Raw genomic sequence first — 144179 nt, 5'->3', positions numbered from 1 at the left:
CAATCAAAATTGAGTCGACTGGTAAAAGGATAATGGTATTCACCTGGTGAGACCAAGATTGCCCCAATCTTATGCCCCAAGGAGTTTGAACCACCATCAAAGTTCATCTTCCAATATTTATTGGTGGATGCAATTGTTTCTTCCACCGAGATAGCCATTAAATCCTCATCTGGAAAATCAAAGTTCAACGGCTCATGTTCTTCAGAAGCCCTACTTGCAATGAATTCTGCTATGGAGCTCCCTTTAATTGCCTTCTGGCTTACATACTGGATAGTAAATATAACAGGATTTACCAACGGGCTAATGTTCCAAACAACGCAGGTACACCCATTAGATACTTCAAATGGTCCAGTTTGGATATAAGCCAAGTAGTATGATACAACATATACTGCCTAAGCCTTCTGGTAGCCCATACTAAAGCGCAACACAGTTTTTTAATTGGTGAGTATCTGGTTTCGCATTCAGGAACTTCTTACTGAGGTAATAGATAACCCTCTCATTCTTCTCAGTTTGATCATGTTGTGCCAATACACACCCCATTGAATTTTTATAAACTGACAAGTAAAGAATTAAAGGTTTGCATGAGATGGGTGGTGCCAAGATTAGAGTATTCGAAAAATATCTCTTCACCGCCTCAAACGCCTCTTGATAATCCTCACTCCATTCTCCTGAGTTATTCTTACAAAGAAGGCGAAATATGGGATCGCATTTCTCAGTCAACTGTGATCGAGCTATATAATTCAATCTCCCCAAAAATCCTCAAGCCTCTTTCTGTGTCCTTGGGGGTGGAAAATCTTGAATGGCTTTTACTTTATCAGGATCTATTCCAATTCCCTTTCGGCTCACTACGAATCCCAAAAGCTTTCTCGATGTCACCCCAAAAGTATACTTATTTGGGTTAAGTTTCAGTTGGCACTTCCTTAATCTTTGAAAGAGCTTCCCCAAATTCTCAATATATTCCTCCTCCATCTTGGCCTTGACAATCATATCATCGATATAGACTTCTATTTCTTTATGCATCATGTCATGAAATAACGTCACCATGGCCCTCTGATATGTTGCCCCTACATTCTTCAATCCAAACGGCATAACTTCATAACAGAATGTTCCCTACATAGTGACAAATGTTGTTTTCTTCATATCTTCAGGATGCATTTTAATTTTATTGTAACCAGAGAATCCATCCATAAATGAGAATAAGGAATTTCCGGCAGTATTGTCCACCAAAGTATCTATATATGGCAAAGGAAAATTATCCTTGGGACTAGCTCTATTAAGATCTCTATAGTCGACACACATTCGAACTTTCTCATCCTTCTTTGGTACTAGAACAATATTTTATACCCACTCAGGATATTTAGCCATTGTAAGAAACCCGTCATCAAATTTTTTCTTCGCTTCTTCTTTAATTTTGAGTAGTTTATCAGGTCTCATTATTCTCAATTTCTTTTGTACAGGTTTACAATCAGGCTTTATCGACAATTTATGGACCACCAATTCTGTATCCAGACCTGACATATCTTCGTACGACCAAGCAAATACATCATTGAATTCTTGAAGTAATTCTATCAAGTTCTGTCTTCCTTCAGCTAACAGAGTGGTACCAATCTTTACTTCTTTTCTATCCTCATCCGTACCCAAATTCAAGATTTCGGTAAGCTCTTCGTGAGGCAGAATCTGCTTATCTTCCTATTCTACCATATTTAGCAATTCAGAAGGTAGTTCACATCCCTCATCATCATCACAACCTTCGATTTCCCCTGACATATGGGCATCTCGAAATCAATCACCGGGTCAGGGTCATCAGCATTCGTATCATTCATATCTGAGTTCATGAAAGAATAACAGAAAAGAAGATATATATACATATATACGTATGAGAGAATCTTTTCCCATATAAATAAATAAAAAGAAATAATATATACATATATATAACCAAAAATGAAATGCATGGGAGAATGTTTGCCATTTTGGAATTAACATAACATATCTTTTATTGAAAGCGAGTAAAAACACACATCTTAACCTTTTACATCAAATCACCTATTATCCCAGGGTATGAACAATAGGGAAAATTTCTAGCGTATTACTTTGCAAAAGATTTGTAAACTACATGCAGTTCCTCCGCAGTCCAGTTGTTCAACACAAAGCCCGGTGGCGCAGGGTAAATACTCGTAGCTCTCATTTCTTCGAACTCCTCATTGGTTATAACATTAATGCATAAATCCTCCAAGGCATCCTCAACTATCACTTTATTGTTCCTCGAATTCCCTTAAAACATATGCTCTCCTGACACGAAAGTGCTGCTTAATGGCGGGAAGGTCATGGGTTCCCAGCCTGGGTCCTCACCAGTCAATTTTGCCTTTCTCAATTCTTGAATCTTCTTAATGACCCTCAGTTTCTCCTTCAAAGTTGGCTGATACCCTAAACCAAACCTATCTCTTTTATTTATAGGGTAAATTAGACCCACCGGTCCTTACAATTGATGTCCTAGCCCTTTGCCAATTTTTTCTCCTCTTCTACGGGTCAGTTTAAGTCTTATTTTGGTACAATTTAACAATCTAGGCTTCGGGATATTCTTGCCTTCGGATATAAACGTGGCATTGACAAAATCTAACGATCAGAAAGAACATTCAACAACTTATTCTTCCACTTCAACTTATGGAGCTGTAGTCGAAATCGAAGCGATAATGTCTTCTTCAGCGTGAATATATATAAGCCTCCCATCAATTGCAAATTTTAACCTCTGGTGCAAAGTTGAAGGAACTGCACCAGCTTGATGAATCCAGGGCCTTCCCAATAAACAATTGTATGTAGGCATGATGTCCATCACAAGAAACTTCACTTCATATATCGCTGGACCAATAGTCAGAGGAATATCAATCTTTCCTAACACTTCTCTTTTCGTTCCATCAAAAGCTCACACTTTGACATCTTCTCATCAGGGTACTGTCCACCGGTAGCTTTTTCAGAGTTACCAAGGGCATTACATTTAACACTGAACCATTGTCTATAAGTACTTTGGACAAAACATGCCCTTTGCACCAAACTGTAATATGCAAAGCCTTATAACTGCCAATCATCCCCGAAGGGATCTCATCCTCAGAAAAAGATAAAAAAGTTATCGGCTTGTATGTTGGCAATTAGTCGGTCCAGCTTTTCTATGGGTAACTCCTTCGGGACAAAGGTTTGGTTCAAAACTTTTAACAAGGCATTGTGATGAGTCTCTGAACTCAGAAAAAGTGATAGGACAGAAATACAGGCAGTCAGCTTGTGCAGTTGTTCAACAATGTTGTATTCACTATGTTTCAAAAAATTTAAAAATTCTACCGCTTCATTCTCCATTACCGGTTCATTGATAACGAGTTCATCTTCTTTTATCTGCACATCAATACTCTTTCCTTTTTCAACAACAATATTCTTCTCATGCTCTTTGAAATAACACCTACCACTCCTGGTCAAGTGTCCTACTTCATCTATTTCTTTTTGTTGCTTTGCCATCTCTCTTATTTGACAATTATATCTCCAGGGTATGGGAACAGAGATAGAGGTTTAATAATCACCTTTGGAGCTACCTTTTCAGCCACTTAATTTTTGGGAGTAATGATTAGGGGACACCTAGCACTGTAGACCCATTTGGACGATCCTTCAGAAGTGCAAATTTATATTTCTTCTTTTTCAGTTATTTCTTTAAAGAATTCGATTTCTTTATTGTCTATCATCTCTTGTACCAGTTCTAAGAAATCAGGACACCATTGTGTACTCTGTCCTATGCACTTATGGTAGTGGCACACATCTACACTGTTGAATTGTTCACATGGCAGACTGGGCTTCAACAATCCCACTTTAACCATTTGGTACCATACCCAAGACATGGGTGATACCACCTCACTAACCTTCCTTATAATCCTCTTTCCCTTCTCCTCAGTAATTGCGTTAATCCCTGCTTCTGCATGGTTGGGCAATGGATTTTGGGCTACATTTGGTTGTTTGCTATCACCAAAATTGATGACATTCCTTCTTCTCAAAGCTTGAATGACCCTTTTGAATGCAGTGCAATTTTTGATAGAATGTTCAAGATTCCCTGTATGGTATTCACACTTAACACTAGCATTATACCATTTGGGATATGGGGGTTGTATAAGTGGCATATGATAAGGCGATACTACATGTCGATCGTATAATTCATGAAATAACTCCTTATAGGTCATAGGAATTTGATCAAATTGAGGTCTCTCTCTTTTTGGGTCTCTTGCCCCTTGTCTATTGTCATTTTGGGGTGGTGTTACCGTTCCCTAAGGTCGGGACACTGTGATGTTATGGGAATCATACTACCTCACATTGCTAACTTCGTTTTCCTTTTTCCTCATCGGCAATTTCTTATTGGACTCTCTTCCCTCGAGCTTTCCGCTTTTAATCTCCATTTCGATCATTTCTCCCGCCGTAACTATATCAGCAAAACTTCGAGAAGAATTACCAATAAGGTGCGATAAAAAAGGAGCCTTTAAGGTATTAACAAAAAGCATGTTCATTTCCTCCTCTACCAATGGTGGGTGGACTTGCACATCTACCTCCCTCCACATCTGAGCGTATTGTCTAAAATTCTCATTATGTTTCTTCTTCATTCCTTGCAACACCATTCTGTTAGGCTTGACATCCTTCACATGTTTATACCGGTCGAGAAAGGATTTGTCCAGATCTTTCTATGACTTAACATCAGCTCTTCTTAGTTGATTATACCATCGCAGTGCTGAACCTACTAAGCTTTCTTGGAAGCAGTGGATCAATAGCTGATCATCCCGTATGTAACCAGTCGTTTTCCAACAGAACATTGTAATATGGGCGAAGGGGCATCTGGTACCGTCAAATTTCTTAAAGTCAGGAGTCTTGAACTTTGAAGGTAGGACCAAATCAGGAACTAAACGTAATTCTTTAGCGTCCAGTCCATACATGCTGGTATCTTTTTTCATAGCCCAAACTTCGCTTGCTAACTGTTTATATTGTTCATGTAATTGCTTGTTTTCATCTTTTTAGCTTATTCATCAAGGTCCGGGACTTGGTGATATTGATTTTCTTCGGGATGTGAACAAGATCCATGTTGCATATTCACAGCAACGGCGACATGATTGATGTTTACTTTAGTAGGGACAGACGTTCCTTGGATATTCTGAGATTGTGCTGGGGTGAACCCTGGAGGATAAAGTGGTTCTTCAGTTCTTAGCTCAGGGCCCTTTCCATGTTATGGATTTTTCCCTTCTAATATACTTGCCAACTTAGAGAGCATATCCTTTTGAGCGTTGATCATGTCTTCTTGCATTTTCTTTATATTCTCTTGTAATTCCAACTGATTTTTTTCAATTAGAACAATCTTATCTCTCATCGCTCTCTTCCTCGTGTTGTATGGATGCTTGTAAGCTTTCAGTATTCTGTACTATACCCTTTATTGTTAATTTTGATGTTTTGAGGATGAATGTAAACTATGTGGGAATAAAATGATAAAAGTACGAATAAAATACATAACACAATACTTAAATTGTAAATAAAATGTGAATGCATACAGAAAGAGATTGATTCATATGACGTGATCAACCTTAGAATAACTTTCATTTAGGACAAAAGCATCATCTTTACAAGAAAAATCCATTACAGAAAAGGCCTAGCTCTAATGTTTAACTCCATTATCTTATTGATAAGCCAATCAACCCTCTTTCCCACATCTGATACTGGATTAGTATAACTCTAGATGACTCTTGCTTGGATGTCCATCTCTCCCAACTGCCTCGCAACACCGCTTAATTGATTCATGGTTTCACTGATTACGTGATTCACATTTGATTTCCAGTCTTCAAAGTGATCATTTGAGTTATGCTATTGATGCCTGGTGCCTTGGACGGTGCGCTCAAGACCAGCGATTTGTTTTTGGAAGCTTTGTAAGGAACCCTCTAAATCATGAATCTTTTTTGCAAAGTAGTGTTCTCCTCGAGGCTAACCTTTATATCTGTTGGCCAGTGCTGACTATTTTCTACAAATAAAGAACTTTCAAGGTGCAAAATGTAGGCACTATACACTTCATTCTTTGTCTTACCTGAGCTAACTCTTCCTCATGCCTTGTTTCCATTTCCTGCATCTCTTGATTGAGTACCTCTATTCGCTCAATCTTTGTTCCGCATCTTTGTATCCAAAGGAACACTTCATATTGTTTACCTTGGAGTACATTCTCTCGATGTTGTCTTTCTAATTTCATCTCCTCCTTGCTTCGCCTCCTTTCAGCTTCGAGCTTGTCTATTCTTTGTCTTCTAATCCCAAGTTTACTTTGCATGTTATTCGTCTCCATTTTGAACTCTTTGAACATGTTATCTTTCTTGATTTCCAACTGTTCTATCATTCTTTTTCCCTCCTTTATCTCATTTAACCTGCTATGATCTTCAACTTTGAGTTCTTCAATATTAGCTTGCAACCTTCATACTTCAAAAGTAAGCTCCCATTCTCCTTTCTTTCTCAAAGTGTGCATTTTTCTTAACTCTTTAGCTTATTTCCTTTTGTTATTCAGTGCACTAGCCCAGGACTTCTTCTCTAACTCGAGTTCTTGATCTTTTTTCTTTTTCTCCGCCTCTAATTCTCTAACTCAATGTTCTCTTTCGGCTCTAACGTTCCTAACTCGATGATCCTTTTCGGCCTTAAGCTCTAACCTCCATTGTTCTAAAGTTTTTCTGAGCCTAGTAATTTCCTAGGCTTGATTAATCATTCGGTAATCATTATGCAAGTTAGCGAAATTAGCCTCAACCTCCTCTTTTCTCTTGCGCATAAGCTCAAATTATTTATTATAGAACCCCTTATCGATGTCCAACATGAAATTCTCTTGTCTAAGAGCCTCACACTCTGCCTCATTTCTAGCAATTTCTCCTTCGAATTCACACTTCAGTATCTCCAACTTAGACGGTACATATTTGAACTGTGCTTCCAAAGGAATTACTTGATCATGATCCACCAAGGGAATGACATCATTCTTCCTTACAGCTCTTTATGCCATATAATCTGGTGTCAACATGACCTCGGTTGCTACCAAATCGGTTCTAAAGGTTGACTTCCATGTATCTGACATCGAGCGAGCAGTTTTCTTGTAGTGATCTTCCTAGTACACAAATTCAGATGTCTTCAGGCCGGATGTAGTGGGTTGAATTGGTGTGCCCCAAATTACCTTAGCACCATTAGTGGAGAATAACCTACTCTACCCTATAACCCTAATAGGGTTACCCAATCAGAATCCCCACATTTGTACAATACATTGAAGAAAGCTAACCAGGGGAAGCACCACACTATATCATGATCTTGTAGATTTTTGAAGAGTGAAACCCAATCTTTCCTAGTGAGATGCTCTGGCCATTCCTTGGTGAGGAAATTTTTTAAGGGAGAACAGGCAGTAGAAAATCGACGAATGTACTCTCGATTGATCTTCCAGAAGTGGCTACGTATCCAAACAGTAAGCAACTGGACACATCCAGTGAAGCGACTACTCTCTGCTCTTCTGCAACTGTTAAGCACCCTGAATGTCTCTACCAAAACCGAAGGAACATGATTCACTTTTCCCTCTAAATGCTCGAATAAATTGACTACAGCGGATTCTACATGACAAAGAACTTTCGGGAAAATCACTAAACCGTAAATCCCCAAAGCGAACATCTCCATACTCTTCTTAATATCGCTATACTTGATAATAAGTTCTTTAAGGCACGACCAAGGGGAACAATCAGACTCTCCTTTCTTTTGGATTCGGTCAGCAGCCCACTTCTCCCCCATTCCAGTAATCTTTGCGAGTTTGCTTTTGAAGGATTACGCTCTGGTGGCCTTTAAGTAAATTCGATCTAAGTGTACCATCTCGAAATGAAACAAAGAGGTGTACTCCTCTAACGTGGGAATCATGTCTTCCTTGTTGAAAGTGAAACACCTATACGCAGGATTCCAAAACTGGATAAGAGCTTTAATCAGTGGTTCATTTACTTTCACGTACAACAAAAGGGTTATGCCACCATATTTTTGCCAGAAAGCATACTTCACATCAGAATTCCAACTCTCCTAAATTTCATGTAACTCTTGCAGATCGTTTTGTTTTATACTGACCGGAGCAACCTCTGGTAGTACCGATATATAATCTTCAGTCAGACTATCGCCTTTCTTTCTCTGAGTTTCCTCGGACCACAACCTCACTTCCACGTTCTTTATTTCCTTGTTATGAAAGCTCTTGTCCATTTTACGACTGCCTTCTACTTTGATGACCACTTCGTGAACCAGCACCTTTCTTCATGAATGATAATACAATGCAGCAATAACAAATAAAACACAGAAACACGAACAAACATAAAACTGTGTTAGTATATATAATGAATAATAGAAGAATAAAATAAAAAAAATATAATAAATAAAGATAGAAAATATATGCATCCTAAACCTTATCCACATGGCATCTACCCAATATGATAGCTACCCACAAAAAATCCTAACCATATTTTTTCTAGTTCACAGGCTTCATACAAAAAATATAAAACCTAACCACATGCTTTTCTAATTCTCATACTTCTTCCAAAAATAAATTCGAGGAAAAGGTTAGAATGTGTTTTCCCTCTGGTCTGCGAAACCATAGATTTGGCATAAGACGGGCAGAGTTTTGGTATCACTAACAGGGTCCTCGAATTGTCCTTTTGTTGAAAACAATTTGATGTTTCGATATAACAAATTAAGATAAATGAATTTTAGGATTTTATAAAATATTTTCTAAGTATATTCGATATAATTATTCGAATATCAAAATATTACTCCAAGTCTTTCAAACTTCAATTTCAATCCTTACTAAAGTGTAAAGTTGTGTTTTATAGTAAAAATATTTTTGAAACAATTTTCACAAAGTATTTCAAACAAAAAACGAGCCAAAAGCCAAATTTGTGAAGGGATGCATCGATGCACTCATTGATGCATTGATGCACTCATTGATGCATCGATGCACACACCATTTCGAATGCATTTTATGCATCGATGCACTTCCATGCATCTATGCACTCAGGTTTTTATGAAAACATCGAATGCATTTTATGCATCGATGCACAGACCATGCATCGATGCACTCAGGCTTGTTTGAAACATCAAATACATTTTATGCATCGATGCACCCTTAGTGCACCGATGCACTAAGTGTTCCAACGGTCGAAATATTTGAATTTTACACTTGATGCATCGATGCACCTTGACTATGCATCGATGCACACACACTCCCAACAGATTTTATTAATTGTTTTCACACTTAAATGACTGTATTGACTCCACTAATCGTCCCCAACATTCAGAATCAATTGAAGAAGTATTTAAACAAGCTTAGAAGCCATTGATCAATAAGAAGAAACAACAAGAAACAAGAATCAAGAGAGAAAGTATCAAACCTCAAGTTTGAGCAAGTTCAAGCCAAATTTCATTCAATATTCATCCTTGCTTTCAAGAACACTTATTGTGCTCAATTATATTATTCTTGAGTGTTCTTTCTTTGTTCTAGAATTGTGCAAACATCTTTCCTTATGAGGATTTTCTTGTAAGTTTGCAAAGTTTGTATTGTTCTCTTTGGGAGAGAGTGTTCTCAAGAATTTGGGGTATAATTCTTGAGGGATTTGTAAGATTACTCTTTGTCCTCAAAAGAAAGACAAATTAGTGAATTTGGGGAAAATCCTTAGTGTGGATAGCTAAGGTAGTGGACGTAGACTTTGGTTGAGAAAGTCTAACCACTCTAAATCGTTGTGCAAATATTTTCAATTTTCTGCAAAAGCATCCACCGAATTTTTAATTGCCAATTCACCCCCTCTTGGCTATATTTGTCGATTGATTAACTCAATAATTAGTATCATAGCCTCACTCGTTTGAAGTTTTAATTGCCTCTTGAGTCGATTCGGGAAGAGTTACATTGATATTCAAGTCATCAATGGCTGGCGCTTCAAACTCTGACTTCGTTCTCGATTAAATGCCCGTCAACAAGCTTTATTTCTTCAATGGAGCTAACTATGCTTATTGGAAGAATAAAATGATGTACTTCATTCAAGCAAGTGACATGGGAACATGGAATGTCATAGAAGATGGATACATCAAACCTTCCACTCATCCAAGATTCTGGAGTGAATGAGAGACAAGAATGTTCTAGCTCAACTCCAAAGCCATCCATATTATTTTTTGTTCTCTTGGACCAGATGAATATGGAAGAGTTTCATCTTGTACAACAGCTAAAGAAATATTGGACAAACTACAAGTCACTCATGAAGGCACCGACGAGGTAAAAGAATCTAAAATTAGTCTTCTAACTCATAGCTATGAAAATTTCAAGATGAAACCGGATGAAGACATCAAAGCTATGACGGATAGATTTTCCATGATTTTCAATGGTCTCAAATCATATTGAGAGATCATTCCAAATGAAAAGCTTGTGAGGAAGTTGGTTTACTCACTTCCAAAATCATGGCAATCAAAGAAGACGACAATCATCGAGGCTAAGAACCTAAAGTCCTTAACCCTTGAAGAACTAATCGGTTCACTCCTCACTCATGAAATGATGCTTCAAGATGAGGTAGACCTAGATAAGATTGATGAGACACCAAAGGAGAAGGAGAAGAAGAATAACGTTGGAGTTGCTCTTTAATCCACAAAAGATGAGAGTGATTCAGATGAAGATGACGATGACGAGAAAATGGCATTAGTTTCCAAATGGTTCAGAAAATTAATGAGGCCCAACCAAGGAAGAAAAATTCAAACGAAATGAAGGCTTCAAAACTGAACCAAAGGACAAGGACCCGATCATTGCTATGAATGCAAAAAACCAGGGCATGTCAAATACGATTGCCCTCAATTAAAGAAAAAGGGTCAATCAAAGAAGAAGCACAAGGCTCATGTAGCTACATGGAGCGATGAAGAAGGCCCCGATGAAGAGGAACAAGAAGTAGCAAACTTGTGCTTGATGGCTATCGGGGAAAACTCTCAGGTAACCTCTAACTCATTCGATTTATATTATTTATCTTATGATGAGTTATTAGAGGATTAAAATGGGTTGGCTTCAGATTATAAGACTCTATTTTCAAAATACAAAAATGATATTTCAAAATTGAAAAATGAAAACAGTCTTATGTCCAAAACCAACAAGGAGCTTAAAAGTAAGATTAAAGATTTACAGATCAAAATTAATGATTTTGAAAAGAAAAATAATGATTTGCATAACTTACTTTCAAAAGTTCATGATGATCATCAAAAGAAAATGGATGATCTTAAAGCTTCTTTTGATAAAATTGGAACAAAACGTTTTGGAAATGGAGAAAGTTCAAGCTCCAACTTTGTTAGAAAAAGTTTTAAAAACTATAATCATAGAGGTCCCCGAAGAACCTCTAATGTAAAATTATTAGAAGTATATGGGTTCCTAAAGAACTCATTACTACTAAAGATAAGGATATCCTACACAAATGGATACCTAAGGGGACTAGGATTTTGGAAACTAATGAATATGGACCCAAAATAATTTGGGTACCAAAAATTTGAAATTAATCTATGTTTGTAGGAAAAAGGAGCATTGCTACAAGGCACGAGAAACAAACTCAAACTCTTGGTACCTTAATAGTGGATGGTCACAAAAGGTCACATTGAAGGTATATGCACTATAGGTAATACCTCTTCCATACAAATTAAGAATGTTTTATATGTGAATAGATTAAAGCATAATCTATTGAGTACTAGTCAATTGTGCGATAAGGGATTCAATGTCATGTTTGAAACTAATGGTTATAAAGTCATTGACATTGCATCTAATCGAATTATGCTTATTGGTCATAGAATAGGAAACATATATATGTTGCATTTAGATTCTATAGATATGATAAATTTATGCCTAGTTGCTAAGGATGAGCATGATAGTTGGTTATGGCATAGGAGACTAGGACATGCTAGTATGAGTGTTTTACAATGACTAATTCAAGGAGATTTAGTTCGAGGGTTGCCAAATCTAAAATTTGATAATGATAAAATATGTGATGCTTGTGCTAAGGGAAAACAAAATTGAGTTTCTTTTAAATCCATTAATGGCGTATTCACTAGTAGAGTATTACAATTGATCCATTTAGATCTTTTTGGGCCATCTAGGACTACTAGCCTGGGTGGAAAACAATATGCATTTGTCTTGGTAGATGACTATTCTAGATATACTTGGGTTTTATTCTTAAGTACTAAAGATGAAGCATTAGAAAAATTCATCACGTTTTCAAAAGTAATCCAAAACGAAAAAGGTTACTCTATAACTAGTGTTAGGAGTGATCATGGAACTGAATTTGAAAATCTTGGATTTACTGAATTTTGTAATTCTAATGGTATTAGCCATAATTTTTCAGCACCTAGAACCCCTCAACAAAATGGAGTTGTTGAGAGGAAAAATTGAACTTTAGAAGAAATGGCTAGAACCATGTTTTGTGAAAACAATTTGCCAAAATATTTTTGGGCGGAAGCCACCAATACCACTTGTTATGTTATTAATCGAGTAATGATTAGGCCTATTTTGAAGAAAACTCCATATGAACTTTTAAAAATAAAAAGCCTAACATTAGTTATTTTCATCCTTTTGGACGTAAATGTCTTGTTTTAAACAACGGTAAAGAGAACATTGGCAAATTTGATGCTAAAAGTGATGAAGGAATTTTTTTGGGTTATTCCTTAAATTCTAAAGCTTATCGAGTATTTAATAAAAGAACTTTAGTTATAGAAGAGTCTATACATGTTGTTTTCGATGATAATCCCCTTCCGAGGAAGGATTCTTGTGAAAATGATGATGTAAGTATTATAAACACAAATGATGTTACACATGACGTTGGAGAACCATCATCAAAAGAAGAAACGAAAGATGAGGAAACTCAAGATCCTCTCGAGAATCCAACCATTGAAGAAAGGGAAGTCTCTTACCCAATGGAATACAACTATGTCAAGGATGGTGAAATAATAGGTGATCCATCCAAAGGGGTAACAACTCGATCTTCTCTTAGAAATATATGAAATTATGTTGCATTTATTTCATGCATAGAGCCTAATAATATTAAAGAAGCATTAAATGATGAACATTGGACTATGGCTATGCAAGAAGAGTTAAATCAATTTGAAAGAAGTAGACTATGGACATTAGTTGAAAGACCTAGTAATAAATATACTGTAGGTACTAGATGGGTATTTAGGAATAAGCTTGATGAAATTGGTAATATAGTGAGAAACAAGGCTAGACTTGTTGCTCAAGGGTATACTCAAGAAGAGGGCATAGACTATGATGAAACATATGCTCCCATAGCTAGGATGGAAGCAATTAGAATGTTATTAGCATTTGCATGTTTCAATGAATTTAAATTATATCAAATGGATATTAAAAGTGCATTTTTAAATGGTTTTATAAAAGAAGAAGTGTATGTGGAATAACCTCCTGGTTTTTAAGATTCAAAATTTCCAAATCATGTTCTTAAATTAACAAAAGCACTTTATGGTTTAAAACAAGCTCCTAGAGCTTGGTATGAAAGATTGTCAAACTTTTTAATTGAAAAAGGTTTTTCAAAAGGGAATGATGACACTACATTGTTTTTAAAGCATAAAGGTAAAGATTTATTAGTAGTTCATATTTATGTTGATGATATAATATTTGGTTCTACTAATGATGTTCTTTGCCAAGAATTTTCTAAACTAATGCAAAGTGAATTCGAGATGAGCATTATGGGGGAGCTCTCATTTTTCTTGGGACTCCAAATCAAGCAAAGAAAAGATGACATCTTCATAAATCAAGCTAAGTACGTCAAGGATATGCTCAAGAAGTTTTGACTGGAAAATGGGAAACCTCATGTCACTCCAATGAGCTCATCAACAAAGCTTGACAAAGATGAAGAGGTAAATGTGTGGATGTTAAATTATATAGGTCAATGATTGGCTCTTTGCTTTATCTAACCACAAGTAGACCTGACATTATGCTTAGTGTTTGCTTAAGTGCTAGATTTCAATCATGCCCTAAGGAATCACATTTACTAGTTGTTAAGAGAATCTTTAAATACCTTAAGGACACTCCTAGTTTAGGACTTTGGTATCCTAGAGACTCTAACTTTAGCTTACATGTCTTCTCTGATGCGGATTATAGAGGATGCAAAATAGATAGGAAAAACACCTCCGGTACTTGCCAATTCCTAGGAAATATGTTGATTTCTTGGTTTTCAAAGAAACAAAATTGTGTTGCATTATCTACCACTGAAGCGGAATATATTTCAACCAGTAGTTGTTGTGTATACGTTTTATGGATGAAACAACAACTTTTTGATTATAGAATTGAAGTAGGTACCATTCCTATCAAGTGTGACAACACTAGTGCTATTTGTCTCACTAAAAATCCCATCCAACACTCTAGAACTAAGCATATTGAAATTAGACATCACGTCATTAGAGATCATGTCGCTAAGGAAGATGTAGTTCTAGAATTTGTTGATACTTTGCACCAATTAGCGGATATTTTTACAAAACCTTTAGACAAAGAAAGATTTTGGACACTTAGGAGAGAATTAGGTTTAACTAACATATCTTCACTTAGTGTTTAAAATAATTTTAGCAATTTTAAATTAGACTTGAAAATGCTTATAAAATAACATTTTTGAATGCATTCCATGCTAATAGTTAGGGGGAGTTTATGATCTTTGATGAAAATTAATTATATGTTCAAATGCAGTTTAAGGATAAAATTAAGTGATTGAACATGATTAATTTTCAACATATGAGTTGCCAATGCCATGCATCCGTCGGGTTTTTGGTTAAACCCCCTTTTTCTTCTTCATTTTCTCAAACGCTCTTAAACACTCCCAAGCCTTCGTTCGTCCCCTCTCTCTCTCTAAACTCTCTATTTGCCTCAAATCAACGTATTTTTGACGAATTTCGATCGTTTTTCAACTCCAAATCCTGCTTGTATCATTAAATCGTGCAAAACAACATCACATTCCTCTCAATCCGAATTTTCAAAGTAATATTTCAAAACCTCTATTTTATTGATTTATAAACTTAGAATTAGTTTTGATTAGTTCTAGGATGAATATTACATCGGGCATTGATTGTTTAGTGTTTAGAAACTAGATTTTATAATAAATTTCATCAAAAACACTAAATTTTTCAAGAATTTTTCAAGAATTTTGAAATAAAAAAAATTCGAGAATCTTAATTTAATTTTAAATTTGATGTTTTTTTTTTCATTATGTTGATTTGAAAACTACACATTGATTTTTCAAGCGTTGTTTTCAAAATTTTACAAAAACTTTGCCCATTAGGATTCGGTTTAGAGAACCTTAAATTATTGTGAACTCAATTGAGTTTTGGGATTGATTATATTGCATACATGTTTTTCAAATTGTAGGTTACCTATCACATTCCATTCCTTAAATCATGTCTAATCCAAAACGACCTAGGTCCTCTTCAAGTCAATCTAATCGCCCTCCTATTCCTCCTCCACCACAAAATCTAAACCCAAACGACTGTTTAGATGTGCTCACACATATCTCTCAGTTATCCTTTATGGGGGCTCAACAACGGGAGATGAACGACCCTTTAGATGCGCTCACACTTGAGATGCGAGCACGTTATCCTCCTCCTCCCGATCCTCCGATAAAGTAGATATTTTCTTGCCATGCTTTCTTGGATTTAGAACTTGGATTGATAAACATTTTGATGTTCTTGGATTGTTTGATTTTGGATAATTATATGTTTGGATTTATGTTTTGGATGCTTGGATATTTGAACTTAATACATATTTGGTGTGTTTGAATTTTTATCTTAATTTTTGCATCATTTCGACATATATGACCAATTCTCCATTACACATTTTTTAATGAATATTGAATTATGAAACTAATGGCTAACCTTTCTCTTGATTATGATCTTAGCAGCTTAAGCTATATTTACTAAAATCAATTGGCTAGAATTTTCCTTTTCTTGTTTGAAATCCTTTTAGAGTCTTTTTGATTCAACAAAAAGGGGGGAAGATGTATCATAGTAAGGAGGAGTAATTTTCAAATTTGGTTTCCAAAATGATTTTCTTAAAAATCTTAAAATTACTCAAATGTTTTGTTATATCAAAAAGGGGGAGATTGTTGAAAACATTTTGATGTTTCGATATAAAAAAAATAAGATAAATGAATTTTAAGATTTTATAAAATATTTTCTAAGTAAATTCAAAGATGTATCATAGAAAGGGAGTAATTTTCAAATTTGATTTCAAAAATGATTTTCTTAAAAATCTTAAAATTACTCAGATGTTTTGTTATATCAAAAAGGGGGAGATTGTTGAAAACATTTTGATGTTTCAATAAAACAAATTAAGATAAATGAATTTTAAGATTTTATAAAAGATTTTCTAAGTATATTCGATATAATTATTCCAATATCAAAATATTACTCCAAGTCTTTCAAAGTTCAATTTCAATCCTTACTAAAGTGTAAAGTTATGTTTTATACTTAAAATATTTTTGAAACAATTTTCACAAAGTATTTCGAACAAAAAACCAGCCAAAAATAACATTTGTGAAGGGATGCACCGATGCACTTAATGATGCATCGATGCACACACCATTTCGAATGCATTTTATGCATCGATGCACTGCCATGCATCGATGCACTCAGGTTTTTATGAAAACATCGAATGCATTTTATGCATCAATGCACAGACCATGCATCGATGCACTCAGGCTTGTTTGAAACATCGAATGCATTTTATGCATCGATGCACCCTTAGTGCACCGATGCACTAAGTGTTCCAACGGTTGAAATATTTGAATTTTACACTTGATGCATCGATGCACCTTGACTATGCATCGATGCACATACACTCCCAACTGATTTTATTAACTGTTTTCACACTTAAACGGCTCTATTAACTCCACTAATCATCCCCAATGTTCAGAATCAATTGAAGGAGTATTTAAACAAGCTTAGAAGCCATTGATCAATAAGAAGAAACAACAAGAAACAAGAATCAAGAGAGAAAGTATCAAACCTCAAGTTTGAGCAATTTCAAGATAAATTTCATTCAATATTCATCCTTGCTTTCAAGAACACTTATTGTACTCAATTGTATTATTCTTGAGTGTTATTTCTTTGTTCTAGAATTATGCAAACATCTTTCCTTGTGAGGATTTTCTTGTAAGTTTGCAAAATTTGTATTGTTATCTTTGGGAGAGAGTGTTCTCAAGAATTTGGGGTATAATTCTTGAGGGATTTGTAAGGTTACTCTTTGTCCTCAAAAGAAAGACAAATTAGTGAATTTGGGGAAAATCCTTAGTGTGGATAGCTAAGGTAGTGGACGTAGACTTTGTTTGAGAAAGTCGAACCACTCTAAATTATTGTGCAAATATTTTCAATTTTCTGCAAAAGCATCCACCGAATTTTTAATTGCCAATTCACACCCCTCTTGGCTATATTCGTCGATCGATTAACTCAACACCTTTGCTGGTGCCCCCTTGGGCTTGTCAGACCCTCACCCATTATAGGCTTAAACGGGTCAAGTTCAATTCGAGAGGATACACTTCCCTATGTTCATGCAAGGAAACTCAATGTTTCGCTCGTAAACATAAGGCATGTACCCCAGAGCTTACTTGCTAAAACCCATGCGGAGAAAAGTAATTTTTCTCACGTAAGCGTAGCGTTCACCTCTACCTAACGGGACATAGCACAGTTAGAAGACTCTAAATATCAAAAGGTTATAGAAACAGTGAGGGGAAACTCATAATCCTTAGCCTCGATCCAGGAAAAACAACAAACTAAAGTGAAGGTCAGAAAACTGAAACATGTAAATCACACGTTAGTACAACTATTTATTCGTTATCCAAATCACCAATTAAAATGCAAACAAGAAATTTAAAAAAAATAAGGGATCAAATACCAAATTAGAACGAACTTATAACTTTCGTTTGCAAAGACAATTAATTAATCGACTATCAGCCTGACTCTCTTAAAAAAAAGTCCCCAGTGGAGTCGCCAAGCTGTCAAAACAATTTTTCCTTAAAGGGGAAGCGAGATTTTGAAAACCACATCATTTTTAATTTCTTAATTGATTGATTTTTATTAAAAGGTAAAGCGATTTTAGAAAACCTCTCGTTTCAAAAATTTAGAAATTCCTTTACGATAAAAACATATTGTTCGAGGAGTCGCCACCAATCTTTTGATTGGGCACCCAAAAATATTTTGCAACTTTAAATAAAAATAATAATTTTAATTAAAACGACAAATTTACGGTCTACGTTACCAAAATTTGGGTTTAGGAGTCGGTTACGCGTGGGGAAGGATGAGCACCCCCACAGCGCCCTAAATCGGTACCTAGTCGATTAATTAATGTATTTGCAACATATTTCACAAGTTCGAGTTTAATTTGATTTATGATCCCTTAAAACAACAAAAATGTAAATTTTATAACAGTCAAAAGCAACAAAATAGGTTAAATTAAAATTACCAAGCATTACAAAGATAAAGAATATTCGAATATTTAAAAATATTGAGACCAGATCTTTAGGTGAGTTCTAACGATCTTTTCTCAACAAATTTAAATAGCCGAACATTTCTTTTTCTTTCATTCCCAAATTTTAAAGTGAAGAATCAAATTTTTAGTGACACTAATGGGATACCCTTGTAATTTAAAATCGTCGAAAACAGCTTTCTAGTGAGTTAAGAGAAGCCATCCCGACAATTTTAAATTAAAAGGGTATTACCCTTAATCCAATTATGTGATTAGGTTGAGTCATGCACATGAGGCTAACATGCATAAAAAAAATAAATTACACCTAAATCTGTGCGTATGAACAACATGCTTGAAATAATGCATATACTTAAAGTAAACCTAAATTAACCCTACAAACATGCATAAAATATTAAACAATGAGCTAAAATATAAAAAAGGATATATTTAAGGCTAAAACATAAAGAAAGTAAACAACATGCTCTTTTACATAAAAACTTTATTTCCAGGGATTGCAAACATAATACAACCAAAGTTATACATGGGATCAAAATGAAAATTTCCCAAATCATACACCCAATGTAAAAATAGCTCGAAAATAGCCCTAACATGATTCTAGACTAAAATGGAATACACTAAAAATGAAAAGTCAAAATCAATATTCCAGTAAAGTTCAAATTAGGGACCATAACAGAATAGGTCGAAGCTACAAGGGCCTAAATAGATATTATCCCATTTTCATAAAAAAGATATATTTAAGGCTAAATAGATATTATCCCACTGTGAAACTACGCCGTTTTGGCGCGTTGATATATATGATATTAGGGTAAACTTTAACCTAGTTTATTCTCTCCTCAGCCTAAACCAAACTAACCCTCGTCCTTTCTCTTCCCCTCTCTCAACCTTCTTTTCGCCCAAAACCTAAACGAAACCCTGGCCTCATCCCTATCATAGCAGCCGCCTTGGCTGCTTCCTTCGAACGACCCCGATAGAAAGCCCACCAGCTCCGATGACTACTCAGACTCAACTATCCCTACTCTTATCAAATCCTACAAACTAGACACGATAAACCATAAACCCTAATACTAACCCAGATAAAACCAACCCTATATTTCACTTACACCGCCATTCTCTGATTCCAACAAGGACTCGGGGAACCAAAACCTAACTACGATCCTACCCATAAAACCTTCAACCCAAAAAAAAGACCCGAGACAACCTCCTCAAAAACTAAACTCTATAAACCCCATCTCAAGCAATAATAATAGTCTAAAGGTGAAAATCTTACCTTCGATGATAACGGGGTTCAGATTCAGGCCGCGGTGATGGTTTTCTTTGACTCAGGAAGGTAAGTTTCTTTCGTGTTTTCTCTATCCTGGATGGTTTTCTACTTTCGATTTGGTGGGTGATTTTTTCTCGGTTGTTCCTTATGGCTATTTTTTAACTCTTGATTTTTGTGGTTTTTTCTGCTTGGTGTTCTCTCGATGACCACTGATAGCTCTCTTCACTGAGTTCCTTGTGGTAATTTCTAGTTGATGTGTGTTTTCTCTTCCTCGTGTTCTATTTCTTTTTTGGTGTGTCTGCAGGGTATGGTCTCGAGCATGGGCTTCGGCAGTAATTTCGCGCGGGTGACCGACAGGCATGGGTCTTCCTCGGTGGGTTCGCGCACTGTCTCGGGGCTCTGGGTGGATCTACACGATGGCTTGAGAATCTTGGAGTCTTGTGAGCCGTTGGATCGTGAAATCAGATCCAACAGGCAATATGTGGCTGCGCGCTTGGAGCTGGTAAGGGAAAACCCTAATGGGTCTCGGGTGTCCTGCGGTTGGGCTGTATCATTGGGCTGATTTTATTTTCAAGCCTGATGTAATACAATCTCTTTTGTAATCTGGGTTGTAAATATAAAAACTTGGTTTAGTGAATTAAATTATCTTGACACACACACACACACATATATATATATACATGCATATATACATATATACATATGTGATCACAAGCATAACTACACAGATAATTATGTAAACAATCGCTACATAATTAAACACACACATAATAATATAAATAGATAATCACATGCAAAACTTAGTAACAATAACTAAATAGTAATATATATATATATATATATATATATATATATATATAAATGGAGTAAAACTTCGAATGAGAGCCCCGGACAAAACGAGCATCTACACTCATGATGCTAGACTAGGGATGGGCATGGATCTAAATTTGACAGGTTCCGACCCTACCGACCCGAAAAAAATATAATTTTACCTTATATACTTAGGAATAATTACAATAATACCCCTCTATATATTATTTTTTTCAATTAAATCACTATTTTTATTGAATAAAAATAATATTTTTATTATTATTTCGGGTCGGGTTGGGTCGGGTGAAGGATATAAAATTTTCAGGTCGTGTTGGTCGAAACCCGACCCATGCCCATCCCTATGCTAAACCGTGCAAGATTATTTTGAGATTCAAGTCTTGAGAAGGATCTTTGTGAAGCCTATTGAAGTTTATGTCTGTCCATAGAGATTCAAGAAAACCTGCAAATTTCAAGGAATTTTTCCTCCATTTAGCATCCACTGATCAAACTACATATCAAAACCGTTTGATTATTTCGAAATCATTCTATACGATCAAAGAACAAGAAAGACATATATCAAACCACTGATTTGGGATCTATTTGCATTATCACTTGAAAGGCTTGAGTCGTATCTAGTTCACTCCTACTTCCCTAACTTGAAGGCTTTCAAAACCAGTGGTGAATTTACATAGACAACTATTATTAACTCAATCAAAAAGGGATAACACCGCAAATCAAGCCCTTGATCCAATCGCTTTAGCTATTAATTTCCAAGAAGTTGCTCTTGATACTCATGGACAACCACCATAAGAAGCATTAAAACCACCGATCAAGTAATATTATCTAATATTTTCACATGTTCTGCTACCAGAATGTTAACCGAATAGAAATGTTTTGCAGGGAAAACAACTGTCTATACTTATTTCCCATATTCGATTAGTATTTTCCTATGCAGAGATTTAGAAAAATACACATATATCATAGAAAATTAAGAAATGCATGCTCGTTACATAGTCAAGGAAGCACTAATGACTCAATGACATAATGTTTAAAGTACTAGCTTGATGATATAATAAAATAAAGATTTGATCCACTAAATACAATTAAAAGGAGTTTTGGATCAAATTTTATTATATTTCAATAAAAAATAACATCCAATTCAAATAATCATTAATTTTTTTTAAAAAATGACCAATTTAGAATATATATAAATAGTCAAGTGACTATTAAAGGCAGCACGGCATTTAAGGTTTCCTAAGGTTTGACTTTGAGAGTACACTATTGAGATTCACGTAGAGAAGAAAGAATCTCAAGAAAGGGAATGAAACATTCATATTGAATATGAATTATTATTTTAGTTATTCAAATTTTAGAATCGGATGAGATCTTATAATGAAATTTACACACCCCTACCTGACAACACAAAAATAGAAAAATAAATCTGTTTTTTCCCCATTTATCGGTACTAAGATTCAAAAAATAAGAAATTTTTTTTTTTGAGATGATTAAATTTGGTCAATTGTTTTGAATTAGCATCTAATTACTAAAAATATAGATTTTGGAAATAAAACTATTATTATATCATGCCATGCTATCATTTTAGTTAACTTTTATCGGGAACTTAAGAGGAATCATCAAAACAGAAACAAAAATAAAACATGAGATACGATTTTAATAAAAGGTAGTTCGATGATCGAGACACAAACATGAAAACAGAAATTGTTAGTTAACACAAGATTAACACTCCTAAATAGAGGCATTTTTACCCCTAAAATAAAATATTGATGGCTAAAATACTCCAAAAAATGGGTCAGAGTGACTATTCTGTCAAATATTAAGGTCTTTTTTGTCTTAGAATGAAATGTTGAGGGTCAAAATGCTCAAAAAATAATAAGGCTCAAAATTATTATCTTGTAAAAGTTGAGGGAATAATTTTGATATTATGGCAATAGATAATTTACCCTAATTTAATTTTGGGATGAAATAGGAATAGAAGATGGGGTTGTTGGGTGAAGACAACTGTTGAAGGAAATGTATATATATAATATCCATTTGCTTTGGTAAGGAGATAAACCTTTAAAATGCCAAAGTTGTAGTGTTATCCACTTCCATAGAAAAAGTATAGCAGCCCTGAGTTCATATACTTTGACAATCAATGATGATGGTTGTCTGCTCCTATTTTCACACATTATATTGTTGCTTTCAACAATGTTCTCGTTTTCCATCTTCAACTTTTATATTTACAAGCATGAACTAAGTAAATTTGGTGGTAAATGAATTGTTATTGTTTCTTGAGGTCTCGAGTTCGAGCACCATGAATATTAGGAATATGAGCGTTCAATGTCGAATATATCTTTAAACAGATACTACATTGTGCTTACTCCAGATCAATAAAAAATACTTCTATATCTATAAAAATTTCTACTTTGTCTTACTAAGATAAAAATAGAAAAAAAACCCTTTGATCCTCCTCCAACCGTTGAGTGAATAAATTTAGGCCTGTGAATGAACTGAATGTTCAGTGAACCGTTCATGAACCGTGCGGCGGGAAGTTCGTGTATGTGCGTTTATTTATTAAATGAACGAACATGAACAAGATTTTGTGTTCATTTAATTAAATGAACGAACATGAACATAGGTCTCGTTCGTTCATTTACGTTCGTGAACGTTCGGTTATGTTCGTTTATGTTCGTTCGGTTTTGTTCGTTTATGTTCGTTCGGTTATGTTCGTTTATGTTAACTCATTTATGTTTAATCCAATCTTCTTAAATCAATTTTTGTGACCAATTTGTAAGTATCTTAAAAATATAAATTAATCTGATATTCTGATGACCAACTCCATAAATAACCCAATTTTATTTGGAGATTAAATTCAATATGTTAACCCGTGAGGCACCTCGCACCTATATTCATTTTCTATAACACCCCAACCCGTATCCGACCCGGATACGAATCCGAGGTGTCACATTGACCTTTTTAAAACATGTACTTGTATAAAATAGTGAGTAATTTAAAACTTTTATAACATATAAATGACTCATTTACATAAAAGACATTTTCATTATTACAAAACCAATCAGAGTATGTATCTTTCACTTATTATTTACATATAACTATTCGAAACATTTATAAAACTGTTCATAGCTTAAACAATAGATTCTTTTGAAAACATGCCAACTAGAACTTTATAAACTAAAATACATATTATTCACATCTTTTCTGATCTGACCTCTAGTAAGAAGAACTGACCTGTCTTGCTCCACATTGCTCTTTACTCTTCTCGAAACCTACGTGTAAATCACTTCGCTAAGTCAAAGACTTAGTGAGGCATATAAACATATAAGGTAAACGGTAACTAATAATCATACCTAAACAATTACTACTATCATTTCATACCACTCATACTTTTACATGTAATAAATATATGCATACATATATGTCATTATCATTCATATCTCTTATCTCATGTTCCTATGATCTCTTATGTCCATATCATATAACATATACCATAACCAATTGCACATATCCATATCATGTCATGTACAATATACATATACTATCATAAAACACGTACACCCAAGCAATTATATTATCATCTTCATTTCTTTCTTATTTTATCACTATCATTGATTCCTTTCATCATATGGTCTTATAAGTTACCATTTGTACAATCAATATCACACATGAAATTCCACAAGGAAACAAACATATTATCATATCACTTTATTAATATTATCTATTTAATATCCCATGATACTCATGTGAGAACTAAAGATATGCGAGTACATAGAGGTTGTGCACTAATGCTGTCACCACAGCTCATATAATTGCACCAAAGTGCCACATATAATTGCACCAGAGTGCCGCGTAGAATTGCATCGGAGTTCCATATAATACTGTCCATAAGGACCACATATCATTCCTTAAGAATTATATAAATATACTAGGGATCAAGTATGTGTCTCACCAGACTTCACACATGTTCCAAAGAATAGATATATGTCCCGAAGGACCACATATCATTCCTTAAGAATCATATACATATGCCAAGGATCAAGTATGTGTCTCACCAGACTTCACACATGTTCCAAAGAATACATATATGTCCCGAAGGACCACATATCATTCATTAAGAATCATATACATATGCCAAGGATCAAGTATGTGTCTCACCAGACATCACACATGTTCCAAAGAATACATATATGTCCCGAAGGACCACATAGACCCTCGACTCTTGGCATGCCAACTATACCCCTAGCTCTCATGACACATAACATGGGCATTATCTTTTATATCCTTTTTCATATTCATGTAACCATATTATATATTCATATAAGCTCATGGTTTCATTCACATATACATGTAATCACGTAGTTCATATCAATTCTCATATGAGTTCATATTCATATAAACATAGGATTCACCCTCATGTATCACATATACTTTCCCTTTCATATAGCTCATAACATTTCTCATGTGTTCATATAACATGTAAATCATTGTCATCTTATCATGTTATCACATAAACATATCATCTTACAATACATACAAAACACATCAATACTTATATTCACATATACCTATCATTTCATTTCCTTATTATTATATCATCACCATTAATCCCTTTTACTTACCATATTCATATCAATAACACATATAAATCATAACAAACACATACTTCTATGAATTCATGTTTTTCACTATTGGAAATAGACTTATCACAAGTCTTATTTTCCCTTGAACCTCATATATTAGAGAAGGTGCACTCACCTTAGCTTTGCTTTGATTCGATTCTAATCTTTCAGTTGATTCATAATGGGATCACGTTCTATATCTACATAATCATACATAGATCTATATTAGTATTATAACTAATATACTCTAATGGTTCACTCTTTAGACTAAGAGAAAAGTCAATTTCATCTTTTAATGAAGGTATGCATCGATGCACTACTGATGCATCGGTGCATAAAATGTATTCGATGTTTGTTTATTACTGGGATGCATCGATGCATGCCTTATGCATCGATGCACTAATTGCATTCGATGTTTCCTTATTAATGAGATACATCGATGCACTACTTATGCATCGATGCACGAATTGCATTCGATGTATTTATTTTAAAAGAGTGCATCGATGCACTACTAATGCATCGATACACCTTCAAACAATTTCTGGGTTTTAACATTGATGCATCGATACACTATAAATGTGCATCGATGCACTCTACCCAGAACCTCTTTTTGAACCCGAAAATTCCTTATTTTTGGATTAAATCCTTCATATTTCAACCCCTTTCATATTCCTAACTTTCATATACATACTTAAACTCATTTATATTCATTTATCTCATCTTTAACTTCTAAATTCCATCTTTCATATGAAAATTCAAGAATCATACTCAATTTCTAACATGTTCCAAATTCCATTCAATTGCTTCTAACTTCTTAATTAGACCCTTGACAAGTCAAATCCAACTTTAGAACTTCAAAAACCTTTCTATAACAAAAGTTCATTTATAAACCCTTAACAGAAATTCCTTTCTATTTCTCTCTCTTTGGTGTTTTAAACTCATAAATCAATCAAATTCCTTGTCAATCTTCAATTGTCTTTCAAGAATCACCAAACTTTTATTTCATCCTCACTTGACTGACTCCAAAACTTCCTTAATACATATAAATCTTTATTCATTTCTCTAACTACATCCACTTGACCAAGAAACATAACCTTAAATCTTCCTCATAACTGATTAAACATACACTTTGCATAACTAAACAATTTCTCATATTACCTGACATACCTTTCTTACTTCTGGTTAAACTTATAACCTATATCTCAACATAATCTTTATCACATCTAATTCTTTAAACTTCATCCTTTTATTTTCTTCATAACTCAAAATCTTCTTATACACCAATCATATCTTTCTTTCATGTTCTTATACTCTTTTCCTATCACTTAAACTTATCTCTGATTACCAGTCTTTATTATATCTTTATAACTTTACTAATCAACTTCACTTATACAAAACCTCATTTTATCGTATCTTGCTTGTATTTTCTTCCTTCAAATTTTTCTTTAAAACACATAAATATTTATCTCCTTGCCTATATCATATCTATATGATCAAAATACACAACCACATCCAGATTCGTATCTCATTTGATTAACTTACTTTATGTTTCCTTCAAATCTAATAATTCTAACATCCATGCCACTATAGCTAATTAATAACAACTTTTCAATCTAGGGCGTAAGCCCTGATCAAATTAATCTTACACATTATTTCAGTTAAAATCAACCCAGTGTAATTCACTTATTGAACCCATACTCTCATTCATATACAGTATTATGCCTTGTCTCCTTTATTACCTTTCATTTCAATGATTAAAATACATAACCATATCTCAATCCACACCATACATAATTAGCTTACCCTAAAATCATCTTCCAATCCTTTAACTTTAATACACTACTATCTTATAACTCTGTTAGTCAACATCGATTCTTCCAATCTAAAACATAAACCTTCATCGAACCATTCATATACATTCCTTGCAGTCAGAATTATTTCAACAATAGTTTACTCAACTAATCAAATAAACATTCAATCTCATACACCATGTCACTTCCATTATTCAAGCTTAACATTCTAACTTCCTTTATTTATAAACTGATCATTGATGTACCCATACTTAATTTCTTCTTATCAATCCTTAGTTTTACTCAAACATTTGAATTCCCACTTCCTTCACTTTATCACTTTACTATAATCACAGTATACAACTGTATCCAGATTCACTTCATATTTGGCTATCATAACCTACCATATCTTGAAATCTTGTAATTTCAATACATTCCGTCCCATAATCTTGTTAGTCCACGCTAACTCTTTCCATCTTAAATACAAAAACAGTATCTACCTCACTTGATACATTTAAAATACTTCTTATCCTTCACATTATTTAATTTCTAGCAAAACACTTAATCCATTCCTTGATCTTTATCCATTTATCCTTAACTATCACTCCTTATCACATTTTCATTACTTTGATAGTCAACTTTACTTGCACAAAACCTTATTATTTACCATTCTTATACTTATGTTTTCTCCACTTGTTTAAAAAAAATCACCAGATTTCAATACTCATCTAATCCATTTAAAATACTTTTTCTGCTTCGATTTACATAACTTCTAAAAGAGCTTTTAACCCAATTCACAAGGGTTATCTTTAACCCTGACTTATCCTCAATTAACTCTTTGTTTAATCTTTCAAGATCAAACCTACTGTTGGAGTCTGTCGAACTCTCATACAACTAATTCATGTCTGGTTTAAAGTTGAACCAGAATCTCTACCTTTCTTTGATGGTGCTAAAATTCTATGAAGCACTAATTTTCTTAATCATCTGAGATTTTATTTCTCCAAACTTTTCGTTCTGAGCTTTTTCTCTTTAAAGCTTTAACACAATTAACCATTTCTTGAAACGATAACAAATTCAAAACCAGTAACACTCTTTTAATTTAAGGCGCAAGTCCTAACAACAAATCATATGTATCATTTTCAGTCGGAATTAACTCAGCAGCAATTCTGCTTAGCTTAATAAACTTATAATCATATTTATACAAGGTGTAATTCCCTTGTTTCAAGCTCGTGTATTCCAGTTTCATATGTCTTATAAACTGGTCATCAATGCACTTATTCTTGAACTCTTATACAATTCTAATCACATCATTTAATCTTTTAACGTTCTTATGGTGACAATTTTCCACCATACTCTAACTTACCAAAGTAGTAACAAAACTACTCAATTCAATATCTCCACTTTGAAGAAATGAAAACCTTCTATCATATCATTCAACCAAAGGTCTATAACAATAGAACCTTCCTCAAATACACCCTTGAACTTGGGTGTTCGCAACTTTATCAACTAATTTGATACATTCATTCTATGAGTTAAAGAAGTATAAATTGAAAACACGTCAGAACATTCTTCAACATGAAGAATAATTTTCCAAATTTTATACAGGCACTTCCTGAGGTGTTCGCTCTTCTCCCTGCCTAGCCAGGGCAGGTGAATGCTATTACCTTCAGGTTTATTACCTTTCACTTCTTTCGAAGCTCTTATTATCATACTTCTATTATCACATAATAATCTACTTTTATTAGCAAGACAGCATACTCCTTACACTATCAGATCATAATTTTTCACTTTAAGTTGGCATGTATACTTTTTAAAACACTTCTGACTTCGATTTAAGCCTAGAATCGGCTAAACCGTAGCTCTGATACCATTAAATGTAACACCCCAACCCGTATCCGACCTGGATACGAATCCGAGGTGTCACATTGACCTTTTTAAACATGTACTTGTATAAAATAGTGAGTAATTTAAAACTTTTATAACATATAAATGACGCATTTACATAAAAGACATTTTCATTATTACAAAACCAATCAGAGTATGTATCTTTCACTTATTATTTACATATAACTATTCGAAACATTTATAAAACTGTTCATAGCTTAAACAATAGATTCTTTTGAAAACATGCCAACTAGAACTTTATATACTAAAATACATATTATTCACATCTTTTCTGATCTGACCTTTAGTAAGAAGAACTGACCTGTCTTGCTCCACATTGCTCTTTACTCTTCTCGAAACCTACGTGTAAACCACTTACACGCTAAGTCAAAGACTTAGTGAGGCATATAAACATATAAGGTAAACGGTAACTAATAATCATACCTAAACAATTACTACTATCATTTCATACCACTCATACTTTTACATGTAATAAATATATGCATACATATATGTCATTATCATTCATATCTCTTATCTCATGTTCATATGATCTCTTACGTCCATATCATATAACATATACCATAACCAATTGCACATATACATATCATGTCATGTACACTATATACATATATTATCCTTAACACGTACACCCAAGCAATTATATTATCATCTTCATTTCTTTCTTATTTTATCACTATCATTGATTCCTTTCATCATATGGTCTTATAAGTTACCATTTGTACAATCAATATCACACATGAAATTCCACAAGGAAACAAACATATTATCATATCACTTTATTAATATTATCTATTTAGTAGCCCATGATACTCATGTGAGAACTAAAGATATGCGAGTACATAGAGGTTGTGCACTAATACTGTCACCACAGCTCATATAATTGCACCAAAGTGCCACATATAATTGCATCGGAGTGCCGCGTAGAATTGCACCGTAGTGCCATATAATACTGTCCATAAGGACCACATATCATTCCTTAAGAATCATATACATATACTAGGGATCAAGTATGTGTCTCACCAGACTTCACACATGTTCCAAAGAATACATATATGTCCCGAAGGACCACATATCATTCCTTAAGAATCATATACATATGCCAAGGATCAAGTATGTGTCTCACCAGACTTCACACATGTTCCAAAGAATACATATATGTCCCGAATGACCACATATCATTCCTTAAGAATCATATACATATGCCAAGGATCAAGTATGTGTCTCACCAGACTTCACACATGTTCCAAAGAATACATATATGTCCCGAAGGACCACATAGACCCTCGACTCTTGGCATGCCAACTATACCCCTAGCTCTCATGACACATAACATGGGCATTATCTTTTATATCCTTTCTCATATTCATGTAACCATATCATATATTCATATAAGCTCATGGTTTCATTCACATATACATGTAATCACGTAGTTCATGTCAATTCTCATATGAGTTCATATTCATATAAACATAGGATTCACCCTCAAGTATCACATATACTTTCTCTTTCATATAGCTCATAACATTTCTCATGTGTTCATATAACATGTAAATCATTGTCATCTTATCATGTTATCACATAAACATATCATCTTACAATACATACAAAACACATCAATACCTATATTCACATATACCTATCATTTCATTATCCTTATTATTATTCTTATCATCACCATTAATCCCTTTTACTTACCATATTCATATCAATAACACATATAAATCATAACAAATACATACTTCTATGAATTCATGTTTTTCACTATTGGAAATAGACTTATCACAAGTCTTATTTTCCCTTGAACCTCATATACTAGAGAAGGTGCACTCACCTTAGCTTTGCTTTGATTCGATTCTAATCCTTCAGTTGATTAGGAACGGGATCACGTTCTATATCTACATAATCATACATAGATATATATTAGTATTATAACTAATATACTCTAATGGTTCACTCTTTAGACTAAGAGAAAAGTCAATTTCATCTTTTAATGAAGGTATGCATCGATGCACTATTGATGCATCGGTGCATAAAATGTATTCGATGTTTGTTTATTACTAGGATGCATCGATGCATGCCTTATGCATCGATGCAATAATTGCATTCGATGTTTCCTTATTAAAGGGATGCATCGATGCACTACTTATGCATCGATACACGAATTGCATTCGATGTATTTATTTTAAAAGAGTGCATCGATGCACTACCAATGCATCGATACACCTTCAAACAATTTCTGGGTTTTAACATTGATGCATCGATACACTATGAATGTGCATCGATGCACTCTGCCCAGAACCTCTTTTTGAACCCGAAAATTCCTTCTTTTTGGATTAAATCCTTCATATTTCAACCCCTTTCATATTCCTAACTTTCATATACATACTTAAACTCATTAATATTCATTTATCTCATTTTTAACCTCTAAATTCCATCTTTCATATGGAAATTCAAGAATCATACTCAATTTCTAACATGTTCCAAATTCCATTCAATTGCTTCTAACTTCTTAATTAGACCCTTGACAAGTCAAATCCAACTTTAGAACTTCAAAAACCTTTATATAACAAAAGTTCATTTATAAACCCTTAACAAAAATTCCTTTCTATTTCTCTCTCTTTGGTGTTTTAAACTTATATAAGCTTTCCTTAAGCTTATATAACCCTCAAAGACTCAAATCCAACTTAAAACTTTCAAGAAATCAAAAGCTAAATCAAACTTACCTTTTCTCTTGGCTTCCACGTAAAGAAGAAGAAGAAATGAGAAGAGCACTCTGGAGAATTCTCTCCCTTTCCACGTGTATTTATCCTTACCATTCCCATTTTAATTCATTTCTTAATCAATTGACCTTTTTGCCCTTTATTCCCTTTAATAATTACTAAATAACCTTCATCATATGTATCCAATAATCATTGAACTATTTTATTCTTCTACTTTAGTCATCAAATTCTGAAACTTTACAATTTGGTCACTAACCCATAATTTGAGATGTTACATTTTCCCCCTTTTTTCCCAAACCCTAGTGTTCACTAGAGAGTGGAGACGATATTTGAAAGCTTCAAAACAAGTTATATTATAGTGCAATCTGAAGTTTTACAGGTCTGTTTTCATCTCTTTCTTTGTTTTATTTGGCTTAATAGTTGATATGTAAAGTTATTGCGGGTATCTTCACATCTAAAACTCAAGAAAACATCATACTTCTTTCTAGAAATAGATGAGAAGATAAAGGTAACAATCGGAAGTATATGAGCATAAGTAAAGAGAAAAATATATAGAATTTGTCAGAAAACAAAACAAAGGTTTCTATGCAATTTTTGAAAAATAGTGTAATAGCGGAAGTAATGGGTTTTCCAGGAAAAACCCATTAATAAGTAGAAAATACACTTTGACAATGAACTTTTGTTTTCATAATTCTTGTATGACCTTTAGTTGTGGAGTATACTTTAGGTACGTTAAAATTTTGAATGGAGGTTTAGCAATAATATCAGTTACAATATGTATCATCGAAGGGATTTCGGATCTATGTTATTGCCTTGTAGTCTAATTTGTACCGTTCGAAATCTTTATGCTGTTAAATTTTCTACTCTGCTAACGGAAAGGACTGTTATTAACAAACCTCACTAAAGTCTGACATTGATGTCACAAAACTTTTAGCCAGTGAATTTATTAGAATAACGTAGTGGAAAATGATTGTTCATATGAAATCATGGACCACTAAGATAAATGTTATAGCGTTAAATTAAAGTCGTGTGAAGCATTTAATATCTTTAAAAGATCGATCGAAATATTTGATATCTTCAAACATTTCATCACTGCTAATCAACTATTACGCTATTTATCACTGTAGATTTGATTGATTTGCATTGTCGACTATTTTTCATGAAAGAACAATGGAAGGTAGGGTCTCTAATGTTTATGTTCGTTTATGTTCATGTTCATTTATGTTCGTGTTCGTGTTCGTTTATGTTCGTTTATTTATTAAATGAACGAACATGAACAAGTTATATTCTTTAATAAACGAACATGAACAAAAAAAATTGTTCGTTTATGTTCGTGTTCGTTTATGTTCGTTTATTTTTTAAATAAACGAATATGAACATACATCCGTTCGTGTGCATTCGATTCGTTTACAGGCCTAAATAAATTGGATGATAGTGTATACTTAACTGTATTTGAATTCATAATTTTTAATAATTTTAAGGGTTATAAAAGAAGTTATAAAAAAATAGATCCACTATTTTTACTGTTAATTAAATTGAGGAAATTGAAAATATAATGTTTGAATTGGATAATCAAGTACTAAAATGAACACAGAAAAAATGTGGAGGGATATTTTTGAAATATTAAAGTATATAAGGTCATGTCTTCTAATTAGATCATTAAGTCGTGGTATAAATACCACTTTAAGGAGCCCTAAAACCGTTGGGCTACCATTTTGTTAAAAGTTTGCCATTCTCTTGCTGGGATGTTCTAAAGGACAATCTCCGACAGTCGTGTGCCACCGTCAGCTAAGTTCTGATCGATGAGCACATGTTGTCAAAAGGACCATGAAGCCACCCTTGTGTCGAATATGATCTCGGATGTTTAGGTTAAAGTTGACATCATTGCCTTTTTGGTGAAACCCAAGAGTTTCGTTGTGCCATCGACGTCCTAAATCATTTAAAAGACTTTTTTTTTATTCTTCCTTTTCCTTTTGTGATTCTCTGTAATCTTCTCTTAGTTACTGTGCGCCACACTCGCTGACGGGAGATCGATCATCTTCATCTTACCACCGCCGCCTTTATTCTTGTAACAACCCTAAATGCATGTAAGCCTTGTGTTAGCCCGCTAGCCTTTCCACCAAGGCCTGCTAAGAGCCTAACCAACCATAGGCTATAGGTTAACTGAGCCCAACAAATATAAGTCTGATCCAATTGAATCAAAATCAGATTGATCGGATGAATCAAGTTGGGCTAAATCAATCTAAACCGAGCCATTGATCGGATGTAACACTCATTTGACCCGTTGCTCAATTTGAACCATTGACTTTGACATGAATTTTTGACCATTAACTTTGAGTGTTGACCACTGATTATTGATCGCTGACGGTTGATCGTTGATTTTATTATGGACTTTTTCTATTGTCCTTTAATTTTACGTTTTTTGATACACTAAATTTATTTTTCGAAGAATTGACCTTTGACTTTACATTTTTCAACACGCTACATCTCGTATTATTTTAAATTACATTTATGTTAAGAATATTCTTGAATTAAAGGAATTATTAATTGCTTTTATGTTATGAATGTGATCATATATCTCAACACCATTCTCCAACATATTAAGACCATCCCCATTTAGGTTAGCTGGACTTCGCACATTCGACCCAAGTTATGAATGAGTATTGTTAATTAAAATAATGATTACTTTCGCTTATGTATCGTGCTTTAGTGCTCATGTAGAATTATGTTATCATAGGTTTTCGTACCGCATGACCTAATATTGTTGATCATAGAAAGTATATTATTTAGCCGATTATGTTAGCTGCTAGAGATGCTTTCTTCGACTAGTGCTATAGTTTATGTTTTAATGCAAAATAATGTATGATTTATTTTTATAGGATTGCATTGAGTGTGTGATAACATATGTATATAATATTTATGTTGTATGATTTATGGTTACAAGCATGATCTATTTTATTGTTTTACGTTATGTATGCATGTTTAATTCTTAAATTATGTTATGATTATGTATGACTCAAACCTTATTTATATACTTGGGGTCTATGATGATATGTGAGAATATTCCTATTTTGAGTTCTTCTTTGAAGGTTAACTCAGTCTCGTTTAGGGTGGGTTAATCCCCGTCCTATTTTGAGTTCCTTTTTAAAGGGTTAGTCTCCATCTTATTTTCTGTTCTGGATTCCTCTTCGGAGTGTAAGATCCACATCATGTATGATTGTAATAAGACACAAGACTAAGGCAGCCTCTTGCTATGGTATTCAAATGATGGGTAGTTAAGTCTATTAATTTACTTGACTACTATGTTGTATGATATGCATGTTGATCGCAATATTTATGTTTTTATGTTGACGCATTATTGCACTTAGAAGATATACTGAACTCTATAATTAAAATAAAAAATAAAATAAAATTAAAATTACTAAATCCTAATCCCATTTCCAACCCCTAAATCATCATCGACCTTTAGAAATGACAACCACCAACGACAAGTGCAGGCCACCATGTAGACTTGAAAGTGAAGAATGTTAACAATGTTCTTTTAGACTAGAACCGAACCAAGATTAAGCATAGGGTTAGCAAAATACTGCAGAAACTTTGTTCCCTCCACCATTTGGTGAATGTGCAAACAATGCCTGGCTTTCCAAAGCAACCCAATATTAAAATCTTCCTGATAAATTATATAAGTGAACAAATTTTGGTTGTACTTTACATTTGTGGAGTTTAAGTTGTTTTTCGATTAAATAGATAATGGATTCGCGTTTAGAAAGATCAGACGAGTTTAGTATTTGATTGATAAACCTCCGATGAAGGTGACCATAATGATGGCTAATGGAATGATTGAATTATGGATTAATTTAGATTGAAAGAGAAAAAAAGAGGAGAAAGAAGAATGAAGAAAAAATGAAAAAAAAAAAAGATTTTATACGAAACTAAAACGACATAGTTTTGGACTAAATTTGATTTTATTTAAGAATCCAAAACGATACCGTTTTGGTGGATGTTGTCATGTCACAAATGTTAATTATTTAACAGTGGTGTGACTGATACAAGAGTAACTCAAAAGTTTAGTTGTTAAATTGAAAAACTTTAAATTTCAGTGACCAAACGGAGAAAATAATTGAATGATGAATAATGTAGTTTACCCTAAATAATATATATACAAATTTTTTTCTACAACTTATTTTAGAAATTCTGACCGCCAACAAGCCTCTCGTCGCCGCTGTCCCAGCCTCGACTTTCTCTTCCTCCTATTTCATCCGTCTCCTCCGCCAGAGTCCGACCCAGCTCCGCTCTTGCCCCCAAGCTTCCGACAGACCAGGAAATTAAATAAGGTAAAATTTCTAAACCCTAAGCTTAACTTGAACATTGACTTTTACTTGATTTACGAGAGATTTTGAGTTATATGCTCTCTGCCTCGGCATAATTATGCTATATTTGACATTATTTTTCCGTGACACTGCTATTTGCGGCAGCGATCTGCTGCTATTGATCTGAAATTTGTTCGCACCGCTAATGAGGCCTTTTCCAATGGTGGACGGTGCGCTACTGCGAAATAGCAGCTGTGCCACATTGCTATTGGAACCCTAAACTTAACTTGAACATTGATTTCTACTTATTTCATGGGAGAGATTTTGAGTTATCTGCTCTCTGCCTCTGCTTCATTATGCTATATACGAGGAAATCAGCAAATTCCCTTCCTGTTAGCAAAAACTAGATATGCTAAATCAGTAGTTATATTACAATCGATTATGGTGTGTGATGGTTCTGGCTGTTAGCGGTCCACAGGTAGAGCATAGAACCAAACCATTTCAAAAAGGGAAGCAATGCCCTTTTCTTCATCATCTCGTTCCTTGTGTGCACACATGCACGGTATAGCCTAAGTTGGGTTTTTCAGTAATTGAAACGATCTATACGATCAAAATATTGATGGACTCCAGTTTCTTTTTTTTTCCCCTTAAATTACTTGTACACAACCATCACATGTTTTGGCGTTCCTCGGTAGATGGTAACTCTATGGTAACTCTCCTGGTGTAGTGTTTTTATTTTGGCTTCTACGGTTTCAGTTAGCTGTTATTTTTGGCTTTTATTTTAGGTGTTTTGTTTTGGGGTACCCTTCGGGCCAAGAGTTAGGCTTTTAGTCGGGTCAATCCTTTAGAGGCTGTTGTTGTAGCTATGTTTGGATTAGGCTGAGCTATTGTTGCTGTTTGGGGTTGTTTTTGGTGTTTTGTTTTATGTTGGGGGTGTATCTCTGGTTGTATATTGGTTTTCTTATATTTAATAAAATCCTAAGGCATTATTTTCCTCCTTCCGCTGATTAAGGAGCTTCTCTATAAGCCCCTCTAATCAAGAAGGAGGTTTTTAACGAGGCCTTCAATTCCTATAAAAAAAATCCAATATATTTATGGGTTTGAATTGTTGGTATCTGTTTCTTTCATTGACATTTGGTCCTAAAATAGCTTCATTTGATCAAACTTCTATTGTTATCAGATCTACCAAATTCAGGACTTCTCTTTTTTATTGATTGTTGTGGCTCTTTTGTTTGTTGGACTAAGCTTTAAGCACATGGGTTGCTAGAAGGTCTAGGGAACCTGTAGATTTGAAAGTTTAGATATCATGTCAGTAATTCTCTTTTCCTTCTATTAATTCATCTAACTCTAGGCATCAACATGGTTAATTTGTTACATCATTTATAATACTGATGGCGACTAGGTGATAATTATAAAAAAACGTGTTTCTTAGTTCATAGTTTTGTAACAAAATGTGCTTAACCCTCTAAGTCTCTTTCGTCATGCAAAATTTTTCAATTGTTGAGGTGTACATGGCCGGAATCCAAGGGCTTACAATGGTGAAATATGACAAAATTTGCAATTCACCTCTTGCTCACAATACTTGAAACTCTAGTAACCGTATTGAATTTGTACAGTGATGGCAACTTCAAGTTTGAAGGAATATCTAAAACGATAGGCGACCAAAAATGAAGAAGAGGAACAGAAGAAGAAAAGGAGCAAAAAGAAGAAAACCAAATCCGAATCCTCTGGTGTGTTGGTTGTTGATGAAGACCCGATCTGGCAAAAACCTGTTAAGGTCGAAGACGATGATGGCAATGATTCGCCTGGTTAGTTCAAAAGTTTTTCCTTTATCTTTTTTATATTGTAATTGTCGTAACCGGTTTTTGTCCGGGCACGAAATATTAAATTTGGCGGGGAAATTAATATTAATAAATAATTTTGAAAATAATTTGTGAGTCGCCATCGGCCTTTTTGGATTAGGTAGGTCGAATACCTAAAAATTATTTTTTAAAAGAGTTTTAAGAAAACATCAATTAAAAAATCGAACTGATCTGCGTTTTATAACCAAAAATTCATTCTTTTTAATAATAAAAAGGGATTCGTGGTCGGTTACGTTTAGGGAAGGATTAGCACCCCTACAACGCCCAAAATTGGTACTTTTTTAATTATAAATTGTCTCTATTATTTAAAATTTAAAAATTCAAAAATATATTTAATTTATAATCTTATAATTTTAAAATTGTAAAAAAAAAATATTTATTTATTTAAAAATATCCGAAAAGAATTTCTAGGTGCCTTAAGACAACTCTTTTCTTTGATATTGATAAATATTAATTTAAATAATATTGTTTAATTTTAAAACATCAGAATAGGACATCCAGTTGTATTAAGACTGTCCTTTTCTTCGATATTAAAAATAAATATTTAAAAGTTAATATTTATTACATATATTTATGAATATATATCAAAATATTTAACAATATAATAAAATAATAATTCTATTAAACAATATATTTAAAAACAATAAAATAAATAAAGACATATAAAATTAATAACTAAATTATAAAAATAAAACTAATTATTAATTAATTGAATTTATAGGGTTTAAATATATATTTTTTTTATTTAATAATTTAATGACCAAAATAAACTTATCTAAAATTCAAATTTTATAATAAAATAAATTAAAAGTATGAACTAGGGACTAAAAAAATTATTTATTAAAATTAAGGGATTAAATCTGTAATTTATCCTAAATATATTATTTTAATATGAAGGACTAAAATAAAAGAAATTAAAATTCGAAGACTGAATTAAAAATATTATAAATTTAATTTAGTGACTAAAATGTAAAGTTTACAAGTACGAAGGACTGCGGAAGGGATTTAACTTTTCCATAATCACGCGCATAGTCCTTCCCGAAACGACGTCGTTCGGGAAGGACTATAAAAGTCCAAATCGGCTGGCCCGAAGGGCCAGCCATTTCATTTCTTCTCTTTTTTTTTTTCTTTCTCTCAAACAGAGAGAAGAACTCTCTGTCTTCTCTCTAGACTGAGAGAGGTTCAGTCGGCCGGCAGCCGTTAGCCGGCGTTCATCCGCCGTCAACCACCGCCGCCGGCCACCGTATTCGGTGGCCGGAAAATTTTTTCTTTTATCTAAATGTAGATCGGACCGTCCTAATGACGGTTCCGATGTTTTTTTTCATTAAACCGCTCTCAATCGGAGCAGATCTAAACTAATACCTTCGGTTTTTGTTGGTTCTGACGAGATCTAGTGGTCAAGGCTTCCTCGGTACGTCTCTTCTTCCTTTCCTTTTTTTTCTTCTTGCTGCTGAGATCGTTGGTAATAGTTTATATTTGCTCTGTTTTTTTTTTTCTTTCTATCTCTTCTTCTTTTTTTCTTTCTTTGTCTAGTTTCTTTTTTCTCTGTCCCTTCTTTTTTTTTTTTTCAGGTGGGTGGTGGCTTTTATAGCCACCACGGTGCGGTCATCGGACTGGGTAATAGATACCCTTCGGTGAGTCACGGACTACCAGTGGTGACTCACTGCTAGAGTAGCAACGTGGGTGGCCATCTGGGTCTGGAGGCTTCGATGGAGGCGTGGCAGCGGCGGAGGCGGCGAGGGCTGTCGGCAGTGGGCCATTGGACCACTTGGCAGTAAGGCGGCGGCTGGGATCTGGAACCATCAGAGGCGGGGGTGTGGCTAGGGTTTAGAAACCCTAACTGGAAACCCAAATATTTAGGGTTTCCGGTTGGATTTGGACCGGTTTCAGTTGGTTTGTAACTGAGCCGGTTTAATTGTAACTGGTTTGTATTTAATATATTTAATAATAAAAATAATAATAATAATATTAATAATAATATTAATAATGATAATAATAATAATAATAATATAATAATAATAATAATAAATATGGATAAAAAAATTTAGTATCTTCAGCTGCCCCTCTTTGCTCATTCTTGTGTTAACAAGAATAGGGCAAAGATAAAAAGATAATAAAATTTTTATCCATTTGACTTTACTTTGATCATGATGGAGATATTGAATAAATTCTTCTTTTTCTCCAAATAAGTTCTTCTTATTATGAACTCTCTGCTGGGGATGAGGATGACCTCCTTTCTGTGATAGAGTCATTCAAAAGGTTGAATAAGCTTTTGATGAGTTCTTCTCATTATGAACTTTTTCTTCCTTCTTCAGATGACGAGTTCTTCATTATGAACTCTTCCTCTGGAAAAGAATGATCCATCAAGTGATGAATTCAAGCAAAAGGTTGAACACGTTCTTCTCATTATGAACTTCTTCTTCCTTCTTCAGATGACGAGTTCTTCTCATTATGAACTCTTCCTCTGGAAATGTTGATCCATCAAATGATGAATTTAAACAAAAAGTTGAACAAGTTCTTCTCATTATGAACTTCTTCTTCTTTCTTCAGATGAGTTCTTCTCATTATGAACTTTCTCTGGAAAAGCTGATCCATCAAATGACGGATTCAAGTAAAAGGTTGAACAAATTCTTCTCATTATGAACTTCTTCTTCCTTCTTCAGATGAGTTCTTCTCATTATGAACCTTCTCTGGAACTGTTGATCCATCAAATGATGAATTTAAACAAAAAGTTGAACAAGTTCTTCTCATTATGAACTTCTTCTTCTTTCTTCAGATGAGTTCTTCTCATTATGAACTTTCTCTGGAAATGAATGATCCATCTAGTGGATTTGAAATCTTTGCTAAAATCTTTGAAATTCCTGTTAAAAATTCAACAAGAATAAAATGATGAAAATGCATCTATTTTTGTAAACACCTAAAGAATCTATCCTCTTTGACAAATGTAGAGGTAGATATGTCACAAAAATTTCTTGAGAATAAAACTCAATTGTATAAGCTCTTGAAAAGCTTGCATTCAGTTTTAATACCAAGAAATCTTGAATTCTGATGAAAGAAAATAAACTGTTATACTTGACAAGAATGGGATTCTCGAGTGCTGAAACTTCAATATCCATGTAGAAATGTGGTCCAGATTCATCAATTATAAAATTGATAAATTTTATACGTGCTGCTCAAATGACTAAAGCTGCTGATGCACTTCTTTGGATCAAATAACTCAAAGAACACTTCCAGAAGATGCTATTGGCAAATTTATTTTCTAAATTCAATGCTTGATTATGTCCAATCAGATCAGATAACTCAAAGAAAACTTCCAGAAGATGCTATTTTCTTCTAACCAGATCAGATAACTCACAGAAAACTTCCAGAAGATGCTATGTTCTTCTAACCAGATCAGATAACTCAAAGAACACTTCCAGAAGATGCTATGTTCTGTCTAACCAGATCAGATAACTCAAAGAACACTTCCAGAAGATGCTATGTTCTGTCCAACCAGATCAGATAACTCAAAGAACACTTCCAGAAGATGCTATGTTCTGTCTAACCAGATCAGATAACTCAAAGAACACTTCCAGAAGATGCTATGTTCTGTCTAACCAGATCAGATAACTCAAAGAACACTTCCAGAAGATGCTATGTTCTTCTAACCAGATCAGATAACTCAAAGAACACTTCCAGAAGATGCTATGTTCTGTCTAACCAGATCAGATAACTCAAAGAACACTTCCAGAAGATCTATGTTCTGTCCAACCAGATCAGATAACTCAAAGAAACACTTCCAGAAGATGCTATGTTCTGTCTAACCAGATCAGATAACTCAAAGAACACTTCCAGAAGATGCTATGTTCTGTCTAACCAGATCAGATAACTCAAAGAACACTTCCAGAAGATGCTATTCTTCTAACCAGATCAGATAACTCAAAGAACACTTCCAGAAGATGCTATGTTCTTCTAACCAGATCAGATAACTCAAAGAACACTTCCAGAAGATGCTATGTTCTGTCTAACCAGATCAGATAACTCAAAGAACACTTCCAGAAGATGCTATTAGCAAATTCATCTTCCAAATTCAATGATTGGTTCTGTCCAACCAGATCAGATAACTCAAAGAACACTTCCAGAAGATGCTATTAGCAAATTCATCTTCCAAATTCAATGATTGGTTTTGCCAAACCAGATCAGATAACTCAAAGAACACTTCCAGAAGATGCTATGAGCACATTCATTTGTTCCATTTAAGTTTGGACTGGGATCACAGTACTTATCGATGTAAAGCCAGAATTTGTAGATTCGAAGCATTTTCATGCTGTCACACTGAAAATAGGCTATATTCATAATCTTCCAATTAAGAACAGAGTTTCTCTTATTCTGCTTCCTCCATGTGCTGATGCTTTTCCATTGACAAAGAAATGATGGCCTTCTTGGAATCCAAAAACAAAGTCGAACTGTTTATAAACATGTACAGGAAGTGCCAAATTAACAGAAAGGATCTGTAAGGTTCTTGAAGCTTATGACAATGAGCCACCTTAGAGTGTCCAGAAGTATGTTCTTAATGAGTGCTGAAAATGGAATCTAGTATGGGTTGGAAGGAATAAAGTTGCTCCACTTGAACCTGATGAGGTGGAAATACTTCTAGGTTTCCTTAAAAACCATACATAAGGATCTGTTTAGAGACATGTTTCCCAGTGATATCAATGTCTTGTTTCTTTTTGCTGGAATCAGTGCTGCAAAGATCGCCTTCTACTGTCTTAGTATATCTTTGAAAACAGAGGTGCAAGAACTGAATGGTGATCGGTGGAGCAATTGATGAATAGATTTGGCGGATTCGACCTTGTTGTCGGTAGCATCCCGTGTAACAATCTTACCGGAAGCATAAACATCATCATGATTAACTAGAAGATTTTTGTTGGTGCATTTCTTGTAATGACTGCTACGACAGTTGTCTCTTCTGCTGCTCCAAAATACACACTGCCATATCTCACTCTTCCTTAACTATGGAAAGGTTTAGTTGATGGTAAAACTGGTTATCTCAACTTTTGGAATCCTGTACAGCATACAAGTGTAGAATCTGTTCCAATATCTTATTCTGTGCCCTAAGTCCTCAAATTCAAATTCAGCAATCTTCTGAAGGACATAATGGGTATCATCTTGACAAAGAAAGTGATCGGCATAGAAGAAGTAGCAATGATGTATCAAGACTTGAGCCAGCATCACGGTATAACCAGAGTGCAGGTAGTGACTTGCTCATGGTTCTATAATGTAATCTTCTAGAGAACATGAATTGATGGTTGGAGAAAATAATCTGTCTGGTGATCCTTATTGCCCTCAGTATGAGATAAACGATCTTTCTTGATGAGCTGCTAATAATGTCATAGGAGAGTGTCACAAGTTAAATTCTCCAGACTTTCTGGCTTCTTGGACCACTTGCCTTCAAAATGTGAAGTGCTTCATTATTCTGGCTTCGTCCATTCTTTTCTACAACAGAGGTAGAATAAGCAACAATTGCTTTAAGGACCTTCCTCATTTGAGACTGTACTGTTTGAAAATGTTTTTTTCTCCTTTCTTTATTGAAGAATGAAAGAATTTTGCAAAGTATTACCCCTTTCAGGTTCACAATATATCGAATCATAAACAAGGAGTTTAATGAATATCAAATAAATCAACTACACTTTTAAATCATTCAAAAATCATAGTCTATGGCAAGTGTCAAAATTATTGACTGATTTGAGGTGTAGGTTGATTTTGGTAAAGTAGGTTCTTTCAAGTTGGTTCAGTATGTCGCTTCGGGCTTCCACTAACTTGAAGAAATGGTTGTTATGCTCATCTTGTAGAGATGCTTCTCGTTTCCAGAATCTCAGGAACGTTTTTGAGATGTGTGGTGCTTTATTAAGAGCTTAAGATCGTCTCTTATGTCGTTGTTGCACCATTCAATATTCGAGCCGCCTTTTCAGGTTTTCAACTCGAATCCTCCTTTGGTTTCAAGATGTTATTTAAAATTTATATCTTGAACCCACCTTTATCATTTTTCATATCATGCATTAAAGATTTTAAAAACTAATTTTTGCAAATAAAAATCAATCTTGGAAGGCGGAATGAATTCTAAAGATATCATCTTTTACTTAGAAACCCATGTATGATTAGAATGGACTTTTCAGGTACGTAACGTAGGCCATGGCTTATGGTTACGAAAGAAAGGGATAAAAAGGCCCAAATAAGTGTTTAAGGGTCATCAAACCAAGGATCAATTCATTCTGATGCCGTCATCTTGTTTTGTTTGACTTGGATCTGCCTTGCTGAGGAATTTTCCATCAACTGGATCCCTCTAGAGTGCCAAATTTTGGATTCATTTCCATTTCTCATATCTCCAGCATTTCTTGCTCTTCTTGTTTGTACTTGATCAACCTTGTAACTTGAGGCTCAATAAATCACCCATCTTTATTCGTTTTCCTTTTTTTTTTTTTTCTTTTCTTCTTCTTCTTTCTTTGCTGGATGAGTATAATACTTCAATTGCTTTGAGCACCTCTTTTTCCTTTTGCATTTTGGAGGTTTTCCATTATTCTTGATTGGATTGATCTTCAAGCACTCTGTATTTGACATACTTTGTAGTTCAAAACTTTCATGACTTCATGGAAACTTGTCTTCGTAATAAAACTGTATTGACAATCTTTATTCTTGTGAGCCAATATCCTTTACCTTGCCCCCTAATGTAGAGGGTGATCCTTGGTTAGGGTTGAATTAGAAGAAACATTATTCAGGCTCAAATGGGGACAACAAAGGATATATATATATATATATATTAAAGGATAAATGAAACAATGCCGTTCATCATCTCATACACAGAAACCTTTGTAAAAAGAGGTATCCACAGGGGGATGAATATTCAAGATTAACTTTATTTACATGAAAAAATGTAATTAATGCATGATATATTTATTTCAATCAATCACTTTCCCCTTCTTCTTTGAGTATGCCCTAATCACTCGAAATTATCATCAATGAGTTGGTCCATGATGCCTCATCTAGTCTCTTCTTGCAGTAAAATTCACGGATAATTGAAAGTTTGGTTCTTTTGAGGTCTTTGGTTTATGATGGTTTTGTGTTCGAAAAGACAAATGTGTGACTTTTGAAGTCATGTATATGGTGGAATGTAGTATCATCGATCAACTATACCCGAAAAGGTAAACATCTAGAGTTTGTGTCTCAAAACAGGTAGAGACATTTCTTCAGAATCTCAGATATTTGGTTCTTTTGAGGTCTTTTGGTTTATGATGGTTTTGTGTTCGAAAAGACAAATGTGTGACTTTTGAAGTCATGTATATGGTGGAATGTAGTATCATCGATCAACTATACCCGAAAAGGTAAACATCTAGAGTTTGTGTCTCAAAACAGGTAGAGACATTTCTTCAGAATCTCAGATAAATGTAGTGTCAGGATTGGTTTTGGTAAAGGTCGAGTAATTGGTGTTGGATGGGATATGGAAGATATAATTTTATCACTTGCCAATAGATCTAACTCTTGCAAATATAAAGAATATTTAATCTACTTGATACTCAATAATCTCAAGATTAAAACTTGATCTTGCTCATAACCATAAAAGAAACACATATTTATTTATTGCACAAAAGGCGGAGAAAGAAACAAAAAAACAAGTTCAACAAGATGCTGAAAATAAAAAAGTACTATAGTGGTAGATAACACTTCCACTTATTTATTTATCATGACTCATCACTCCTCTATTGTTGGGTATGTACTTGGCCCAGGATTTTTATCCTTATTTGCTCCCCATTTCTGATCGTTTCTTGTGTCAAGACTCCCTGTCAACGAGCGTCTCTATTTCCTTTAACAGTGACCAACAATTCCATGTTGAATGTCCAGATACTCCCAAGTGAAAATTACAGAAGCTATTTTGATCATAGCAATGGGCATAAGGCTTTGGTGACACCTTCACCAATCTTGGTGTAATGTAGTGACCTTTTAACCAAATGAGGGTACAGTCTGAGATAGATTCTTGAAACACCTTCAGAGTTTTTCTCACTCGTGAGGCTATCACTTTCTTGATCGTTCTGACCGAATGAATGCTCTCATGTTATCGGGGTTCTGAATGCTCATTTCAGCTATAACTGGGGTAGTATTAACCAGACTCCTTAAGTTTCCCCTTGCCTTACTGGTTTTCGGAAAATCTGATATAGGTATCTGAGATGTCTTCTGGGTTATATCTGCCTCATTCTTTCTTAGACCTATAAGCCAATCTCGAATTACATCCATGGGAGCCTTTTGATTTCTTTTCCCATTTTCTTGTGCCCAATTCTTCATAGGATTTGGTTATATTAGTTTCTGTTGAAGAAACAATTTCTGAACATTGAACTTCACCCCTTCTTTTACCTTATATTTTTGAATTGCTTGCTCTAAAGGGTCTTGGAAATTCTCTTAAGGTTACCAGAACCTTAACTGAACATTTGGAATTCCAGTCTGATTTATCCAAGGAACTTCCTTATAGGTCCAATTATCATTTGGAGGCCACTGTGATTGATCAAGTTGTGGAGTAATTGATCTGGCTGAGAGCATTTTTGGATGCAACTTTTCACTCGAACAGTGGAAGGGAGGAAATTGAAATCCCTGCACATTCTTTTTTTTTCTTGATCACTCTATAAGATTTGGCACCATGTTTAACTGAATAAGACTTCACTGTATTAACCCCAGCTTCTTTCTTGACTTTAGTATTGTCAGAGCCTCTTATCTTGCCATTCTTGATAGCCATTTTGATGATTTCTCCAATTATGATGATGTCAGAGAAATTATTAGGGACAACCCCTATCATGTGATTAACATAGGAAATTTTAATGTGCTGATGAACAAAGTAGTGAACTCTTTTTCAGTCAATGGTGGATGTACTTGAGAAGCAACGTCTTTCCATCATTGTGAATATTGTCGAAAGCTTTCATTACACTTCATATTCATGCTTTACAACATTGTTCGATCAGGGGCCATATCAGTCATGTGCTTGTATTGACCCAAAAAAGCTTGAGCTAAATCCCTCCAAGAACGTATTTGAGTACGTTTTAGCTGATTATACCATTTGGATGCAGACCCGGATAAACTGTCTTGGAAACAATGGATCAACAATTTTTCATTCTCTATATAGCCAGTTATACAACGACAGTACATAGTGATATGATATTCAGGATATGTGGTCCCATTATACTTCTCAAAATCTGGAATTTTAAAATTTGGTGGGAGAATTAAGGGGACCAAGTTCAGTTCTTTGGCGTCAAACTCATAAATGACTCAACCGTCTCTCTAGAAGTAGTACAGAATTCATTGGCTTTAACCAGAAGCAGTAAGACAGTCAGTAGGAATGAAACTCCAGCCTGATATGTTGTTTCTTAACAGTGAAATAAATTGGTGACTGAATTTCCTGGGGTACAGAGGTGAACTCAGGAATATGAACAGGTGTAACACCCAAAGAATTTGTGGGGTTTCAACAAGACTCTTTCCAGCAGTCAAATGCTTATCAATCATTTCTTTCATATTGTTCAGCAGATCGATCTGAGAATTAGCTTCGATTTGTGCCAACTTGCTCCTCAATTCCTCTTGTATTTCTTTCTGCTTTATCTCAAATTTGGCTAGCCTATCTTCAGTTTCTTTAGACATTTTTCTTGTGTCGTGCTGAGCGTTCTTGCTTCAAGGAAAAACCAAGATCACTTCGTTTGAAATCCTTACTTTAATGAATGAATGTTTTAATGTATGACATAAAAAATGCAAAGATGCCAAATGCAAATGTAAATATGTGAATGTAATAACAAGAATACAAATTGTGCAATACAAATGCAAAGATGCCAAATGTAAATATGCAAATGTAAAAATGTAAATGTAAATTATTTAAAATACCAGAATAGGACATCCAGTTATATTAAGACTGCCCTTTCCTTTGATATTGAAAATAAATAAACATTATTATTTAATTAATATGTTTTAATGCATGATGTAAATTTAAAATGTAAATGTAAATACAAACGTAAAAATGTACAAATGCAAAATACAAATGCATGTATGAAAAGGTGTTACTCAAGAGTGATCATCTTAGAACAGATTTCATTGAACGCAAAAGTTTCGGTACATCAAACAAAACTTTACATGTAGGGATATATTTCATTCCTAACTTCTCCAAAGCCAAATTAGTCTATCAACTTAAGGGACATATTGCTTGTCTGGACTGCAACCTCTTCCATGACATTCTCTTTCATTTTCTGTCACTTCTCGGAGTTGCTCATTTTCCCTTGTAAGAGATCTTTTCTGTCCAAGAAGTTCTTGAACAAGATCTTCATATATGTTGCAGTTCTTTTTCAGCTTGGTGACCCCTGTTATCCATTCTTCTGGGGTACTTCCTAGGCCAGCATTTTGAAAGGTTTGACTGATCTTCTGAAAATCTTCATGCATGGTTTTCATTTCTGTGCTCAATTTCTCGTTTTGGTCGTTCAAGTCCTTCAAATAACATGCTTGAGATTCATAAAAATCTCCACTACTCTGAATGTCCCGACTGATACTCTTACCATAGACTGCTTTTGGTATCAATCTGGCAGAATCTTTATGGATTACTTTTGGTATTAATATAACCGGTTCTCTGTGTGCAGAACTTCCTTCGATCCTCGTTATTTCTTCAGGATGTCTTTCCTTGATCGTATCATATTTTGTTTGATCATAAAACTTTTTGTCCATTTATGATTTCTTTCCAATATGATGAACAGTCTTTCAAGCCAACACCTTTTGGTTATGCCATGATCATGTAATGCAAACAAAAGAAATCAATATGAACATATTAGAGCAATGTAATATGCATGAAAAAAAATAGAATAGTTAGTACCAACTAAAAAAACTGTATATCAATGTATAAATCTTAACCTCATGCTTTCTAGTTCCATGCTTTGTTTGGAAAATTTAACTTAACCGCACGATTTCTAGTTCACATGCATTTATTCAGGAAAAAGCAAAAAAAATAAAATAAATTAAAAATTAGAGCTTATTTCTCATTTGTGTATACCTACTGACAAAATTTCGGCATAGTTTCAGATCGGGAGAGTTTCTAAGGTTTATTATATGCAGGTTTTCAGTTCTAGGAGTATAGGTACTCGAACTGTCCTTGTTGATGCCCCCTGGGGCTATCAAACCCTCGATCATAGTCCATTACAGACTTAAACGGATCGAGTTCAATTCGAGGGGATACATTTCTCTATGACTAACACGGAGAATAAATTCTCACGAAGACATAGAGCATATGAACCCCAAAAGTTACTTGCTAGGTCTGACACGGAGAATTAAATTCTCACGAAGACGTCGCTTTCACTCCCACTTAAAAGGGACAAACTCAATTATAGAGCTTTATGTTATGCAAGTGTTGTGTGTGAGGAGAAATGTTAAAACCTCTAACAAACAAATAAAATAATTAATTCTTGAATATAATAAATAAATAAAATAAAAAATAATAATATATAAAAAAAATAATAAGTAATAATAATATATATAAAAAAAATAATAAGTAATAAAAAATTTGAAAGGAAAGAATTAAAAATTAAATATATGAATTTTTAATTTCTAACTGATAGAGACAATTTACAATTGATTTTAAAGTTTGACTAAGTCCCCAGCAGAGTCGCCAAGCTGTCGTAACCGGTTTTTGTCCGGGCACGAAATATTAAATTTGGCGGGGAAATTAATATTAATAAATAATTTTGAAAATAATTTGTGAGTCGCCATCGGCCTTTTTGGATTAGGTAGGTCGAATACCTAAAAATTATTTTTTAAAAGAGTTTTAAGAAAACATCAATTAAAAAATCGAACTGATCTGCGTTTTATAACCAAAAATTCATTCTTTTTAATAATAAAAAGGGATTCGTGGTCGGTTACGTTTAGGGAAGGATTAGCACCCCTACAACGCCCAAAATTGGTACTTTTTTAATTATAAATTGTCTCTATTATTTAAAATTTAAAAATTCAAAAAATATATTTAATTTATAATCTTATAATTTTAAAATTGTAAAAAAAAAAATATTTATTTATTTAAAAATATCCGAAAAGAATTTCTAGGTGCCTTAAGACAACTCTTTTCTTTGATATTGATAAATATTAATTTAAATAATATTGTTTAATTTTAAAACATCAGAATAGGACATCCAGTTGTATTAAGACTGTCCTTTTCTTCGATATTAAAAATAAATATTTAAAAGTTAATATTTATTACATATATTTATGAATATATATCAAAATATTTAACAATATAATAAAATAATAATTCTATTAAACAATATATTTAAAAACAATAAAATAAATAAAGACATATAAAATTAATAACTAAATTATAAAAATAAAACTAATTATTAATTAATTGAATTTATAGGGTTTAAATATATATTTTTTTTATTTAATAATTTAATGACCAAAATAAACTTATCTAAAATTCAAATTTTATAATAAAATAAATTAAAAGTATGAACTAGGGACTAAAAAAATTATTTATTAAAATTAAGGGATTAAATCTGTAATTTATCCTAAATATATTATTTTAATATGAAGGACTAAAATAAAAGAAATTAAAATTCGAAGACTGAATTAAAAATATTATAAATTTAATTTAGTGACTAAAATGTAAAGTTTACAAGTACGAAGGACTGCGGAAGGGATTTAACTTTTCCATAATCACGCGCATAGTCCTTCCCGAAACGACGTCGTTCGGAAGGACTATAAAAGTCCAAATCGGCTGGCCCGAAGGGCCAGCCATTTCATTCTTCTCTTTTTTTTTTTCTTTCTCTCAAACAGAGAGAAGAACTCTCTGTCTTCTCTCTAGACTGAGAGAGGTTCAGTCGGCCGGCAGCCGTTAGCCGGCGTTCATCCGCCGTCAACCACCGCCGCCGGCCACCGTATTCGGTGGCCGGAAAATTTTTTCTTTTATCTAAATGTAGATCGGACCGTCCTAATGACGGTTCCGATGTTTTTTTTCATTAAACCGCTCTCAATCGGAGCAGATCTAAACTAATACCTTCGGTTTTTGTTGGTTCTGACGAGATCTAGTGGTCAAGGCTTCCTCGGTACGTCTCTTCTTCCTTTCCTTTTTTTTCTTCTTGCTGCTGAGATCGTTGGTAATAGTTTATATTTGCTCTGTTTTTTTTTTTCTTTCTATCTCTTCTTCTTTTTTTCTTTCTTTGTCTAGTTTCTTTTTTCTCTGTCCCTTCTTTTTTTTTTTTCAGGTGGGTGGTGGCTTTTATAGCCACCACCGGTGCGGTCATCGGACTGGGTAATAGACTACCCTTCGGTGAGTCACCGGACTACCAGTGGTGACTCACTGCTAGAGTAGCAACGTGGGTGGCCATCTGGGTCTTCTGGAGGCTTCGATGGAGGCGTGGCAGCGGCGGAGGCGGCGAGGGCTGTCGGCAGTGGGCCATTGGACCACTTGGCAGTAAGGCGGCGGCTGGGATCTGGAACCATCAGAGGCGGCTGGGTGTGGCTAGGGTTTAGAAACCCTAACTGGAAACCCAAATATTTAGGGTTTCCGGTTGGATTTGGACCGGTTTCAGTTGGTTTGTAACTGAGCCGGTTTAATTGTAACTGGTTTGTATTTAATATATTTAATAATAAAAATAATAATAATAATATTAATAATAATATTAATAATGATAATAATAATAATAATAATAATAATAATAATAATAATAATAATATGGATAAAAAAATTTAGTATCTTCAGTAATTATCATCTATTTTCTGTTTGATGAATATATGGTTGATAGTTATTGATTATGAACTTTATTATTTTCCTAGATGAGACACCCGTAGTGGATGAAGATATTGAAGTAAAAAGAATGAAAAAGCTAGAGCAGATTAGGTTGAGGAGGGGATACAACGCTATTGCTGAAGACGGTAGTGGATCGGTTTCACTTTCTCCTAAACGTGCTAACACAGTGGATCCTAATTCTGATATTTCCCCTCTTAGGCAGCGGGCACGAAATGACACCTTCTCCAGATCCTGGGTTAAGGCATTCGAACTCTGAAATAGAAGTTAAGGATTTGTCGCCTCCGATAAAACCATGTTCCCTTGGTTTGAAATCTGATTTGTCACCACTGAGAAGTAGGGCACGGGATGAAATAACATTAAGAGAAGGGTTTGATTTATCACCTCCTTTTAGGAGGGCAGCTAGAACTGATTTACCAGCACCTGAAGTCAAGGCATCTAGAGATGAAACTGATTTATCTCCACAGAAACGAAGGGTTCGGGAAGACACACCATCACTAGAACTTATAGTGAAGAGAGCAGATGGTACTGATTTATCTCCTCCACGGAAACAAAGGGTTCGGAATGAATCGCCTTCACCAGAACCTTTAGTAAATAGAGCAGATGTTGATTTATCACCACCTTGGAAATGGAGGGCGAGAAATGATACACAGTCACCGAAACAGAGGGTGAAGCATTTGAGAGAAGGTACTGATAGTGATATGTCGCCTCCGCTGCAAAGGTCAAGACATCAACATACAATGTAACATCATCTTCTTGCGAAACATTAATGTAAGCAATGAATCGTTCAACATCTTCATTGTTGGTTAACAAATAAATTTTACCTTTTCTCTGATAAGATAGCCTAAATCCACTTAGAGGCTCTAAATTCAATTTCTTTGCAACACGTAACATTAGAGTTTCATAAGTTAACTTTTTTAATGACAGTTTTAGTTGAAGATTCATGAGTAAAGGCATATATTGTAAAACAACATGAACATTCTCCCATGACCCTCCAAAACACAAATATATCCAAACATGATTAATATTAGATGATTTCATTCTATATATTGTAAATTACTTTACTAAACAAACGAGCTATAAACTACATATCATCACTAACTTAGAGAAAAACATACCTTTATTAAGTTGATAGTTGATAATTTGGGAGAGAAATCATTAAAAAAATATATAAAAATAAAATTATGTAAAAAAAATTAGAGATGAGTAAGGATGTCATTGGATATGTGAACGGATGTCGCCGGAGAGAGTAATAGATGGAGATGGAATGAGTTGTGATTTAGGGATTTAAGTTATGAGTTGATGCTACTGCGTAGTTATATACCCAAAACATTTGTGTTGCGAAGATAAAACATGTTGCGAAATTAAAATTTGTGTTGCGAATTCGAAAATCGAGTTACGAATTTTGAAATCGAGTTGCGAATTTGAAATTCAGTGTTGCGAATTTGGAAATTGTGTTGCGAAATTGGAGTTTGCGTTGCGAATTTGTTGGTCATTTTCGCAAATCCAAAAAAAGTTGGTTAAAATCGTATATTATAAGACATTTTCGATCACTGAAGTTATTTTCTCTTTCTTATTTTGCTTTCGATGATAACATGATATAGGCAGTGCTTTTAGTTTGCTTGCATATATCTCATTATAAATTTCAAAACATTCAAAATCAGATTTATGTAACTTCCAATTTGATTTTATCCTGTCTGTGATCTTTTTGCTGTGTCAGGTTTCAAGAGATGGATCCATCTATAAGCGGACGAGGTGCCGAACCTGTATATCGCGATAAGACAAAAGGTGAATGACAAGTCATTTTTAAGTAATAACTAGTTGAAAACTTGTGTACATTTGCATCTGGCTCACACATGCCTCGTGAATCATTTCAGGGGAGCGCATATCAAAAGAAGATTACCTTAAATCAAAACGAAAAGGAGAAGATAAGCCTAAGGTACAAAATGGAGAAGCTAGTTGCACAGTTCATAATTGCGTCATTTTTTTTTTTCTCAATTATGATCGTTGTAGCCAATTCTAGTGCTGTGTTCCTAGTAAATGTGAACTTTATTGTTTGCTTCGTTCATAGTGAACAAGAATTAATAGTCTGCTTTAATGTTCTTTATCACAGGAGAAAGAGTTGGAATGGGGCAAAGGCTTAGCCCAAAAAGGGGAAGCTGAGGCTAGGTTGCAAGAATTAGAACTCGAGAAGAATAAACCATTTGCTCGAACCAGGTAATATAGCACAGATTCTAAACGATGTTCTGAGTTGTAATTCTTGTGACTTCATTGTATCTTCTGCTCGATTCAGATTATTTTTTCTCTCCAATATTGCTGCATGTAGTAATTTTATATTTATAACTTATACTTGCAGGGATGATCCAGAGCTTGACAATATGTTGAAGGATAGACTAAGATGGGGTGATCCTATGGCACATCTGGTCAAGGTAATTAACTACTCATCCGATGCTAATGAGAATTCAGGTAGTTTAGCACTTAAGTTGACATATTTTCATAATATATTGTAGAAAAAGCAACCCGAGCTAGTTCTTAAAGACCTAGGGGACGCTGAGAAGATGAAGGAATCGGGATTTATAGTTCCTCAAGATATTCCTCCTCATAGTTGGATAGTAAGAAAATTAGATGCCGCCCCAAATCGATACGGTATAAGACCAGGAAGACATTGGAACGGAGTTGATCGTAGTAATGGTTTTGAGAAGAAAATGTTCACCAAATTGAACGAGAAACGGGCAACAGAAAGGGAAGCATACCTCTGGTCCGTATCGGACATGTAATCCAAAGCATCCGTATTAGCTCCGGTGTATCATCATTTTAAATCAATTTTCATGTTCTTTTGAATGTCAATTTTATAGGTGTCGTACTTCCTTGAACTATGGTTTTGGATCCCAGATTGATTCTGTTTTAATGTCAATTCACAGAGTCGCTATCCATTATCTTTTTATATATAAATTGACTGATTGATTAATAAGATCAATATGTAATAGTTCTTTTTAATGTTTCAATAATGAACTATGCTCAAATATATTCGGTGATTTTACGCAAAAAAACCTCAATAATTAAATATTTAGAAAAATACTCCCCAAATAGCATTATTTAGAAAAATAACCCTTAAACTGTCCACGTAAGACTATCTTACGTATTATAGAACGCGTTTTAAAGGCCTCGCATTTTGTAAAATACGAAATTCATTAATTTTTCAGATAACTTCATTAATTTATGGATAAAGTGGATTATAAATACATAGAACTTATAATCGCTTTTTACAAAATGCGAGATTTGGAGGTCATTTTTTCTAAAAATACTGATTGGGGTTATTTTTCCAAAAAAATTATTTATTTTTGTTTTTTAACGTAATAACGCCAATATATTCAATGTTTTCCAAAAATGGAGTAAATTTTATTCCCAAACTTTTAACATATACACAAAGTAACCTTATTTTACTATATTTATGTGCACAGTAACTTTTATTGTCATTGTGAAGCATATGCTAATAATAATTCATTCACCTTATTTGACACACAAGGCTGCCTCCTTACATGCAAGCTATGATGGTCATTGATGCCATGATGTGGATGATAATTAACCATCTGATGACATCTCCTGGAACCTTCATCCTTCACTCTATAATTCCATATTTCCTCAACTTTCACCCCTTTATCTCCTTCATGCAAATCATTTACTTCTTCATGTTCCATCTCTTCATCTTCATTGGATTTACAGCAAACATCACTCTTAACAAAATGCTATCGCAATCGACCATCTTCCATAACGGCACGTAAAACCTCGGTTAACTCCAACCTCCCATTTTGCCTTAGAGGCTTCAGGTAAAAACAAGGCTGACCCTTTTGGTTCAATGAAGAAAGTGGTGGTGGAAACAAGGCTGATCTCTTCTCTTCCCTCCTCTTCCTTCTCCAATTATATTCATCATCATCATCATCACCACCATCACCATCACCAACCCTTCTTTCATTACAACTCTCAAACCCTAAACTCTGAGTACATGTCAAAAGTCCATAAACCCCACCAGGGTCTTTCTTCTTGGGTGACATTGATGGTTTAGTATTGAGCAATGGTAGTGATGAGGACTCAACAACAGTGGGGTTGTATTCATTATTGTTAGGGACCAACCCTAACCCACATTTGGAAAGAGGAAGATGAGGAGAAGCCTTATTTGATAACCCTAAAAAAGAGTGAACACTTTTCTTACACAAGTAATACTTGTTCAATATGAATTGTGCATAGTAATAAAGATAACAAAAAGGTATGGCGAGTTTCAATTCCAAAAGATAGGGAAAAGGAAGGAGATGAGAGAAACAAAGGGTCATATGATAAGTTTCAAGGAAATATAGATTTGATTGAGGGATGGAGGGAGGTTAGTGTGATAGAGTAATCGAGTCATTTTGTTGTTAAATATGTGACGGACGTTTATTTTTATTTTTTTTTAAAAAACTATATTTTAACCGTTTATTCATGTGTAAGTTTATGTTTTGGTCACTCAATTTTTAGTAAACTTATTCAACTTACATGCGTAGCTTACATATAAATACACACTCAAATAACACTAAAAACAACAAAGAAACTATACACTAAAATAGATTCACTCGATTGCTCCTTTTTTGGAAGACTTATTTATTTCCTTGTTGATAAAACAAGGTTGCCGGATGGTTTCAGCTCCGTCGAACATATTTATGATCGGCTCCCTAAATGAAGTACAAGTACTCGAAAGAGTTGAGCCCAAATAAAATAAAATAGCATAACTTCAAGTTAGATGTGTTGATGGAACAATTGAATTACGGTGATAATAGACGGTTCTCTTTTTCTGATTTGGTGGAGAGTTACAATAAGTGAAGGAAAAGCTGTTGTTGGTATCGAGGTATTTTGTCTCTATGAGGAGGTAGAAAAGTGATGAATAATGGTGAGGCTTCCCGATCCTTCTCTCAATCTTGTTTGAGAAGATTTATAGTGATCTTTAGTGTTGGAGTCAGATCTAGAGTCATTATATATAGCTGCTCGTAGGTTAGCACTTAGCAGGTTAAGTGTATATGGTCTACTGATAGTAAATTTAATTTTGATATATTATGTGGGCCTGCCAGAGGTCATGTTGAAAGATCGTGGCTTCCAGAGGTGTAAGACTCCAAAGGCTTTATGTCCAGAGATAATCTTCTTAGGTTCTCCGGAAGTCATGTGGTGTAGAAGAGATCGGAGATTTGAAGATGCTCCTGGGATCATCCTTCGGAGTATGCGGAGGAGATTTTAAGAGGTACAACAAGATGTATAAAAAAATTGAAGTATCAATACAATAGTACTATACAGTATATGAACGTATATATGTAGAGTCCTTTAAGACCAATACGTGGAAATGGAAAAGGGTTCACCAGCATTGTCATCCCTAGAAATGATCACTTGTAAAACAAGTAAGAAAGTAAGCCATATGCTTATTGTTTATACATATTGGTGCATTCATGGACATGCCAAGATTACAGAAAACGAGCGATCGATGCTTGTATTTCCTCCAGTGTTCTCCCCTTCGTCTCCGGGACCAACATGGCCACAAATAGAACGGTTACGCCTGCGATTCCCGAGAAAAAGAAAAATGTTCCTGCAATGATGTTTGCTGATACACTTTAGTTCAGATATGTAATGTTAATTTACTCTGATACAGAATGATAGAAATGGAGGATGACCTGCCGAGCTCCATTGCATCATAAAATTGAAACTGCAAGTAACGATCCAAGCAGTGGACCAATTGATTAAAGTCACCAGACTTCCAGCTTGAGCTTTAACATTTAAAGGAAATATCTGAAAAAGGGTTTGAACCATGTTTTAGTCAAACGCTTGTCAGAAGCTTGATATGCAAGCAACGGTGAAGCTTTCGATCTCAGAATTGACATATACCTCTGACATTATAATCCATGGTATTCCTGCCAAGCCCATGGTTAAAGCTGTACCACCAATCTGTGTTTACATTACAGTATTGATCAGTTTACTCATATAGTTGTGTATAATATGCATTCAGGTTCTACTGAGATTGTATGACAAACCGAAGTACCATAAAGCCGATAAGTACTAGTGACGGAGTAAGTTCCTTCAGATTGGGAAGTTCCTGATTGTAAAACAGCACCAAAGTTTTCAGGGGGGAAAAGAATCGGAAATGAAGGAAATGACTTGACTTCGATATACCTTAAACCAGAATGCCAGTCCCTGGAGAAAGCAAGCAAAACACATTCCACTTGCAGAAACCTGCATAAAATTGGATTGAAACACCACTTTATTTGACTTGTTCAACAAGTTTACTCTCTTAAAATGAATTATTTACAAAACTAACCAATAGAAGGGGTCGTCTACCGGTTCTATCCGTTAAGAACAAACCTAAAATAGCTACCGGAATCTACAAAAACAATATAATTGACATGTCTTAGAATTGTTTGGAACATAAGTCGAAAAGAAAGCCATGAACGTACCTGCACAATAGCTAAAATTTGAAGGCCAAGGTTACTTGATATACCTATTGCCAGCAAAACTGTCTTAATTTTTGCTTTAGATACCAGGTTCAACTTGTATTGACTACAAAAATAGTTTCTCCTGCAATAATTATGCAGGGAACAACACAGAAGATGTAAATTTACCGGCTTCTTTGAATATGCTACCGGTATAGTATGTCATACCACTGCTTCCTCCTAATTGCTGCAATAACATTAGGCCAACTCCAATCTGAAAAGTCCAAGAAGCGATACGTGAAATGATAAGGAAAGTCATGAAAATAAATCATCATGTTAATCTAATGTCATTTCCGGCTCACGATGAGTGCATTAGCATATCTCCGTTGGAACAATTCGAGGAAACTTCCTTCTGTCCTTTGCTCAAGAGTTTCCATATATACCTACAAGAGAATGTAAGAACATAACATTTCTTGTTATCATTAGTAAACTAACTGTTCACAAAAGTAACAAGCTATGAAGCTGATATAGTGACATGCTACTCTGATATCAGCAGCTTCTTCGGAAATATCCGAGTCCTTTCCCCTAAGACTCTTCAAGGAAGCTTTAAACTCTTTCTCTCGACCGGATTTTGCCTGCAGAAGGCGATCATGTTTAGCGTTTATGTTGCATAAACTCGAAAGAAACATGTTATGTACTTCAAAAGCATCCAAATATCGACAGACTACTAAAAGTTAGGCTTACCAGCCATCTAGGAGACTCTGGAATGAAAAATAAGCCTATTATCTGTACTACAGAGGGAACAACACCTGAAGAAAACAGAATCGGTAGAACACTAAACCAACACAACCTTTAGCTTAAGTTAATAAAAGAATCAAATTATATACCGATCACGGCCAACATGCGCCACGAAATGATTGTTCCGGTGAAAAATATAAGTACAAACCCAGAAGTAGTCATCAACTGCACCATAGGAAACTCAAATCTAACTAATGATACGTTGTTCAATCACATTTTCAATTAGGGTTTAGTATAGTTTACCTGATTTGCCGATGCAAACGAACCCCGATGACTTTTAGGTGTTATTTCGGCTATGTAGACAGGTACCTGTTTCATAAGGAAAGTTCAGCTATCCATGTATATATATCTCATTAGTAAGTTACTTATAACTGCTTTAAGTTGATGAAATATGCATGAACTGCAAACTTTAGTACATTACCACATAACAAATAATGGCGACCCCGATTCCGATCAACAGCCTTCCGATGTCCAGCCAAAAAGCATTCTTCCAACATAAAATGAACATTAACCTCTTAAGATCTTTCTTACAAATCGATCCATTATCAAAAATGAAATAACTCTAAGTGGAAAGTTAACCTCTGCAAATGCTACTGATAGCCACCCAGCAGTGCAGAAAACTTCAGAGAACCACATTGTCTGTTTCTCAAAGTATAGGAACATATTCAAACTCGAAACCTTTTAGGATTATTTGATTAACCAAAAATAAAAAACTAACTCACCCGTTTTCTACCGATAAGATCTGCTATATTCCCACTTAAAATTGCCCCCACCGTTCCTCCGATTGTCATTATCGAACCGAAAACAGAATACTGCAAATTGGTTTCAAGGATTACAAATCCATATTACTTGGATTCTTCATTTCTCCGCTATGTCTATATCCATGTCCAATACATATTCGAATATAAATACGAGTTTCTTGTGCTTTAAGTAAGCTGAAGCACTTTGAACACGTGTTTTTATGTTTATAAAGAAATTGAGTGGGAAAAGAGTATAAAAAGATTGGCATGTACTAACTGCAGACACAGATAGGCTCAAGTCTTCCATGATCCCTTTCTGCACAGGTGATGAATAACCAAGCTGGTTCATTTTCAAAGTTAGTTCAATTTCTTTAATCAATTCAATCGAAGTACAAAATTTATAACGAAACTGTCACGTTAACATAAATTGAAGTGAAGAACTTACACTACATCCATAGCAGAAAGAGCCACAGACGGCAACAAACGTACTGAAGACGAGAACCGGTGTCAACGAGGACGCTGCCGGCACGTTAAGATTATCGATAAGACTGTCACGGAGGGTGCCGTTGCTACTTGGTCCATGCCTGCCTGTTAACAGCCCTTCTTCCAGGCTTTCCCTCTCCATTTTTCCTACTGAAATTGTTTGAAGAAGAACAATCAAATGCCGAATCTATATCTCTGCTAATGCATTGGCATGTTCCATTTTTTTATGTATATATAATTATTGATTTGATTATTGTAACTTAATTTAAGGACTAATTTGATTTACTTATGACTTGATAAATCCTATAGTTGGAATTTATCCAATGATTATTCATTTAGAGAAAGTAAAATGTTAGAAAAAAAATCTGTTGATGGGACAAATTAAAAAATATATCAATTTTTTGTCCAATTAAAAAAATATGCAAATATTTTATTTGTAGCTTGAGGGAGCAATTACTCACAAATCTTTCCAAGATCTAATAATCTGACTCAATGTCCAACTAACCAATGCTAATGATTGAAATAATTCAATATGAACACAAATTTATTTTTTTCTTGTTGATGGAAAAACCTTTATTATTTAACCATTCTTTTCTCTTCCCAATTAATAGTACATATTAAACTATAATTTTTGACAGGATAAAAGTAGATAAAAGTAGCTACTTTTATTAAAACTAAAAAATATATATAAATTACAATGAAAGTTTACAATCACAATCGTAAATTAAAACATATAATAAAACATTTTTCTATAAACATTAACACAAGAAACTAACCATTAAGATCACAAGGACCAGATAAGAGAAATGTTAAAAATCCAGTTTGAAGGTCGAAAGCAAGAAAGACCACCATGATAACAAATGAGCGTCATCTTGATCAATCGTGGTGATGTCAAATCCAACCATGAGAAAATGATAAAGGAAAATAACCGAAAATGACCGAAAACATGCTAAAAGGTAGAGAAAACGTGTCATAAAGACAAATGATATAATAAAGTAATAAAAAGAATGAAAATTGTAACGAACCTAAGCATAGAGAAAAAAATAGAGACAAAAGTTAACAAAAAATTCATACAAAAATAAAAATATTAAACTCAAATATACAAAGAAAAATAAAACATTCCTTTGAGAATGACAACCAATATAAAAAAACTAACCTTCATAAAATCTCTTTATCTCTTTCGAACAAGACGTTTTACGAAATGATAAAAGAGTGGTGGGTGAACTAAATTATCTGGCATATTATTTCACAACATAATTCTAATTATAACGGAAAATAAGTTTTTATCAAAAAGAAAATTTGACTATACGTAACAATAGACAAACAGAAAGCAAATGTAGAAAGGATTTTTACACGAGCACCACAATAGTAGCAAATGTGTATAAACAAATACAAGGAAAATAAAAGAAAGCGTGTAACACTCATAGAAATTCTTATTCAAAAATATGTATATTTTGTTCCATTAAAGAAAAAAATGTCCGTAATCATTTCTTTTAATTGACTATATCGGTTGCTTCAGGAAGCAATAAACTTGTTAATAAAATATAGTATATATTTTGTTGCTTTAGAGAGTAATAAAATAGTTTGGTTACGTAACACACGTTTAATAAAGCAAAAAAAATATAGGTAGGAATAGGGTTAGTATATAATAATGTGAGATTAAATTAATCGATCAATAGATACAAGTGATTAATTCAAAAAAAATTACAATTCATTCTACTCTGTTATTTACTTATTGTAAATTTGTTCTCACTGTGAACTGCCAGAAACTGATGCTTGTATTTCTTCAAGTGTTCGCCCCTTCATCTCCGGCACCATCTCCGAAACAAAAACAAAATTCAGACCACAAACTGCTGTAAATACGAAGAATGTCCCTAAAATAATCGAACGTAAACGAGTCAGTTTTCTTGGTTCACAAGCTAAAAGAATATCAAACACCTGATGAGGTTGATGGTTACCTGCTGAGCTCCATTGAAATAAGAAGTTAAAGTTGTACGAAACGGTCCAGGAACAAATATTCCCAGATAAACTGGCTATGCTCCCAGCTGCACCTTTTATGTTCATCGGAAAAATCTGAAACAAAATCGATCACCGTTACATACGTACTACAGAGTTTCCGTCACGCAAATCAGTAGGTTTGAACATGTGTTTAGAACATATCGACATAATATAGATATATAAAAGAAACAATTACGAGTCGGAGCAAGCATAAGACAATGTAACTTAACCTCTGCAACTATAGTCCATGGAATTCCTTCCATCCCTACTTGGTATGACCCCATATACAACTGAAATACAAACCATATGATATACACGACAACGACGACAATGCCAAAAGATAATGTAACTGACCGAAATGCTAATCAGTGCCAAAACCGGAGTTCCTTCACTCCACTGTAACTAAGTACATTGTTAAATGCGCAAATAACAGTCAAAAAGTAAAGGAATGTAGATTTTTTCCCCAAAAGAAACCTGTAAAAGGAATCCACCTGATGATACCTGCACAATACTGCAATGTCAGTTAACTGTTTAGCCAGAAAATGCCTTTGGATTCTAAAATTTTCTCGGTTTTCCAACCAAGAGAAGTGATCGTCTTCCAAACTTATCGATTAAGCTTGCACCAACAGCAGACGTTATTATCTGTAAACATGAATAGATGAATCTTCAGCTTTCTGATATATGCACTTCACATCCATAGATAACTTTAAACAGCATAGGAGTACAGGACCTCAACAACAGCCAACGTACTAAGCCCGACATATTTCGATAAGCCTAGGAAAGAGAAAAATAATTTCATTATTTTAAAGGGTTGAGATTTTTTCATTTTCATTTTGATAATGTGATAAAGTACCTGCAGAGACAAAAATAACACCAGAGTAATATTCATATAAATTGGCTCCTCCAGAATGTTGTAGTACCATCAGCCCAATTCCAATCTATATGCAATATGAGCATAGATAATGTTGAAAACATTTTGATGTTTCGATATAACAAATTAAATTAAAAGAATTTTAATTTTGAAAATGACTTTTCTAAGCATATTCAATATATTAAATTGAATATCAAAATATTACTCAAAGTATTTCAAAGTTCATTTTAAATCCTTACTAAAGTGTAAAATTAAGTTTTAATCTTAAAATAATTTCAAAACAATTTTACAAAGTATTTCGAACCATTTCAAAGCCAAAAATTACAGTTTGTCCATAGGGAACCGATTCCCCCCAAGGGGGTACCGATTCCCCCTGAATGGTTTTGCTCCGAGAAATTCCAATATGCTCGGAGGGAACCGATTCCCCCCAGGGGGTATCGATTCCCCCCCACTGTTTAACGGTCGAATATTTGAATTTTACACTTAGGGAACCGATTCCCCATGAGGGGGTACCGATTCCCCCCACGCTCCAAGCAGAAATATTAATTGTTTTCACATTTAAACGGCTCTAATAACTTCATTAATGATCCCCAACGTTCAGAAGTGATTCAAGGTGTATTTAAACAAGCTTAGACACCATTGATCAATAACAAGAAACATCAAGCAACTAGAATCAAGAGAGAATCAAAGAGAAAGCATCAAACCTCAAGTTTGTGCATTTCAAGCCTATTTTTCATTCAATATTCATTTTGCTTTCAAGAACACTACTTGTACTCAATTGTATTCATTCTTGAGTGTTCTTTTCTTTGTTCTAGAATTGTGCAAACAATCTACCTTGTGAGAATTTCCTTATAAGTTTGCAAATTTGTAATCTTCTCTTTGGGAAAGAGTGTTCTCAAGAATTAGGGTATATTCTTGAGGGTGTTGTAAGGTTATCTCTTTGGACTCAAAAGAAAGAACAAATTAGTGAATTTGTTGGAAAATCTTTAGTGTGGATAGCTAAGGTAGTGGACGTAGACTTTGATTGAGAAAGTCAAACCACGCTAAATCGCTGTGCAATTACTTTCAATTTTCTGCAAAAGCTTCCACAAAATTTTAATTGCCAATTCACCCCCCTCTTGGCCGATTCTATAAATCGATTAACTCAATAATTGGCATCAGAGCGTAACTCATTTGAAGGTTTAATCTCCTCTTGAGTCGATTCGGGAAGAGTTACATCGATAATCAAAGTCCTCAATGACCTCTACTTCAAACTTCGACTCCAGTCTCGATTCGATGCCCGTCAACAAACCTCCTTTCTTCAATGGGGCTAAATATGCCTATTGGAAAAATATGATGATGTACTTCATTCAAGCAAGTGAAATGGGAGAATGGAATGCCGTAGAAGAAGAATACATCAAGCCTCTCACTCATCCAAGATTGTGGAGTGAAGGAGAGACAAAAATGTTCTAGCTCAACTCCAAAGCCATCCATATCATATTTTATGCTCTTGAACCAGATGAATATGGAAGAGTTTCATCTTGTACAACCGCCAAAGAAATATGGGACAAACTTCAAGTCACTCATGAAGGTACCGATGAGGTAAAGAAATCTAAAATTATTATTCTAACGCATAGCTATGAAAATTTCAGAATGAAACCAAATGAAGATATCAAAGCTATGACGGATAGATTTTCAACGATTTTCAATGGTCTCAAATCATATGGAGAGAACATTTCAAATGAAAAGCTTGTAAGAAAGTTAGTCTACTCCATTCCAAAATCGTGGCAATCAAAGAAGACGACAATCATTGAGTCTAAGGACCTAACATCCTTAACTCTTGAAGAACTAATCGGTTCCCTTCTCACTCATGAAATGATGCTTGAAGATGAAGTGGACCTCGATAAAATTGACGAGACACCAAAGGAGAAGAAGAAAAACATTGGAGTTGCTCTCAAATCCACAAAAGATGAGAGTAATTCGAATGACGATGATGATGAAGAGGAAATGGCATTATTTGCCAAACGATTCAGAAAGTTGATGATGCCCAACCGAGGAAGAAAATTCAAACGTCATGAAGGCTTCAAAACTAAATCAAAGGAGAAAGACCTAATCATTTGCTATGAATGCAAAAAGCCGGGGCATGTCAAATATGATTGCCCACAATTGAAGAAAAATGGTCAATCCAAAAAGAAGCACAAGGCTCATGTAGCTACATGGAGCGATGAAGAAGGTTCCGATGAAGAGGAACAAGAAGTTGCAACTTGATGGCTATCGGGGAAGATTCTAAGGTAACCTCTAACTCATTCGACTTGGATGAATTATCTTATGATGAGTTATTAGAGGATTATAATGGGTTGGATTCGGATTATAAGACTCTATTTTCAAACTACAAAAATGATATTTCAAAATTGAAAAACGAAAATAGTCTTATATCCAAGACCAACAATGAGCTTGAAAGTAAGATCAAAGAATTGCAAATCAAAATTAATGATTTTGAAAAGAAAAATACTGATTTGCATAACTTACTTTCAAAAGTTCATGATGATCATCAAAAGAAGATTGATGATCTTAAAACTTCTTTTAATAAGGTTGGAACAAAAAGTTTTGAAAAAGGTGAGAATTCAAAATCCAACTTTGTTAAGAAAAGTTTTAGAAGCTACAATCATAGAAGTCCTCAACGAACCTTGAATGGTAAAATTGTTAGGAGTATATGGGTTCCTAAAGAATTCATTACTACTAAAGATAAGGATGTCCTTCATAAATGGATACCAAAAGGGACAAGTATTTTAGAAACTAATGAATATGGACCCAAAAGAATTTGGGTACCAAAAATTAGAAATTAATCTATGTTTGTAGGAAAAGGAGCATTGCTACAAGGCACGGGAAACAAATCTAAATTCATGGTACCTTGATAGTGGATGCTCGAGACAAATGATCGGAGACAAAAGCCGGTTCATAGAGCTTAACGCCAAAAATGGAAGAGAATTAACTTTTGGTGATAATTCAAAAGGTCACATTGAAGGTATTGGTACTATAGGTAATACCTCTTCCATACAAATTAAAAATGTATTATATGTGAATGGATTAAAGCATAATCTATTGAGTATTAGTCAATTATGCGACAAGGGATTCAATGTCATGTTTGAAATTAATGGTTGTAAAGTCATTGATATTGCATCTAATCGGATTATGCTTGTTGGTCATAGAATAAGAAACATATACATGGTGCATTTAGATTCTATTGATATGACTAATTTGTGCCTAGTTTCTAAGGATGAGCATGATAGTTGGTTATGGCATAGGAGACTAGGACATGCTAGCATGAGTGTTTTACAACGGTTAGTTCAAGGAGAATTGGTTCGAGGGCAGCCTAAACTAAAATTTGATAATGATAAAATATGTGATGCTTGTGCTAAAGGAAAACAAAAGCGAGTTTCTTTTAAATCCATTAATGATGTATCAACTAGTAGAGTATTACAATTGATCCATATAGATCTTTTTGGGCCAACTATGACTACTAGCTTGGGTGCAAAACAATATGCATTTGTCTTGGTAGATGATTATTCTAGATATACTTGGGTTCTATTCTTAAGTACTAAAGATGAAGCATTAGAAAATTTCATCACATTTTCAAAAGTAATCCAAAACGAAAAAGGTTACTCTATCACTAGTGTTAGAAGTGATCATGGCACTGAATTTGAAAATCTTGGATTTAATGATTTTTGTAATTCTAATGGTATTAGCCATAATTTTTCAGCACCTAGAACCCCTCAATAAAATGGAGTTGTTGAGAGGAAAAATCGAACTTTAGAAGAAATGGCTAGAACCATGCTTTGTGAAAATAATTTGCCAAAATATTTTTGGGCGGAAGCCACAAATACCACTTGTTATGTTGTAAATCGAGTAATGATTAGGCCAATTTTAAAGAAAACTCCATATGAAATTTTCAAAAATAAAAAGCCTAACATTAGATATTTTCATCCTTTTGGATGTAAATGTTTTGTTTTAAACAACGGTAAAGAAAACCTTGGCAAATTTGATGCTAAAAGTGATGAAGAAATTTTTCTGGGTTATTCCTTAAATTCTAAAACTTATTGAGTATTTAATAAAAGAACTTTAGTTGTAAAAGAGCCTATACATGTTGTTTTCGATGATAATCTCCTTCCGAGGAAGGATTCTTGTGTTAATGATGATATAGGTATTATAAATACAAATGACGTTAGGCATGACGTTGGAGAATCATCATCAAAGGAAGAAATAAAAGATGCGGAAACTCATGATCCTCTCAAGAATCCAACCATTGAAGAAAGTGAAGTATCTTATCCAAGAGAGTACAACTATGTCAAGGATTGTGAGATTATAGGTGATCCATCCAAAGGGGTAACAACTCGATCTTCTCTTAGAAATATTTGTAATTATGTTGCATTTATTTCATGCGTAGAGCCTAAGAATATTAAAGAAGCATTAAATGATGAACATTGGATTATGGTTATGCAAGAAGAGTTAAATCAATTTGAGAGAAGTAAAGTATGGATATTAGTTGAAAGGCCTAGTAATAAATCTACTATAGGTACTAGATGGGTATTTAGGAATAAGCTTGATGAGAGTGGTAATATAGTTAGAAACAAGACTAGACTTGTTGCTCAAGGGTATACTCAAGAAGAGGGCATAGACTATGATGAAACATACGCTCCCGTAGCTAGGATGGAAGCAATTAGAATGTTATTAGCATTTGTATGTTTTCATGAATTTAAATTATATCAAATGGATGTTAAAAGTTCATTTTTAAATGGTTTTATAAAAGAAGAAGTGTATGTGGAACAACCTTCAGGTTTTGAAGATTCAAAATTTCTGGATCATGTTCTTAAATTGATAAAAGCACTTTATGGTTTAAAACAAGCTCCTAGAGCTTGGTATGCAATATTGTCAAACTTTTTAATTGAAAAAGGTTTTTCAAAAGGGAAGGTTGACACTACATTGTTTTTAAAGCATAAAGGTAAAGATTTATTAGTAGTTCAAATTTATGTTGATGATATAATATTTGGTTAATGATGTTCTTTGCCAAGAATTTTCTAAGCTAATGCAAAGCGAATTCGAAATGAGCATGATGGGGGAGCTCTCATTTTTCTTGGGACTCCAAATCAAGCAAAGAAAAGATGGCATCTTCATCAATCAAGCTAAGTACGTCAAAGATATGCTCAAGAAATTTGGACTGGAAAATGGCAAGCCTCATGACACTCCAATGAGCTCTTCAACAAAGCTTTACTTAGATGAAGGAGGTAAATGTGTAGATGTTAAATTATATAGGTCAATGATTGGATCTTTACTTTATCTAACTGCAAGTAGACCGGACATTATGTTTAGTGTTTACTTATGTGCTAGATTTCAATCATGTTCTAAGGAATCACATTTACTAGTTGTTAAGAGAATCTTTAGATACCTTAAGGACACTCCTAGTTTAGGACTTTGGTATCCTAGAGACTCTAGCTTTAGCTTGCATGACTTTTCTGATGCGGATTATGGAGGATGCAAATTAGATAGGAAAAGCACCTCCGGTACTTGCTAATTCCTTGGAAATATGCTGATTTCTTGGTTTTCAAAGAAACAAAATTGTGTTGCATTATCTACCACTGAAGCCGAATACATTTCAGCTGGTAGTTGTTGTGCACAAGTTTTATGGATGAAACAACAACTTTTTTATTATGGAATTGAAGTAGGTACCATTCCTATCAAGTGTGACAATATTAGTGTTATTTGTCTCACTAAAAATCTCATCCAACACTCTAGAACTAAGAACATTGAAATAAGACATCACTTCATTAGAGACCATGTCACTAAGAAAGATGTAGTTTTAGAATTTGTTGATACCTTGCATCAATTAGCGGATATCTTTACAAAACCTTTAGACAAGGAACGTTTTTGGACACTTAGGAGAGAATTAGGTTTAACTGGCCTATCTTCACTAAGTGGTTAAAATAATTTTAGCACTTTAAAGAATAAATGAAAAATGCTTATGATAGTAATTTCTGATTACATTCATTGCTATTAGTTAGGGGGAGTTTATGATTCTTGATGAAAAATTAACTTTATGTTCAAATGTAGTTTAAGGATTAATTTGACTGATTGAACATAATTAATTTTTGATATATGAGTTGCCAATACCACTAGAGAAGATTAATTTAGCATTTTGAGTGTTTAAAATACATATTTTTGAATTATAAAGAAGAGGGAATCGATACCCCCTTGAAGGGGAACTGATTCCCCCTTTGAAGGGGAACCGATTCCCCCTTTGAAGGGGAACCGATTCCCCCATGTAGGGAAATCGATACCCCTTGGGGTTTCTGGATATAACACGGCCAGAATACCCTTTTTTTCTCTCAAAACCTTTTATTTTCCTCTTGTCGTCGTTCTCCTCTCTACTCTCTCTCTATCTCCATTTTGCCTCAAAACAACGTTTTTAATCGGAATTCTCTTCAAATATCATCTCTTAAACATGTTGGAATCATCAAACTAGTGCAAAAATCAACACATTCTCACAAAATCCGAAAATCTTCAAGGTATTTTTCTAAAACTTCTATTTTGTCAATTTTTGAACATAGGACTAGATTTACTTAGTTCTAGATTGAAATAATGATTGGGAATTTGATAAACTCTGTGATCTTGAACCTAAGGTTCACCATCAGCTTGTTCGTATCTTTTATTCTAATGTTGTTTGTATTAAAAACCGAAATCAATCTGAAACCATAGGAGTTCGTTCCTACCTTCTAGGACAATACTTCTATCTTGACCCGACTTACATAGCCAATGCATTAGGATTAGATAATGATGGTTTATCTAATGAAAAACAGTTATTAGGTTCTCGATATAAAAGAAGGGATAGTGCAAGTGTCTTAGATCTTCATGAGTGTTTTCTTCATCTAATGATCACTTGATGGTTTCGACTATCCGGAGGTCGTTACTCTACTCTTAGAGCTTTGGATCTTTGGTGGTTACATTGTTTTGAAAACAATATTAAAATAAATCTTTCTGAGATTATTTTTGCTGAAATTGTTGAAACCGTAAACTTAGTTCCAAATAAGAAACTTTGTTCTTCTCTAGTTTATGGTTGCATTCTGAGTAATCTTTTTTCTAAAGCCGAGCTTAGAGTTGGTCTAGATGCCTCCTTTCTTCTTAAAAAAACAAATCAATCTTTTTTCCTTAACGAGATCGGGATGGACCAATAATAAAGAAACCGGTGAATGGGTTCGATCTTCTGAGATTACTCCGGGAGCTAGTTTTTCACAAGCTCCACCAGAAGCTGACGACGATCCTGAGCTTGAACAATTAATGCAAGATATTGACGAAGCTGACGATGAGCCGGAGTAGCACGAGGAACAAGCTCAGCAAGAAGATCAAGTGCCTCCATATTTTCAATCATTTATGGAGACATTTGATTTCCGTTATGCATCCTTGGATTCTCGCTTCACTTCCATAGAATCTCACTTCTCGACTATGGAAGCTCAACAATTGGAAATTCTCCGGGAGATGCGTGCAAACAATGAAGTAACCAACGCTCGTATTGATGCACTCACTCATGAAATGGCAGTTATGTGAGCTCATTTCCCTCCTCCCGATCCTCCTACGGATGCTTGAACATTGATCTTTTCTTTGCTTGTTTGGATTGAACTTGGATATTTGCATTATTGTTAAAACATTTTGAATGCTTTTGGATTGTTTATTTTTGGTTGTTCGAACTTATGTTTAATACATTTGATTTGGATTTCGTGTTTATTTTGCATCTTTAGACATATATTACCAATTATACATTACATGTTTATGAATATTGATTATGAAACTAATGGCTAACCTCTCTTTTGATTGTGTTCTTAGCAGCTTAAGCTTTATATTAATAAATCAATTGGCTTACGTTTTTCAAAATTCTTGTTTAAAACGTTTTTTATAGGGTCTTTTTGATTTAACAAAAAGGGGGAGAAAGTGTTAAAGTAAGGGGGAGTAGTATTTTTCAAAATCAAAATTCATTTTCAAATTAGAAAATCTTAAAATGTTTTGTTATATCAAAAAAGGGGAGATTGTTGAAAACATTTTGATGTTTCGATATAACAAATTAAATTAAAAGAATTTTAATTTTGAAAATGACTTTTCTAAGCATATTCGATATATTAAATCGAATATCAAAATATTACTCAAAGTATTTCAAAGTTCATTTTAAATCCTTACTAAAGTGTAAAATTAAGTTTTAATCTTAAAATTATTTCAAAAAAATTTTACAAAGTATTTCGAACCGTTTTAAAGCCAAAAATTACAGTTTGCCTAGAGGGAACCGATTTCCCCCCAAGGGGGTACTGATTCCCCCTGAATGATTTTGCTCCGAGAAATTCCAGTATGCTCGGAGGGAACCGATTCTCCCCAGGGGGTATCGATTCCCCCCGCTGTTCAACGGTCGAATATTTGAATTTTACACTTAGGGAACCGATTCCCCATGAGGGGTACTGATTCCCCCCACGAGGGGGTACTGATTCCTCCCTCGCTCCAAGCAGAAATATTAATTGTTTTCACACTTAAACGGCTCCAATAACTTCATTAATGATCCCCAACGTTCAGAAGTGATTCAAGGTGTATTTAAACAAGCTTAGAAGCCATTGATCAATAACAAGAAACATCAAGCAACTAGAATCAAGAGAGAATCAAAGAGAAAGCATCAAACCTCAAGTTTGTGCATTTCAAGCCTATTTTTCATTCAATATTCATTTTGCTTTCAAGAACACTACTTGTACTCAATTGTATTCATTCTTGAGTGTTCTTTTCTTTGTTCTAGAATTGTGCAAACAATCTATCTTGTGAGGATTTCCTTGTAAGTTTGCAAATTTGTAATCTTCTCTTTGGGAAAGAGTGTTCTCAAGAATTGGGGTATATTCTTGAGGGTGTTGTAAGGTTATCTCTTTGACCTCAAAAGAAAAAACAAATTAGTGAATTTGTTGGAATATCCTTAGTGTGGATAGTTAAGGTAGTGGACGTAGACTTTGATTGAGAAAGTCGAACCACTCTAAATAGTTGTGCAATTACTTTTAATTTTCTGCAAAAGTTTCACAAAATTTTAATTGTTAATTCACCCCCTCTTGGCCGATTATGTCAATCGATTAACTCAACAGATAACACTTGCAAAGTTTTGAAATCATGTTTCAATTCTTACAATCAGGGAATGAATGTATCTTGGCTGGAATAAATCCGACATTTGTCCCCATGAGAATCGTTTCAACGATCAGTATAGTTCTGAAAAATGATCTAATGTTATTTCCTTTCTTCAAGCTACATATTATCTGTTTTCTTTTAGAGAAGTTCTGCACAAGAAGAAATGAATTGGAATGTTACTTTTATTGAAGTTGCTTCCTCAAGAACATTGGATTTCTTTCCCCTAAGGGACTGCAGCGCGGTTTCGAACTCCTTTTCTCGACCAACTTTTATCTACAGAAAACTCAAAGTTAGAGCAAAACTATATTGTTTCTGGCATTGCTTGCAAAACGATGTAAAATGAAAGCATGAAATCCAACTCACCAGCCATCTAGGAGACTCTGGAATGTAGAACAGAAGTGAGAGTTGTAGAAGACTCGGAATTATACCTATATGCAAAATCGTCCCGAAGTTAATAATAGAATCAAATTGCAGTTCTAATACAGTTCACATTGGTAAGAAAGTTCGAAAGTTACCGATTAGAGCCATAAACGCCAATTGATGAAAGGGCCAATTATATACATCATAGAAAGGCCTATGACACCCATCATCTGCAGAATCAGCTGTTAAGAACATGATACATCAAGTACCGGTGACCTGAATGCTATTAAGTTTAGAAATTGCCTGTACTAGTGACGTTAATCTTCCCCGAAGGTTCTTCGGTGTTATCTCCACAAGATATACAGGTACCACATATACAGCAATCCCATTCCGGAATCCCAGCAATAATCTTCCTGTATCAACCATGGAACCTTCCCAACACATGAAAACACAACATTATAGACGAACAAACGGAAGAAAGGGAGCATATCGATAAAGAAAAGTGTTACAGTACAGACAATGGAAGACAGAAGAGACCTTAGCAAATGCTATTGCAAGCCATCCTACAATGTAGAACAAGTTTAAAACCCACATGGTCTGGTCCAAGAACATTGAGGAATTAGACATGGTTTTTCGACCAACATTCGATTAAAGGCTTATAAAGTTCGGTCAGGTTAGTGTTCGAAGCTTACGCCTTTACGACCGAGGATATCAGCAGTCTTCCCACTTGCTAAAGCTCCTAGAATTGATCCCAGCTTTAACATTGAACCAAAAAGTGAAAACTGCAGAGCACATTCAGTTGTTTACAAGCTCTAAATTGAACATCCATGATCAATGTACAAAGCATTTACTTTTACCTCTGCAACAGAAAGATTCAGGTCCTCCATGATAGCAGACTGAGTAGGTGATGAATATCCATCTATCAGAAAACCATGAAAAAGAAGAAAAAAAAACTAGTGAATAAATGCTAATTAAAACTGGATCAGAAGTAGAACAGACTGTCAACTACATGCAAATAATCACAGATTGATGTACTTACAACACATCCAAAACCAAAGGAAATGCAAGCTGCCACAAAGGTGCTGAGAACAAGAGAAGTGGTGACACTTGAACTATTCAGCTGCTCACCATCAACACCACCTTCTTCTTCTCTTCCTGTCGTAACCGTTTTTTAGGCGGAAAAATTAAATGTTTATTTAAAAACGATTATGACTTTAAATTTTAGAAAAATTGAGGATTTTGAATTAAATTGGATAAAATTGAAAAAGAGTCTCCATCAACCTTTTGGTTAGGTATGTCGAATACCTAAAAATTTCTTTTAAAAACAATTTTAAGAAAAATCATTTTTTAAGACAAAAAACTGGTCTGCTAACAAAGATTAGATTAAAACAAGGTTCGGGAGTCGGTTACGCGTGAGGAATGATTAGCACCCCCACAGCGCCCAAAATTAATACTGTTTCGCTTACACGTTGTCGTGATGGTAGAAACCCTGAATCAAATATCAAATTAAAATATGATCTATTTATTGAATATTAATTAATTTGCCTCAAATTAATAACTTAAAAGAGGAAATTAAAAGGACTGAAATAAGAACAAATAAATATTATAAACATAAATACAAATAGCAAAAATATGTATTTAAAATTATAAAGACCAAAATAAAGAGAAACAAAAATTTTAAGTATTAAAATAGCAAAAATAGAAAATTAAATGACTAAAATAGCACAAACAGAAATTTAAAAACTAGAATAGTAAAAATAGAAATTTTGAAGACCAAATATCACAAACTAAAATTTAAAATATTAAAATGGAAAAAACATAAACTTTAAGTCCTAAAATAGTAATTACAAAAACTTAAAGAACCAAAATAAAAATTAAATAAGTTTATAAATGAAATTATAAACATTAATAATTATTAAATTACAAACATGGGTCTAAATGAAACATAACATAAATAAAAAAAACTAAAACATATATTAGACTAAAATATATTAAGACACAGACAGGACTGAAATTTATTAATTAAGAATTAACAAACACAATAATAATTTACCCAAAAATATATGACAAACATATAGGACTAAAATAAATTAAATAAAAACATGCAAGGGCAAATAACAATTAGACCAAAATACATTAATAGTGACTAAAATAAAATGTATATAAATTATAGAGTCAAATTATAATATCAGCAAACATAATATAGTATATAAACTATTGATTGAAATGAAAATATTGAAACAAAAAGGGACGAAATAAAACATCCAAAATTTCATTAATGGCTAAAACAAATTAATACAAACTATAAGGGACCTTACCAAATATTTACCCATGCCAAGAAACCCAGAATCCGGTGGAGTCTCCGCCGTCCGTCGGCCGAAGCACAAAAAAGTTGGTACCTTTCAAAGAGTTCTTTAACCCTGAATACGAATTCGGGGTCTTTTTGGCCCAAAGAGTGTTCAATCGCCGGAGATCTACGAAGAAACGCTTCGGTTTCTTCGGATCCGGCGACCCTTAGCGTTCTCGATTCCTCCCAAGCTAAGACTCTTCTCTCTTACATGTATTTTATTTATTTTTCTCTGTTTTCCTCTTTATTTTTCTGTTCGAAACCCCTGAATAATCTCTATTTTTGCTCTTGTTTGAATCCTTCCCCTTTGCTCGGTCGAACCCCCTGTATTTATAATATTTTGGTTGCTGGTAGTGAGTTTTCCACTAATGTTCGAATAGTGGTAGGGTATATCAATACCGAAATTTCCAGGATTTTAGTGTTATTAAAAAATGCTCAGTGGATTCGGAGTTGATTTGGTCTGATTCTTGAGTGTCTTGGTTTTGTGGTTGCTGATGTAGGCGATGACGACTATGTCCATCGGTGGCTAGTGACTCAGCGGTGGTTTGGTCATCGTGGCGTTCGGCTGGAGCGTGCGGCCGTGAAGAGGACTGGCGGTGCTGGCTTATGTTGATAAGGATTAGGGTTAGAAAACCCTAATCTGAAATGGGTCGGTTCGGGTCTCTTTCGGGTCGGAGCCGGGCCTGGTTTGGGTCAGGTATGGATCCGGCTAAGTTGGGTTCCATTGTAATGGGCTTCTGGGGCTTGTTGGTTTTTTTCTTGTACTGCTAGGCCTTATGTATTGTTTGGTGAGGCATGTAAAAAAATGTAAAATATTTAATTAATAATAATTATATATTAATATTTTTTGTAGACCCAGATAAAAACGGATGACCCGATCAAAGGCTCAGACTGTGTCATTATACCCTTTCTTCCTCCATCAATTTTTGTCCTGGAAACCCAGAAAAAATATAATAAACAACAATCAGGATGTTAGAGGAACATAAAGAAAATGCTTGGGGGATTTTGTATTAAATTTTGGTTTCCTTCTGCATCTTTCTGCTAACTACCCTCACTCGTATATATAAAAAAAAGCACATCTTTGGATCTACCAAAAAATATTATAAATAAATAACCACTTGGTATGACCCCATATTATATAAACATGAAATACAAAACAAATAACTTTATCTCTTAATCTCTTACATGTGTAGATTACATTTAAATATACACTAAAATAATAATTAAAAAGAAAAAGAAACATTACTCCACAAGTGATGATCGTTTAAAAGGAAGGATATTCTATCAAGGAAGCTGCTAACGCATGACCGACCCCCTTATGATAGCTGCAAAATATTTCAATATCAGCTAACTGTTTAGCCAAAAAAAAAAACACATTTTTAATTTATTCTAGTGAATTAATTGATCTCGTCCGTCTTTAACTGTTCATTCCTTCTAATTAGAATCGGTCATGAAGAAAAAAAAAAGATTGGATGTGGGATTGTAGAAGGTTCGACCCTTGTCAGTCTTGATTGGAGTATTTATAGGGACTCTAGTCGCTATTTATAAACTAATAGACCAAGCAAATATGGTGGTAAGATCTTGGATTTTGTTATGATAAATTATATGTACTTATCAAAAATCTTGTCTATGCATTATGGTTGACTCACGAGCTTAAGTTCGAAGAAAAGTTTGTTCAAAAGTCTATCTTGAAGGAGTACCGACAGTTTCTGGAAATTATTCTCTGAAGGTATAACATAGTTCCTAAAGTTCCTCAGTTTTGGGACCAAGAGAATTGATCATCTTCTAAACTTATCAATTAAGGTTGCACCAACAATGTCCATTATCACCTGTAAAGATTAATATAGGAATCTTCAATTTTCTGATAAATGTATTTACATCCGAATTTAACTTTAAAACAGCGTAGGAGTATAGGACTTCGACAACAGCCAACGTATTAAGTCCATATTTTGATAAGCCTACAGGAAAATAAATATGCATATGTTTCATTATGTTAAATGGTTGAATTTTTTTCATTTTAATAATCAAATCAAATTTTCAAGGTATAATTTCATTAAATCGACTAAAAATATTTCATCTTAAACATTTAACGGATATCTTCAAAATATTTTACTTACGGTTACATATTGTCTCATCGTATTTATCACGATAATATCACTATCAGTGTTTTATACTTAGATATTTTATGACGGATACAAAAATATTCTTAAGTATGAGCACACATGTATATATTTACAAAAGAATTTTATACAAAGTAGACACAAATAAAATTTTAAGTAAATATAATTAATAAAATAAATAAATATTCGAATAAAATTCAAATTTCAAAATAAATATGTTTATATCCTCGTTTCTTATTAGATTTAGATTTGTCAGTGCAAATACCTAAAGTTTCAAACACGATACTAGGAATATACGAACGAGTAGAATCATTATTAATCATAAAAAATATGGAACAATCTGAATCATAAAGGTGCCTATTATGTGGTCGAGTGTATCACGATTTTCACGGCGTCTAGCCGTATAGACAAATGTCGTCTGTTTAGTCTTAGTACGAGTCTATAAATAAATGCCTAATATAAAAATAAATGCCTAATATAAAAATAATGTTTAAATTATGATTCGAAAAATATTTTAATGTTTAAATAATTTTTTGTTAAAAATAGGTTTCTAACGTTTTTCCGCTATAAGTTTAGGTGCCCGAGCATTAATCGTCGTTAAAAATATTCGTTAAGAGACACGTGTCACTTTCTAGTAAGTTTGAGAATTTTTTATATAAAATAAAAAATAAAAAAATATAAATTCCTAAACATAAATCCTTTAAAACCCTAAAATAAAATCTTTTATTTATATTGTTTTTGGGTGTTCGATTGATCACGAAAGTATGGAGAGTTTTGGTTGTGGGTGTTGGTCGATCATACGTCGTTGAGTGTTCAACTGATTAATGGTATTGGTGGTGGCCGATGGTGACAAATGCATTAAAATTAAGGTTTTAAATGTTTGAGTTTTTTTAAGATTTGAAAAAAAAAATTAGGTTCTTTTTTAAAAAAATTATAATTATACTTTTTTATTTTAAATAAAAATTCTCAAAATTACAGAAAGTGACAGGTGTTGTTTAACGAAGATTTTTAATAATGGTTAACGCTCGGACACCTAAAATGATAACAGAGAAAACATTAGACACCTATTTTTATAGAAAAATTCTTTAGGCACTAAGACATTTTTCGAATCATAATTTAGGCACTTATTTTGTATTAAGCCCAAAACTATATATTTAGTACATAAACTGTCAATTTTTAGTTCTAGTATCTAAAATTTTAATTTTTTCAGAATCATGCCTAAAGTTTAATTTTTATTTTATTTTAGTATCCCCTTTGTTAAGTTTTGGAGAAAAAAAATGAAAGTTTAGGTACCAAAACACGTTTAGTACCTAAATTATATTTAAATTTTGAAAAAAATGAAAATTTATGTACTAAAACGGATCGAAACTGATAGTTTAGGTATTAAACACGTTAAGTTTTTAACGACGGATATTAAAATGAAACAAAAAGTAAACGTTAGATATGATTTTGAAAAAAAATTAAAGTTTAGGTACTAGAATGGACCAAAGCTAGTAGTTTATGTATTAAATGCATAATTTACCCTAAATATTTTAAAGACCTGAAAAGTAAATAAATTATACACAATAAGAGCTAAGAAAATTAAAATACTTCTTGAGAGAGGTCGAACAGTCTTGGAAGTTTACAGTTCATGGAAACCCTATGAAGACTCTGTTTCTAAAACTCAAGCACTTCAAATCATGCCTCAAGAAGTTAATCACTACTTGTTTATAGTGATATCTCTTCTCGGGTTTGACAAAAGAAACTTGAACTTGAACAACAACAACTTCTCTCTTTAAAAGGAGAAGATTCTTTCGACAAGGAGCTTCAAATCCAACAAGAATTACTCAACCTTGAAGAAACTGAGCTAATGTTTCTGAAGCAAAAAGCCAAGGTGCAATGGATCAAAAAAAGGAGATAAATGCTCCAAATTCTTTCACTCTGCTGTTGCTGTTAAGAAAAGAAGGAAACTATTCGAATGCTCATTGATGATTAGGGAAATAGACTTGATTCCTTTGATGCTATGGCTTCAGAAGTGTTAGCTTTCATTACTAATCTGATTGGGACTGCTGATCCTAATGTCAAAGGCAGTGACCAACTGTTTTTGAAAGATCTTCTGAACTATTCTCTACCTTCTGACTATACTTCTAGCCTTGTCAAAGATGTCACCACAGAAGAGATCAAAGAAGCTATTTTTGGCCAGGGTAATGACAAAGCCCTTGGCCCAGATGGATTCACTCCACTCTTTTTCAAAAAATCTTGGTCTATTGTTGGTGAGGATGTAGTGGCTGCAGTAAAATATTTTTTCCAACAGTCCTCAATGCTTCCTACTTTTAATGCAACTACTCTTGCTTTGGTTCCTAAAGTTCCCAACCCCAACAAAGTTAAAGATTTTAGGCCAATCTCTTGATGTTCTGTTATTTATAAGACTATCACTAAGATCTTAGTCAAGAGACTGACCTGCCTCATTCCAGGAATAGTTTCTCTCAACCAAACTGCTTTTATAAAATGAAGGAGCATAGTTGACAATACTCTTCTTGCTCAGGAAATTGGTTAAAGGATATGGAAGGAAAACCATCTCTCCAAGATGTTATTTTGAAGATTGATCTCCAAAAGGCATTTGACACTCTTCTTTGGGACTTTATTTCAGCAGTTCTAAAAGCTCTTAATCTCTCTAAAAAATTTATTGATTGGATTGAAGCATGTTTCACTAAAGCTAGATTCTCCATATCTTTTAATGGGAGCTTGATAGGATTCTTTAAGGGTGCTAGAGGTATTAGACAATGTGATCTTCTTTCTCCTATCCTTTTTTTTTATTTCCATGAATGTCCTTTCTAGACTGCTTAACTTGGCTGCTACTAAAGGATTGTTTAGTTACCACCCAAAATGCAAAATAATAGGGCTCACTCACTTATCCTTTGATGATGACTTATTGATCTTTTGTAAAGGAAATGTGGAATCTGTTGTAGGATTCATTTATGTTCTTGATCATTTCTATGAAATGTTTGGCCTTAATCTAAATGCTGCCAAATGTGTCTTCTTTACTGTTGGAATTTCAACCAGTAACATAGAGCTTATTAAATGAACAACTGGGTTCAACCCTGGAAGCTTGCCTGTAAGATACCTTGGAGTTCCATTAAATACAAGAAAGCTCTCAGAGAAAGATTGTGAACCTCTTATTGAAAGTATTAAATCAAGACTCACCCTCTGGTCTGGTAAACACTTAAACTACGTTGGTAGACTGGAGATCATTAGAGCTGTTCTGTTCAGCATTGCTAATTATTAGTGCAGGAAACTACTGCTTCCTCAATCTATAATCAACAAGATTGAGCAGCTTTGCTCTCGATTCTTCTGAAAAGGCTCTGATAAGGCTGCTTCTGGTGCGAGAGTCAGTTGGGCAAACATTTGCAAATTGAAATCTGATAGAGGACTTGTATTGAAAAACTTAAAAACTTGGAATAGAGCATGCATGATTAAACTTATAAAAAAATATCCTTGTAGGTGAGGGTTCGTTATGGGTTGCTTGGATTAATGCTTACATTCTAAAGGAGAACGAATTGTGGCACATGGAATGAGGCGCTAGCCTAAGCTAGAGCTTTAACAAAATTCTTAAACTACGAACAAAAGCACTTCCAGTCCTTTTGAGTGAAGCTCTCACAATAAGGGATATATAGCAGGAGATTAGAAAGAATGAAGATAAAGTCCCTTGGCATTTTCTTGATATGGTTCCCCTCCACATACCTAAACATAGTTTGATTGCATGGATGGCACTCTTAGACAAGCTCCCTCCTCGAGACCGATTTCAACGCATTGGGATTGCTACTAATGGGAATTGTGTTCTTTGTAATGTTGCGATGGAAACTCGGAACATTTGGTCTTTGAATGCCCCATTGCTTCTTATTTAAGGAGGCTATATTGCTCCTAAACGGTCTAAAGAAGAACATCTTATCTTGGGAGAATATGTTAATTTAGGCATGCAACACTTGGAAAGGCAAGTCACTCTTAAAACTTGCTTGGTGCGCCTGTATCTATGTTTTGTGGGAGGTACGTAATCGAAGAATTTTCAAAGGATGCTCCAGAACTGCTGATGAAATCCTTATTAGCATCAAAGAATTCGTAGGAATTAAACTAAGGGGGGAAAACATAAATATGCTTGATTGTGTTAACTCTAACATTTGTATTTCTTGGGGTATAGATTAAACCAATCTATTGTTTTGTAAGTAGGCTGTATATAAGTTACTGTGATCGGTGATTGTTTTGTAGCAGACTTTGCTTCTTTGGGTAATAAAATGAATTATCCAAAAAAAATTAAAATACTTGCTTGGCATTGAAGTAGTACATTTAAAGCAAGAAATCTTCATCTCCCAAAACTTAAAGTTACTGAAATATTTAAATACCCCGGACATGTCGTACTCGAACTCAACCCGAGATCTCTAAGGATATCGATCAAAATAAGTAAAAGAATTTACTGAAACACCTTAAAGTTGTCGATATTCGACTTCATAAAACGAAATAACATATCAGATATTATGACTGAACAATTACATGTTACAATTTCCATGTACCGGTTCGCTTCGCAACAGTCATCAATAGGTTAACAAAACTTATTGAAAACACCTCTTGATCTGCAGACTTGGAAGAACATACATCTTTTTGAAAGTGCATCACATTCAACAAATAAAACACACATGCTTTGACAAAATACATTGTCAAAACTCCCAAAAAGTTCCCCTTAACTGTACAAGCACCGTTGTCAAATCATATCCAACAATATCAGTTAGGTTCTGGAATCCGGACCTTTCTCTGCAGCGAGTTCAACCGTCACGATGAAAGTCGACCTCCGGGCTTCCCTTAAATACCGGATGTATCCGTTCATGAGTTGTACCAACTTTCGGCTGATGAGCAAACTGATACCCTCCTCTGATGCATCTTCGTCGCTTCCAAACATTTGGTTCAGCAATGCTTCAGGTATTCCACCGCCTGCGTGTGTTATCCTGATCGAAACATATACAAAATGCATTTTACTTTTGGCTGACTTCATAGATAGGTAAAGTTCATAGGTGCATAAAACTAAGGGATATATAAACCAGTTCCATATGCGTACATCCGATGGATCTATCTCAAGAGAAGGAAACAAGATGATTAACTTGTCGTGCAGGAACGTTCTCCTCGTCTTTTATGAATATTTAGGACATACGCGAACTATTAGTATGAAACTATGAATGCATATTAAAGAAGGAAGGTAAAAGGTAACTTTTACCTCTCTAGTAGACTCAATTTATCATTTTCGCTCTTATCGTATTTCCGTATCAATTTAACTCCCGAAGTTACTCTATTGCATCATTATATATCCTACCATTTATTTAAAACCCTAAATTAAAGATTTTAAGTTAAAGGTTATGATTTAGGGTTTAAAGATTTTATGTTATTATTTAGGGTTTAGATCTAAAGTTTAAGGTTATCAATTTAGGATTTTAAGTTAAGAACAGACTATAGAATGATTCAATTAAATAACTTTAATAATTAAATTGATGTGAAAATAAGATAGGAGAGAAAATAATACATTAGTCTAACTATAGGGGCAGAAGCGACCGTTAATCCAAGAATGAAAGCAGCGCCTGAGCTCCAAATGTGCAAGGTGAACAGACTGTCCTAGTTGATCTTTGGTCAAGTTAGCTACAACAACGAGTTGGCCTCCTTGTGGTGTAAAATTAACTGATATCAACAAGAAGTCAGCTAAGATCTGTTGAAGTCTAACACCGTCTCCATATAAGGTCGGACATGATCTCTTCTGCTGTATCATTGACTATTCGGATATGTTTCCCGTTACTCTTCCCCGTCACTTGACTAATAGAAGCAATCAATACCTCATGCAGGGTGAATTCCATCATTTCATGATCCACATAACTGTTAAGAAATTAGAAAACATAGAAAAGAGAAGAAGTTAAGCAGTGGAATAAAGATATTGCCAACCAAAACTACCGAGGAGCACGCAACCGAAATTTGGATTATGAAACTCCTACTGGTTGGAGGCACCAAGTAAGCAAGCGATAACTACAGGCATGGGCATAGAACCGCCAAAGAAGACAAAGTGGTAATTACAGAAGCAACAAAATCCAGGCTAATAAAACGCATGGTTAAAGTTACTAGTTTCATATGAATCTTTTTGATGCAGAATCTTATGTCTGGCATGGCATCTATGTTTCGAAACTGTATGCTGCAACTGTTTATTGCTGATTAAAAACAAAAAGAGAAGTGATGCAATCCTTTTGCAAGATATGATCATACCCATCAATGATGGTATGCAGATCTGAATCGTCGAGTATCTTCCTGAGCTGGCGCTGGCATAGGGTACTAGTCTCCAGAAGCCGTTTTTGTTCTGGCCCCAACTCTGTGCCTTCCATCATTTTACTAGAAAAAATAATACCAGAGAGAGGATTATGGATCCGCCTTTTCAGATAAGCTAATGCTTTCAGTCTCTTCATGGCAGTTTGCTCTGTCAATCGCTGGACATGAAGTGCTTGTTGCAGCTCATGGCTTGCAAGCTGCAAGAAACAGAAGACACCGGTGACAGCACCCTCTCTGTCCAATTTCTTATTCACACGTAACAAGCATTCCGCATACTTCCCGTTCCGAGCAAAGAAACCAAAAGGAACCTTTTCAGGTTCATGACCAGTCACAGCATTGTTAAGTACAACACCGAGATTGACATAAGATTCATTATTCTTGAGACGACAGCATGCATTCTGGGTCCCAAAAATCTCCCCAACAGCATTTTATCTATCACTTGATCTCGGTTCCATCCAGTTAACTTGGTCATTGCTGGATTCCAGTCGGAGCACCGGCCAAATTCATCCATACCAAATATCGGTGGAATCAGTGGATTTGGATTTTGTACAATTGCTTTGTAATCACCTTCAATCCGGGTAAATTTGTCAATGATAATTTTCTGACCAGTTATATCTTGTGCCACAAAACAAACCCTCACAACATTTTCATGGAGATCCCTGTTGGCACAAGCATTGACAACTAAACTGATAGGACCGGCCTCAGACCTCAACCCATGGGTTTTGATCTCAAATTGGATGTTCTTTTCTTCCTTTCCTGATCAGAAATAATTATGACAAAATTATTGATGTTAAAAGGAAAATTAAATGGTAACAGAAAAGGGAAAAGAGAAAAAGAAATAGAACAGAAAGAAAGAAACCAAGGTAGGGAATATTACATACCCTGCAATGCCAAGAACAACATTTTTCTTGACTATTTCAACTGAAGAATCTTCAAGAAGCGTGAGTAAATGCCTTCCAATTGCCTTATCAACTGAAAGACCAGTCAAGTCAGCAAATTTCATATTCCAACCATTAACCAAGCCATCAACATCAACAGCCAAAATTGGCACAGTAGCTGTTTCAATCAAACGAACCGTATCACTTGTCACCAGGGATGGGCATGGACCCGAACCCGTCGGGTTAAGACCCGACCCGATCGGATCCTTTTTTTAAATTTTGGGTTCGGGTCGGTTTTTTAAAGGAAATGTACGGGTTAGGTCGGATTCGGATTTATGGTGAAAAATAACTGATCCGGCCCAAAAAAATATTATTTTACTTTATATATTTAAGAATAATTACAATAATATTCCTCTATATATTATTATTTTTAATTAAATAACTATTTTTATTGAATAAAAATAATATTTTTATTATTATTTCGGATCTAATCGGGTCAAATTCAAAATTTATCTAAAAAGTCGAGTCGATTTCGAGTAAGGTGTAGGTATATATTACATACCCTGCAATGCCAAGAACAACATTTTTCTTGACTATTTCAACTGAAGAATCTTCAAGAAGCGTGAGTAAATGCCTTCCAATTGCCTTATCAACTGAAAGACCAGTCAAGTCAGCAAATTTCATATTCCAACCATTAACCAAGCCATCAACATCAACAGCCAAAATTGGCACAGTAGCTGTTTCAATCAAAAGAACAACATTTTTCTTGACTATTTCAACTGAAGAATCTTCAAGAAGCGTGAGTAAATGCCTTCCAATGCCTTATCAACTGAAAGACAGTCAAGTCAGCAAATTTCATATTCCACCATTAACCAAGCCCATCAACATCAACAGCCAAAATTGGCACAGTAGCTGTTTCAATCAAACGAACCGTATCACTTGTCACCAGGGATGGGCATGGATCCGAACCCGTCGGGTTAAGACCCGACCCGATCGGATCTTTTTTTTAAATTTTGGGTTCGGGTCGGTTTTTTAAAGGAAATGTATGGGTTAGGTCGGATTCGGATTTATGGTGAAAAATAATTGATCCGGCCCAAAAAAATATTATTTTACCTTATATATTTAAGGATAATTACAATAATACTCCTTTATATATTATTATTTTTAATTAAATAACTGTTTTTATTGAATAAAAATAATATTTTTATTATTATTTTGGGTTTGATCGGGTCGAATTCGAAATTTATCTAAAAAGTCGGGTCGATTTCGAGTAAGGTGTAGGTATATATTTTTCGGATCGGATTAGATAAAAGATGTAAAATTTTTGAGTCGGAATGAGTTGGCCCAAACCCGATCCATACCCATCCCTACTTGTCACTGCCTCCAGCTCTTGTATCCCCTCTATTTTGAGGTCAGCGAGCTTCGAGTATATGACATTGGTATTTTTATCTGGGGTCTCAACATCTTTGAATGCATTCCGTAGAATAAGCTGCAAAGAATGGATTGCATCCATTTCTCAGTCCTTCCAATGGCAAACTCCCTAGTCTTGACAACTTCAAGGAAAGCCTCGAATGATGACTTTGGGTGCATCTTCCTATCATCATCTTTCTCACCAAGTTCATGCTTTGCACCACCCCATCTAATTTCAGCAGCCGTATGTTACCGGAACCAGAAAAGCTTGTCCTTGGGGGTTATCCTCATAGCTGCCATCCAACATACTACATCACCAAGTCTCAAAACCCCTGGGAACCCGGCATCATACAATCTATCAGTAGTCAGACCTGTGGAATCCATATGATACTCAGAAAGCCAGGACGCTATCTCATACAGTTGAGAATCGCTTGGAGTTACTTCTAGTTTCCATATTTGGTCCCTGTATAATAAGACAGCCCCATCACATTTCACCAAATCAATTATATTTGGGTTCTGTGATACAATACCCACGGGTGCATCACGCATAAGCATGTCACATAAAAGGGTCTAAGTACGAAGGATATTCTTCTCAATCATTTGACTTTCCAACTCTAACTCCTTATTGACATGGATGGAAAATACTTGAGCAAAAAACTCACAGGCATACCTGAGAGGGAATGGAACAAACCTAGGAGTAGTGTTGTGGCATATTACCAAACCCCACAATCTCTTTCTCTTTTGTTGTGACTGGGGAACCAGTGCTATCACCCTTGTCATCTCCGTCATTGACTATAACAACCATAACCAATATAATTCATGTTCTCCATATACTGTAAATGGAAGTTGTGTGGAGACCTTAGGGTCGAACCACAAAATGTTAGGTCAGAAGGAAGCTTATCATCTTGGTATACTTTTACATGTTTTGCTTGACAATCAACAATCATACGAACTCTATTCTTCATAAACAGAAAACGAGCAGCCTGAGGGATATTGGTGGCTGAATAGTGCAAACCTAGATATGGCTCTAGGCCAGGCTTTGTTATCTTAGAAACCACTTCTCCATGGTCATCGTCATGGAACTTATATGCCATCACCTTGTCATAACCAGTGAGCTCAAAAACCTCCTGCACCATCGTATCACAGAGCCTTTCCATGCTCCCATTAGGAAGAGACTGCAAGCGAGTAATTGCCTTTGCTGCTAGCTTGTACGACTGCAAGGCTCCCGCAGTAGTCATGGAAACTTCATAAGGCTTCACAGGTTCAAAATCAATAATCAAGCTCCCTATTACCCAATGGATTATCGCATAAAAGGGCTTTCCAGATGTCTTGCAATGGACCAAGATTGGATTCGAAAGATAAAACTCTCAAATTCCTAGGGCCTTCAGCAAGGCAGAGGAACTTGGGGTGATAAAAATAGTTTTTCTATCAGTTCCAATGCCAAGAACCAGGTAGTCTCCAACACTCGGGGATGTATGACTAACCATGGTCAACATTTCAGGGACATTCTCACTGTATGCTATAACCTTGTAAGCTTTCTCATCTAAGGCTAACAAGCGCCCAAAAGGTCGGATAAACTTGCCTTTCTGTATGTTATGGAGATACCCTGTCTGACCTAGGTTGTTGGTCTCCACTCACACACACTGAACTCGAATAGTCAAAGGAGCTACTGGACTCTTCAAATTCTACATGGAGTTTTGCATCTACAGTGGTTTAAGCAATAACTCGAGCACTGTGACTTGATGTCTCACCTTAATTTAGGGACTAAATTTTATTAATTTAAAGTATTGAATTAAAGTCGTAACAAGGGAAAATTTGAGGACTAAAATACTTGATTTCCATGTATGATGGTTGTTTTGCAAGCTTGACAATAGTTTAGGGACCTAACCCTAAAATTATCCATTTATTGTCATTAAAAATTAAAAATTAAAAATTCACTTTTATTATATATGGATCATATTATATCACCTCAATCATTTTCTTCTCAGTTGGGAGTTCAAAACCGTGCCAGGAAATAATCATGTTTCACCACTATTCCCCTCGCCGGCCACCGTTGTTTAGCCAACTAAGGGGTGCACTGCCACTGTCTCGCGACCCCAACCTAGGCCACCAAGCGCCAAAACTCTCTGTCGTTGAGAGTAAAATGGGGAGAGATCGTTTGAATCCTTTAACGCTAATCTTGGCTACCACTCACCAACGAGGGTCACCGCTCGTACCAACAAAAGTGTCACTTTGTTCTGATCAACCTTGCCCTCCACTTGTTGAGTAGTCTCGTTGTCTATCGTGAATCATTGATTGAAGGTCCATCGAAAAAACTCACCTTTATTGTTCTCGCGATTCTGGTCAAATCGTCTGTTCGTTGAGCTCACAGCCATCATTGTCGAACTCTTCGTGGAATTCTGACCAAAAATCCAATAAGGTCCATCGTTCACCGTTGTTGTATTCGTCATTCGCCGTTAAGGGTGAGTCAGTTCATTTTTTTCAACTGTTTTACACCGTTTTGGGCTTATTATTGATGTTGATTTGGATCAATTTTGGCAAGTGTTGAAACAGGGAGTAATCAGTCGTTCAGAACAGCTTTCATCGTTGCTGCACCCGTACCACGCACCTCCACCGCGCATGGGGCTCATCCCTTAACTCTGGTTTCTTCTAGAAACGATCCAGGTGGACCAAACCGGCCCAACCCAGTATGAATCGGGTCTATTTGACACGACCGAGTCAACCCAAACCTGTCAAGTTGAGTCAACTCGTCCAGGTCCGTCAATTGACTTTGACCAGAGTTGACCGATGACTTTGATCCAAAAAGTTAAAATTTTTGAAAAGTCATATTTTATGTTTTTCGACGTCCTGAGTCCGAATCCTAAGCATGTTTACCCAAATTCAAACTCGGTAAGCTATTTTTCAGTATTTTATCTTCTAATTCGATCAATTTTCCATAATTAAACCCTGTTTCTGATATAATTTATATTTTTATGTATATGAGATATTATTGGACGTTGGATTCAAGTTCGAGAGTGATCAAATGGAGTTTAAATATTCGATCAGTGGAGCACAAATACCAAGGTAATACATTACTACCTTATGTATGCTTTATGCAATATTCTGGCATTAGTTAATGCATATATGAATAAGTTTGGTTACATGTGTGTGATTAATAATTTCTAAACTTGTTCCAAATGCGATGAAAAGTAATTAAATTGAATAAGACTTAGATTACACGTATAGGACACTAGAAGACTGTTAAGAAATAATTTCAGGTTCAGTGATTAACCGATAAAACAATCAACCTCAGAATCTTTAAATTCTAATTATTTTCGTTAAAAGGTTTAATAGCATAATCATATAGTTATGAAATTACAAAATTACCCCTATAAGGTAAATTGGATCGGACTGACCCTAATAGTGAAAATACCCTAAAAATTGATATTTAATCCGAAAAACTATTGATTCACCTATTAAATTCTTGATATGTTCGAAAAGTCGCTGATAATAAGATCTTAACATCCGAGAAAGTACAAGACCTAGAATTATTTATTCATCAACAAATAGCTAAAGACTAAAACATTGGGAGTATTATTTATGTTTGAATTGTTCAAAAAATTGAATTAAATAGAAAGATTGTATTGAAAGAAATGACCAAAATGCCCCTGAAGTGTAAAATGACCCAAATTAGCTCCAAGCCCTGGAAGGACTAAATACCCTCAAGCCCTTAAATGAATAAATCAACCTCAAATACCAAAAGGACCTAGAATTTTTATTTCCTGAGTGAACACCGAGAGACTAAATTACCAAATGTACTTTACATGTCTAAATTTCTCGAAATCACTACATTATATGACCAAGTTGAACTGAATGAAAGTACGGTATGTATCTGAATTATGGAAACAACCGAATTACATTAGAAAATTCGAAGTGATCGAGATAAACTAGAATATTAAATGACCTAAGTACCCTTAATGACCTAAAATTAAGTGAATGACTTGGATAAGCCTGAAAATACTGATGAACTTATATGTTGGTTCGTCGATAAAGGTTTTGAACCACGAATCAAGCACTTCGACATTTCTTGATATACATAAATGAAAATAAATACCATTTGAATACTTGTTCGTCTCCCTAAGGTTCATTCAATGATGATTCTAAAGATGATCAATTCGATTAGTGATGCCAGTATTAAAGTGTGAATATCCTTGAAGTGCATCGCTTTGATTGATTGACAGGTATCATAGTGATGGGATTTGTTCAGTTTGAGTTGACTCGATATCCTGATAAATTGAAATGAATCTTAAATACCATAAGTTATCATTTCACTCTTATTAGATTAAATTACTAAGAATTCTCCAAGAACCAAATGTCCAAAATGTCCCTGATTTCCTGAATAATGAAATCACTCTTGTCATACCTGGTTACTTAGTGCCTCTACAAAATATCGGAATACTATATGATGTTGATAAATCACTTCATGCATGACTGATAAATCTGTTAGTTATCAAACCCTATTTTTATAGGGATCTTGATTTTGAAATCCTATTAAATTACAAAAGTTTCATGGTTCTCTACCTGATAAATACCAATTACCTCCGAAGAATATCTGGATCATCTAGTGTGTTCCCTATGTGACATGTAATTATTTTACCTATTTTAAAATCTGATTTTCCAAAATTACGGATTTGCTGATTTTTGATTTACTGTTAATGAACTATGGCTACATAATATGTGTTCTCTAATTGTAACATCCCAAACAACGGGTTATTGACTAAATTGTAAAAAGTCAGAGTTTGGTGATTAAGGTAGAATAATTGAATAGTTAAAAAACTGATTGTTAGTAAATATGAAATGAATTAAAGGGAAAATGGTCATTTGACCTGAAAGATTTTTATTTCCCTTATAAGATAAGAGAAACACGTGGGATACATAGGGAGGAAACAAGTTCTAAGGCAATTCTCTCATCTTCTTCTTCTCCACCGTGGAGTACCCAAGCCAAGGTAAGTTTATTTTTTTTAGTTAATTATTAAAATTCAATAGTGGGTTTTGATCCTTAGGTGATACTTAAGCTTAAGGAAAGCTTAAGTTGTCTTATAATCAAAAGATGAAGAAGTTATGTAAGATAAAAGAGAATGGGTTTCAAAGTGAATTTTTGAAAAAGAGTTAATAAGTGAATTTATAAGTTGAATTTGACTTGTCATAGGAATGAATAAGAAGTTATAAGTGTTAGAATTAAGTTTGGATAAAAAGAAAAATTTGGGTATGATTTTTAGCTTTGAGAATTTGAATGAAGCATGGGAGATTTTAAAGTGTTGAAATGATAGAAGTTAGTTAAAATGGTTGTAGTTAAGTTTGGTGGTATGAAAGGAACTTTGTATGAGAAAATTTAGTTAAGAGTTGATGATTTTTGGGTTTGAATAGTAAATTCTGGGTTTTTACAGATTAAGCAGGGGGAACCGATTCCCTATGGGGAGGGTATCGATGCCCCCTAAAGGAAAAGTTGAAGTTTGGTTCATTAAATTCGTTTAAGCTATTAGTATCAATTTATAAGGTTTAGGCTTTTAATAATTGTCTTGGAAATTATGTTTATGTAGATATCGAGCCTAAACGAGTTCCGGAACAAGTGACAAGTAAGAACGATCGAGGGATTAGAAACGATTGATAAAGAGATAAGTTCTAGAATTGATTCAAATCCAGCAAGGCTAAGGTGAGTGCACATACTAGATAGAATTGTATGGAGATAAGACTTGCAATAAGTCTATCTCTTATAGTTGAATTTATGATTTCATAGTCATGTACATGCATCCATATATAGATATATATATTGGATACAGTAATTTCATGCATAATTCATTATGCTTTAATATTATATTATATGAAAGAATGCAATTGTCAGAGAATTAATCCATGTATGTGAAATAATAGAAATGATCATATGTATACATGTGAAGTGAAATATGTGTTTATATGAAAAGTGATGAAAAATATATGAAAATGAGAAATGTGTTCATTTTTAAGTCCATGTTATTTAATATGAGAGTTGTAGGTATAATTGGCATGCCAAGAGTCGAGGGATATACAGTGGTCCTTCGGGACATAGTGGTCCTTTGGGACATATACAGTGGTCTTTCGAGATATAGTGGTCCTTCGGGACAAATATTCAGTGCCCCTAGTGGAAATTTATTCGATTTGTGGTAACAGCATTCGTGCACAACCTCAGTGTACTCGCGTACCTTCTGTTCTCAATAATGTACATGGGCAATACAAAGATAAAGTGAAGTGAGACTTGCATAAGACGATAAATTTCATATATGCATGACATGATCATATATGTTGTAGTGTAATGGATACATGCAGGTTATAATGTTACGATTGAACGGTAAGAGTGTATGTTTCATGAATTCATTGTTATATATTTAATTATGCCTCACTAAGTCTATGACTTAACGTGTAAGTGATTTACTCGTAGGTACCAAGAAACAAGAAGAGCATAAATAGAAGTGGCAAAGACAACACCATTATTAGAAGATCAGATCAGAAGTAAACAACAAAGTATGTATTTTGTTGTCTAAAGTGTGTTGGCATGTAATAAGTTGTTAGTTATGAATGCCCTGATCAACTTTTCTAATGTTTTGAACGTATTTATGTAAATGTAAATGTATAGTAATGAACGGTTAAATTTTTACGAGTTTTATGTACGTTTTACGGAAGTACTGTAGTAGGGGAATCGGTTCCCTGTTTGCAATCTAGAAAATTTAACATTTGGTACTATAGCAGGTACTGTTCATGGTACTGTTCATTACTGTTCATACATATTTTACTGTTCATACCGTATTTTACCGTTCATAAAATGTATATTTTTCTTAAATTGGTTATAACAAACATAATTCAATAATATATTATCATATTTTCTTAATATTAGTTCAAATGTTTTGTTATTTTGTAAGCAAAAGTGTTTTAAAAGATCAATGTGACATCTCATACTCGTATTCGGGTCGAGTACGGGTTGGGGTGTTACACTGATTTTCTATTTTCACTGGAAAATGTAATTATTCCTTATGTATGGATCATGAGATTACTAATTACTACTTGAATTGTTTTATTGGGACATTATCTGGGTAGGTTGGAGTATGGATGTTCAGCTCTGATCAAGTTGGTAATTCCTTACGGATCTAAGGTGACCTTGGGTAGGCTTTAAGGCCTCAAGGCATTCTCTTGGGTAAATCATGAGACTACATATGATGTATGGGTGGAGGGAAATTATGTGATATAAATAACTTCATTGTCACTCTTACGATATTCTATTGGAACATGATTTTTATATTAAAGTTACTACTCAATCTGATTTCTAGTGAATACTGTATGGGTAGGATTCTGGAGTATGAAAATTCAGCTCTGATCAAGCTAGTAATTCCTTACGGACTTAAGGAGACCCTTGGGTATGCTCATACGCCTTAAGGTATTCCCTTAGGGTGGCTCGTTTGCTGTGTGCTTAGGGTAAGTCCTTATGGATGTAGTTTTGAGGAAAACTGCATTAAGGTGTTCAGTTGGAGGGTATTATTGTGGTTTAAATTATGTTTTAAACTACTAACATTTTTAAAGTATTTATATGCATTACTCTATTTTGTTGGAACACACTAGACATCCTATTCTGATCTCCTGAACCTGGTCATCTAATTCTTTCCTCTTAACTGAAATTTTCATGTTTTTTACTCGAAGAAATATCAGTGGAACCTCAGCTTATCCTGAAAGCCTATAGACGTTTGAATCAATATGGAAAATTTATTCTTTTCCATTTATTTGCATGTCATTCAGCATCACTTGGTAGTTCTGTATTACTGAGCTTCCCAAATCTCACTCTCTTACTCTTCATTTAAGGTTAAAAGAATTGATCCAATACATATATCGACATCTGTAATGGGAGTTTCTTTGGCTTGGGTTGAAGAGTACGGTACAATGTAATTAGGAGACATGTATGTCACATTTGATTTTTTTATACTAAGTATGAATTTGTATGATTTTAATTCTATCTGTAATACATGAATGATTTTTTGAACTTGTATTTTAATCATAAATTGTTCTATGACTTTATGCGCTTTAACAGAAATTTTAATTTTTTGGGATTTTTATTGTGGGTTGCTCTGGTGGCCCTAATATGATATTTCGATCAGATCGGGTTACCCGTATTGGTATGAGGGTGCTACATTTAATGGTATCAGAGCTTAGGTTGAGTCAAGTCTTCTAGGTAGATCGACCGATCAACTCTCATAAGATGTCTGGCCTGTACATGCCCCTAAATTATGATTGTACTCTTTGAGTCCAAATTCTGATGTCAAGAAATCATTTTGTAATAAGTATACCAAAGTATCTTATCTGTTATGACTCAATCTGTTCAAAAAGTTAATAATTTCTGCATTCATCCCAATCTTGGAAATTACCCCACAAGTAACGTGAGAGATATTCGTTCGAAAAATTTTGACCTAACTTCTGAAGTGAATTTGAGTTTTGTTATTCCTCCAAACGTTTCGTGATGATAAGATCGTAACCAACCTTTATAAGTAAAGTTTTGAGATTAAAATCTACAACCCAAGTAGATTGGAGAACAAGGTATTCGGTCCAAACTTAGACAAGGTGTTTTGTCCAAAAACGTTTTGCATTGATGTACTGAAAGGAAGAATCTTTGGAATCATGCTTGTTCTTATTTTACGAGTTTGAAACCCAATAAGTTATGAGCTTTGTACCCCAATGATTTGACATATATGAGATTAAAGGAAAATGTTTGTATACTTGGTAAAAGTGTAAATCTCGAGATGATTTTGTTAGGTCTGAAAGAAAACAATTATGTCTACATGTTGCACTGAAGTTAAGCAAGTATTATTATGATTAAGGATTTGTATTTAAGGTATATTTGGTTTACAAGGAGAATTTTGTTCAGATTTTGGAATTATGATGAAGAAGAGTTCTGACGAGTAAACGTATTCTGTTGGTTAAGGTTTATTTTGTTGGTTAAGTTTCAATGGAGGAATCGTAATCCTGTAAAAGCTACATGGAGATATTGAAGAATTGAGGAAAATTTCATTTCTAAGTTTATGTGACTTGGGTGAATTTCGAGGACGAAATTATTTTAAAGGGACGATAATTGTCATACCTTAATTTAGGGACTAAATTTTATTAATTTAAAGTATTGAATTAAAGTCGTAACAAGGGAAAAGTTGAGGACTAAAATGCTTGATTTCGATGTATGTTGGTTGTTTTACAAGCTTGACGATAATTAAGAGACCTAACCCTGAAATTATCCATCTCTTGTCAGTAAAGATTAAAAATTCACTTTTATTAGATATGGATCAAATTATATCACCTCAATAATTTTATTCCCAGTTGAGAGTTCAAAATCGTGCTTGGAAATCATCATGTTTCACCATTATTCCCCTCGCCGGCTACCGTTAAATAGCCAGCCGAGAGGTACACTGCCACCTTCAATGGCATCGCCACTGTCTCACGACCCCAACCTAGGCCACCAAGAACCAAAACTCATTGTCGTTGGGAGTAAACTAGGGAGAGATCATTCGAATCCTTTAACGCTAATCTCGACCACAAACATTTTTCGAACGAATATCTCTCACGTTACTTGTGGGGTAACTTCTAAGATTGGGATGAATGCAGAAATGATTAACTTTTTGAACAGATTGAGTCATAATTCCAAAATCTGAACAAAATTCTCCTTTTAAACCAAATATACCTTAAATACAAATCCTTAATCATAATAATACTTGCTTAACTTCAGTGCAACATGTAGACATAATTGTTTTCTTTCAGACCTAACAAAATAATCTCGAGATTTACACTTTTACCAAGTATACAAACATTTTCCTTTAATCTCATATATGTCAAATCATTGGGGTACAAAGCTCATAACTTATTGGGTTTCAAACTCGTAAAATAAGAACAAGCATGATTCCAAAGATTCTTCCTTTCAGTACATCAATGCAAAACGTTTTGGAACAAAACACCTTGTCTAAGTTTGGACCGAATACCTTGTTCTCCAATCTACTTGGGTTGTAGATTTTAATCTCAAAACTTTACTTATAAAGGTCAGTTACGATCTTATCATCACGGAACGTTTGGAGGAATAACAAAACTCAAATTTACTTCAGAAATTCGGTTAAAATTTTTCGAACGAATATCTCTCACGTTACTTGTGGGGTAACTTCCAAGATTGGGATGAATGCAGAAATTATTAACCGTTGGGAGAGATCATTGTCGTGAATCGTCGAACGAAGGTTCATCGGAAAAACTCACATTTACTGTTCTCACGATTCCGGTCAAATTGTCCATCCGTTGAGCTCACAACCATCGCCGTTGAACTCACAGTCATAGTCGTTGAACTCTTCGTGGAATTCTGACCAAAACTCAGTCAGGTTCATCGCTCACCGTCGTTGCATTCGTCGTTCGACGTTAAGGGTAAGCAGTTAATATTTTTAATTGTTTTACACCATTTTAGCTGATTATTGATGTTAATTTGGATCGATTTTGGCAAGTGTTGAAACATGAAGTAATCGGCCATTCAAAACAGCTTTCGTCACCATCGCACGCACACCACGCGCCTCCATCAAGCATGGGGCTTGTCCCCTAGCTCTGCATTCTTCTAGAAATGGTCCAGGTAGACCGAACTAGCCCAACCCTTTCTGAACCTGGTCTGTTTGACCCAATCGAGTCAACCCGAACCGATCAAGTTGAGTCAACTCGTCCGAATTAACTCGTCTGAGTGAAGTTGTTTGTTGACCAGAGTTGATTGTTGACTTTGACCCAAAAAGTCAATTTTTTTAAAAAGTCATATTTTATATCTTTCGACGTCTTGAGTCCGAATCCGAAGTCTGTTTCCCCAAATTCAAACTCAGTAAGCTATTTTTAAGCATTTTACCTTCCGATTCGATCATTTTTTTGCAATTAAACCCCGTTTCTTATGTAATTTCTATTTATATGTATCTGAGATATTATTGGACGTTGGATTCAAGTTCGACAGTGATCAAATGAAATTTAAATGTTTGATTGGTGGAATACGGAAATCGACTTAATACAATACTACCTTAGGTATGCTTTATGGAACATGTTGCCATTGGTTAATGTTTAGATGAATAAGTTTGGTTACATGTGTAATTAATATATTTCTAAATTTGTTCTAAATGTGATGAAAAATAATTAAACTGAATAAGAATCAGATTACATGTATATGACAGTAGAAGACTGATAAGAAATAATTTCAGGTTCAGTGATTAACCGATAAAATAATCAACCTCAGAATTTTTAAATTATAATTATTTTTATTAAAAGGTTTAATACCCGAATCACATGGTTAAGAATTTATGAAATTACCCCTGAGAGGTAAAAATGGACTGGACTGACCCTAATAGTGAAAGTGCCCTGAGAATTCGTATTTAATCTGACAAACTACTGATTCCCTATTAAATTCATGATATGTTTGAAAAATCACTGATAATTAGATCTTAACATCTGATAAGGTACAATACCTAGAATTATTGATTCATCGGCAAACAACTAAAGACTAAAACATCAGGAGCATTATTTATGTTTGAATTGTTCAGAAAATTGAATTAAATGAAAAGATTGGTTGAAAGAAATAACCAAAATGCCCCTGAAGTGTAAAATGACATAAAGTACCTCCAAACCCTAGAATGACTAAATACCCTCAAGCTCTGAAATGAATAAATCAAACTCGAATACCAAAATAACCTAGAATTTCTATTTCCTGAGCAAACACCAGGAGACTAAAATTATCGAAGGTACTTTACATGTCTGAATTTCTCGAAATGACTATATTATATGACCAAGTTGAACTGAATGAAAGTACAATATGTATCTAAATTGTGTAAACGACCAAATTACTCTAGAAACTCTGAAGTGATCGGGATAAGCTTGACTACTAAATTACCTAAGTACCCTCATTGACCTAGAATTAAGCGAATGACTTGGATAAGTCTAGAAACACTGATGAACTTATATGTTGTACCTTCCATAAGAGTTTTGAACCACGAATCAAGCACGTCGACATTTCTTGATACCGTTGCAATACAGAAATGAAATAAATACCATTGGAATACATGTTTGTCTCCCTAAGATCCATTCAACGATGATTCTAAAGATGATCAGTTCGACTAGTGATGTTAAAGTGTGAATATCCTTGAAGTGCATCAATTTGACTGATTGACAGGTATCATAGTGATGAGATTTGTTCAGTTCGAGTTGACTCGATATCATGATAAATCAACATGAATCTTAAATACCATGAATCATCGTTTCACTCTTATTAGATTAAATTACTAAGAATTCTCCAAGAACCAAATGTCCAAAATGTCCCTAAATTCCTGAATAATGAAATCACTTCTATCATACCTGAAATCTCAAGTAACTCTTATGCAAAAAGATTTTGAATACCTTCCTGATTACTTAGTGCTTCCGAAAAATATCCAAATACTATATGATCTTGATAAATCATTTCCCGAATGATTGATGAATCCGTTAGCTATCAAACCCCATTTTTATAAGGATCTTGATTCTGAAATCCTATTAAATTACAAAAGTTTCATGGTTCCCTTGCTAATAAATACCAAGTACCCCTAAAGAATAATTTGATCCTCTAGTGTGTTCCCTATGTAACATCTAATTGTTTTACCTGTTTTAAAACGTGATTTTCCAAAATTACGAATTTACTGATGTTTTTATTTACTGTTAATGAAATATGGCTACATGATATGTGTTCTCTGATTTCCTGCTTTCACTGGAAAATATAATCGTTCCTGATTTATGGATCATGGGATTACTGGTTACTACTTGAACTATTTTATTGGGACATTATCTGGATAGGCTTGAGTATAGAGGTTCAACTCTGATCAAGCTGGTAATTCCTTACGAACCTAAGGTGACTTTAAGTAGGCTTTAAGGCCCCAAGACACTCCCTTGGGTAAATCATGGGACTACATATGGTGTATGGGTGGAAGGTAATTATGTGATATAAATAACTTTATTGTCACTCTTATGATATTCTATTGGATCATGATTTTGATATTAAAGTTACTGCTCAATCTGATTTCCAATGGATACTGTATGGGTAGGATTCTGGAGTATAGAGGTTCAGCTCTGATCAAGCTTGTAATTCCTTACGGACTTAAAGAGACCATTAGGTAGTCCCATAGGCCCCAAGGTATTCCCTTAAGGTGGCTCCTTTACTGTGTGCTTAGGGTAAGTTATTATGGATACAGTTCTGAGGAAAAATGCATAAAGGTGTTCGGTTGGAGGGTATTACTGTGGTTTCAAATTATGTTTTAAACTACTGACGTTTTTAAAGGATCTATATACATTACTTTGTTTTGTTGGAACACATTAGACATCATATTCCGATCTCCTGAACTTGGTCATCTGATTTTTTTCTCTTAACTGAAATCTTCATGTCTTTTACTCGAAGAAATATCAACGGAACCTCAACTCATCTTGAAAATATGTAGACATTTTAATCAATAAGGAAAATTTATGCTTTTCCATTTAGCTGCATACCCTTCAGCATCACTTTGTAGTTCTGTATTACTGAGCTTCACAAAGCTCACTCTTTTACTCTCCATTTCAGGTTAAAAGAAATGATCTGGTGTAGATATCGACATCTGTAATGGGAGTTCCTTTAGCTTGGGTTGAAGAGTATGGTGCAAGTGTGGGGTATGTATCTCACATTTGATTTTTTTTATGATGAATATGAACTTATATGATTTTAATTGTATTTGTAATACATGAATGAATTTCTAAACTTATTTTTTAATTATAAATTATTTTATGATTTTATGCGCTTTAACAGAAATTTTAATTTTTTCAAAATTTTTACCGTAGGTCGCTCTGATGGTTCTAATGTGACATCTCGTATCAAATCGAGTCAATCGCATTGGTCCAGGGGTGTTACACTTGATCTCCTAGAGTTGTTAGACGAGTGGCTTTGCCTTGATGAAGACATTTTCTCCTGATACTCAACAAAAGGAAAAGAAACATATATCTATGAATAACAGATACCATAAAAGAATTCTACACTATAGAAGTAAAAAGTAGTGGCATGGCTGCAAACAAATTTGAGATAAGAAAACTTACACTCTATTTGGTTGATGCTTTTCCTAGTTTACCTTTATCTACTTTTATTCATTTTTAGTTTTTAAATTTTGTTGTCTATTCATTTTTAACTTTTTCCCAAAAGCATAAAGCAAGTGGAGACCATAAAGGTTCAAGAACATTGAAGTCTAAACCAGTAAATAATCCAGATTTCCCTATAGCATTAGAGCAAGAAATTTGGGTTCCCAATAATTTCTTTGTTCAGTTTTTGGACAGGAAGGTAGGATAGGAACAAATTTAAGAGACACAGAAGAACCCCATGAAGGATTTTGCTTTCTAGACATAAAAATTATGTCCTTTCAATCAATAACTACAGCTTATGAGCAAACCAAAATACTCAAAAGTTTCAAACTTTAGGTCTCTATGATCCATAATTCAAAATCCAATAACCTTAATCATGAATTCACCTTTGCCTCCCATCCCACAAACCCAAATTAGCTCAGCTAAAAAGAATCCATCCCATCATTACTAGCTATTGTAAAACAATAATCAGCATTTTAATTTAGCTAAAAGGATAAACCTTTTGATTGAGAAAAAAGCAGAGGGAATGGAAAGGCAGCTGTTATCTGTGACTGTGACGATGAGTTTGAAGAAGAACTTGGAAATAAGAATCCCAATCTCGGCCAGGAAACCCAGAATCCATCACCAATCGAATTATAGAAGAAACCCACAAAAACCCAAAAAGGAAAAAAAACTCGACAACCGCCTTGAAAGACTAGCAGCACTTTACCATTACCAGCTAGAAGGGACCACCATGATAACATAAAATAATACTATAATAAAGTTTTTTCTCCATGGTGACAGTGGATTGGCGATTGGTACCAATCCGATATGAAGATTTCACCTTTATAATAATAAAATAAAAGAAGAAATGGTTTCCCAGTCAAGGATAACAGCGGCAGTTAAGATATCATCGGCTTTTTATATTTGTTTATCCCTGTTTATTTATTGAAGTATTCCTCTAGGTTATGGGCTTCTGTCTTTTTATTCAATAAAAGAAACCAACTTTCCAAATTGGATTTGGATAAAAACAAAAACTTTACAGTAATAAGCCCATGTTAATGTCAATCAACATACATCTTCATTCATTAACACTCATGATCCTATATATTCGGGAGTTTTATTGTTAATGTCAATCAACATACATCTCCATTCATTAACACTCATGATCCTATATATTCGAGAGTTTTATTTTGGGATAGAGTAAAAGCAGCAAGTAGTTGGAAATTGCAGAGGCAGCCATTGTGGATTTTGGGGTAACCCAGTTGTGTTTGGCATGGAGCAAAATGGGACCAAAATAGCAACAAAAACATGTTAGGGTAAGAGTCAGTAGTCACATGCAAATAGACAGAATTTGGGCCATACCAGAATCCAAAGAAGTTTGGTTGGCTTGATCAGTAGGGTCCATGTCTAGTTTCCCACTTTCCTCCTAACCCTATCCCTTCATCCATTTTTTCAGACTTGGAAGATAGAGATACCCTTTGTCGGTTCCATCACCCCTTTCCTTCCAAGGAAGCTCCATGAGTGAAATATTTAATTTCTAGGTAAACTATATTAGATATCATTTTATTTGGCTGATTTTTTTGCAATAATGCAGTTAAAAAAATTATTCGAATAATATATTCAAGAGATTATTTGTTTGAATGAGATGAATGTTACAGTATACATCGGATTCGCTCTTCACGTCTCCCCAAGGTCGCATGGAATATCATAAGACTCCCCATCCCCGGATAACCATGCTTCTTTCCCATGTTATTTTTTTTTGCACTTTTTACTTTGTTATATATATTATATATATAATAAATTTCTGAATTTATTATTGGGGAAAGACGTATGGTGGTCCGGGGAGGGGAAAGTCGCATGGTGATCTATGCGGCCTTGGGGAGACACGAGGAGCCAGTGCGACTCCGATGTGTACTATAATATTCATCCCATTCGAGCAAATAATCTTTCAAGTATACTATTTCGAACAAATTTTTTCGACTGCATTATTAGAAGAAAAACACCCCATTTTACTTAGATGTATTATTTAAGGTAAAGTATATAAATAGTTTTATGACTATAAGATATTGTTTTATTGAATCCTCGAATATTAAAAGTTATAAAATTGTCTTCCAACTACATGAAGTTGTTTTGTTAAGTTTCTCAACTATTAAAAGTTACAAAATGATCACTCGACTATTCATTATGTTCCAAACTTATTTGTTTCCGTTAAAAAAATTAATGACAATCTGAGTTAGACATTAACATGCTGACTGAGATATAATAAAATCTAATCTTATAATCTCAAACTATTATCATATTTCATTCATCATATTAACGTCCATCTCAGAAGATAGTTAATTTTTTAACAGAAAATGACGAATTTGAAACATAAGTAGTAGTCTGATGACTATTTTACAGCTTACAATAGTCGAGAGACTCAACAAAATAATTCCGGATAGTCGGGAGACATTTGTACACGTTATCATATATATCATTAAATTTTTAATTAATTCAATTAAATTATTAAAGTTTTGTTTTTGTTTCAATTATGCCACTGAATCATTAATATGATAATGACAAGATAATATTGATGATGTTGCTGACATGAATGTCACATCACAATGACACCATTTGATGAGGAAAACTAATAAAAATATAAACAAAATGCGCTTAAATTGGTTTGAACATGGAACCTTTTACCACTAGACTAAGGTAGTGTTTGTTTTTACTGTGTAAGTTCTTCAAACTACTTATGTCTGCGTCGTGCAGACCACGCGCATACATTAGGCTTCGCAGATTGTTTGTTTTTTAGAAGACAGAAGCTCTTCAAACGTCTGCGCGAGCTCTTCTTGGTGCAGACTTGATTTTATGTCTTCAAAGGTCTTCAAACCTCTTCAAGAATAATTATAAAATATAATTATTTATTAAAATAATTTTAAATATTTTAATAAGATTATTTATTTTAAAATAATTTATTTTAAAATAATTTATTATAAAATAATTTATTTTAAAAATAATTTATTATAAAATAATTTATTTTAAATAATTTATTAGTATGAATTGATTTATTTTAAAATATGGATTGATTTATTTTAAATAATTTATTAGTATGGATTGATTTATTTTAAAATATGATTTGATTTATTATTGTAGTTGTATATTTTGATTTATTTTAAATAATTTATTAGTATAGATTGATTTATTTTAAAATATGGATTGATTTATTTTAAATAATTTATTAGTATGAATATGGATTGCTTTATTTTAAATAATTTATTAGTATGGATTGATTTATTTTAAATAATTTATTAGTATAGATTGATTTATTTTAAAATATATATTGATTTATTATTGTAGTTGTATAGATTGATTTATTTTAAATAATTTATTAGTATGGATTGATTTATTTTAAAATATGGATTGATTTATTTTAAATAATTTATTAGTATGGATTGATTTATTTTAAAATATAGATTGATTTATTTTAAATAATTTATTAGTATGGATTGATTTATTTTAAATAATTTATTTGTATGGATTGATTTATTTTAAAATATGGATTGATTTATTTTAAATAATTTATCAGTATGGATTGATTTATTTTAAAATATGGATTGATTTATTTTAAATAATTTATTATTGTAGTTGTATAGATTATTTAAATTTCAGCATTCTAAAACTAAAATTATTTAAATCTCAGTATTGCAAAACGCTTTTAAGTTTAAAAAATCAGTTTATTTATATTTCAGTTCATTTTAGCAGTCTGCATACGTTAAAAAACAAACAGTCTTCTTCTTGCAGACTACAGACTTTTGGTCCACCTCTTCTGCTGCAGATGCCTGCAGATGTGGTTTGCAGACTGCAGACCTTTTACCTCTGCAAAAACAAACACCACCTAACTTTGAATTTTATTATAATTCTCATTAAAATGACATTGTTTCAATATAACATTTATGCCAACAGTCGTAATTCATGTCATCATGTTATTATCAAATTAACGATTCGAAGATATAATTGAAAAGAAAAATTAAAATTCAATGTTTCAATTGAAATAATTGTAAATACAGTGATACAAACTATATAAAGCTTAAAGTTCAGTAATATATAATATAGTTTACTCTTAATTTTTTGAGGGATATATATATATATATATATATATATTGGGAGATATAAAATCGGACTAAAATTATATATAAACATTTTAAAAATACAATACCGAATTTTGTATATGTATTTTATGTTAATATCTTATTTAGTAGAGAAATTAAACACTTGTGAGATGTTGTAATTGCCGAGTAAGTTGTAACATGAAAACAGCAATGTCGCTAAAGAGTTTGGCAAACTTGCTTTTTTCAATCTGAAGAATGAGTAATCGATGCTTGTATTTCCTCCAGTGTTCGCCCTTTCGTCTCCGGTACCATTGCCACCGTCAGGACAAAGTTTGCACAGCAAAAGGCAGAAAACATGAAGAATGTCCCTGAAACAATGCCAAAAGAAATGCAGTAATCTGTAAGGTCAAGAAGCTTGAGATATGTTACATTAAAAATAAACAACGCAATCAATCACCTGCAGAGTTCCATTTGATTAGGTAGTTAAAGTAGTACGCGACAAACCAACCAAAGATACTGCCGATAACATTGCAGAGGCTTCCGGCTGAACCTTTTACGTTGATCGGAAACAACTGTGACACAAGTAACAGTTCCATATGATGCAAGTACACATGACTGAATAAGTAACATAGGCGAACACAATTTGCAGACCTCAGATAGTAACAGCCATGGTATTCCAGCACCGAGTACATTCATTCCCATATGCATCTGAATGCATAATCCAATGGTTAGAACTTCTAAGAAAAATAAAAAGGAGGAAATCGAAACGAAAGCGGAAAAGGGAGTACTACCGGTAAGCCAATGAGTGCAAAAACATGACTACCTTGATCCCACCAATGAAACTCCTGCTCATTGATCATTGTATCTGAGATGTCAGGACATAGTGAAATGCAGCAACAATATCAAAGGGACTAGTGCGAATTATCCGAATTCGAGTCATTACATGAGTACCTTTTAAGAAAAATGATAGTCCTACGAGGAAGCTACTGAAGCACAATCCAGCTGAAGAAACCTGATAAACACAATGAAATCATTGTTCATTAACACTGCATATTAGTCAACAGATTATTACTAAATTCTTATCCGTTGCTAACCAGTAGGAGCGGTCGTCTACCCAATTTATCGATCACGATTGTACCCAAAATACCAGTCACTGTCTGCAATGCAAAACAACGGTTCTTTAGATAGACATCATCCCATCAATGAAGAATTTTGCTTACAGTGAAGCAAACCTGAACAGCTGCCAATGCGATGAGTCCGACCATGCTCGAAACGCCTTTCAATTGTCATAAAATAAAACTTCATATAGTTGAACTTTTCACAACTTTTCTTCCATTTTAATGGAGGTTGTTAAGAGCAGTAATATTACCAGATGAGACGAAAATAACACCAGAATAATATGCAAATGCATTGAGTCCTCCCAAATTCATCAGGGCAAGCATTCCAACAACAATCTATAAGGAAAACAAGAGATATATCAATTATATGGAAAGAATAGAGAAATTGATCAATTTTTAAACAAGTTACTTGTCTTACAAGCAATGGACGAATATACTTCTTCTGAAATATGTCTAAATTTCCTTCCTTTGAGAAACTTTTAAGAGATTCCACAAAATCCTGTAACAAAGAAAGTTCAGAGAAGCAGGAATTTTGCCATGATGAAAGTTGATAATTTTTTTCTTAAGAAAAGAAAATGAAGGGTTACTTTGATTTTGGTTGCTTCATCGGAAATATCAGCTTTATCTCCCCTGAGGCACAACAAAGCGGCTTCGAGCTCTTTGTGACGACCAACTTTTGCCTGCAGAGAAATATTCTCAGTAGTTAGTCTGGTTGGTAATGAGATTTTCTGATTTCTTTCGACTCGAACTCACCAGCCATCGAGGAGATTCCGGTATGAAGAAGAGGAGTAGGAGTTGAAGTAGACCAGGACTAGTAGCTGTATGCAAAAACCATTCCGGAACTGTTACGAAACTATCAGATTGCTTAACCGATTCGTATTTATTTAAGAAAATTTTAGATACCTATGAGAGCCAAGGTGCGCCAATTGACAAAGGAGCCAACAATATACATGAATGAAATGCCCCAACAAACCATCAACTGGTGACCAAGTAGTACAAGAACCATGAGCCAGTAAGTCCATTGCAGGTTATGTTTGATTAATTATGAACTTTACCGGCACTATGACTGCAAATCTTCCCCTGACATTCTTTGTTGTTATTTCTGCAATGTAGATGGGCGCCTGTTCGAGATCAAAATGTAAATACAATTATCCACCGTAAGCCGACATTTAACAGCAAATGGATAAGAAAATGTATCAGAGCAAACTTCAGATGAGTTACCAAATAACCGGAGATTCCATTTGTGAATCCTAATGATAGTCTTCCAAGGTCAAGCAACCAAGGGACCTTCCCAAAACAAATGAAAACACGTATTACGAACAGGTAAACTGATTCATAACAGCCAGGATTCTAGTTAGCATTGTGAGTCATCATGGAAAAACAATGCAACTTGATATCCGACTTAGTACATAAATCGAGCATGTCGTAAACGAAAAGCTTATAAAGGAACGAGCAGAAGAGCTAAAACCTTTGCAAATGCTATGACAAGCCAGCCACTGATGTAGAACAAATTCAAAATCCACATGGTCTGATCCAAAGACATGGAGTTAAACAGCTTGTAGGATTTTAGCATATCAATATTCAACGACGCCGGACAAAGCATACCAATTTCCGACCGAGCAAATCGGTTATCTTCCCTCATATTACAGCACCTAGGGTTGCCCCAATACTCAGTGTTGAACCAAAAAGTGAAAACTGCAGAAACAAAGAATTGGTTGTAAAACTGGAAACTCTTATAGACCTATTGGAATGCAATTAAGTTTAGCAGACACGTAAATTCTCCAAGATTAGAACTTTAAGAAGCTCCTCTACTTGCAGACATTTTTCAAGGCAAGAAAAGCAAATATGAACATAATTAGTGGATGAATTCATTTACCTCTGCAACAGAAAGTCCCAAGTCTTGCATGATTGAAGATTGAGTAGGTGATGAATAACCTACCTGCAATGCAATCACAGAAAATAATAAGTTCTATCTTGTCGCAAATTCCAGAAACATTAAACTGTTCAAAAAAAATTCAATGAAAATACACTTACAGCACAGCCAACGCCAAAAGCAATGCAAGCTACCGTGAAGGTGCTAAGAGCAAGAATGGCGGTAACATTATCCCCAACACCAAAAGCACCATTTTCTTCACTGTAAGCAACGTTGCCATCTCCTTGTCTAACGAGAAGAGACTCATTTACTTCAGTTCTTTGCTGCACCATAGCTCGTTTCACTTCAAAGACACATACGTGATGCAAATACTCTAAATAGAATTAATAATATCTTAAAGAATACTTTAAAAGGGCCATATATATCAATCAAGTTATTGGTAGGTTGGTAGAAAAAAAGTTTGTGGATTTATTTCAACAATGAATGCAGTTGGCTAAAAGGACAACATCTTTCTTGCTTCTCTCCATCTACCCGTATTGATAATTAGTGTACATTTCGTGTTAATATATTGTGTTTATAAGAGAAACAGAAACCAGTTTTTCTGTTTAGTTTGTCTTCTCTTATAATCGTGAGGGTCCTCAGTTAATCAGTTGTGTCGGTGCCGTTTTCTGGACGGGTTGGGTTTCAGCAAGAAGAAGGTAAACTAAAGGTGTCCGAGTTTGTGCTTCGTTATGCTCAGGGACGGACGATTTTATATCAAGGGATAAACATATAAATTTTTAAAAGGCAAAACATATCACTAATAAAAAATCTAAATCATGTTAGGATTTATATTAGTTTACATATCAACTTTTTTTGTGATTGTGCTCTCTTTACGTTAGGACCCATGTGCCTACGGATTTATATATTGTATTTTATGAAAATGAAAAGAAAAATATGTTGAAATCAAACCCACCTGAAATAAAATCAAGATACATGATTAAATAGTTGGCAAGGCGACAAGGCAATAATGCAAATAATAAATTATGGAAGTGCAATGGACGCCAAAGAGGACAAAATGGCCAAAAGCAATATGCAACTTGGTTCGAAAAAGTTGTGGATAAAATGTAAACATCGTTTACTAGTGAGCATTAGAGGTGGGTGTATGGGTTAAGGCCCGCGGGTTATCCGTTTAACCCACGGTCTGTGCAGGTTTCGGGCTTAAAAAACTGAAGCTCGTTTAAATTGCGAGTTTTTTAATTTAGACCGTTAAACCCGTGGATTTAATGGGTGTAACCGCGGGTAGCCCGCGAAATCCGCAATAGTCCGTTTAATTTAAAATTTATAAAATTTTAGATAAAATAAACTTAAAGAATTTTATAGAAAAAGAAAATAAATTACCTATAAATATGATGATACTTATAACCATTGTAGTTTTTAAATTTATTAGGGCATTTGTCATAATTCTACCGCTGCTTGATATTTTTTTCATTTACAATGTATCAAATTATTCTTCATTTTAAAAAAATAAAAATTAAAAGATTTATATAGTATTTTAATCTTATAAAAGTTACATCATTATCACTTTGGTATTTAAAAAAAATTTTTATTTAATTTTGACCTTTATTTTTTTCATGAAGTATGTTATTTATTTCGTTCTTTAATTATAAAAAAATCACGTGATATTCTAATAATATATCACATGACACGTAATATTTGGATTAAAAATAAGAAAGAAAAGTAAAAGAAAAAATTGAAAACATACTTTTCAACTTTTAAAGGCTTTTACAAAAGAAAATTTGTTAGATTTGTATAATGTTTGACTTTGTTGAATTTTTCTGTTTGAATTTCTGCTTGTAGACACTTCTGTGTCTTCATATTATATCTTTGAATAATCGTGTTTTATAAAAGTATAATGTGGTTATTTTTTATTTGTTTTTAAATTTGGTGATATAAGTGAATATTGTTTTTTTAATTTGAGTTTAAGTAATTATATATATATATATATATATATATATATATATATTAATGATTAAAAAAATTAAAAATATATATTATTTTATAATCATTTCCGGCTATTTAAAATAAAATTTCAATATTATTTATTATTTTGACGGTGCTACCTTCATTTTCAAGTTACTGGATCATTTTTAAAGGTGTAGCAAGTTAGAACATTATTTTTATTGCAATTAAAGCATTTAAAATTATTTTTATTTAACGGGCCGCGGGTAAACCTGTTTAACCCGCGGGTTAAATGGACGGGCCGCGGGCCTTAGAATTCAAAACTGTTTATGAGTGTGGACTTTTTAAACCGATCCGTTTAAGCCAGCATCATCAAAACCCGCGGGCTAAACGGGTGGGTAGCCCGTATACCCACCTCTAGTGAGCATGGATAGGCATGAAATTCGAATATAACAGGTTCGACACGATCGGGTTGGATTTTTAAAACAATTTCGGGGTTGGGTTGAGTTCTTGTCGAGTTAGGTTGGATTTTTTTAAAGGTTACGTTCAAATTAGATCGGGTGGAGAGTTTATATTTTTCGAATCGAGTCGGGTTGACCGGAAACTTGACACATGCCCTTCCCTACTAGTAACAATGGTATAAATAAAAATATATACAATAATAAATTCAATGGTGGATTCAAAAATATTTTTTAGAGTAAACACACATAAATAAAATTTCAAGGTACTCGCCATTAATAAAATAAATAATTAATCGAAGAAAATTTAAATTTCAAATAAATCATCATGTGATAATAATAGTAGATAAAAATTGTGGTGGCAATTCACTTGTCAAATACTTATTTTAAAATAAAGTACATATTTTCATACATTTTTATATAAATTTTTTTAGAATTATAATTTAGAAATATTAGAAACAAATAGTAAAATAAATTTTTAATTATAATTGAAAGATCAAATAAGATATTATCTATTAATTTTAAATCATTCTTATTAACGACAATAACATCGTAATGTCTTTTGTGTAATAAAATAAAAAATAATGTCTATTTTCTAACTTCGTCTAAAAAAATATTTTAAATAGTTTAGTGACCATTTTTAATTTTACTCGTAATTTTTTATTCATTTTATACAATGTAACATTTTCCTTTTTTCATATTCATCTTTTTATCTAAATAAATCATTAAATTTTTTCATTTCAAGTTGTCATTGAAACAACTGTTCTTCGATCACTTTTTGGCCCACTCTAGATATCGTCATCTCATCATTATCTACTACACTATTGGTTTTTAGTTTCTCAAAACCTCTTTAAAACTTACGAGATTTCAATACAAAGTCCAATTGTTTTGGAGGGAATTTAGGATTTCATTAGATTTGAAAGGTTTAGGGTGCATGTTCGAAAAGTTCAATGTTGAGAAGCATCCATTTAAGGAGAATAACAAGAGAAATTGAAATCAATCCCATCAGACGGTCATATATAGAGATCAAATTAAGAGAATAGTGAAGTTATGATTTACTTTTTTTTTATTGATTTTAAGAGAATAGTGAAGTTATGATTTATTTATATTTTTTTTATCCATTTTAAGTGAATTTTTAGAAAAACCAGTTTGATAAGAAGAAAGAGTGGGGAAGAACATCTAGATGCCAAATATGTTGAAAACAACCATCAATGACGAGCAACAGTTGCTACGTGGAGGTTAGAGTTTTTGGAGAAAAACAAAAGAGAAAAAGCTACCACATTATCACGACATTAAATATATAACTATCAAGTGACTAAAATATAAATTCGAACAATTTAGTGCTATAATTATAATTTTTATAATTTACTTATCAAAACAAAAATAAAATAGAAATTTGGTGATTATTAATATAATTTATCTTTTATTTTATAAAAAAAATCCACTTATACTATATAAAATTTTTAGTTTTTTTTTTAATTTTTTTTAGATTTACATCATTTTATAACTATCGGTTCAAAACAAATTAACGGATAAAATTACATTACAAATTTTATTTTTTTTTCTTTTATCATTAAAACTACTTAATAAATTCATTTTAATGTATTTATTTTTTGAAATTTGATAAATTAATTTAATTGAATAATATTAATTATCGTTATTAAATCGTTAACTTCAAAATCATCCATTCAACAATTAGTAAACACAAAATTAACTATTCAATCATTTATATGCAACAAATTAACAAGGTTTAATGTAAAATAAATGTCCAAATTATACTTAAAGTTAATTTAGGTGCATAAAAAATTTTCACTCAAAATATGAGCATAACGTTTTCTCTATTATGCTCTTAAGTGTCTACGGTTTAACAATCATTAAAAACTATTATTATCTGAAATGTGTTATGTTTATATTTTAAAAATATTTATTTTTAAAAAAATCATAATGCTCCGGCCCCCCTCCGCTTTTGAACGTCCCGCAAATCTTTTTCAGCTTTTAAACATGCAATTTTTTAAATCCCCGACACAGAATCTAAAATCTTGGGTTTATCTTAGGATAAGTCCACCCCAATTCCCTTTCGCCCATTAAATCTAGGGTTAAAATTTTAGGGTTTATGTCTTTAGGGGTTTGGAGTGACAGCAAAGGGGATGCAATCAACGGATGGACGTCGATAGAGGTGGTGGTCAAAGATGACCGACGATGGTTGGAAATGAGATTTAAAATTAGAGATTTTAAGGTTTTGGGTTTTTTTTTATGATTTTGAAGAAATTTGGGGGCTTTAAAATAATAATATTTTTATTTTTTTAAAAAAAATTAAAATATATATATATATATATATATATATATATATATATATATATGATATGTTTTAGGTAATAATTTTTTAACGGCCGTTACAACATATGTACTTAAAAGTATAATGTTGAAAACGTTAAACACCTATTTTGAACAAAAAAAATTAACCTAAAGTTAACTTAAGATATAATTTAAATACCTATTTTGGTAATAAGCAAATTAACAAATATCAAGTATTCATGTATTTATCAATAACTAGCTAACTTTACTATACTTTACGGAAACTGAACAAATATATTTTCTTTTTATGTTGGAGTCAAATCTACCTAAAATAAAATCAAGATACATAATTTTTTTATCAGTATAAGTTGATTATAAGGTAAAACATATTCGAAAGACTCTCAATCATTTGATAATGATTTATGTAAATGTTACGTTTGAACTTAAATCTATAACAATTAATAATAATCCTTTTAATTATTGAATTCGTTTGATTAGTGCAATCATGATTAGGGATGAATGTGGGTCGAATTGGGTTTCCGGTCAACCCGACCGGAAAATTATACACCCTCAACCCGACTTGATTTTTTGAGATAAAATATAAATACGACCCAACCGAAAATAATATATTTATTAAAAAAATATTTTTTTTATTCAATAAAATAGGGATTTAATTGGAATATATATAGTAGTATTATTGTAATTATACCTAAATATAAGGTAAAATTATACTTTTTCCATTTTTATTTATTATATATGTTTTAAGAAAATATATAAAATTCAATTAACTATTATCTAAAAACTTTGTTATAAAAAGGTATAATAATTTTAAATTTATAAATAATTTATTAATATTATAATTATGTATCGATTAAAAAAATATAAATTTAACATTATGATAGCAAAGGAATGTTGAAACTATAATTTCACATCAGAATATTTTTTTTTTAAACATATTATATAATTTTTGAAAACATATTATAGTTTTTATTATTATAGTTACATTATATTATATTTATTTTATTTTATTTTATATTTATTTATTTTTATTATTTTAGGCCCAAAAGAGTCCAAAACGGATCCAACAAAAGCCCAATCGGTTAAGGGGCATGACCCAGCCCTAACCCGATTGGGGTTTTGTGTTTAGCAAAAGGGCGCCGTAACACCAAAGTCTCAGTCAAAGAGAACCGGTCGGCCGAGAAAATCGGGACTGTACCATCCCGTGATTTCTAGCCACATGAACGACGGTAAGCCCAAGTTAATCGGAAACGAGGGGAACAACCCCGTCAAAGTTGGAAACAATCCCCTCGAAGGAGCCATATAAATACATCTGGTGAGGCACACCAAAGGACACCAAGAGATATGAAAACAACAACGATCGGAGCAACCAAACCATTAAAACAACCCAAGTGAGCCGAGCAACAGAAATAAGAGCCACGAAAAACCCGAGCCAAATACCAACAGCAGTGAATACAAGAAAATAACTAGAAAAATCACAACAGCAAACAAGCAAAAAAAAATAACAAGCAAAGCAATTTTCCGAATCAACACAAAAAATCAAAGCTTTCACCAAATTACGATTGGCAAAGGAGAGCACGATCGCGAGAAAATCGGAGGTCGTTGGAGCACGTCAAAAAAGGTAAAGCTCGAGACCTTTAGGCATAGATCTACGCCTTATGGGGTTGATTCAGGGGGATTTGGGGGTTAAATCCGACCTTAGGGCAACGTGGGCTTTCGAAAGGTGTAAAGTTGATTTTTTTCGGCCGTCGGGGTGGTGGTGCATAGCTAAATCGGTGGTCGGCCATTCGGCCGGGTGGGAAAGAGTTGAGAGCGTTTGAGAAGAGAGGGGGTGTTTTGTTTAAAATGAGATGAAATGAATTTTTGGGTTTGAAAGGGGTATTTATAAGAAGGACCGATATGTAATTAGAGGATTTTCAAATCCTTTATGCAGTCCCCCTATTTTGAAGCGTAATTCGCTTTAGTCATCATGTGCAATTTTACCCTTTAATTTTTAATTTATTCAATTTAATCATTGTTTATGTTTTTATATTTTTGCAAATTGACTCCTTAACTTGTATTTCTTTCATTGCAGCCTCCAATTAATTTAAATTTGACCTCCAATTCCCCGTATCAATTCCAAATTAGCCTTTTTTTTAATTTATTTTATTTCAACCTTAATTTTAATTCTTTTTTTAATTTTTTAATACCTTATTTTTATTTATTTTAATGTCCTGTTTTTTTGCTTATTTTATTTTGTTATCTAACATTCATTTGGCTATGTTTTCTGGACAATTTTAAAATCGATCAAAGGTAAGTAATTCGGATCGAATTTTTAAATTTCAATTTAACTTTTAATTTTTTTTGCAATTAAGACAACCGAAAAATTAAATTAGTATCGAAAGGGTAATACAAGGGTGTTAATCATTCCCTTATTATAATCGACTCCCAAATCCGATTCAATCTTGGTAAAAACGCAAACCAGGTAAAATAGTAAATTAAGGTATCCGATCAACCTAATTTTAAATGATCGGTGGCGGTTCCCTCACATCAAAATTAAGTCGAAATTCGATTTTGGATCCACCAGAATGACGGTTACGACACATATTTTTAGTGTTTTGGCAATTTATTTAATTAAGTTGAGAAGTGTTACATATTTAAGATAAATATTACAATTCAAACTCACAAAAAAATATAAATATATAAACATACTTGATCTTACTATCAATTAATGGATCTCATCCTCAACACTTTTGATAAACAAAAAGATATTCTGAGTAGTGAGTAGTTGGATTAGTCTGAACTATTGAGAGATCATTTGTCGCCTTTACCCTAAAATAAACAAAAACATAATCTTAACACTTACTTCAATTAAACCTTTAGTTTTGTATCCATACCCTAACACAGCCGTCTCTCATTTTCTTCTCATTCTTCATCACCGATCACTCATCATCGACCACCGTGGCTCTGTTCTCACACCGTTCCAAAAGCGAAGATAGAAATGAGCTCAGAAACTGGGGTTAGACTTCCAGTTATAGATTTCTCAAAGCAAGAGCTGAAGCCAGGCAGCCCTGAATGGGATTTGGCGAAACTCCACGTCCGAGAAGCACTAGAGGAGTACGGCGGTTTCGAGGCGTTGTTCGACAAAGTCGTTGAGGTTCGAGAGGTAGTGTTCGGAGCCACGGAAGAGCTCTTTCACCTTCCTTTACCAACGAAACAGCTTTTCATTTCCGACAAAACCCTTTTTATGGACGCTAGGGCAAAACATCGCGTGAAGGCATGATGATCGATGAGGCACATGTTGCTGGAAACATCGATCAAGGTCTCACGTACCAACATCTTGTGACCTCAAGGAAACATAAGCTTCAGGTTTCCAATAATAACTCTTTCATTTACGTTTCGATTTTGCTGAATATATTTTCTGATTTCCTTTCGACAGCAAAACTATTGAATCTCTTACACAGTTAGCAGCAGGATTAGAGAAGACGGTTAGGAGGACGGTTTTGGAGAGTTTTGGCATCGTGAAATATCAAATACATGGATGAACTCATCGACGACTCAAATTATACACAGGCTCGTATTTGAGCATGGGCAAAAGGGGCACTTGCCCAGGCCTCTCTTACTCGGGTCCAATATTGTGAAATTTATACATATTATTTGTTCACCCATCTATTATTTTTTTGTTTTGATTATTTATTTTTTTAATTATACTCAACATTACATTTTAATTTTGTTGGTTATTTGTAAATTATTTTTCGTTTTTAATTAAAATTATATTTATATATATATATATATATATATATATATATTGCTATTAGTGGTGCACTTTGAGTATATATATATATATATATTGATATTAGTGGTGCACTTTGAGCAACTGTTCATGCCTCTCATTTTGTATGGGGCTCTTAATTTTTTTATAATATTGTTTATTTTTATAATTTAACCCTTTAATTTTCTTTAATTTTAGTTTTTTATCCTTATAATTGAGGTCCCTAATTTTTGTAATCCTACTTTTTATCTTTATAATGGAGGCCTTTAATTTTTTTTCAATCCTAATTTTTTACATTTATAATTGATGATCCTAAGTTTTTCAATCCCATCTTGTACCTTTATATTTAAGCTCCTTTTTTTCAATATCACCTTTTACCTTTATAATTGAGACCCCTAATTTTTTTAATCTTACTTTTTACCTTTAAAATTGATACCCTATTTTTTTAATATCACTTTTTACCTTTATAATTGGGGTCCCTGATTTTTTCAATCATATTTTATACTTTTATAGTTTAAGCCCCTAATTTAATCATTTTTATACGATTTATTAACATAATATTAATTTAATTATTCAAAGTATTAGAATATACTTTTATTTTATAAGGGTCTATCTTTTAGTTTTGCTCAGGGTCCCGAAAATATCTGAGATAACTATGTATTTATTAGATAGTTTATTAAATGTACTAAAAAAATAATTTACAAACAAATTTGTTTATTTATTCTTGCTCTTACAATTTAATTTTTTTATGCTTATTATTGGTGGTCTAATTTTTATATTCATCCTGGGCTCCTAAAATCTCATAAACGGGTCTGATTATACCTGAGGGCCATTAAATATGTAAGGCCACAAACCAGCAACGAGCCCACCTTGGAGCAGATGCACATACTGACAAGGCTTGGATAAATCTTTTGTATCAAAACGAGGTGAACGGATTGGATATTCAAACCAAAGATGGCGAATGGATCAATATAAAGCCATCGCCCAACTCTTTCATAGTCATATTCGGCGAATCCCTTAACGTAAGTCATCATCATTGTCATCACAATTAAAGTTTAAGCTAGAGAGAACATATATAAGTTCTACTCTATTTTTTGTTGTTGGTATGGTTAAATGGTCGATTGTCTGCGCCTTACCATCGGGTCGTGACTAAAGGAAACGAGGCAAGATACTGCATCGCAGTTTCTGCAAAGCCGAGAGGAGGGTACCCTGTAAAGGTTCCTGAGGAGCTTGTGGATGACAAAAATGATTTGCTCTTCAAACCCTTTGACTACGATGAATATTTGGGATACAACGCTGCCCAGGCAGCTCGAGGAAATTTTATTGATGTTAAAGTTTACTGCAAAGTCTAAGATTTCAGATTCTAATGTAGTTATCTACTGTTATAAAATAAATAAAATAGCATAGCTAATCTGGTTGTTATTGGCTAACGGTGAGTTAGAGGTTCACATTAACTATATTATTTGTTTTGTAACGATATATGATTATATATATATATATATATATATATATATTGATAAATAAAAAATTTCATTAACAGAATGTAGTCAAATTACAACAGACTACCAGAAGGCAACTTCAATTAAGGAAGCCCCACTCAACACATAGCCTCATATTCACACTATCACCTTTATCTATGCCAGTATTACTTAGTGTGATATGAACTATATCCTTTATATGCTCAACTAAAACATCACCCGAATGAACAACATCCCTAAACTGTCTAAAATTACATTCTTTCCATATGCTATACAAAAAACTAGTCCAAGCAAGCTTTAAAATATGAATGATAAGCGACTTGCCCCTCCAATACTCGGTCGCCCAGCACACAGTCTGCTCCTAACTCATATATCTCGATTGAAAGCTGCAAGTCCTCATGATCCCCTGCCAAACCCTACAAGAATAAGGACACTTTGCAAACAAGTGATATCATGATTCCTTCTCTACCCCACACAAACCACAAATCTCATCTGAGACAATATCAAACTGCACGAGCCTATCCTTTGTAAGCAATCTGTCCAAACAGGCAATCCAAGCGATAATCGAGTGCTTAGAGATTGACTAGGAAACCAAAGAAGCTTGTGCCAACTCACTTTGCCTCTCCTATCACAGACCCTCTCCCACACCCATCTATTGGTAGCAGCCGACCAATCGACAATGCCATCAAACAAAGTCTCAGTCTCATCTCTCAACTTCATCAATTTCCTCATGACCCAACTGAAATGAGGCTTACAATCAGTAACTTTGAAATCAATCCCCTTTCAAATTAAATCACTTGAATAGTTATGTGATAATATTCTTAAAATTAAAATTATAGTGGTTATATCAACACTAATTACATAATTAATTTATTATTTGAGTAGTTTACCCATTTTATTATGGTATACAGACGTTACTTGGCGGAATCTTGTGTTATGTAGTCTATAATGTCTTGTCTGATTTATGATAATGAAATAAGTTGAAAAACTTGGTTTTTCATTACATTAGTACTTGTAAGAAGAATGATAGTCCTGTGAGGAAGCTACTGAAGCATAATCCAGCCAGTGGCAGATGTAGGAAGCTACTGAAGCATAATCCAGCCAGTGGCGGATCTATGTGTTATCCAGAGTGCACATGTGTCCACTTTAAAATTTATTTATTTTTATTAGTTGATCATTTTATTAATAGTGTCCATCCTAAAATTTTATTTATATCCGCTTCATACGAAAAATTTATGTTACTGATACATATGTGTCCACCCTAAAAAATGTTTCTAGATCCGCCTCTTAATCCAGTCATGATAAACACCGTTAAATCATTGTACTTACCAGATAATTACAAAATGTTAAGACCAGTAGTATTACCAGCTAGGACAAAAATAACACCGGAATAACTTGCAAATGCATTGAGTTATAAACTGATAATACAATTTACAAAGACTATAAAGCACAGAACAATTGTTCTTGAATGAAGCGGAATAGTGCAAAACACAATCACACACTGTACACAACTCAATGATACATTTCTTCAAATAGATAGTGAACATTGATCAGTTGCAAACAATTGTTCCTTGTAGATAAAATGTAAAGATCCGGAATGAATCTTTTAGATATCTCTAATCATTAATATTGGTAATCAATGTGTGAGTCAAGTTCTCAAAAAGTTGGAAATAGATAAATGAGTTCAGATTTGAGCTCAATGACACCTCAAAATCTTGATAATCAATGCATAATGGTTGATTTGCGATTTCGGGAATAACTAGTTGGCGTAGTGTTTTTTCAGCCATCTCTTCTTTGGCCGAAGATTGCTTCCATTATCTTGTTTCTTTTCTAAGTCGGCGTGTGATCCTCTCAATTTCAAGATCGTATTCAAATTTTCTTGCCCACGATGAACAAAGCATAAAAAGTAATAAAAAAAATTAACCTAATTGACACCAATCTCCATCAATAACGTCAAAATTTGACATGTTGTTGAGCAGATGAGAAACTTTTGATGACAGAGGAGAGTAATACATCTTTATCATATATAATGAAATAAGTAAGACTTACAGATTTTATAATTTTCTCACTAATAATGTGATAATTTCAAGAGATTTTGAGTTTTATGAAATAAAATATTGGAGATGAAGTAAAGACGAAAAGAAAATTAAAGGATTATTTTTTAACGATGATCAATAAAATGATTGACCATGACTTTGTAATGCAATTGAACAAGAGAATCAAAGTTCTGTTACTATAATTCCTACATCGTCACCTGGATTAGTGGTGGATCCAGAACTATTTTTTCGGGGTGAAGTGTTGTGAAAAAGAAATTGAAAATGACAAGTGAGAATGCTATAGATGAAAGTCGACCTGCATAAAATTAAATGAAGATGATGATTGAATAGTTGGCAAAGCAATAATGCAAATAAATAAATGATGGAAGTGGACAAGGGGAGAAAATGACCAAAAACTTTATTGCTAAATAAAGATTTAGATATCAAGGCCAATTTTCAAACCCTTCCATTATTCTTTGTTTGAAGATACAAATGAGCTCAGAAACTGAGGATAGACTTCCAGTTATAGATTTCTCAAAGCAAGAGCTGAAGCCAGGCAGCCCTGAATGGGGTTCCGTGGAAGTCCAAGTCCGAGAAGCACTTGAAGAGTATGGCGGTTTCGAGGTTTTGTTCGACAAAGTCGCAGAGATTCGAGAGGAGGTGTTCGGAGCCATGGAAGAGCTCTTTGACCTTCCTTCACCAACGAAACAGCTTTTCATTTCCAACAAACCCTTCCTTGGCTACCATGATGCTACGGCAAAACTACTGCGTGAAAGCATGATGATCGATGAAGCACATGTTGCTGGAAACATTGATCAAGGTCTCACCAAGATCTTGTGGCCTCAAGGAAACATAAGCTTAAGGTGATTTACGTTTCGATTCTGTTTCGATTTTGCTGAATACATTTTCTAATCTTCTCTGGACAGCAAAACTATTGAATCTTTTACACAGTTAGCAGCAGGATTAGAAAAGACGATTAGGAGGATGGTTTTGGAGAATTTTGGCATCGAGAAATACAAGGATGAACTCATCGACAACACAAATTATGACCTGAGGGACACTAAATATGGAAGGCCACAAACCGGAACCGAGCCTACCCTTGGAGCAGATGCGCATAATGACAAGGATTTCATGACTCTTTTGCATCAAAACGAGGTTAATGGGTTAGAGATTCGAACAAAAGATGGCGAGTGGATCAATATAAAGCCCTCGCCCAACTATTTCGTAGTCATAATCGGCGAGTCCCTTAGCGTATGGTTAAATGGTCGATTGTCCGCGCCTTACCATCGGGTAACGACGAAGGGGAACAAGGTAAGATACAGCATCGCAGTTTTCGCAAACCCGAGAGGAGTATACCCTGTAAAGGTTCCAGAAGAGCTTGTGGCTGACAAAAATGGCTTGCTCTTCAAAACCTTTGACTTCGAAGAATATTTGGGATATTACGCTGCCCAGGCAGCTCGAGGAGATTTTATTGATCTTAAAGTTTACTGCAATATCTAAGATTTTGGGCATCAATAAGCTTTATTTGGAATGGATGGTGTGTAGTATATATATATATATATATATATATATATATTATGGGGCGGAATCTTGTGTTATGTAGTCTATCATGTCTAGCTTAATTGTTGATAATAAGTTGGAAAACTTTGTTTTTCATTACATTAGTACCTGTAAGAAGAATGATAGTCCTGTGAGGAAGCTACTGAACCATCCAGCCGTGTTAAACACTGTTCAATCATTGTTCATCAGCAAAGCATTTTACTTACCAGATTATTACAAAATGTCAAGACCGGTAGGCTGGGACAAAAATAACGCCAGAATAACTTGCAAATGTATTGAGTTGCAAACTGATAATACAGTAGAGTAATTAAGAATAAAATAGAATTTGATTATGAGAGGTAAACCATAGAATTTAATTAATGATTCAATTACAGATTTAAAATTAGAATTATCTAAACTCTTTGAATTTGTTAGTTATAGTTACTCTAGACTCCCTCATAACCCACTATCTTCTTACTTTATTGTTAACCAAAGAGATACTCAAATGACTAATTCGTTTGTTAATTAGACAATCCCACATAGATGCTACTATGATTTAATTTATTCAACATCTTTATCAATTAAAGAGATCCATCTCTTAGTTAACCAACTCACATCAGTGCGGATTATTCAAACTAGATCTTATATTTTCATAACACGTTCCAATATTATTTTACAACTTGTATTAAACACATGCCCACTATCACAAATAAGAATATTTTAATTAACAATATATAGATCTAATAGATTGTAGAGTGGTCTGATCATGCAATTCACAAATCAATAATTAATAAATAAAATAAAAGATATAAACAAGTGTTTAAATTATATCTATTGTTTATTTCAAAAATTTCAAGTACTTTTTTTAAATAGGTATTTAATATTTCTTTCGTTACCATTTAAGATACTTAAAGTTTTATTTTATCATCATTTTAAAGTCATCAACGACCGTTAAAATAATTTGTCAACTAATGGTTGTTTGACACATTGTATTAAATTTTTATTAACTTTTCATAAAAATATTAAATTTATTATTTTAAAAATTATTTTTTTAATTTCTTAAAACCTCACAAATCCCTAAATCTCTTTAAAGATGAAAAAAAATCAGGCAATGCACGTGTATTCAAATGGTTCAATTTTAGTTCAGAAGGCTATACAGCCGACGATAGATAGATGATGGTCGGATGAAAAGACGATTTAACGTGCCAACGAACAACGATGAAAGAGAGATCAATGGATGAGAATTCAACCACATAAAAGAATCGATGGTGACTAATTCAACGGTAACCTATAACATTTAAAAATTTGGAACTAAAGATTTTGGAATTTTAAGTTTTTTAAGGAAGCTTTTAAAAAATTAAGGATTCTAATTTTTTAAAAATCAATACTAAAGAATAGAATACATGTAAAACACTAAAGGTAAATTATGCGTTTACTACATAAACTATTAGTTTTGATCCGTTTTAGTACATAAACTTTCATTTCTTTTCAAAACTTAAGTATGATTTAGATACTAAACGTGTTTTATTACCTGAACTTTAAGTTTTTCAAAACTTAAGTTTTGGTATTAAAAATGGAACAAAAACTAAAATTTATGTATGCTTTTAAAAAAAATGAAAGTTTAAATATAAAAACGGATCAAAATTGATAATTTATATACTAAATTAGTAGTTTACCCAAACACTAAATGAATAACAAATTTTTTAACAACATGATCAAACACCTTAAATAATAATTTTAAAAACATAAAGATCTATTTGGAAGAAACAAACATTAACATCTGAAATAGATAAAAATATAATTTAAACACCTAATTTTCAATTAAACCTTTAGTTTTGTATCCATACCCTAACACAGCCGCCTCTCATTTTCTTCTCATTGTTCATCACCATCGTAATGATCGATTGTCTGCGCCTTACCATCGTGTCTTGACAAAAGGAAACAAGGTAAGATACAGCATCGCAGTTTTCGCAAACCCGAGAGGAGGCTACCCTGTAAAGGTTCCAGAAGAACTTGTGGATGAAAAAAATGACTTGCTCTTCAAACCCTTCGACTAGGACGAATATCTGCAACATTACGCTTCCCAGGTAGCTCGAGGTGTTTTTATTTAACTTAAATGTTACTGCAATGTCTAAGATTTTGGGCATCAATAAGCTTTATATATAACGGATGGTGTGTAGTCTTTTCTTGGCAGAATATTGTGTTATGTAGTCTATGATGAAATATTATAGATATGTAATATTTTTATCGATTCAATGTACTGATACTTAGATTTGGAGTCATTGACATGTTTGTAGTGCTTCTAGTGTTCTCCCCTTGGTCTCCAGAACTAGTTTTCCAATAAAGATAATTCCGACATCACCGATGAAGGCAAAGATGAAGAATGTTCCTGAAAGGAAAAAAACATTTAAAATCCCAGAAAATCTCAAGAAAACAGCATAGAAAAAATAAAAATAGGACTCAAGGAATATCACCAGCTGAGTTCCATTTAAAGAGAAAAGTGAAAGTGTATGAAACAACCCAATAACTTGCCCAGTTTAGCAAATTCACCAGACTTTCTCCTGAACCCTTTATGTTCATAGGAAATATCTGAAGTACAATCACATAATATAGGAGTGTATGTATGTGTGCATATATATATATATATCGGATGAATTGAAATTGAGAAATTTACCTCAGAAACTATGATCCAGGGAATTCCCCCCATGCCCAGATCAAAACTAAGCAGGAAAACCTGGTTTTCAGGTTTCACAGGGATGGAAGATAAATGATCAAATATCCTGCTAAGTGAAGGAACCTAAACTGTAAACTTGAAGATTGTATGTTAATATATAGTAGCTTTATCAATACTACAAAATTCACCAATGTGGCTGTTAGTTCCTTGCTTGCATGAAAATCCTGCTCATTTCATGGAAGACAATGTGTTTAAAAAAGGCTGCAAATGGCGAAACAATGCAAGAGTTTAAGCTGAAACCTGCAGGAAGAATGGAAGTCCTGTAATGACACATCCCAAGCATGTTCCACCTGCTGATATCTGCAGAGATTGGTGCTAATTGAATGTTTTTCAATGCTGATAAAGTTTATAGATGGAAGAGAACTGTTGTCGATACTAACTAACCAGCAGAAGTGGTCGTCGTCCGAACTTACCGATGAAGAGTACTCCGAGAATAGCCATTAAGATCTGCCAAACATTTACCTGGGTTGTATAATGCACCAGTGCAATGTTTTAATCTGATATCAAATGGTAATGTCATTTGCTAACCTGAAGAACAGCTATCGCAATGGATCCGACCTTGCTAGGAAAACCTGCGAAAGACAGAACACCTTTGCTTATGGTTTTGATCTATGTTTTCACGGTTAAATTAAACGTAGTTTTGAAAATGTACCGGCTGACTTGAAAATAAAGCTTGTATAGTATGAAAAACCACCTAGGCCTCCAAACTGTTGGAACACCATGAGTTCTACTCTGACCTGAAATAAGCAAGCATAAAACAACTTTTGACAATGAATGCAAATGTATATCTAATTATCTCTCACAATCAATGGACTGATATATCTCTTCTGGAAGAGATTCCGAAGCCCTCCATCCGTGATCTGCTGCATGTATTCTGTGTATAACTGTTTCATAACAAAAGTCCCGTTTCATTCCGATAGAAAATTTCGTGTTAATTTGAGAAAATATGAGATTTACTCTGATATCAGTAGCTTCTTGATAGATATCGGTCTTTTCTCCCCGAAGGCGTCGCCGGGTGGCTTCAAACTCTTTTGTTTCATTAGTCTTGGCCTGCAGATGGTTACCATTACCAATTGGACACATTAACAATTGCCTATATATACATTAAACCTTACCGACCAGCCATCTTGGAGACTCTGGAATTAAGAAACCTCCCATCAATTGCAGCACACACGGTACGATTCCTGAAAACAAAACTAATTGCAGCTTTCGGAATTCCAATCTCAGTACGAAAAGTTTAAAATATATCGAAAGAAGTGACCTATAAGGGCTGAGGTGCGCCAATTGATCAGAGAACCGATTATGAACATGACTGCCTTGCCACAGCATAGCATTACCTGTAAATACTAACATATATCAGCTAAAGAAAACCAGCTCCCAGAAATCAGATATAGACTGAAAGAAGTATACATACGGTGAAAAGCGAAGCGAATGCTCCCCAAACATTCTTAGGAGTGATTTCAGATAAATAAAGAGGAATCTGTATAAGAAAAGATTTAGATGACAGAATTTCACAATACCAATGAATCATGTTAGAAATTATGGCGAGCTACGAGTGTTACCACGTAGCAAAGAACCTCAGATCCACATCCAACTAGAAATCTTCCCAAGTCGAGCCACCAAGCATCCTTAGAGAATACTATTGCAAGCCACCCTGTGATGCAGAAAACTTCTGAAATCCCAATTGCTTGTATAGAAATCTAAAGCATCCAAGAATCGGGAAACCTGGATACCAGGCATCTTCGATAAATATTAAGGGTTAATAGAAAGACTTACGCCTCTTCGGCTGAGAAGACCCGCGATCTTGCCACTGCATGCTGCTCCAAGCATCCCTCCCCTTGTTAATATGGAACTAAAAACTGCATACTGCATCAGATAGTAAAGCTAATTACTTTGGTTGTGATTCAACTTCTTTTCATCTTCTTTTGACCACTGGTTTTGACAGCATTTATTTTACCTCAGCTAGAGAAAGGCCGAGGTCGTCCGTAATGCCGCTTTTAGCCAGCGACAAGTACCCCACCTGAAAATGAATCCCAAACCACTCAAATACACGAATTCAACACATTAATTCCTGACCAGAACATATAGCTAAACCAACAAAATATTTCAAGTTGGTGAAAAGAACACATACAAAAGGTACATTTTCACCATACTTGCTGCATTTCCAAATGCATATGCACCAGATATTGCCACTAAGGTGCTAAAGATAACAGTACCGGTGACAGAAGATGAACCATTGTGATTATAGCCGCCGGTACTATCTCCGTATAGAATACTGGTCGCTGCCTCATCGATAACTGGCTTTCCTGTGACCAGCCCTTCCAACATTTCATTTTTCACCATGTTTTGCTTTTCTTGGTCACTGTGGAAATAGAGAGAAATTACCCATGTGACTCAGTAATAACAACTGTTATATAAATTTGACTCTTAACATAAAATATTATGTCCGTCACTGTTTACTATACATGAACAATATAGAGGCAATAGAATAACATGCAATTGAATTGTAAAAACAAAACAAAAGCGTGTTGTACAAAAAACAGAGAAATTATACCAATTAACACGAGAATTCGGGTTGAGTCGGTGTTGCTTACAGATCTGGGCTACACAGGTAAATTTTGAAGTTTCTGATGAATTTTTGCTGCTCTGTTTTCTTCCCTAAAGTTTCAACTTCATCTTTCAAGAGTCTATGCCGGTCAAGAGAGTTCTACAGTGCTGCAGTCTTAATATATGGTTAAATAAATGAACTACAGGTTTTATTATTATTTTTTTAATAAAACTGGTAAAAATTACCGAAAACATTATTATTTCTACCTAAAACATTAATGTTATTAACATTTCCGATAAAATGCTCAATAATAACAAAATCAATAGAAAAAATAACAAAACCGGTAGGATTTACTAAACCCGGTAAAACGCCCAATAATAAAAAAATCGATTGAAATAATAATATTTTTAATAAATTTTATTAATTTTGTTAAAAAAATAATAACAAAACTAATAAAATATTTTTTTAACCGTATATTAAAATTATCGTACGAAATCATTTCCCATGCCGGCCATCAAATATCTCTCTCTACTATTACATAGAAAGCGAAGGTTGACGTGACATTATTTAGTTGCATGTCACCCTTATAAATGATTTAAAATTATAAAAATATTTTTAAAAAAGAATGTATATTTTAAATATACATCAAAATTTTACAATGTACTGAAAAATTTGTGAAAAATACACGAAGTACAACTAAATTATCATGTCAATAGGGTTTAAATTTTAATATTTACATTAAAAACAATTATTTAATAAATTTAAAATATTTTTAATTAGTATGTAATAATTATAAGATTGCATCATCTTGAATTATTATTTATCATTTGACAATGAATGTTCAAATACTCTTACTGATGATGAGCTCGAATTTGAAATATCTAGAGATAACAACCATTCTTTTAACTACTCAAGTCGCTTAATTCATGCAAAATATTTTAAATAATAATAAATTTTAAATTAATAAAAAAATTAGAAACGGTTAGAAAAACACCCAAAAAAAATAGGAAGTAAATTTAAAATAATCTATAAAAATAAATATGTAAAATATCTGAAATCATGTTACGCACTCCTACTAAAAGTAGAAAATATAGGAAATGTTGTATATATAATGTTATATTTAAAATAGCAAGTAAATTAATTTTTATTTCAAAACCTATATAAAATAAATAATCTATAAAAATAAATATATAAGATAAATTTAAAATACCTGAAATCACGTCAGGCACTCCTACTAAAATAGAAAATATAGGAAATATTATATATATAATGTTATATTGTAATATATAATAAATTTTAATACTAATATTTTTGAATTTATACAGTCTCAGTAGAAATAGGTGACATGTAATTTATAAAATAATATTTATTTGGATATAAAAACTTAAGTTCATAGTAAAAAAAAAAAAAACAGAACCAAAAATTATTGTAGTAACTCTTCTCTCTCACCTTACTATTTTCAAGCAATGGCAGAAAACGCTAATAATCAAGTTAACGAGCAAAATTCTTCTGCTGCCCTGAATCATGGCATTGCCGCCGTCGAAGGCCGTGAAATCTTCTCAACGGTGGAGGGTGTTAACAATCAAAACGTTACACCAACTGCTGCTCGGAATGCTGACATCATCGCTCCTGAAGGCGATGGAATGGCCATCATCGACGAAGACTGTCCGATACCTGTCGGGTTTCGATTTGTCCCTACTGATGCGGAGTTGATTGAGAATTACTTGTTGAATAAGATTAACTATAGACCCTTGCCTCCTAATAAAAACATCCATGAGGTTGATCTCTATGGCAGTACTCCATCCAAACTTACTGGTAAGTAAATTAAATCATAATCTGAATATTAGTATTATATTTATGTTATTCTCGTATTTTTTCTTATTTAATTTGAATCTTCGTATGTTATTTTTTTATGTTCTTTTATGGTATTACTTTTTCATAAAGAATTCAATCATACGTCGATGATTAGTATGTCATTAATACTATTTTCTCGTGTTCTTATTAAACTTAATCGATGAAAAAAAAATTTCATAATTGTGACAGAACAATACGAACAAAGTGACGGGGGAGAGGAGTGGTACTTTTTAACACCGAGGAATAAAAAATACCCCAACGGAAAGAGGCCAGACCGTACGGCGGGGAACTGTGACGGCTACTGGAAGCCGACTGCAGACGAGAAACCCGTTGTCGGTTCGGGTCATAAGGAGACCATCGGCTACAAAAGGAACCTTGATTATTACGAAGGCCAGCATTCCGACGGCCAAAAAAGCATATGGAAAATGTGTGAATATAGAGTAGAAAATAACAGCGTTGAATCCGGAAAAAGGGTAAAATTTATCTTCTGTAATTTCAAATGAGTAAAAGATTTAATTATAATTTGTTGTAAAAAACTAATATTTGACTTTGTATTGTAGCTTGATAAGTGGGTACTGTGCAAGATTTATGTGACAAGAAAGAAGGCTGCAAAGAATAATGTACATGAAAATGGAGATCATACTTCAGGTGCTTGTTCTACCCCGCGAGCTGTTAATGGAGTATCTTCGATGGCGGATTCTTCCTCGCAACCTGTTAACGGAGCACCTTCGATGGCGCCGAACAACAATCTGGTGGACCCGAATGTTTCTTCTTATCAGCATGACTATAATGGAACGCCTTTGTTGGCAACAACAAATGGTAATAAAAGTGCCAAGATAGCTCCACTATCATCTCCGGGCCTTAGGCCAACGTATGCCTCTCATGATCCGTATTCGACTGCTAGTTTTTCCCAGCTGCTTACTAATATAGCTTCTTCAATGGCGGGAAACGGTAATGCAATGATTGCATCTCAGAATTTCTCAATGGCAGCTGTGTCTGCAAGTCGGATTCCAAACGCTTATTCTCCGCAAGTTGTTAATGGAGTGTCTCTAACGGAGGGTTGTTATCCACAAGAAATCAATGGAGCACCATCAATGGCAGAAAACAACAAAACAATGTATGCATTTGCGCCTACACATTCAATTCTGAATGCTTCTTCTTCACAAGTTGTTAATGGAGAGTTTACGATGGCGGGTTGTTATCGACAAGACATCAACGGAGCACCAATGATGGCAGGAAACAAAAATACAATGTATACATTTGCTCCTGCACATTTGATTCCGAATGCTTCTACGATGGAGGGTTCTTATCCGATGATGGATTTTTCATTGCAGAAGCCGAGTGCATCTACACAAGTTCAGATTGATACTGCATATCAAAATCAGTGTTTGAATGCTTCTTCTCAGCAATACATTAATGGAGTGTCAACTCCAATGACAGCGGGAAATGGTAATAATGTGCATGAGTCTGAGATTTCAAGTCCCCAATGCTACCAGAACCAATATGCCTATGCTTTGTCTTTTCAACAAGATTTAAATGGAGCCTCTTCAACAGGGGATTCGTTAATGGATCCGATGAAAGTCTTTAACGAAGTGCCTTCCTTGACCGACAATGATCAATTTTCGAACTCTTATTCTACGTATCCACGGCACGACATTGACGGAGTATCATCTTTAACGGCTGCAGGAAATGGTAATAATGTGCATGTGTGGCCTGTTGAGACTTCAACTCCACAATCATACCAAAATCAGTATTCCAATACTTGGAATTTTCAACAAGATTTTAATAGAGCATCTTCAACGGGAGATCCGTTAGAAAATCAAATGAATGTCATTAACAAAGTGCTTTTCATGACCGACAACAATCAATTCTCGAATGCTTATTCTACGTATCTACACAACACAAACGGAGGATCATCTTCAATGGCAGCAGGAAACTATGACAACACTACACATACATCATCGCCTGCCGATGACATCAAATAGTTATTCGTGGACAATACTAAAAAGTAAATGTGAATGCTTGACTTCTTGAACGAAGGATTTGAATGTTCGATTGACAGAAAATCAACCGAAAATGGTGTCTGGTCATGTTGAAGAAGAGCAACTGTGGAGACTCCAGAAGTGTATGGTGAACAGTGATGGATATAAAATTATTTTTGAAGATCTACATACATATATTAATAATACAAAATTTTTGTATAGAATGAGTACCAATAAAATTTTAAGTAAAATAAATAATTAAATAAATAAAATTCAGATTTCAGAATAAATATATATCTATCCTAAAGAATATATGCCGCTGTAGATGGTGGGAACAACCATGGGCAGAAGGGGCAAGACAAGTCTTGTCCCCCATCAATTTTTTTAAAAGTATTAATTAATATCAAAAATATATATATATATATATATTTAAAAATAAATAAATAAAAATTTACTCGACACTTCAATTGAAAAAATTGTATTTATGAAAAATAAAAAATAATTTAAACTGCTTTAATAAATTTATGATTCCGTTCTTAGTAACAACGACATCACCGTCGGTAAGCTAGTGGTATTCTTCAGTAACACTATTAATCCTATCAAAAAGAAGAAAAAGAGGAGAGAATATATATAATCATTCTGTGTTCGCTGAGGTACCTAGAAGACCGGTTCCAATGGTACTATACTAGTAATTATTATCTAAGCCGTGCATGTGAGATTGAAGTAGTGATTTATAAAATAATAGAAACAAGGGTGAAATACATAAATAGTTCCTCGGTTATAGGATATTGTTTCGTTGAGTCCTCTGACTATTAGAAGTTACAAAATGATCATTTGACTATTCTTATGTTTCAAACTTTTCCTTTTCGTTAAAGAATTAACGGTCGTCTGAGCTGGATGTTAACCTATTGACTGAGATATGATAAAATCATATTATAATGATATCTACAAACACCGTCGTTGCTTTCAAGCATAGTTTGACGACATAATCTTACAAGCATTGATTCGATGGAATAATGTAAACGGATAATCGATCTACAAAATATATCTCAAACGATTCTGAGATCAGATTTTATCGTATCTCAGTCAACAGGTTAACGTCCAGCTCAAACATCCGTCAATTTTTAAACAGAAAAAGACGAGTTTGAAACATATGAATAATCAAGTGACCATTTTGTAACTTTTAATAATATGATAGTTAATAAACCAACGATCTATTGGAATACCGTTTGTTTGCTTCACCCTAGAAACAAAAAGAAAACCCCACAATTTGTCAAAACTAGATATAATGATCTCAGCTACATGATAAAAGAAAATTAACAAGCCTTGTGTAACTTCCATTCGTTTTCCTTTTTCCTTATACATCACATGGCCAGCTGACCATTTCTTTTGTTGTATGCTTAGAATTGGGGGAGCTTGTAATACTGTAGACATAAGGGGACAATGACTACTCAACAAAGGAGGATATCAGTCAGATATGTTGTTCCTATTAAGAATGGCCAGGCCTACACAACAATACATACCGGAAAAGATCGAGGTGAATGGATTGGAGATTCGAACCAAAGATGGCTACCAAAACGTATTTCTCCATTACTTCTGGAGGGCCTAGTTCGGGCATAGTTTCGTCTATGACATCGAATAATCTGCCTTGTTCCACAGATAACCAAGCCCAATCAGTCAAAACCAAAGTGTGATGATCATTTATGGAAATGACTACTTTCTTACTGCTTAAAAGCTCAAGTAGGACAACCTTGAAACTGTAAACATCGGTTCTTTCTGTTAGTCTATCGTACAGAGCGTGCTCCAGAGCTACATGCCCCAGAGTATCGGTTACCCTTGTGCTCATATGAGAGAAGTCATTTGGAGTGAACTTAGCAAGGCCAAAATCAGCCAGTTTTGGTTCGAATGTGTCATATAAAGGTATGTTACTAGCCTTAACATCTCTATGTATGACAGCAGGCTGTGCGCCATAACGAAGGTACGCTAGTCTGCGTGCCACTCCTGTCGATTTTCTGATGAATATGCCAACTATGCTTCGTCACTTCTGATCCAAAAAAGATGGTAGTGTAAGCTTCTATTTCACATCAAATTGCATACGATTAGTCTCTGGTGACCTTCCATAGGAACCGTGGTAGTGTAATAGCCTCTGAAGGGAACCAGATTGACATGATTAATACTAGCAATTACCTCCACTTCATGTGCAAACGTTGCATACCATGCAGCAGAACAATTTTTGAATCTTTTCACCGCGACTTTGGCGTCGTCTATTAATGTACCTTTATAAACATTTCCATACGTTGAAAGTCAATGTAACTTGAAAATCTATAAGTGTCATTTAGTGTGCATATATATATATTGAGAATATTATAGACTAATATATAAATAATAGTTGTCTAAAAATATCTATAAAATAATCTAAATATTTGTAATATTTAATATTATGGCTAGAATTATTTGTAAAAAAATCTAGATATTTGTAAAATTAATGGCTAAGATGTTGATATATGTCAACAATCTAATGATCACTAAAATGAAATGGGTTTGCTTTCATTTAGCGCTTTGTTTAACGTCATTAGCTCGACGACCTATTTCAGACTACAAGTTCTTCGAGAAAAACTTCCTCTATTTCATACGCTTTTTCCAACTAGGAACTTTCTTATGAGAAATTCTACGATCGTATAATTCTTTTAATTTTTTTTCTTGTAGATTTTGGCATTCTCATAAGCTTTTCTTCGAATTATTTTTATCTTGTCGAAAAAATCATTGGCAATGCATCTCTTTTTCCCAAAAAAAGTGTTCTTCAAGTGTTTTGGCAACTATTTTAAAATCGATTTGAGGGGCCTGCAAAACATAAGGTAACATCTTAGGATTTGAGGGAATAAATCATGAATCACAATTAACCGAATATATTTTTCTCAAACTCACTAATTTCATTGTCAAATTCCTTCAATTCCATGCATAGATTATCAATAAAATTAGATTCTATAAATTCTTCAACAACAGACTCAATAACATCTATAAAGTTTAAACTGACAACATTATCAGGACAACACATTACTTTGTATACATCAAATTTTACGATCTCACCTTCAAACTCCATTGTAAAAATTCCACTTCTTACATCGATTTTTGTAATTGTTGTGCGAAGGAAAGGAGGGCCTAAAAGTATCTCTGAACAAGTATTCGCTCGGTCGTTTTCTATGTCAATGACATAGAAATCTGCTAGAAATATAAGCTCATTTACCTTAACTAAGACATCTTCCAGTAGTCATTTGGAATAAATAATTGATTGATACACCAATTGTATTGTCACTCTTGTATCTTTCAAGTGCTCATTAGAAAGTAAGTTGTACAAAAATAAAAGTATTATATTTATATAAGCTCCTAAATCACACATTGCACGTTTTATTCCAACCTTACCAATTTTACAAGGTATAACAAACATAAAAATGGCTGAAACATGCTATCTCAAATTCACGTTTTCATTTTCGGTAAGTATTCTTTTTTTCATACAAAGGTCCTTAAGAAATATAGCATACCTTGGTATTTTTCGGATTACGTCAAGGAGAGGTATGTTGATTTGAACCTTCTGGAATACTTCCAAAATTTCCTTCTCTTTGGCTTGTCTGTCTCCTTTCACTAACCTTGAAGAAAAAAAAGGCAGAGTGGCATAGGGAGATGGTGTCGGATCGTATTATGGTGCTTTTTCTTCTGGGGATTTGTGTCAATCCCTTTTTTTATGGGGGTTTATGTCAATAGTTTTTTCTTCTTTTTGGGGTTTTAATTCTTTTTTTAGGGAATTTGTGCCAACAATTTTTGGGATTGGTTGTGCCATAATATACCACTTTGGAGGGTGATGAAGCTTACATTCTCTCTCATATTTAACTCCATTTGAGAAGGTAACTTCCTCATAATTCTAATATTCCCACGATTTGAGCTAGTTGGCTCATTTGCTTGTCTGGTTCTTGAAAATGGGCCTCAGTACAATTTTGGAACTTTTCTTGGGACAAGACCAAACGCTCAACAATGGATTCCAAAGAGGATTTTTGTTGTTGAAATGTTTATGGGGGTCTTCGCTGATAGGTTTGATTTGGACTTGGGTTTTGTCCATAGCTCAAATTTGGATGGTCTCTCCATCCCGAATTATAAATGTTTGAATATGGGTTGAAGGGCCTCTAGGGAGGTCCTAGGAAATTCCCCACAACATTCACTTATGCGCCATCGTCCTCTTGTAGCATTGGACAACTGTTCATCGGATGATCTGGCATTATGCATATTCCACATACTCTTGCTACTCTAATTTTTCCCGAGACAAGAGAATTAACTACATCTATTAACTTATCAATTTTGTTTTGAAGGGAAATAGTACTTATCTCGTGAACCCGTCGGTTGGGTTCACTTGAAGAGCCAAACTACTGAGAGTTGGCAGCCATTGTTGAAATTAATTTTCTTGCTGTAGTTGGGGTTTTGTTGACGAGATCTCCTCTATTAGCAACATCTATAGTCTTCATTTCCATAGGAAGTAGCCCTTCGTAAAAATACTAGAGAAGTGTTTGCTCGGATAATCCGTGTTGCGGACAGCTTGAGCAAAGCTTTTTAAATCGCTCCCATTAATCGTAAAGCGATTATCCGTCTTTTTGTCTTATTCCCATAAAACTTCTTCTCAATTCACTTGCCTTTGTTGTTGGAAAAATCTATCAAGAAAAGTTTGAGTCAAGTCAGCCCATGTATTGATAGAATTGGTAGGTAAATAAAACAATCATTCTTTAGCTAAACCAGATAAAGAAAAAGGAAAAAATCATAATTTAATTTGGTCTTCAGATACTTCCTGAGGTTTCATGTTGTTGAACGACAGGTGTCACGGGTAACCGGCGGACTGTTTGTTGTACCATTGGTTCTGGCGTGTAATTTGCGCCTGATGTAGCTTCGATTTCTGGGTCAAAGTCTACTAATTATCCTAAATTTCCCTTAGTCATAAATCAAAAAAAAACTTTATTAGTAATTTTAGTCGAAGTTCCCACAACGGCGCCAATTTGACATGACAGTTCACGGTAACCGGCGGACTGTTTGTTGTACCATTGGTTCTGGCGTGTAATTTGCGCCTGATGTAGCTTCGATTTCTGGGTCAAAGTCTACTAATTATCCTAAATTTCCCTTAGTCATAAATCAAAAAAAAACTTTATTAGTAATTTTAGTCGAAGTTCCCACAACGGCGCCAATTTGACATGCGTTGTTCTACTATTAAATAAAATTTATTATTCTCAGAATAAATAAGTAAGGAAATAAAGTAGTAAAGAGAAGTAAGGGTCGGTCTACAAGAACTTTGAAGTTGCTAATCTAGAGGGCTTTTTGATTCTGATTAAATTGAAAATAAAATTGGGGGGTTTGTTTTGAAAAATTGTAAAAATAAATTAAGAAGGAAATTAAGAAAATAAACTATGATGAAAATTCAATTATAGTAAAAACAACCTCAGGTTTTGCTTTGCCTCAATTCCAACCGATCATTGAATAAGATTTTCACTTCAGATTAATGTCGGTTATAGTTTATAGGGTCTAACCCCTATAACTTGTTTTTCTATCTTGTAAACCGACAATCCAAAATTTATCTTTAAATTCTAGTCCTTATGTGGACTAACTACAATTATCATCGTCAGTGCCAACTCAATTTTAAGTTTTGGAAAAACCCGACTCGGACTATGTTGTCTCAATAAGAATCGAGCCCAATCTCAATTTCCCTTAGTGGACCACCGCTAAGTGTGTTCAAAAGAAGTCAAACTTGCTACTAGCCGATTCTTTCTCCCAACTTTATATCATAACAACATCCAAACCAACAAACTCTTTTTGATTTAAAAGCGATTTTATTTTTAAAGAAAAGGTCGATTGTCAAACCTAGTTTCTTGAAAATTGAGAATATAACCCAAAGGTATTAGGTGCTTTTCAATTCTCACAATCGAAATTGAGTCATCGCTTCAACCATTGGCTTATTGAGAAAATTAGCTAAGTATGACAATCATACTCAACAATTTAAAAATAAAAAATAAAAGAAAGCTTGGAAAATAAAGAAAAAGAAAACTTTTATAAAACCCTAAAACAAAGAACAAAAATAAATTTGAATATGTTTTCAAGCTTACCTTGAGAGGTTCTTTATAGCTTTCTAAAACCCTAAAAATAATAAAAGATAATTCCTAGAAAATATTCAAATTAAATCCTTAATAAGAGATAATTCCTAATTCGAATTTCAAAAATGTGGCTGATTCATTCGTCCTTCTAGAAGTGTTGACTGGATTTTCTGAAAGCTACTGACTGGATGCCACATCAAACGCGTTATGCCCATAGTCATGCCCACTAATCTGAATGATATATGGTCGGCTCTGTCGCCTATGTATTATTGTGCACTAAGAATTTATAGAATAAAAGGCTAACTAACGTCAAAGAGTTTTTGTAGTGTCATCGATGGCAGGAACCAACAATACAATGTATGCATTTGTTCCTGCACATTTGATTCCATATGCTTCTTCTTCGTAATTTGTTAATTAAGAGTCTCCAATGGCGGGTTGTTATCGACAAGACATCAACGGAGTACCATTGATGGTAGGAAACAACAATACAATGTATGCATTTACGCCTGCAAATTCAATTCCGAGTGCTTCTCTGATGGAGGGTTCTTATCGGATGATGGATTTTTCATTGTAGAAGTTGAGTGTGCACAAGTTGTTCATATTGATACTACATATCAAAATTAGTGTTTGAATGCTTCTTCTAAGCAATACTTTAATGGAGCATCACTCCAATGACAGCAAGAAATGGTAATAATGTGCATGAGTGGCCCGTTGAGATTTCAACTCCGCAATGCTACCAGAATTGGTATGCCTATGCTTGGTCTCTTTAACAAGACTTTAAGGCGTGCTGAGATTTCAACTCCACAATCATACCAAAATCAGTATTCCAATACTTAGTGTTTTCAACAAGATTTTAATGGAACAACTTCAATGGGGAATTTATTCCAAAATCAAATGAATCTCATTAACAAAGTGCCTTTCATGACCGCAACAATCAATTCTCGAAAGCTCATTCTATGTATCTACGACAAGACACCAACGGATGACCATCTTCAATGGCAGTAGGAAATTATGACAACACTACACATACATCACCTGTCGATGACATCAAACAGTTTCCATTATTTTAACCGTTGTTTTGATTGTAATTTTATTGCCTGATCCAAAAAGATATTGGGTCATAAGTCTAACATAATCTGAAAAAAAATCTAAGTAGATCAACATTTCTTTTTAACACTAAGGTCATTTGATGGGTTCGTTAATGAATTTTTAAGGTTATTAGAAGTCAATGGAATTGTCTTGTAATTTTTGTTGAACTATGGGGTGTACATTATTAGAAATAGACATAACATTTCATGTCAAGAGATGTGAACTTTTAATAAGTATGTTAGAAATTAAAATTTCAAGAGATACAAAATTAGATAAAGAAAATATATTTAAATTATATGAAGATTTAAAATTTTTAAGAGTATGATTACTCCATCACTCTCACTCGATCTATCTATGTACATGGTATTTTTAATGTATGTGTCATAACGTCTCCCCGGGGAAGTCCGTTAGACTTTAAAATATGTGTTCGGGGGGAAGGCGATGAAATATGATTTTGAAAAAAAATTGATTTTTGAGTCGTCACCAACCATTAAGTTAGGTATGTTGGAAACCTTAAATGATAAAAAATGGTCTGCATTTTACCAAAGATTCATTTTTAAGAGTTCAGGAGTCGGTTACGTGTGGGGAAGGGTTAGCACCCCCACAACTCCCAAATTTTGGTACCTAAACGATTATATGTTGTTTAAATATTGGGAATTAAGAACTTGAAAATATATTTGTATTACGATCTTATTATTCATTCGAATTTATTTAAAAAATGTGAACAATCTTCGGGAAAGCACTTCCTTTGCAGTTAGGAGACTTTCCTATAGATTTCCCTCACAAAAGATATTATTTCACAAATTTCGTCAAGATAAAACAAAATAAAAGTGCAAAAACAGTGAAAAATACTCGAAATAACTAAATGCAGAACAATTAAAATATCAAATATAAAACAATGATTTATGCGAAAAATCCTCGAAAAGATACCATCCCTTTAGTTGGGAGATATCTTCGTAGATTTCCCTCACTTTGAAATTTCTTCATTTTTCTAATATTAAAACAATAATATTGGAAACATGCGAAATAAAAATATTTACAATAAATAGCGATAAGCATATTTATCTATATTTGATACAAGTGAATACATAACATATAAAATGTAAATACACAAGGGATTGAAATAAAAACAAATGAATATTACAACCCAAAATATAATGATAAAAAATAAAGTATTTATAATTGCAATGACCAAAATAGGAAAAATAGAAACTTGAAGGACTAAAATAGCTAAAACAAAAATTTAAAGGACTAAAATAGCAAAAAAAGAATTAATGGACTAAAATAGAAAAAACCAAACTTAAAGGACTAAAATGACACAAACATAAATTTAAAGGAATAAAATGGCAAAATAAAACTTAAAGGGCTAAAATAGTAAAAATAGAAACTTAAGGGTCTAAATAGAAAATACAGACATTTAAAGGACTAAAATAATAAAAAAAACTTAAGGGACTAAAATGGTATTAACATAAACTAAAAAGGCTAAACATTAATTACAAAATAAACCAACCCAAATCATAAATGTTAAATAATATAGGAACCATAAATATAAATAACCCATTAACAATATTAAGGACTAAAAAGAAATAAAAAGAAACATAAAAGGGCCAAACTATAATTAAGCCAAATGCCAACTGTTATTGAAATAAAATATTTACAAATGTGGTGACCAAATTCAAACTCTTATAAAAATAACAAAGTAAGTAAGGATATGACTAAAATAAAAGTACTGAAACCATAATGCTCAAAATAAAATAAACATAATTTCATTAACTGGTTGAAACATAACATTACAACATGTGAGGGGCCTAAACGACTATTATAACATGCACTAAAAACAAACAGAAGTCCCATCAGAACGACGTCGTTCGGGGAATTATATTTAAGGCCAAAATAAGGCCTAAAACTAACCCAACCCCTCATTTGCTTCCTACCCAAACCGAGAGAAAAGAAAAAAAATAGAGATAATCGGCCACTGCCAGTGGCACCCACGGTGGCGCTCACGACGGCGCATGATGGTCGGAGAGAGAAAATGCCACCATAAGACTCCTCTCCTCTCCCTTAAACCAAAACCCCACTTAGTTTAACCTAAAAAGCCTCCTAACGACCTAGATCTAATCCTTTAACTTTCGAAAAAAACTTAACTCCAGCGACCCGTGGGCTCTCATCGGTGTTTGACTGAGGTAAGGGTTCTCTCCCTCTCTCTTTGGTTGCGGTTCTCGTTTTTTCTCTCCATGTTTGTTTTTCTTTTATCTTTTTTTTTCTGTTCGAGGCTTTCTCGTCTTTTTTCTTTTTATTTTATTCTATCTTTTTAGTTTGAACCTTGAATCAACCTCTCATATTTTCTCTCTAAAATCCTCACTTTTTTTTTTTCAAACTGGTTTCCCCTTGATTTATGGTTCCCTCCTCCCTCTTTCTTTTTCCCGAGAGGATATGGTATGAATACCCTATCTCTTGCTTGATTGACACCCTAAATATCCCTCGGGATATCTTGTGATGCTTATTATTATTTTGTTTCTCCGATTTCCACTGTTGATAAACTGATTGATGAGTGCTTATGTCACTGTTTGGTACATATCTGTCGATGGCGACGTCAGGCATCGAGGAATGGCTCGACAGCGGGTGGCAGTATCTAGGCTTAGTGTTTTATACCCTAAATGACCATTGATCTGGATCGTTGGATGGGTCCAGATCAGACGGTCCTGATGGTACAGCGTTGGGGTAGAGAAGGGGAAACCCTAGATGATCTAGGTCAGTTTGGGCCCTGGGCCTGGAGTCTGGATCCGGGTTAGCTGGGTTGAGTTGAATTGTAGTTGGCTACTAGGTTGATGGGCTTCGGGTATTGTTGAACTATATTTTGATATAACAATTTAAGGCAAAATGTTTTTGGACTTGAATTGAATTTGTTTAAAGTTTTTCAAAGTCCTTAAAGCTTGGAATTGAGCACAAAACATTTTTCTGTACAAGTAGTATCGATTCTGTTTTTACAGTATCGATACCTCATGAACAGTACCGATATTATTCTTATGGTATCGATACCAAAGGTAAGGGAAGTATCGATATTCACTAGGTAGTACCGATACTACCAACTTTGCTCAAATTCTAGAATGCAAAAATGGTATCGATACCCAAAGGGGTACCGATACTACTTTGTATAGTAGTACTGATATCATTGCCATAGTATCGATACCATCAAACCCGAACAGCTAGTTGATTTAAATATAAATAAAGGTAGTACAGATACCCCTTGTTCTGGGCAACTTTATTTTGCACGAAAATTGATCCCCAACGGTTCCAAACCACCTCCAACGGCTAGAAATGACCACAGCATTCCAACACATAAATACAAGTTGTGGACACTTGAAGAAGGTTTAATACACCTATCCAAGCATCAAACACAAGAGAAGATTTTTTCACTCTTTATTCCAATTCTCTTATAAATATTTTGTTCTTATGAGAAAAATTCTTGTAAACACATTCCTTTTTATATGTTTTATTTGTATACATTTCTTTACTTTTTATAAAGGGTTTTTGGTTCTATCTTAGCTAATCGAAAAGATAGAGAGTGTAAAGGTTATCTCTTTATCCTTGAAAAAGAAAGAACAAATTAGTGAATTTGTTAGAAAATCCTTAGTGAGGAGCTAAGGTAGTGCATGTAGACTTGGTTGATAAGTCGAACCACTTTAAATCATTATGCCTAATTTTTCTTATCTTTTTGTTCTCCTTACTCCCTAAATTCAATTTTATCCATTTACCCCCTTTGCACTTTTTTCGGTTGTTTAATTAAGCCTTTTCATAATCCTAATAATTGGTATTAGAGCCTAACTCCTTAGAAGGTTTAACCACCTTGAGTTGTTCTTAGAAAAAGCTCGACCAATTCCCAAAGCAACCGACAAAAAAATGGCTTCAACCTCCGGTGCCTACTATATTGAAGATTCACAACCGGTCAACAAGCCACCATACTTCAATGGAGCAAATTATGCCTATTGGAAGAATAGGATGATGCTCTTCATTCAAGCCAACGATTTAGGAGCTTGGAACTCTATCATAAAAGGTTACACCATTCCAACCGACGAGATGGATGATTGGAGTGATGGAGAGAAGAAGAATTTCCAACTCAATGCCAAGGCTATGCACATTTTCTTTTGTGCATTAGGCCTGGATGAATATGGAAGAGTCTCCTCTTGTTTCAATGCCAAGGAGATATGGGATAAGCTCCAAGTTACTCATGATGGGACCGATAAAGTGAGGGAAACCAAGATAAGTATTCTCAACCATAGCTACGAGAATTTCAAGAAGACACCCGATGAAGACATCAAAACTATGACGGATAGATTTTCTGTTATTGTCAATGGTCTCAAAGGATTTGGAGAAGTTATCTCCAATGAAAATCTTGTGAGGAAGATGTTCTACTCTCTTCCAAAGTCTTGGAAATCGAAGAAGACGATGATTATCGAAGCTAGAGATCTAAAGTCCTTCACTCTTGACGAGTTGATTGGTTCTCTTCTTACTCATGAGATGATGGTGAAGGAAGAGAAAGAAGATGAAGAGAAGCAACAAGAAGAAAGGTCCCCCTGTATGCTTCAATTATCAAATAACAGGGCATGTCAAGTATGAATTCCCTCTCCTAAAGAATAAGGGATCATAAAAGAAAAAGGCATTTGTGGCGGCTTGGAGTGATGAAGATGACTCCAATGATGAAGATGACTCTAATGATGAAGATGAAGTAGCCAACCTATGCCTCATGGCCATCGAAGGAGATTCAATGGTATATTCTAACTCTAATGATTTAAATTCACATTCTTTTGATGATTTACAAGATGCTTAAAATGAGTTGTATTTGGAATTTGAGACCATGAATTCCAAATATAAGAAATTAATTTCAAAATTTAAAGTTGAAAATGATTTGATTTTGAAAGCCAAAGTTGATTTTGAAAATCAAAATGAAATTTTGAAAAATGATTTAGAGCTTTCAAAAATTAAAATCAGAGATTTAGAAAAAAAGAAAATTTTGATTTGAAAGTTAAACTTGAGAGCTTAACAAAAAAAAGAATTAATTTCTAAAAACAACTCATTATGTTTGAAAATGGAAAAATGCTCACATTGCCATTTTTATGGTCATTTGGAACATACTTGTCCCATAAAGAGAAGAAAATCTTTTAAAATTAGACAAGTATGGGTTCCTAAGGGAACAAGGGGCATTGAAACTAACGTAAAATGATCCAAAGCAATTTGGATACCAAAATCCAAATAAATTTCTCTTGTAGGTGTGTGGGATCAATGGTGATGAAGATGAAGATACTCAAATGCTCTAGCCACACTTGAAAATAAATGGGTAACCTCTAAGCTTAATGCTTTTATTTTGGTTATTTGGTTTCTCATTTTGTTTATGCATGCATGAGTTTTGTTTTTAAATGATAATGCATTGTTTTTAATCTCATGTATGTTGAAATTTTTTATGAAGAACATTTTAAAGTTTTAATGATTTTCATAATTTTTAGTTCATCATAATGAATTTTGGTCAAAATTGATTTTCAATGCAAATGATATCTCTCTAACAATTGATATAAACTTTTAAAATGCTTTGTTTTTACAAATTTTAAATTTTTTACCTAAATTTTAATGTTTTTGCATGTGTTTTTAATGTTAAAGATATCTCTCTAACAATTGATATCAAATTTTTTCAAATGCATAACATTTTTGAAAGCTTTATGCATATGTACTAAATTTCAATGATTGGTATTGCATAAAGTATTTTAGACTTTGATAGATTGAATTTCATGTGCTATTAACATTTTTGTTATTCTTTGTTGAAATTCAATTTTATTTTAGTGTCAAATTTGTAAAGTCAATTTTTGTTTGGAATGCACTTTTTGAGGGGGAGCTTTGATTTTTCAAATGCTTTTAATGTTAAATTTATCACTTACTCTCCAATGTTATTTTTGAACTTTAAAGTTGAATTCTTTTTTATCTAACAAAATGGAGGAGAAGTATGACTTTGAAAAATTCAATTTCTTAATGAAAAAGGGGAAGCTGAACATTTTCACATATTTTCTAACAATTGGTATCTTTTTCATTAAACATTTTATTAAGGGGGAGTTTTGCCAAAAACAATTTTTTAATGTTTTGTTATATCAAAAAGGGGGAGATTGTTAAACTATATTTTGATATAACAATTTAAGGCAAAATGTTTTTGGACTTGAATTGAATTTGTTCAAAGTTCTTCAAAGTTTTCAAAAATAATTCAAAGTTCTTAAAGCTTGAAATTGAGCACAAAACGTTTTTCTATACAAGTAGTATCGATACTGTTATTACAGTATCGATACTGTTATTACAGTATCGATACCTCGTGAACAGTACCGATATTGTTCTTATGGTACTGATACCAAAGGTAAGGGAAGTATCAATACTCACTAGGTAGTACCGATACTACCAACTTTGCTCAAATTCCATAATACAAAAATGGTACCCATACCCAAAGGTAGTACCGATACTCCCTTTAGGAGTACTGATACCACTTGTTCTGGGCAACTTTATTTTGCACGAAAATTGATCCCCAACGGCTCCAAACCACCTCCAACGGCTAGAAACAACCACAACAACATTCCAACACATAAATACAAGTTATGGACACTTGAAGAAGGTTTAGAACACCTATCCAAGCATTAAAACACAAGAAAAGAGATTTTCACTCTTTACTCCAATTCTCTTGTAAATATTTTGTTCTTGTGAGCTAAATTATTGTAAACACCTTCCTTTTTAGAGGTTTTATTTCTTACATTCTTTTTCCTTGTAACGGGTTTTTGGTTATATCTTAACTAATTGAAAAGATAGGGAGTGTAAAGGTTATCAATTTATCCGTGAAAAAGAAAGAACAAATTAGTGAAAGATAGGGAGTGTAAAGGTTATCTCTTTATCCTTGAAAAAGAAAGAACAAATTAGTGAATTTGTTAGAAAATTCTTAGTGAGGAGCTAAGGTTGTGGATGTAGAGTTGGTTGAAAAGTCGAACCTCTTTAAATCCTTGTGCCTAATTTTTCTTATCTTTTTGTTCTCCTTACTCCCTAAATTCAATTTTATCCATTTACCCCCTTTGCACTTTTTTGGTTGTTCAATTGAGCATCTTCATAATCCTAACAGGTATGTTTGTGACTTGGGTCACTGGTTTGTGAGCTTGTACTGTTGAGCTATATTTGGCTTGTAAAAATGTAAATTACTTAATTAATAATAATAATAGATTAATAATAATACAAATAATACAAATAATATAATAATATTTTTAGTAGACCCGGACAAAAACGAGTGTCTACAGGTGCCCCTTTTTACACATTCTTATGTTAACAAGAATAGGGCAAAGACGAGAAAGACAACAAGTTTTTGCATGGTTCTCAATTTTTGGTTTAAAATTTGATGCGTTTGTGTTGGGGGACGATACGACTCTTACGTGATGAATAGGTCTGATTGTCTAAAGGTGGAACGACTCCTACGTGATAAGGAGATATGGTCGGTGGATGACACGGCTCATACGTGATGAAGAGTTCTGGTCATCTTTAGGA

General features: G+C 33.8%; 5 protein-coding genes, 2 long non-coding RNA genes and 3 pseudogenes across 9 annotated transcripts; 3 read left to right on the top strand and 7 right to left on the bottom strand.

The window, feature by feature from the left end:
• Positions 1 to 37583: 37583 nt before the first annotated feature.
• Positions 37584 to 56821, top strand: LOC120163296 (annotated as a pseudogene).
• Positions 56822 to 56881: 60 nt separating this feature from the next.
• Positions 56882 to 60260, bottom strand: LOC120163344 (sugar transporter ESL1-like). Of its 2 annotated transcripts, XM_039173314.1 has the most exons (18): positions 60031 to 60260; positions 59863 to 59925; positions 59568 to 59657; positions 59425 to 59484; positions 59267 to 59332; positions 59089 to 59154; positions 58935 to 59010; positions 58792 to 58856; positions 58590 to 58682; positions 58410 to 58490; positions 58237 to 58321; positions 58072 to 58115; positions 57936 to 57998; positions 57791 to 57850; positions 57660 to 57713; positions 57506 to 57565; positions 57295 to 57409; positions 56882 to 57209 (listed from the first exon to the last, which is right to left on the bottom strand). In XM_039173314.1, the coding sequence occupies exons 1-18, from the start codon at positions 60208 to 60210 to the stop codon at positions 57088 to 57090; spliced, it is 1443 nt and encodes a 480-aa protein (XP_039029245.1). In that variant the 5' UTR covers positions 60211 to 60260; the 3' UTR covers positions 56882 to 57087. The 2 variants fall into 2 exon arrangements, with proteins under 2 accessions (XP_039029245.1, XP_039029246.1); XM_039173315.1 differs by lacking the exon at positions 56882 to 57209 and having other exon boundaries at positions 57320 to 57409; positions 57652 to 57713.
• Positions 60261 to 61816: 1556 nt separating this feature from the next.
• LOC120163321 (sugar transporter ERD6-like 5) lies at positions 61817 to 76114 on the bottom strand. The gene is made up of 5 exons (XM_039173287.1): positions 76059 to 76114; positions 62421 to 62455; positions 62297 to 62356; positions 62027 to 62141; positions 61817 to 61942 (listed from the first exon to the last, which is right to left on the bottom strand). Exons 3-5 carry the CDS (start codon positions 62348 to 62350, stop codon positions 61818 to 61820), a joined length of 294 nt encoding a protein of 97 aa, XP_039029218.1. The 5' UTR covers positions 62351 to 62356; positions 62421 to 62455; positions 76059 to 76114; the 3' UTR covers position 61817.
• Positions 76115 to 81411: 5297 nt separating this feature from the next.
• Positions 81412 to 100563, bottom strand: LOC120163267 (annotated as a pseudogene).
• Positions 90637 to 104258, top strand: LOC120163270. Its single transcript, XR_005519641.1, has 3 exons — positions 90637 to 90647; positions 91205 to 91208; positions 104017 to 104258. It is a non-coding gene; the product is annotated as an uncharacterized LOC120163270 (long non-coding RNA).
• LOC120163265 lies at positions 103993 to 107130 on the bottom strand (annotated as a pseudogene).
• Positions 107131 to 119234: 12104 nt separating this feature from the next.
• Positions 119235 to 120296, top strand: LOC120163266 (probable 2-oxoglutarate-dependent dioxygenase AOP1). The gene is made up of 2 exons (XM_039173239.1): positions 119235 to 119623; positions 119687 to 120296. The coding sequence occupies exons 1-2, from the start codon at positions 119253 to 119255 to the stop codon at positions 120258 to 120260; spliced, it is 945 nt and encodes a 314-aa protein (XP_039029170.1). The 5' UTR covers positions 119235 to 119252; the 3' UTR covers positions 120261 to 120296.
• Positions 120297 to 122578: 2282 nt separating this feature from the next.
• LOC120163295 (sugar transporter ERD6-like 5) lies at positions 122579 to 124773 on the bottom strand. The gene is made up of 14 exons (XM_039173266.1): positions 124767 to 124773; positions 124596 to 124720; positions 124448 to 124513; positions 124295 to 124370; positions 124144 to 124217; positions 123991 to 124083; positions 123837 to 123917; positions 123686 to 123770; positions 123562 to 123605; positions 123418 to 123480; positions 123274 to 123333; positions 122974 to 123096; positions 122774 to 122888; positions 122579 to 122688 (listed from the first exon to the last, which is right to left on the bottom strand). The coding sequence occupies exons 1-14, from the start codon at positions 124771 to 124773 to the stop codon at positions 122579 to 122581; spliced, it is 1122 nt and encodes a 373-aa protein (XP_039029197.1).
• On the bottom strand, positions 123159 to 123609 carry LOC120163269. 2 transcript variants are annotated; one of them, XR_005519640.1, is made up of 4 exons: positions 123562 to 123609; positions 123418 to 123480; positions 123274 to 123333; positions 123159 to 123197 (listed from the first exon to the last, which is right to left on the bottom strand). It is a non-coding gene; the product is annotated as an uncharacterized LOC120163269 (long non-coding RNA). The 2 variants fall into 2 exon arrangements; XR_005519639.1 differs by having other exon boundaries at positions 123418 to 123607.
• A 6133-nt stretch (positions 124774 to 130906) lies between the features above and the next one.
• On the bottom strand, positions 130907 to 132517 carry LOC120163294 (probable LRR receptor-like serine/threonine-protein kinase RKF3). Its single transcript, XM_039173265.1, has 3 exons — positions 132343 to 132517; positions 131532 to 131693; positions 130907 to 131418 (listed from the first exon to the last, which is right to left on the bottom strand). Exons 1-3 carry the CDS (start codon positions 132515 to 132517, stop codon positions 130907 to 130909), a joined length of 849 nt encoding a protein of 282 aa, XP_039029196.1.
• Between the last annotated feature and the right edge of the window lie 11662 nt (positions 132518 to 144179).

This window comes from Hibiscus syriacus, unplaced genomic scaffold (genome assembly GCF_006381635.1).
Source record: "Hibiscus syriacus cultivar Baekdansim isolate YM2019G1 unplaced genomic scaffold, ASM638163v2 tig00111440_pilon, whole genome shotgun sequence".
Classification (NCBI taxonomy): domain Eukaryota; kingdom Viridiplantae; phylum Streptophyta; class Magnoliopsida; order Malvales; family Malvaceae; genus Hibiscus; species Hibiscus syriacus.
This window is presented reverse-complemented; position numbering and strand designations above follow the sequence as displayed.

Excerpts from the sequence above, each read along its gene's own strand:
- LOC120163344 (XM_039173314.1), bottom strand. The coding sequence starts at position 60,210 with ATGGAGAGGGAAAGCCTGGAAGAAGGGCTGTTAACAGGCAGGCATGGA. Across the intron at positions 57,851-57,935 it reads GTAGACGACCCCTTCTATTG|GTTTCTGCAAGTGGAATGTG; the intron begins GTTAGTTTTGTA and ends AATTTTATGCAG. Across the intron at positions 57,714-57,790 it reads GACTGGCATTCTGGTTTAAG|GAACTTCCCAATCTGAAGGA; the intron begins GTATATCGAAGT and ends TTTTACAATCAG.
- LOC120163321 (XM_039173287.1), bottom strand. The coding sequence starts at position 62,350 with ATGGGGTCATACCAAGTAGGGATGGAAGGAATTCCATGGACTATAGTT. Across the intron at positions 62,142-62,296 it reads CATGGACTATAGTTGCAGAG|ATTTTTCCGATGAACATAAA; the intron begins GTTAAGTTACAT and ends ATTTTGTTTCAG. Across the intron at positions 61,943-62,026 it reads ATTTCAATGGAGCTCAGCAG|GGACATTCTTCGTATTTACA; the intron begins GTAACCATCAAC and ends CGATTATTTTAG.
- LOC120163266 (XM_039173239.1), top strand. The coding sequence starts at position 119,253 with ATGAGCTCAGAAACTGAGGATAGACTTCCAGTTATAGATTTCTCAAAG. Across the intron at positions 119,624-119,686 it reads CAAGGAAACATAAGCTTAAG|CAAAACTATTGAATCTTTTA; the intron begins GTGATTTACGTT and ends TTCTCTGGACAG.
- LOC120163295 (XM_039173266.1), bottom strand. Across the intron at positions 124,218-124,294 it reads GCGCACCTCAGCCCTTATAG|GAATCGTACCGTGTGTGCTG; the intron begins GTCACTTCTTTC and ends TTTTGTTTTCAG. Across the intron at positions 123,771-123,836 it reads GATATATCAGTCCATTGATT|GTCAGAGTAGAACTCATGGT; the intron begins GTGAGAGATAAT and ends TGCTTATTTCAG.
- LOC120163294 (XM_039173265.1), bottom strand. The coding sequence starts at position 132,517 with ATGGAGTTTGAAGGTGAGATCGTAAAATTTGATGTATACAAAGTAATG. Across the intron at positions 131,694-132,342 it reads GGAATTTGACAATGAAATTA|GTACATTAATAGACGACGCC; the intron begins GTGAGTTTGAGA and ends ATGTTTATAAAG. Across the intron at positions 131,419-131,531 it reads TACCACGGTTCCTATGGAAG|GAGTGGCACGCAGACTAGCG; the intron begins GTCACCAGAGAC and ends GAAAATCGACAG.